Source organism: Indicator indicator, chromosome 35, assembly GCF_027791375.1.
Source record: "Indicator indicator isolate 239-I01 chromosome 35, UM_Iind_1.1, whole genome shotgun sequence".
Taxonomy (NCBI): Eukaryota; Metazoa; Chordata; class Aves; order Piciformes; family Indicatoridae; genus Indicator; species Indicator indicator.
The window spans coordinates 6,477,746-6,599,641 of NC_072044.1; the positions used below are offsets into that span (position 1 = coordinate 6,477,746).

At 57.8% G+C, this 121,896-nt stretch overlaps 5 protein-coding genes across 5 annotated transcripts; 3 read left to right on the forward strand and 2 right to left on the reverse strand.

The window, feature by feature from the left end:
* Nucleotides 1–17,032: 17,032 nt before the first annotated feature.
* Nucleotides 17,033–21,554, reverse strand: LOC128978076 (green-sensitive opsin). The gene is made up of 5 exons (XM_054395831.1): nt 21,194–21,554; nt 19,083–19,251; nt 17,719–17,884; nt 17,357–17,596; nt 17,033–17,164 (listed from the first exon to the last, which is right to left on the reverse strand). The coding sequence occupies exons 1-5, from the start codon at nt 21,552–21,554 to the stop codon at nt 17,033–17,035; spliced, it is 1,068 nt and encodes a 355-aa protein (XP_054251806.1).
* A 21,254-nt stretch (nt 21,555–42,808) lies between these two features.
* On the forward strand, nt 42,809–52,585 carry LEMD2 (LEM domain nuclear envelope protein 2). The gene is made up of 11 exons (XM_054395862.1): nt 42,809–43,465; nt 43,550–44,155; nt 44,195–44,384; nt 45,636–45,676; nt 46,628–46,703; nt 47,894–47,970; nt 48,607–48,686; nt 50,201–50,346; nt 51,345–51,446; nt 51,538–51,640; nt 52,335–52,585. The coding sequence occupies exons 1-11, from the start codon at nt 42,809–42,811 to the stop codon at nt 52,483–52,485; spliced, it is 2,229 nt and encodes a 742-aa protein (XP_054251837.1). The 3' UTR covers nt 52,486–52,585.
* Nucleotides 52,586–61,171: 8,586 nt separating this feature from the next.
* IP6K3 (inositol hexakisphosphate kinase 3) lies at nt 61,172–69,121 on the forward strand. The gene is made up of 5 exons (XM_054395857.1): nt 61,172–61,382; nt 65,237–65,423; nt 66,615–66,787; nt 67,293–67,468; nt 68,634–69,121. The coding sequence occupies exons 1-5, from the start codon at nt 61,184–61,186 to the stop codon at nt 69,102–69,104; spliced, it is 1,206 nt and encodes a 401-aa protein (XP_054251832.1). The 5' UTR covers nt 61,172–61,183; the 3' UTR covers nt 69,105–69,121.
* Nucleotides 69,122–71,436: 2,315 nt separating this feature from the next.
* LOC128978159 (ubiquinol-cytochrome-c reductase complex assembly factor 2) lies at nt 71,437–74,613 on the forward strand. Its single transcript, XM_054395941.1, has 4 exons — nt 71,437–71,576; nt 73,297–73,371; nt 73,713–73,782; nt 74,441–74,613. The coding sequence occupies exons 1-4, from the start codon at nt 71,439–71,441 to the stop codon at nt 74,533–74,535; spliced, it is 378 nt and encodes a 125-aa protein (XP_054251916.1). The 5' UTR covers nt 71,437–71,438; the 3' UTR covers nt 74,536–74,613.
* Nucleotides 74,614–75,806: 1,193 nt separating this feature from the next.
* ITPR3 (inositol 1,4,5-trisphosphate receptor type 3) lies at nt 75,807–120,468 on the reverse strand. Its single transcript, XM_054395839.1, has 58 exons — nt 120,380–120,468; nt 112,784–112,854; nt 110,025–110,146; nt 106,974–107,060; nt 106,499–106,657; nt 106,270–106,368; nt 103,428–103,511; nt 102,373–102,519; nt 101,961–102,056; nt 100,440–100,490; nt 99,721–99,863; nt 99,178–99,277; nt 98,735–98,895; nt 97,793–97,934; nt 97,399–97,560; nt 97,060–97,232; nt 96,829–96,948; nt 96,490–96,672; nt 96,154–96,405; nt 95,746–95,890; nt 95,484–95,631; nt 94,730–94,926; nt 94,468–94,597; nt 93,988–94,045; nt 93,652–93,817; nt 93,352–93,516; nt 93,075–93,143; nt 92,491–92,616; nt 92,198–92,320; nt 91,816–92,016; nt 91,162–91,413; nt 90,948–91,073; nt 90,583–90,708; nt 90,284–90,404; nt 89,382–89,566; nt 89,132–89,280; nt 88,914–89,022; nt 88,703–88,793; nt 88,303–88,472; nt 87,580–87,754; nt 87,315–87,499; nt 86,534–86,734; nt 86,047–86,157; nt 85,692–85,787; nt 85,363–85,464; nt 84,863–84,949; nt 84,106–84,216; nt 83,307–83,499; nt 82,078–82,203; nt 81,484–81,656; nt 80,574–80,738; nt 79,565–79,757; nt 79,236–79,331; nt 78,719–78,843; nt 77,823–77,988; nt 77,003–77,163; nt 76,350–76,511; nt 75,807–75,875 (listed from the first exon to the last, which is right to left on the reverse strand). The coding sequence occupies exons 1-58, from the start codon at nt 120,466–120,468 to the stop codon at nt 75,807–75,809; spliced, it is 7,995 nt and encodes a 2,664-aa protein (XP_054251814.1).
* Nucleotides 120,469–121,896: the final 1,428 nt, after the last annotated feature.

Here is a 121,896-nt window from a genome sequence, read left to right on the forward strand (position 1 = left end):
TCAGCCCAGGACCTTCTCCCTGATCAGCAGAAGGAGCCAACTGGAGTCAGACCAAGGCTGAGTGTGAGTAATGCACTGGGAGGAGTGGGGGGCACCAGCAGCTCTAGACAGGGGATGGGGCTGAGGGATGGACCCCCTCTTACCCAACCAGGCTGCTGGTGGTCCTCCAGCTGAGCCAGCACTGATGGCATCCCTGTCTCTGAGACAGGCAAATCCTCCAACACAGGTGCATCAGGACAGGATCATCTTCATGGCCTCCCCTGGACCCTCTCCATCAGCCCCATCTCCTTCTTATGTTGAGGACCCCAGAGCTGGACACAGCACTGCAGGTGAGGTCTCAGCAGAGCAGAGCACAGCAGAGGGTCAGAATCCCCTCTGTGGCTCTGCTGGCACCGCTAGCTGGCACCAGCTGGTTGCCAGGCTCCTGCACCCCCCTGCTGAGCTCTCTCCACGTCCACCCGGTCCCGGCCTTGCTCAGCAGCTCGCAGAGCGGCAGCAGCTCCTCGGTAATTGCCCTCCTGCTCCTCCCGAGCATCCCCTGCAGTAACACAGCCGCTGCCTTTTAACTACCTGGAAGCAATCACTCAGCGGCCAATAAAGAGGGACGGAACAAGCCCCTGGTCGCCTTCACAGCGATCGTTTTCCTGCCTGTTAACCGGCTCCCGTCTACCCTGCTTCCCGGCTCCCCTGCCCGGGAATTTCCCAGGGCAGCCCCAGCTGTGGTGGGCAAGGAGCCAAGCACGGCTCCCATCCTACTGCTGTCAGCTGCCTGTGGGCACACATTTAGTTGGTCCTGTTCCTCCCAGCCCAAGCCACCTGCTGGTTTTAAGGGCATGGAGGGTACCTCCCTGTGGGGCTGGTCAAGAGACACTTCCCACTGCTGGCTGCTCAGGCTGCAGGTTTATAGAATCACAGAATGGGTTGGGTTGGAAGGGACCTCAAAGCTCATCCAGCTCCCACCAGCCCAGGCTGCTCAAGGCCTCATCCAGCCTGGCCTTGAACACCTCCAGGCAGGGGACATTCACAGCCTCCCTGGGCATCTCATGCCAGGTGTCTCAGCAGCCTCACTGGAACAGCTGCCCAGGGAGTCGTGGCTGCTGTGGATTTCTAAAGCACTCAGCCAGGCTGCTGGGCAGCCTGCTGCAGGTGAAGCTGTGTTAGCAGGGGGGTCGCACTGGGCGATCTCCAGAGGTCCCTTCCAACCACACCACGCTGAGATTCTGTCAAATCCGAGCGCTGTCCGAGGTGCCAGCCCTGCCAGGCTGTTCTCGGGAGCTGGCTGTTGTCTTCTCTTGTTGCCTGTAAATCCCCAACAAGCCTAAAGCCTCTCTGCTGATAGGGAGCCTAACGCTGAGCCCTGAATAAACCTGCAGCAGCTCCCTGGCTTAGTGTGGTGCCTGTAATGTGCTTAGCCAGCCTCAGCCCCACAAATCTCCATATTTCCCAGGGATAAACACTCACCTCTCCTCCCTCTGTCTGCTGCCTCCTGGCTGCTTTGGCCCCGGGGGAGCAGGGCCAGGCTGTGCTTGCTGCAGGGGAGCTGAGGTGCCTTGGTCTCACTGTGCCCCTTCCCTGGGGGTGCTGCACACCCAGCCTGGTCTGCAAACAACTCTTCCTCCAGTCCCAGGGTCACAGACTGCACTGGGCTGGAAGGGACTCAAAGGTCATCTTGGCCAAGCCCTTGCAGGCAGCAGGGATATCTGCAACTAGATCAGGTTGCTCAGAGCCCCATCAGGTTTAACTTTGAATGTCTGCAGGGATGGGGCCTCAAGCACCTCCCTGGGCAGCCTGTGCTAGTCTCTCCCCACCCTCACTCTGCAGAACTTCCTCCTGATATCCAACTTAACTCTGCCCTGATCCAGTTTCAAACCACTGCCCCTTGTCCCATCCCCACAGCCCTTCTGAACAGTCCCTCCCCAGCCTTCCTCTTCAGGTTCTGGAAGGCTGCTCTAAGGTCTTACTGGAGCCTTCTCTTTTCCAGGCTGAGCAGCCCCAACTGTCCCAGCCTGTCCCCACAGCAGAGGTGCTCCAGCCTTTGGATCATCTTTGTGGCCTCCCCTGGACCCTCTCCATCAGCTCCATATCCTTCTTGTGCTGAGGACTCCAGAGCTGGACACAACACTGCAGGTGAGGTCTCTCCAGAGCAGAGGGTCAGAGCCCCCTGAGCATTTTTCAGCTGGGCTGGTCCTGGCTGGGGTTGGGGCTGGAAGGGTGCTGGTGAGGCTGGCAGCAAGAGGTGGCTGTCAGATCCCTGTGCCATGGATGTGATGATGCTGATCTGAGCACTGGGCTCAGCAGGGCCTACTGGGCACCAGTGCCGTGGTAACCAGCCAGCAGTGAGATGTGCCAGGCTATTCTGAATGGGCTGCACCTCCTCCAACCTTTCTCTGGAGGGTTTGGGCTCACCTGAGCTGGCTCAGGCAGGAGCTGCTCAGTTGTACCTCAATTCACCTGCAGCGCTGCTGCTCCCCTTGGAATTTCAAATGCAAACGGAGCTGGAATCCCTACCCCAGCCCACACCTGAGCTGCTGCTGCTGCAGGAAGCCAAAGGAGACTCCAAATCTGTGCATGGCACAGATAAAGCTGCACTGGAACAGGACCAAGCTGAACAAGCTTAGAGCTGTCCCATCCCTGAGAACATCTGGAGCTGTGCTGTCAAACAAGGTGTGCTGGGGCAAGGGCTGTCTGAGGCAGTTTCAGCAGCTAGGGGAGGTCCTGAGGCAGCTGCTGGGCTGGTGAAGGACTGCCAGGAACTAGCAGTGGTCTCCTCCTGCTGCATGGGGGCTTGAGCTGCTGTGAGAGTGGTGGGATGGAGCTGTGGCTATGGCATACACTTGCCCAAGGCTCTGCAGCGGCCCAGAGGTGGTGGAGGTTTGCTCCTCACCAGGCTGGTGATGCTCACAGCTCTCCAGCCCCATCCCCATGAAGAGCATGGGTGGACAAGGAGGGAAAGAGATGGTGGAAGGGAAGAGGTTGGGGAGTGATGGAAGGAGGAGAGTGCCAGACTGGGATTGCTCCTAAAGCACTGGGGGGGTGGAGGGGGTGAGGATGTAGATCACCAGAATTGGTGAGGGACAGACCATAAAGCAAAAATAAAAAGGGATTATAATTTATGATGTTCAGTAAAAATATCCTGGGAACTGGGTTATGAAGAAGGATTCATTCTCTCCCCAGCTCCATGTAGCTCTAAAGATGATAAATGGCACTGAGGATCCCTGCTGCTGCCTGAGAGCTGGAACCTTCCCTCCACCTTGGAGCTCTGCCCAAGTCCCCTCCACGCTCCTCCTGCTCCTGACCTGCCCTGGGAGGACAGGAGACCTCCAGACCTGCACTGAGTTGTGTGTGGCCTCAGCTTTGTGTGTGTGTTGCAGGGCTGCAGCAGGACTTCTGCCAGCACTCCTGGGATGCTGTTTGTCCCTCCCATCCCCAGATCTTGCTGCCCATCTCGACTGGTTGCTGTTGTCCCTTGCATGGAGCAGATAGTGTCGGAGTGGTTCCAGATGCCACAGCAGAACTGATTCAAGCAAGTTCAAGAGAGATAGAGAACTGCTGGAGAGAGTCCAGAGGAGGCTCCAAAGATTCTGAGGGGCCTGGAGCAGCTCTATGAGGAGCAAAGGCTGAGAGCCCTGGGGCTGAGAGCCTGCAGAAGAGCAGCCCCAGAGGGCATCTGAGCAATGCTCAGCAAGAGCTAAAGGAGCTGTGGGGGCAAGAGGCTGGGACCAGGCTCTGCCTCACGTGCTGGGGCTGACCTCACAACCTGGTCCTAAGTGCAGCAGGAGGAGTTTGCCTCTGCCCAGCTGCATGCTGCAGAGCAAGGTATGAATGTGGCTTAGTTGTTCACAAGGTGGATATAAAGTGTTAGGAGAGGGGAATGAAGCCAAAACTTTCTCTAAAGCAGCACAGGCAGCTCTGGCTTCTCTTCCCTCTCCTCTGCACAAAGCCAGCCCGCTGGGTTTCTCCTTTGATAAGAGCCCTTGATGGCTCCGTGCCTCCAAGCACCAAATAAAAGGTTTAATTACCCACTGCCAGGCACCAGCAGCTCTGCTGACAGCAGGGAGGTGCCTTCTGCCCACAGCTGGGGAAGGAAAAGCTTCCTACAAAAGCAGCCAGTCCTGTTCCATGTACACAAGCAGCCACTCCTCTACTGGCTGCTCTGGAGCTGGTGGGCAGAGCTCCTCTCTAGGCCCCCCACACCTCCTGGTGCTGTGCCTACAGCTCCTGCATCCCAAACTGTGCTCCAACAGCTGCCTTTGCCCACCCATGGGCTCCTCATGCCAGCCTGAGCACAGAGGTGAGCTCAGCCCCATGGAAGGAGCAGCATTGGGCCATCTGAATGTGGATTTTAAAGTTGTCTCAGAGAATCTTCTCCTTTCTCTCCAAAGGTCTTGATTTCCAAGGGAGTGATGGATGTGACAGCAGCAATGCTCCCCACTGCTGCCTCTCCTGCTGCCCGGCGCTGCCTTCCCTGCCCGAAGGGTTTTGCCTGCCTCTGTCCATCTGTCACACCGAGGACACTGCTGGGGACAGCCAGAGATGCTGCCATGGCTGTGAGCTCAGCTGCTGATCACTCACTTGCCATCCTCTCCCTCCTTCCCCGCTGAGCACAGGGGACCAATCTGCTGTGCCAGCTCCTGCTGCTCCCCCTGACAGCTCCCAGGGAACCTTGGGGAGCCATAGGGGAAAGGCTCAGGAGCTGCAAGAGAGGAGAGAATGGAGCTGGGCAGGCCAGGAGGGTAGATCTGGGGCAGGTCATGTCCCTGCAAGGAGATGGTGCAGCCAAGATGTCCTTTGAGCCCTGCATTGGAGGCTGTGCTTGGCCTGTCCAGGCTGTCCTGGGCCATGCTGGCTGTAAGCTCCAATTCCCATCCTCAGGGGGTCATGGCTGGGCTCTGCTCCCCAGCCCCACTGCTCCCCATCCCTGCTGCTCCCCTCCCCATGCTGAGGAGCTGATTGCTCCATCAGTGGCTGCCCTTTGCTCCCGGCCCCTCTGGCTCCAGCTGCAAACACCAAGATGCTTCCAAACAGCTGCTGCAGGAGAAGCCCCAGAGAGCACCCCGGGACCATGGGGTCTCTGCTCTCAGGGGGGTATCCCCGTGGGGTGCACACCCATCCCACCACACCCATCCCACCACACCCCACCCTGGCCACAGAGATCTGAGCACTCAATTTCATTTTGCTGCCACCAGTAGACACAGCAAAGGGAGATCGTGGGGCAGGGGGAGGGAGCGAAAAGGAGCATCAGGAACTGGGCACCAGCCCAAAGTGGAGGCTTGGGACCAGCCCCATGGGTGAGGGTTAGAGAGGGAGTGAGCAGCAGGCAGGGCTGGTGGCTGTTGGGCAAGAACAACAGAGCACAGAAAATCCTCTGCTTGCAGGCTTGGTGGGGACAGAAATGATTTAAGGAGAAGCTGTCAAGATAAAAATCAGATCTGCTCCAGAACAACTCCTCACAAGTGTTTGTGATAGTGCTGGGATTGCAGTGCTGGGCAGCACTCTGAAATACTGAAATACTGCAAGACTGAAATGCTGAAATAATGCTGCAAGGCTGCAAGACTGCAAGGCTGCAAGACTGCATTTGCCGCTGGCTGCTGCTGCTACTGCCTCCAATTGCTGTTGCCTTCAGCTGCTGCTGCCTGCTCAGCCACAGAGTGCAGAGCTGTCTGGGCAGGTCAGCAGCAAGCCTTGGAGGCAAGGGGAGACATCAGAGCCACCCAAGCCCTGGATGCAGCTCCTTGGCACCCTCAGGAAGGAGGATCTGGGATGCATTTCTCCACCCTCTGCTCCTGCCAGGAGCTGAGCACAGGATGTTGAGGGCTGGCTGGGAGCAGAGGGTGTCACAGCAGCCCAGACTGCTTTGGGTGGGAAGGGACCTTCAAAGCTCCTCCAGTCCATCCCCCTGCAGCCAGCAGGGACATCCCCAACCAGAGCAGGCTGCTCAGAGCCCCAAACAACCTGACCTGGGATGGTGCCAGGGATGGGGCAGCTCCCACCTCTCTGGGCAACCTGAGCCAGGCTCTCACCACACTTAGTAGAAAAAATTTCTCCCCTGTCTCCACTCTGAATCTCCCTCTTTTAGTTCAAACCATCCCCCCCTTGTCCTGTCACAACAGACCCTGCTCAAAAGTCTGTCTCCAGCTTTCTGATCTTTAAGAACTGAAAAGCCACCAGAAGGTCTCCCTGCAGCCTTCTCTTCTCTGGGCTGAACAACTCTCATCCTGTCCTCACAGCAGAGGGTACCAGCCCTTGGATCACCTTTGTGGCTTCATCTGCTCTAACAGTTCCAGGTCCTTCTTGTGCTGAGGACTCCAGAGTTGCCCCAGCACTGCTGGGGGGGCCTCAGCAGAGGAGAGCAGCCCCTCAGAGGGGCAGAATCCTTCTCTGCTGCCCATGCTGCAGGGGCTCAGCCGAGGCGTTGCCTACTCACATCCAGCTTCTCACCCACCTTGCTGCTGTGTTGATGCCAACAGTGATGCTGCTGGACCCTTGCAGAGCCTCTTCCCAGTGCTCCCCACAAGCAGAGCCAGGCTGGGGGAGCCATCAGTGAAAGCCTCCAGGCACTGCTGCCTTCTCCACACCCCTGGGGAACGCTCTCTGACTGCTGGATGAAAGCTTTCTCGAGCATCACAGACCTCCTCCCGGGGTGTTTAATTACAGGCTGTGATCCTCTTGTCTCCTGAGCTTCTCTGCCAACATCAAGGCACTGCTCACCCAGGTCCCCAGGCTCTGCTCACCAGCCCTGGCAGGATCTGGCCTCCATCACTGTTCCTGCTGGGCTGGTGGGAGCTGTCCCAGCCCATGGCAGAGGGTTGGAACTGGATGAGCTTTGAGGTCCCTTCCAGCCCAAACCATTCCATGATTCTCTGACATCCCTGTGTGCCCTCTCCACCTCCTCACTCCCAGGCAGGGTTTGGATCCAGCTGCAGAGCCCAGGGGCAGGAGGCAGCAGAAGCAGGTGGCTGCAGTTGTGCTGGTGGTGATGAATCTATTTCATGTGAGGAGCCCTAAAGAGCCAGAAACATCCCGAGGCAGGTTTGGATCTGGGTTTGTTTTGATTGTTTGTAAGTGCTGGAAACGTTGCCATCTATGTGAGGGCTTTGTTGAAGCCAGCCCCAGCCCCTTGCTGCTCTCACTGAGTGTGTGTCAGACCCCACGTGCCTGCTCTGAGTGCCTGCAGCACTGACCAGCACCAGAGAATTTTTATTTACCTTCTTCACCCTTAATTCCCAAGCTCATATTTGCTTTGGAGTCAGAACTGGGCCCAGCAATCAGCAGTATATTTAAGCTGCCATTACATCCTCAGCTCTGCCTTCCAACCAGGTGGCTTAAAATACAGCAGCAATCCCCTTCTCCCAGCCTTCCAGCAGGCCAGGCAGGGAAAATAAATCTTCATGCAGCTGAACGATGTCAAACGCTGGGAACGAGCCCAGAGAGAGCAACAGAAATGACGGGGGGGGGGGGTGGGGGAGGGGGGTGGGGGGGTGGGGCGGGGAGGGGAGGCTGCAAAGTGAGACCTGCAGCAGGGGCTGGGAACACCAAGGCTGAGCAGCTCAGGTCCTGGGGGCAGTTTTGGGCTCCTCACTCCAAGAAGGTCACTGAGGGGCTGGAGCTTGTCCAGCATTGAGGCTGGTGAAGGATCTGGAGAAGAGGGCTGGTGAGGGGCAGCTGAGGGACCTGGGGGTGTTCAGCCTGGAGAAGAGGAGGCTGAGGGAAGACCTCCTGGCCCTTCACCAGCTCAAGTCACACTCAGCACACACAGCACTTCTGCAAACCTGCTTCTGGTGCAGCAAAATAGGAGCTGGGGACAATGAAAGGCATCCCCAGGAGGACTCAGGACTCCCGGGGTCCTGCCCAGCCAAGGCTCTTTCTGAACAGGAAAACCTCCCTAAAACGAGGGGGCAGGGAGAGAGGCCAAGGAGAAAGCAAAGCTCCTGCTCCAGGGAGCCCCTGCTTGTTACCAAACTTCTTGCAAACACAAAACAACAAAGAAGTGAAGCACAGGGATAATTAAGGCCATAATTGTACAGACACAACTGCTTAATTAAGCTTTCCCTCTTTAAACCTGACAGAATCTGCTTACAAGGTGTGAGCACGAGGGGAGGCTGCCCATATGCCAGGCCATCTGCAGTGCCCACGGGGAGGAGAGCCAGCCCGGGCAGCCCCCCTGCTGCAGCCCAGCAGGAGGAGGTTGTCCAAGTGCTGGGGAAGGGAGAATCCTGACCCCAAAGCCAGCCAGGTGCTGGTGGCTGGCTGGGGTGGCTGTCCCCCATGGCTGCCCATTGTGGCTGCCTCTGATCAAAAGGGAAAAGCTGAGGCCAGGAGCAGGGAGAGCTCAGCTAGGGTGGGAGGCAGCAGGGTGAGGGAGAGGCTGAGCCTGAGCTGGGAGCCTTTGGGAATTGGCAGCAGCTGGGGCACACCTGGGGCTTTGCTCTTGATAAAGAGTTGGTTGGAGGGCTGTGAAGCTTTCAGCTAAGGAGAGGAGCAGCTGAAGAGAGACCTTGGAGATGGTAAATTCATAGAATCCCAGAACTGCTTTGGTAGGAAAAGCTTTCTGAGATCCTGGAGCCCAACTGCTGACCCATGGCCACCAAACCATGGCCCCAGGTGCCATGGCCCCAGCTTTCTGGAACACCTCCAGGGATGGGGACTCCACCACCTCCCTGGGCAGCCTCTGCCAATCCCTGACCACCTTTGGGAGAATGACATTTTTCCTCCTCTCCACCCTAAGCCTCCCCTGGCACCATTTCTGGCCATTTCCTCTCCTTCTGTCACCTGATACTGGGGAGCAGAGTCCAACTCCCGCCTGGCTCCAGCCTCCTCTCAGGGAGCTGTAGAGAGCAGTGAGGTCTCCCCTCAGCCTCCTCTTCTCCACAGAGGACAATGCTGCTTTGGGCTTTGGCAGAGCCCTGCTGTGGGGCCTTGGCACTGCCTCTTTTGCTGAGCCAAGGCTCTTTCTGCAGTCTGGGGCTGGATTGGTGCCTGGCTGCTGGCACAGCCATTGCTCACCCAGCCCCACAGAGCTGCACCCCCATGCCCCTACCCTCATCTTGCTGTTCAGGGCTGTAAATTATTGAAGTCAAGAAGCTGACTCAGCAATGGAGGCTGCAGGAGATATTTATGCATCTCTCACTGTGCCCAGCCCTGCTCCTGGCTGTGCCACCCTGCCTGGGCTCACCTCCAGGAGGCTGCTGGTGGCAGCTACCTCAGGGACTTGGCCCTGAGTGGGGCAAAGCTCAATGCATGGCTCCAGCTCTGCAGCAGCCATCAGCCTGTATTGGATGTGGGGTGGAATGGAGTGGTGGTGCCAGGCTGCTGTGCCAGGGCCATGAGAGTGGATGGATTGGGAGGACAGAGAGAGTAACTCAGTGGTAGGGAGTTGCAGCTGGGTGGGCAGAAGGAGCAAAATTTCACGTTGGGGCTGCCCAGCACTCTGCACACATCAATTGCCTTGAGCCAGCTACAAAAACCTTCTGGTTCTGGGGAAATGTGGCTCTGCCCCCTGCACTATGGTGCTTCCTCTGTGCTGGTCCCAGCCTGGCACCCCCCATGGCGGCAGTGTCCTCCTCTGGTGATGTGGTGGCTGAGTCTCCTGGGGGCCAGGAGTGTCCCGGGGAGGGGAAGGTTTTCTTTATGTATCTGTTCCCCTTTAATTGATGGCAGTGGTGTGGAGAGTTGCTAATGAAGTGCTGAAGATGGCTTGTGGCTGGGTTGTGTTCCACAGGGCTCGAAGGGCACTTAATTACCCTGGGCAGATCAAACTCGATGAATACTTCATAAAGCAAAAGCCAACAATTCATCACCCATTTATCAGGGGCAGCTATGATAAAACCTCTGAGGCAGGGCCTGAGCATGGATTCCCCTTCCCAGCCTCCAGCAGGAATGGACCTGCTCCTCATCCCCAGTAGTGTGGGACCCATGGGAGCAGGGACCCCACGGGACTCCTCTGGGGATGGGTTTGGAGGGGAAGCTGTTCCCTAAAGCATTGATCAGTTGTGCTGAGCCACAGCAAGCACTGGAGAAATCCATCAGAGGGCTGGGAAGGGGGGTTGGAGAACGGTGAGGGAGTGGAGGAGGGGAGCAGGGCAGGCTGTCTGCAGAGAAATGCTGTGTGGTCCCCAAAGGACCAGCACCTTCCCCTGCGAGCCTGAATGCGAGGCAGCAGCTTGGCTGCTGCTGGGGGTACCCAGGGATGCTTCATTCCCCCGTTCCAGGGCTGAGGAGGAGGGAGGAGAGGCAGGCAAGGAGTCAGGAGCAGGCAGAGAGGTGCTCCAAAGGCACCTGCCTGGCTAATTGGCTTGGCACGTCCTAGGCAGGCAGGAAGGGAGATCCGTCCTGAGCTCTGAGACTGCTTACAGAGGGAAACCCGCGGGGGGAAGGAGCTGTGGGGGGAACCTCAGCTGGAGGGCGAGGGGCAGGACTGGGTGGGCTGCGGGGAGCGGTGGCCTCCTGGCTGGATGGTGCCTAAGCAGGGACCGGGATGTCGCATCCCGGCTGAGCAAGAAATAGGCTCTGCTGCCATCTACCTCTGCCGGGCTCCCCGACAGCCAGTCCTGGTGCCATGCGGGGGGGGTCTGTGTGCCCTGGGCTGCTGCCACTCGCCGAGGGCTGCCAGCGAGCCTGGGGGCTGCCCTGCTGCTTTTGAGTACCAAAACATCCTGCTCTGAGACTGTTCCCTCCCTGGAAGTGTTCAGGGCCAGGCTGGATGGGACCTTGAGTCCCCTCAGCACTTGTTCTAGTGGGAGGTGCCCCTCACGGCAGGAGGGGCTGGAACCAGATGATCTTTAAGGTCCCTTCTAACCCAAACCTATGAAATGGTGCTGGGAGATTTGTGGGGAGAACGTTTTGGTTTCTCCTCTCCCTCCTGTGGCATCAGCTCTGCTGCAGCATCTTTCTGCTTCCTCAGCACTGAGCTGATGGCAGTGCCCAGCTGGGTCCATCCTCTCCCTTTTTTCTGGTGCTCAATTTGTGGTTTTCTGTTATCCCTGAAATCTCTGCTCCTGCTGCTGTTCTCCAGACCTCAAAGAATATTTAACCACCTGGTAAATTATTTATCCCTCCGAGGTTTCCTGCACTCAGGGCAGCTCACAGCCCTCCTGGAGAATTAACCACAGCCATAAATCAAAGAGACACCTGAGAAATTTCCCTCTGCTGCTGCTGGTGGCGACCTGGCCCCAGAGTGCCACTGGCAGGTTGGGAGCCAGGCACTGCCACTTGCTGCTGTTACTTGTTCAGCAGCTTATTAAATTTAAAAGTTAAATAGACTCCAGGAAACAGCTGAGGCACACCAAGTGATGGCTTTGGGGGAAGCTGGGTGGCTGCCACCCCCTAATACTCCTTTCTGAGGTGGGTTTTATTCCAGGCCCTGCCAAGCACCATCAGCAACCCAGGGGTGAAGGCAGCTCGTGGGCTGCAGCTGGGTGTTGTGCCCTAGGGAATGGGGACAAGGGTGCTGAGTGGCTGGGTGTCTAAAAACCTGATGGGTTCACTTGCCATGGAGTCATAGCATGGGTTGGGTTGGAAGGGACCCTAAAGGGACCTTAAAGCTCATCCAGCTCTGACCCCCCCTGCCGTGGGCAGGGACACCTCCCACCAGCCCAGGCTGCTCAGAGCCTCATCCAGCCTGGCCCTGAACACCTCCAGGGATGAGGCATCCACAGCCTCCCTGGGCAGCCTGTGCCAGCATCTCGCATCCTACAGACCAGCTTGGCCAGGGATGGGGCAAGGGCTCTGCCATCCCCTGCAGTGCTCAAATTGTTTGGGAAGGTTCCTCAGCTTCCAGGGCAGTCTGGTGGCACTTTCTTCACCCTTGTCCTGGGTGTCCCTGACAGCTGCAGGAAAGGGTCTGGAATTACAGGAGGTACAGAGAAGAGAAACCCAGCAAGGAGCCAGGCTGCCAGCCCCCTGGCTTGGCTTCACTTCTGCAGTGAGCTGAAGTGAGCAGGATGCTGCTGCTTGGCCCCTGCCACCTCAGCCATGTCAGTGTGAGCTGGATGTGGCTGTTCCAGGGCGGGTTTGGGGTCTCCATTTGGATCCCCTACCCCAACAATGCCTTGCCCTTTGGGTCCCCCCACTTTCTTCCCATGATGGAAGCCTTCTGCAGGGGTGGCAGGTAATGTTCCACCAGCCATGGCTTTCTCTGCCATCAGTGCTTTTCCAGCAGGAGCCACCTGCATCACTTCTGCTCCTGAGCAGAAAGAAGCTGCCTCAGGAGAACACTTCTGCTGCTGACCGCAGAGCAAATCACTTCTGCAATGGCTTTTCCTCCACCTCCAACTCTCCTGCCCCCCCTGCACCATCTCACTGATGTTTGTGCTGCTTCCCTTGCTGCACTAAATCTCAAAGCTGTTCATTGGTGTCTGGGACAAGCCCAGCTACACCTGCAGCACCGTGAGAAACCCTCTTCCTCTTCCTCAGCACCAGGACAAGGTGTCCAGAGAGGGGACATGAGCTGCTGCCACATAGCCACACAAGTCCCAACTCCACCTTCCCGAAGGAACGAATTCCTTTGGCTCCCTTTGGGATGATGCAAAGCTGCAGCCAGACCCCAAAGGGGGGTTCCTTACCTCCAGCACTGCCCCAGCTCTTTGCAGCCAGCCTGGCTGGGTCCTGCTGTTTATTCCCTACAAAAAAAAAGAGAATTTTGGGTTTATCACGTCGGGCTGGCGGGCAGCAAGCCACCAAGTGAGGGAGAAGGAGCCTGCAGCAGCCAGCTGGAGAGAGCTGGGAGAAAGCACAAGGTAATAGAGGTATTTGTTAGAGGAGGGAGGAAATTTATATGCGATTCCTGCTTCTTCAGCTCTCAGTCATCACCAAGGGGAGAGGAGGAGTGGGCAGCCAGTGCAGGAAATAGCCAGAAGTCTGTTTTCTGCCCATTTGTCAGTCTGATGAACAAGAAAAATATAGGCAGGCTTGAGGAAGGAGAAATAGTCTGGAGGAGGCTGCTGTGTGTCCCTTCATGGCCACTCACAGCCAGAAACAGCCTCAGGTTTAGGGGGAAGCTGCTCTGGACTCCCTCCTGGGGCTGGGGGATTGTCAGCACAGGGCTGGGGGGACCTGGGGCTCCCACATTGGTGGCTGTGAGCTGTGAATGGGAGGGCATGGACAAAGAAGGTGGGAGAAGGGGGTTTGGAGGGAACAGGCATGAGGAGAACCCTGGCAGTGGGATGGGGATGGTCTCAGGATCCAGATCCATCTCCCCCCCAGCCAAGCCCCCCCCCAAGACTGTGAGCTTCTCTGAAGTGTTTGGTGTCTAGCAGAGAAGAGCACTAGGGAGTAAAAAACCCTGCAAGTATTAAGTGCTAATAATTCCCCACTTTTATTTGCAGTTATCCACCTACATGCAAGAGGCTGGGGTTTTGCTGACACTCTCTTGCTGGAAATTGAATGCTGCCTGAATCATCCATCCAGGGCCATTTGTTCATAAAAGTAAGGAATTGCAGTTTGAATCTTTTTATTGCTGCTAACATGACACAGGCAGTGCTGATGGATCCCAGGAGCCTGTGCACAAGCTGGGGACGTCCTTGCTGGGATGTGGGACAGACCTGGCTGCTCATCCACCCTTCTGGGGGTGCCAGCACTGCCTGGGGCTCAGCCTCGTGGCTGTGCAGTGTGCCCCCAACATGTCCCCTTGGGCAGCCTTGGTCTTTCCCAAGAGCTTTTCCCCCGAGGGGCAGCTTCTCCCCATGGCGTTGGGGTCTGTGCACCCCAGAGAGGGGCTGGGGAGGGATATGCCCCCCCCAGCGCTGTCAGGGTGGTGGCAGAGAGGGAAAAGGGGGAGGTTTTTTTAATCTTAATCTTGTTTCCAGCACCGTTGTTGTGGCTGGACAAGGAGATGTTTTCCTTTGGCAGAGACAAATGGGCAGAGCCAGACCCTCTGGCACCCCGGCGGCCGCGGCTGCGCTCGGACGTGATGAATGTGTCCCGGGAGAAACGCCGGGAAGCGACGGCCCAGCCCGAAGGGGACCATCCCCGGGGCAGGACGAGTGCTGATGGCCTGGAATCAGGCCAGGACCTTGCCTCAAGTCCTGCAGCCTTGCCACAGGGATCGGGTGCAGGATCCCGGCCCGTGGCCGGCAGCCGCAGGGCAGGACCAGCGCAGCCCCTGCCGGGCGCGGAGCAGCGGCCAGCCCCTGGCTGACCTCCCCCTGCGCATCCCTGCGAATGCCTCCGAGTCAGAGCTGTTATTAACTTAGAAGCTGCTTTCCCCCCGACTGCTGCTTGCACAAACGATAACTGATTTAAAATGAATTGAGCCAATTACTGCAATCTTCCCGGAGCAGACGATGGCAGTGCTGGGGTAAGGAGGAGCAGTCCCAGCTGCAGCAAGGATGAGAGTTAGACACTGAAATGCCCTTTGGGCCCCAATTTCCAGCTGTCTCCATTTCCTGGCTAAGCCTGGCTGCTTCCCTCAATTGTTTGTGAGTTTAGGTGGTACCAGCCAGGGGCTGCTGAGCAGCATCAGGCCAATGGTGCTGGGGAACTGGCGGTGCCTGCTCTGTGTGCAGCTCTGCTGTGAACACTGCAACAGGCTGCCCAGAGAGGTGCTGGAGGCCACATCCCTGGAGGTGGGCCAGAAACCTGTGGCCATGGTACTTGGGGACAAGGTTTGGTGTAGATGTATTGATGATTGGACTCAATGATCTTTAAGGTCTTTTCCAACCAAAATGGTTCTGTGCAGGCTGAGCTGAGGAAGAGGCTGGCTCATCTTCCTCTCACCAAGCAAGGCGAGCAGCTGATGCCCAGTCTCTCACTGAGGATGGTGGGGCCAAGCTCAACCTCTTCCCTGTACCCAGGGTTGGGGTTTCCCTCTTTCAGGAGGTGTCCCAGGACTGGAATTTCTGCTTTGAAGTAGCCCAGAGAGAAGCCTTTGAATTCTGGAGCTGAGCTGAGCTGTTGCAGAATCAATTAGTGCCAGAGCCCTGTGGGCAGAGCATACAGCTAGGGGAGGTTGTTCCATGTCCACCTGAGCAGTGAAGTCTACAGAGAGCTGTGTAGGAAGGAAGCTGGAACACAGGGTCAGGAATCCAGGCTCCTGCTGCTTCCCTCTTAATCTCCTGTTAAGTGATCTCTCTTCTGATTGCTTTTGTCAGCTCTCTCAATTTAATAACTGAACTAAGCATCTTCTGCTGTTGTTGGCATATAAATAAGTGCTGGATCGATGCAGAACATCTTTTAAAGCCCTGCCCTGGAAGGAGGAGGGCAGCATGGCCTGGCAGCAGCTGCAGCAGGGCTCTGGCTTCACACCTCTGGGAAGCAGGGGCTGGAGCAAGCTTGGGGGGGCACAAAAGTCCCAACCGCTGCTGGGAGGCTCCCTGGGTGAGGGCAAGGTAAGGATTCAGCTCTGGGTGCAGGGGGACTTGGCTGCTGCACTGCTCCTCTGCCTCTGTGCAGCTGGGATCTGTGCAAGGATGTCATGAATTCAGGGAATGATTTGGGTTGGAAGGGATCTTGAAGATCATCCAGTTCCAACTTCCCTGGCAGCTTTGGTTGCTTTGGAGCTAACAAGGAAGTACAATGCCTGGGAGGGGGCACGGCTGTGATGGCTGAGGAGGGTGAGAGCCTGGCTGGGGTGGGCTGGGGGGGAGGCTTCAGCTGGCTCCATAACATATTCCCTGACACAGGGAACAATTTTCCCCTGACTCTGCTGGCTCCTTAATGACAGAGCCTGGAAGGGCCCCTCGGGGAGGGCAGCTTGGGCTCTGCAAAGAGCTCTCTGCTGGAGCTTCATTTAAGGCTAACTGGGGGATGCTTAAGCACTAAAGGATAAAAAAATAACGGCTGGTGGCAGGCTGGGCTGCCAGTGTCCTGTGCCCCTGCCTGCCTGGCAGCATTTGGCAGAGGCTGCCCAGGAAGGTAGTGGAGTCCCCTTCCCTGGAGTTGTTCCAGAAAGGTGTGGCTATGGCACTTGGGGCCATGGTGGTGTTGGGTTGATGTTGGACTTGGTGCTCTTGGAGGCCTTTTCCAACTCAGCCAATTCTATGATCTTGTTGACACAGCCCAAGAGAAAGGAGGAGCTCTGAGCACTGTAATTTTTTTCTCTGTGCTGCTGCTCTTTATTTTGTATTTTTTAATCCCTACTTCCTGACTGTCCAGGTCCTGCTGCTGCCACCAGGATCTTTGTGTATAAAATATGTACAGGAAAGCTCTTGGGGTCCTGTCCCACCCTCCCAGGTTGGCAGTGAGCATCTGGCCCGTGTGGAGGTGAAAGGAAATTTCTCTACCTTGGAGCCAGGAGGGGGAGAAAAGAACTGAGAAAGATAGAGACTTCAAAGTGTGTGAGCAAATATTTACAGGATCCAAGAGACAAAAAATACATCTCCAGTGTTGTCTTGGGGATAGAGAGAGGCAGGCTCGAGGCGAAGCCTGCTCACAGCTCCATCTCTCACACTGATTTTGCAGGACTACAGTGGATGGATTCCCAGCAGCTGCGCCAGCAGCCAGCTCCAGTGAGCCCCAGCCTTGGGTGCTGACCAGGGGCAGTCAGGAGTGCTCCAGCCATGGATTCCTGCTTCTGGGGTGTCTGCAGTGCTGCTTGGTTGTTCCTAATTTGGGAGGTGAGGGCTGAATGCTCCTGTGACACTGCCTTGAGCCCCAGGGAAGAGGGATTCTAGCAGGGGGCAAGGAGGGGTTGGGGTTTCCACTGGCTGCTGCTGCTTTAACACTGTGATCAAAGCCAAAGAGGTTGTTGGTGCTTTGGGGACAGTCCCCAAATGCTGAGCTGCTCCAAGGAGCTGGGGAAGGGACCTGGGCCCCCTGCGAGGGGCTGTGTCAGTAGGGAGGGGCTCAGGGTGCTCGCAGCAGAGGGTGCAGGGGTGTCCCAGTGGCTGGGGGTCTGCAGGTGGAGTGGTTTGAGCTGGAAGGGACCTTTGACTGTCACACAAAGGGGAGGCCACCACAGCATATGGCAGCTAAGTGCTTGTGCAGGGGGATGCTGGTGCAGCAGGGAGTGATGGCATGGAACGAGACTGTGGGTGCCTGGGGGCTGCTCTCCATCCCCAAGCTCACTGGGGTCACCCCAGTTCAAACTGTCCATGGCCTATGCAGGTGATACTTGGCTGGAGGAGACAGAGGAGACCTCAGTCTTGCTCTGGGACACAGTGGAGGAGACATCTTCATCCCCAAAGGGGTTCTTGCCACAGCAGATTGTGGTGATCATGCAGTTACGGAACTGAAGAGGGGAGAGAAATGGAGAAGGATAGCACCGGGGGCCAGCAGGGACATGCTGCAGGACCAACAGCCCCCAGCAGTCCCTGAGCTTGCTGCTCCCCCAGGCTGAGACTCAACCACCCCTGGAGAAGGACAAGGTGCCTGTGGTGAGGCCCGGCAGAGGCTGAGCCCCGGCAGGCTGGGGGCAGCTCACCTGCTTGTTCATGAGGACGTAGATGATTGGGTTGTAGAGGGAGGAGCTCTTGGAGAAGAAGGCAGGCACAGCCATCAGCGTGGCACTGAAGTCTGCTCCCTTGTTGGTGAAGATCCAGAAAGCCACCACAGCATAGGGGGTCCAGGCCAGCATGAAGCCCAGCACCATGAGGATCACCATCCGCGTCACCTCCTTCTCAGCCTTCTGGGTCGTGGCTGATTCCTGCTGCTGGGCAGCTGCCTGCAGGCAGGGAGGGTGGCAGGGGTCACCCCACAGCTTTCTGCCCCGGGGCCTCCTCCCTTGTCCTGCCTGAGCTGCCCACCCTGCCCCTGCTAGCCCCCCAGGCCTCCTCCCAAGGTTACCTCTCGGACTTTGCAGATGAGGCGACCGTAGGAGAAGAAAATGACCACGACAGGGATGACAAAGTGGATGACAAACATGTAGAGGACGTAGGACTCGTTGTGGTAGTCTGGGTTGTGAGTGTAGTAGTCAGGGCCACAGGAGCACTGCATCCCCTCGGGTATGTACCTGCCAGGGACAAAGGGCAGCATCTTTGCCAGAAGCCTCCTCAGAGGCAGCAGGAAGGGCTCAGCCTGGGGACTGTGGGGGTGCTCCATCAGTGGCAGGTTGTGCTTTTGGGGTGAGCTCCTGCCTTGTTCCTCCTCTGCACCCCCTGCAGCCAGCCCCTGCCTGGCAGCATGTGCTGATGTGTTGCACTTGGATGTGTGGCAGCAGTTTGGTGCCACACTCACTGCCTCCCATGGGCAAGGGCTGTTTATTGCCTGCCAGGAGCCACCTGCTCTGCTCTGTGGATGGAGGGACACTGAGTGGGGACGAGGGTTGGGCAGTGTGGAGGGACACAGCTCAGGTCTTTTTGGGAGCCATAGGCCTGGCTGTCTGGGCAGGGATGCCAGTGCAGGGCTGGAGAGGGACCACCCGGCTGTGTCTCATTGCAGGGGGACAGTAAAGGACTTTGCTGCACCAAAGCCACCTCCTGCACATGCCCCAAGGATTGCAGTGACCCTCAGGGCAGCTCTGCAGTGGGGTGACAGCAGGGGCTGGAGCTGCAGTGTTGGAGAAAGCATCTTCAGCTCCTCCTTTGTGCTCTGGGTGGCCTTTGGCTGCTGCATCACCTTCAGGACAGGGGATGTGAGTCCATGCAAGAACCAGCCCAGGGCTTCACCTGCCCTGAGGCCACTCTCACTGGAGCTCTGTGGGCAGCCTGTGGTGTGGGCAGGCTGGGTGGCCTCTGGTTTTGTCAGACAGCATTTGTTTGTTGGGAGCTGAAACGCGCTGAGGTGCTGGGAGCAGCACAGAGCAGGGCAGGGGTGCTTGGGAAGGTGCTGCAGGGCTGCCAGGAGCAGTGCTGGGGTGGCAGCACATCAGCAAGGGCAGGTTTGCCCCACCCCAAGCAGCCTTGCCTGCTGGCCTGGTCCCCCAAATGCTCTTTCTGGGCTCTCCACAGCACAGGGGAGGTGAGCAGTGAGTGTCAGAACTGCAGCTCCTCTGCAAAGCATCAGGACAGCATGGGGGGAGTGTGGGGGTGGTGTGTTGCTGGAGCTGGAGATGCTGAGCCTGTGGTTGCCTTTGCTGGGGACACTGAGGTCCCATTTCTGCTCCACCTCACCTGTTTTCCTCTCTCAGCTGGAGCACAGCATGTTCCGTCTCTGCCCTCACCAGGGGCTTGCACAGCAGCTGGGCTGCCACTGATCATCCCTGGACTCACCTGGACCAGCCAAAGAGGGGAGGAGCAGCGCAGGAGAAGGCCATGACCCAGGTGAAGGCGATGCCCATCATGGCATGGGAGGCCGAGAAGCGGAAGTTGCCCATGGGCTTGCAGACCACAATGTAGCGCTCGATGGCCAGGACTACCAGGGACCACAGAGCAACCTGGCCTGGGGGAGGGGGAGAGAGAGAGAGAGGGTGCAGGGTGCTGAGAGCTCCTCTGGGCTTGGTCTAACCTTTGTGGGCTGGGGGCTGTGGTGAAGAGCAGAGGGAGCGGAGGAGCTGGGGAGCAGCAAGGGTTAACCTGCTGGAGGTGTTCCTGTGCAAGCTGATCTTGGCATCCAGCAGCAGGGGTGGCCTGGATGATCTCCAGGGGTTCCTTCAAACCTCTGCCATTCTGTGATCCTACTCAACAAGGTGCAGAGGTCCCCTCCAGCCCCCACCCCTCTGTGATCCCACTCCATGAGGTGGAGAAGGGCTGGGAGCTGTCTGTGCTGCAGCAGGATGCTCGGGCTGGAGACCATCGATGGGGGGAGGGTTAAAGCAGGAGAAATCAGGGGAGTGAATTCCACCTGGGTGGGAACCAACAGGACTGCCAGCAAAGCTGCCAGCTGTGCCCAAACCTGTTGATGCCTCTGGATGTGTATTTCATGAGCACAGGGGGAGGCTGCTGGGGGAGGCTGTGTGGGTGGCCCTGCCTGCAGATGGATTTGTGGGGGATAATTAAACTTCAGGGGATTGGGAGTGTTTAGTCGGTGCCATGAGTCTGCCACTGCCCCCAGCTGTGATAAGCTGCTGATAACTACTCCCTGTGCTGGCATTCACTGCAGACCTGCTGCTGGCACAGCGATGGCTGCACATCAAATCTGCTTCCCTCTGAACAGCAGCCTCCTGGGGCCTGCCTGGCTACAAAGCACTGGAAGGGTAAGAAATGAAGCCTGAATGCCCAAGGGGCTTCATCAGGAGTGGTGCAGACCCACAGGATCCTCTGAGCCCAGGACCAAGCCTGGCCTTGGCTTGGGTCAGGACCTTCAGCCTGGCAGAGCATCCAGCGCTGCTTCTGTGATGCTGCCAGACCAGCAGCAGTGTGGGGGGCAGCCCCACTCCAGGGAGGGAAACCCACCCCCCGTGAGGGTCTTGCAGTGGCTGTGACCCTGCTCAAGGAGCAGCAGCTGGCAGATGCACCCCGAGGTGCTGTGTGGGGTGCAGGATGCACTTTCCCTCTTCCAGAGAGGGCCTTGCTGCAGGGCACTGTGTGAGCAGTTCTCCTCCCCCTGAGCAGGGAGGAGGCTCCCAGGGGCACTCACCTGGGCAGCAGCTGGGACAAGAGTGGAGCAGCTGCCTGGGCCTGGTTTTCCTGGCTCTCTGCAGCCCTGAATCCTCCTTCCCCTCCATGCTGCTGCTCTTCTCTGCTGGTTAAGAGCTTCCTCATCTCCCTTTTTCTGCTGTGACCCCTCTCCTTGTCTTGGACTCCTCTTCTGCATGTCTGTAGCCCTTCTGCAGGGTCCGTCTCCTGAGGGTTGTCTCTTCCTATTCTGAACCTTCCCCAGTGCTTCACCCTTGGTAGCTGAACTGATTTAATCTTTGGCAATCTAACCCTGGTAGAGTTAGGTAATGGTTGGACTCAAAGAGCTTTCCCAACCACAGTGACTCTGAGGTTTTCTTGGCAAAGATGCTTGGCCTTGCCTCAGGGACATGATGTGGTCATCTCCAGCAGGTCCCTGCCAGCCACACAGCCTCCTCATGAGGCCCCTTGAGCACACACTGACCCTTGTGGCCAGACCACCCCAGGGCTGAGCCTGCCAATGAGGATCTCTTCCTGGGGTTCCTTTCCTGGGAGCTGCCCAACCGGTCGAGAGCTGGGCACCCCTTGGCATCAAGATCCTGCACAAGTCTCTCACCCCCATCTTTAAGCTGCAGGGAAGCAGCACCTTGCATGGTGACCTCTGCCCCCTGCCACCAGCTGCACCCCCTAGCAAGCAGCCCATCTGCCCGGGGGGGACGCTGCAGGTACTGCACCAGCCAGGAGCATGGCAGAGGGACAGAGCTGGCTGCTAGAGCCCTCAAGAAGCAGGACCAGCTGCTGCCAGGCCCCCAGCTCCCCACCCTTACCTCCCAGTGTGGCAAAGAAGCCCTCCACAGCGCAGCCAACGGGGCCGAAGACGAAGTAGCCATTCCAGGCGGTGTAGAAGGTGACGGTGAAGCCAAAGCAGGCCATGAACAGGTCAGCCACAGCCAGGTTCACCAAGATGTAGTTGAGAGGCTGCCGGAGCTTCTTGTGCTTGAAGGTGACCAGCAGGGTGAGGAGGTTGATGGGCAGCCCCGTGGAGATGAGGAAGAAGATGTAGCAGCAGACCAGGCGATACTTCCAGGGCTCGGCCAGATAGTACTGGGGGTGCTCGAAGGGGCTCCGCACCACCCCGGTCCTGTTGGACATTGGCACATAGAAGTTGATCCCTTCCGTCCCGTTCATGCTGGCACGGCCACAGCCCCTGCCCGCTCCTGGGGGGAAGGGTCCCTGGGGTGGGAACTAATTTGGCCTAAAGGAGAGCCCAGGGAAGATTCCCCACCCCCCGTGGCAGGCAGACCCCCAGCCAAGGATCTCCTCTCCCCAGGAGCAGTTGGGTGCAGAGGAGGCCACGGGCACGGGAGGTGGTGCTCAGCCCCTGCCTGCCGGCTGGGCACCTTTTATACCCTCCGGGGGAGGCTGGATTAGGGGCTTGGCTAACTTCGTATGACAAGGGCAACGGGATTGAGAGGGGCTGATGGTTTAAGCATCCTCTAAGCAGCCAGTTGGCCCCAAAACCTGCATTAAAGAGAATTAATTGCCATTAAGTGTTTAATATTGTTTAAGGAGTTGGGGGAGGAAGGGGTGGGGTGGGGGAGCCCTTTGGGAGAGGGGCGGATGGAGGAGGTGTGGTGGGGAGCTGGGGGAGCAGCTGGACCGGGTGATGGATGGGGAAATGGGTCAGGGCTTGGGTCTGCAGCAGGTCACAGCCTTTGGGGGGGTTCTGGGGTGGCCTTAGGTTGATGGTTGGACTCAATGGTCTCAGAAGACTTCTCCAACTCAAACAGTTCTGTGGTTTTATGACTCCAGGGCAGGGGTCTGGGGACTGGGGTGTGCCCAGCTCTGCCCCACTGACCCTGAGGAGGTTGCTGGGGGAAGACTGGGCAGAGATCTGCAGATGTGTGTCCCCATCAGAACAAAACCAGGCTCCACTGACCTGCCCAAGGGCCACCTTTGGGCTTAGAGCTGTGGAAAGGCAGGAGGGAACAGCACTTCCCATCCCAAAGGCTGCAGCTCGGGGAACAGGATTTGCTGGGGGCTGCTCTCTTGAGTCTTGCACCCTGCTTGTGCTGGGGGACTGAATTCTCTCCTGCCTGGCCTCCTCTCTGGGCTGAAGAGATTGTGTTACTCAGCTGTCCTTCCAGGAGCCCTGGCAGGACAGGAGTAACCCATCCTGGAGGGATGGAGGGAGGGATGGATGAAGGGCTGGATAATGGCTGGATGGCTGGAGGCCTGGATGATGGGTGGATGATGGCTGGAGGCCTGGATGATGGGTGGATGGATGGAGGGCTGGATGATGGGTGGATGGTGGGTGGATGGTGGGTGGATGATGAGTGGATGGTGGGTGGATGATGGGTGGATGATGGGTGGATGGTGGGTGGATGATGAGTGGATGGTGGGTGGATGATTGGTGGATGCATGGAGGACTGGATGATGGGTGGATGATGGGTGGATGGTGGGTGGATGATTGGTGGATGCATGGAGGACTGGATGATGGGTGGATGGTGGGTGGATGGTGGGTGGATGATGGGTGGATGGTGGGTGGATGGTGGGTGGATGATGGGTGGATGATGGGTGGATGGTGGGTGGATGGTGGGTGGATGATGGGTGGATGGTGGGTGGATGGTGGGTGGATGATGGGTGGATGATGGGTGGATGGTGGGTGGATGGTGGGTGGATGATGGGTGGATGACGGGTGGATGGTGGGTGGATGATGGGTGGATGATGGGTGGATGGTGGGTGGATGATGGGTGGATGGTGGGTGGATGATGGGTGGATGATGGGTGGATGGTGGGTGGATGATGGGTGGATGCATGGAGGGCTGGATGATGGGTGGATGGTGGGTGGATGATGGGTGGATGATGGGTGGATGGTGGGTGGATGATGGGTGGATGGTGGGTGGATGATGGGTGGATGGTGGGTGGATGCATGGAGGGCTGGATGATGGGTGGATGGTGGGTGGATGATGGGTGGATGATGGGTGGATGATGGGTGGATGGTGGGTGGATGATGGGTGGATGCATGGAGGGCTGGATGATGGGTGGATGATGGGTGGGTGATGGGTGGATGGTGGGTGGATGATGGGTGGATGGTGGGTGGATGATGGGTGGATGGTGGGTGGATGATGGTTGGATGATGGGTGGATGGTGGGTGGATGATGGGTGGATGATGGGTGGATGATGGGTGGATGGTGGGTGGATGATGGGTGGATGGTGGGTGAATGATGGGTGGATGATGGGTGGATGGTGGGTGGATGGTGGGTGGATGGTGGGTGGATGATGGGTGGATGATGGGTGGATGGTGGGTGGATGATGGGTGGATGATGGGTGGATGATGGGTGGATGGTGGGTGGATGATGGGTGGATGATGGGTGGATGATGCATGGAGGGCTGGATGATGGGTGGATGGTGGGTGGATGATGGGTGGATGATGGGTGGATGATGCATGGAGGGCTGGATGATGGGTGGATGGTGGGTGGATGATGGGTGGATGATGGGTGGATGATGAGTGGATGATGAGTGGATGGTGGGTGGATGATGGGTGGATGATGGCTGGATGGATGGAGGGGTAGATGATGGGTGGATGCATGGAGGGCTGGATGATGGGTGGATGGTGGGTGGATGGTGGGTGGATGATGGGTGGATGATGGGTGGATGATGGGTGGATGGTGGGTGGATGGTGGGTGGATGCATGGAGGACTGGATGATGGGTGGATGATGGGTGGATGATGGGTGGATGGTGGGTGGATGATGGGTGGATGGTGGGTGGATGATGGGTGGATACATGGAGGGCTGGATGATGGGTGGATGGTGGGTGGATGATGGGTGGATGATGGGTGGATGGTGGGTGGATGATGGGTGGATGCATGGAGGGCTGCATGATGGGTGGATGGTGGGTGGATGATGGGTGGATGATGCATGGAGGGCTGGATGATGGGTGGATGGTGGGTGGATGATGGGTGGATGATGGGTGGATGGTGGGTGGATGATGGGTGGATGATGGGTGGATGATGGGTGGATGATGGGTGGATGGTGGGTGGATGGTGGGTGGATGGTGGGTGGATGATGGGTGGATGATGGGTGGATGGTGGGTGGATGATGGGTGGATGATGGGTGGATGATGCATGGAGGGCTGGATGATGGGTGGATGGTGGGTGGATGATGGGTGGATGCATGGAGGGCTGGATGGTGGGTGGATGGTGGGTGGATGATGGGTGGATGATGGGTGGATGATGGGTGGATGATGGGTGGATGGTGGGTGGATGCATGGGTGGATGATGGGTGGATGGTGGGTGGATGGTGGGTGGATGATGCATGGAGGGCTGGATGATGGGTGGATGGTGGGTGGATGATGGGTGGATGATGGGTGGATGGTGGGTGGATGATGGGTGGATGATGGGTGGATGGTGGGTGGATGATGGGTGGATGATGGGTGGATGATGCATGGAGGGCTGGATGATGGGTGGATGGTGGGTGGATGATGGGTGGATGATGGGTGGATGGTGGGTGGATGATGGGTGGATGATGGGTGGATGGTGGGTGGATGATGGGTGGATGGTGGGTGGATGGTGCATGGAGGGAAGGATGATGGGTGGATGGTGGGTGGATGATGGGTGGAGAATGAGTGGATGATGGGTGGATGATGGGTGGATGATGGGTGGATGATGAGTGGATGATGAGTGGATGGTGGGTGGATGATGGGTGGATGATGGCTGGATGATGGCTGGATGGATGGAGGGGTAGATGATGGGTGGATGCATGGAGGGCTGGATGATGGGTGGATGGTGGGTGGATGGTGGGTGGATGATGGGTGGATGATGGGTGGATGATGGGTGGATGGTGGGTGGATGGTGGGTGGATGCATGGAGGACTGGATGATGGGTGGATGATGGGTGGATGATGGGTGGATGGTGGGTGGATGATGGGTGGATGGTGGGTGGATGATGGGTGGATGGTGGGTGGATGATGGGTGGATACATGGAGGGCTGGATGATGGGTGGATGGTGGGTGGATGATGGGTGGATGATGGGTGGATGATGGGTGGATGGTGGGTGGATGATGGGTGGATGCATGGAGGGCTGCATGATGGGTGGATGGTGGGTGGATGATGGGTGGATGATGCATGGAGGGCTGGATGATGGGTGGATGGTGGGTGGATGATGGGTGGATGATGGGTGGATGGTGGGTGGATGATGGGTGGATGATGGGTGGATGATGGGTGGATGATGGGTGGATGGTGGGTGGATGGTGGGTGGATGGTGGGTGGATGATGGGTGGATGATGGGTGGATGGTGGGTGGATGATGGGTGGATGATGGGTGGATGATGCATGGAGGGCTGGATGATGGGTGGATGGTGGGTGGATGATGGGTGGATGCATGGAGGGCTGGATGGTGGGTGGATGGTGGGTGGATGATGGGTGGATGATGGGTGGATGATGGGTGGATGGTGGGTGGATGCATGGGTGGATGATGGGTGGATGGTGGGTGGATGGTGGGTGGATGATGCATGGAGGGCTGGATGATGGGTGGATGGTGGGTGGATGATGGGTGGATGATGGGTGGATGGTGGGTGGATGATGGGTGGATGATGGGTGGATGGTGGGTGGATGATGGGTGGATGATGGGTGGATGATGCATGGAGGGCTGGATGATGGGTGGATGGTGGGTGGATGATGGGTGGATGATGGGTGGATGGTGGGTGGATGATGGGTGGATGATGGGTGGATGGTGGGTGGATGATGGGTGGATGGTGGGTGGATGGTGCATGGAGGGAAGGATGATGGGTGGATGGTGGGTGGATGATGGGTGGAGAATGAGTGGATGATGGGTGGATGATGGGTGGATGATGGGTGGATGATGCATGGAGGGCTGGATGATGGGTGGATGGTGGGTGGATGATGGGTGGATGATGGGTGGATGCATGGAGGGCTGGATGGTGGGTGGATGGTGGGTGGATGATGGGTGGATGATGGGTGGAGAATGGGTGGATGATGGGTGGATGATGGGTGGATGATGGGTGGATGGTGGGTGGATGATGGGTGGAGAATGGGTGGATGGCTGGAGGGCTGGATGGTGGGTGGATGATGGGTGGATGCATGGAGGGCTGGATGGTGGGTGGATGGCTGGAGGGCTGCATGATGGGTGGATGATGGGTGGATGGTGGGTGGATGATGCATGGAGGGCTGGATGATGGGTGGATGATGGGTGGATGGATGGGGCCCAATCAGCACTGTGACTCCCTGTCTCCTGGGCAAGCTGCTGGTCAGTGTTTCCCACCCAAGCCTCCTCCCCATCCCAGTGATTGGAACACCAATGTGGGCTGCAGCCTGGCAAGGCTTGGTGAGGTTTAGGGAGGGTCTTTAGCCACAGCTCTAAAACAAGTCTTGCCAAATGTCACTGCTGGCTGGAGAAGCAACACCTGGGTGCCCCAGGGAGGGAAGGCAAAGCCTCAGTAATGTTGATGTCCTGAATTCCCTCCAGAGATGATGCAGAGAGACGAAGAGCAGCTTGCAGCTGCACTGGGAGGGCAGGCAGGGCAGCAGGAAGCTGCTCCCAGTCTGGGAGCGAGATCCTCCTGCCCACAGGCATGAGACTCTGAAGCCCTTCTCAGCAGGGTCAATGCCAGCTTGGAGCTCCAAGGCTCCATCCCCTCTGAGCTCTTTCCCCACTTCTTCCTTCTGGGTCATGCCTGCTCCTTCTCCAGGGGACCTGCCTAAGACGCCTTAGTGCAGCTCTTCCTTTAATCTCTGACATGTGCTGGTGTTAATGGCCCTGATCTGCTAATGCCCTAAGCTGTGAGCCTCTTGCCCACTGCTGCCCTCCACCAAGGCATTGACAAAGCCAATGCTGCCCTGCAGGCTGAGGGAGGCCTCCTGCAAGGTTGGAGTCTCAGAGCTGGAGGGACAGGAAGGCTGAGGGGTGTGGGTGGGATGAATGGAGTCCTAATCGCTGATCTGCTGACCTGCTGAGATCCAGGAGCTGCAGAACTGGGGCATGGGGACAGTAAGTAGGACACAGCAGCCTCAGGTGCCCTGGGACAAGGACTCCCCATGGGATCTCCACACCTTCCAGAAGTGTTTCACTGCATGGCTCCTGAAGCTCCCAGACATGAAATTCCCAGTCTAGGTCTTCCCTGAGGAGAACTTCTCCTGGAGAAGATCTGTGCCCTCACTTCTCACAAAGCTTTAGCTGGGGGCACTCCATGTCTCCTGTGGCCACAGTCATGCTCCTGGACCTACAAAAGTTGGTCACATTTTTGCAGGGTGAGTTGAATCCCAACGTGTCCCTCCCAGCTCCCATGGTAGGAAGCAACTCTCTTCAGTTAAAGACTTCCACCTTCAAAAGGCTTGGACCTTGCTGCCAGTGCCAGCAGCACCTCAGAGCTCTGGTGCTTCTCCAAGGCTTTGTACCTGAACACTTCTAGCTAAACAGGAAGTTAATTTTCATCTTCCAGGAAGCAATTTTCAGCTCCCACCTCTGTGAGACTTTCTGCCACCTCCCTGTGATGTCCTGGCCTCTCTTAAAGAGTAAAGAGCTGTAAAAGGAGGCAGAGTTTTGGGGAGAAGAGGTGAAATGATGTCCTGCTCTGCTCTGCTCTGATGGGGGAGGAGGATTTCTGGCACAGAGATTTTTTACTCTTGATCCCCTGTCCACTCTTGCAGCTGAAGTGTGGCACAGATTTGGCTTCATATGTGGGACCCAGAAACCTTTCAGACAGAGGACTGCCAACAACAGGACCAAGAGGCCTTTCTTCTGACCTTCAACTAGATCTGGACTGAGACCTTCTCCTTTTTGGGAGCTGAATAGGAAGTTCCAGAAGGTCTGGACCAAGACCTCGTCCTTTTTGGGAGCTGACTCTGGAGCTGGTGAGCCTGAGCTGTTCTGTTGACAGGGGCTGTCCCCCTCCAGCTGTCCTCAGGGCCTTGGCTCTCTCCTGTGAGCTGAGGACAATGTTTGGGTCAGGAGCTGGAGGTTGTGGGTTTGGAGCTGGCTGCAGGTCGGTGACAGCCAGAGCAGTGCCCAAGGGCCTGGCATAAACTGGGCACAGGAAAATGACCCCAGGGAGCAGAGCTGGCTGGATGCCAGGATGCTCAGGACATGTCCTGCATGCAGCCTGGCTCCCCTCTGCTGCTGGCACAAGGGGGAAGTGATGCTTTCAATTCAGTCTCTCCTAGCAGGGGCACTTTCTGGGCTGGCTCCCAGCCAGCTGCCCACTGCTTCCTGTGCTGGCTGCAGGGCACAGCAGCAGCAGCACCACCCAAGCCCTGTTCAGCTGAGGGGCCAGGCTTGGTTTGCTCCTGTTTGTACCTCAGACAGGGGAAGGTTTTCCTCCCCCTGGCAGGGTTTGGCTTTCTCTCTGCCTTGCTAAGCTCTCTGATTGTCTCTGCTTCATTGTTTGTCAGCACACTGCGTGACAGAGCCCTGAGCTGCTCTGGGCTTTCATGTCTGGTGTAAAGCAAGAGATGATAATTACAGAGCAATAGCTCCTTGCACTCAGTTGATATGCTTTGGATCCCGAGGCTGCAGCCACAGGCAGAGACAGCCACTGGGCTTGCTGGAGTGGTGGCAGCAGGGAGCCCTTTGTAGTGCCTGCCCCCAGCCCTCTGTGTGCCTTCTGCTGCTTGGGCAAAGGCACAGGAGCCACCTCCCCCTGGGCATGCAGGGGTGTGCAGAGCAAGGTATAGAGGAATGCCAGAGCAAAAGAAATCAGTCAAGGAGCAAATAGCTGTGCCCAAGTTCTGGTGGTGCACTCATGCACAGGACCTTGAACCACAGCCATGAGCCCCAGCACTGAATGCAGAATGGTGCTGAGCTGGCTTTGGGCTGGTTCTGCTTCCCTGAATCTCATTAGAATCACAGAATGGTGGAGGGTGGAAGAGGTCTCCAGAGATCATCCAGTCCAACCCCCTGCCAGAGCAGAGTGACCCAGGGCAGGGCACACAGGGACACAGGGTTGGAAGCTCTCTAGAGCAGGAGACTCCACAACCTCTCTGGGCAGCCTGTTCCAGGCCTCCAGCATCCTCACACCAAAGAAGTTTCTCCTCCTGTTCAGATGGAACCTCCTGGGATCCAGATTGTGCCCATTGCCCCTTGGCCTGTCCCTGGGCACCACCAGGACTCCCAGGTCCTTCTCCATGGAGCTGCTCCCCAGCAGGTCCTCCCTCACCTGTCCTGCTGCAGGGTGCAGGACCCTACACCTGCCTTCCCTTCTGGAGGGGCTCATTTCTCCATGATGGGCAGGAGGAGGAAGGTGCAAATCCTGTGGTGCCTCCTGGTTCCCCCTGCCCTGGGAAGACCTCAGCTGCCCATATCAGATAGCAGCCAGGCAGGGCCACGGCGCTGAGCTGCTTAGGCCGGACTGGTGAGCTCCCTCACTAGGAAAGGGTTAGAGGGAGCTAAAGCTGGAGCGTTACAGAGAGCAGATGGAGGGGAAGCAAACCCTTTAGCCTCTAATTGGATTCCTGCCCTGCTGCAGGTGAAGCTGAGTGGAGCTGACAGGCAGTGCAGGGCGAGGCGCTGGAGCCGCCCGGCCAAAGCAGGATGTGTGCACAAACCTGCAGCTCAGTCCTTAGCCTGGATCAGAGAGACTTAGGAGTGTGGCAGGAGAAGGAGGGCACAGATGTATTTACAACTCACTTTGCTGGGTCCTCCCCCTGCAGGGCTTAGCTGGGCCAGGGCTGGTGGCTCCCAGCTGTGCCCTCTGCTGGCTTCTCCCAGCTGCATCCAGCCGGGAGGAGCATCTGCTGGTGTGGAGGGAGGTTCTCTGTGCCATACCCTTGCTCTGGGCAGGAGGAACTCCAGCTCCTCTTTTCCATGCGGGTTCCCCAGCACAGCTCCTGCTCCAGGCTCTCCCCACCAGCAGTGCCTCACAGGGGGTGGGAAGTTGGGAAGTGGGGAGAGCTTCACCACTGCCAACCTCATGCTCTGTGCATGGTATTTGCAATCAAGCAGGTCCCTGCTGCCTCCCAAGATTTCCTGCTGCTGCTGCTGCTCCAGGTAACATCTCCATGAGCACTGCAGGATGCCCTTGGAGAAGTCTTTTGGCACTTTCTTGCCGAGGAGCTGAGCAATCCTGGCTCAGCTGGGAACCTGCTCCACACCGTGTGGTGCTGTCAACACCCTGCACTGAGTGATAAACTCAGGCTGCAGCAGTGGGCAGCTCTGCAAGACAGGCTCAGCACCACTCAGCACCAGGAGCTGAGCAGCCAGCACAGCCCAGCAGCTCCAGGCAGCACAGGCAGAGCAGAGGCAGAGCAGAGGCAGCCCTCTCTCCTTCAGCAGCTGTCTGAGGTGAGGAAGGTGATGGCCCAGGCAAAGGGGAAGATGCTGCCTGCTCCTCTGAGAGGTTCCTGTCTTGCAGGGAGCAGCCAAGCCCTTGCTGAGCTTTGTTCTGCTCTGAGGCAGGCAGGTGCTAGGCTGGAGTTTAGGGCTGGCAGGCAGAGGGCTGGGTCCAGCTCTTCTCTCCAGGCTTTGCTTTGGTCAGCTCATGGCAGGGCCTTGGCTTGCAGTCAGAGGTGGGAGACCAAGCTGGGGAAGGGTCTGGAGAGCAGGGCTGGTGAGCAGCAGCTGAGGGAGCTGGAGTTGGGTAGACTGGAGAAGAGGAGGCTGAGAGAGCACAGGGAGGGTTAGGCTAATAGCAGCGATCCAGCTCTTGTGGTTTGGATCTGTAAATTTCATCTGAAGTTGAACCTTCTTTCTCCTGAAGAGCCTTATTGTGGCTGCTGGCAGCCCTCTGCAGTGCTGCTTTGTCCCTGCTCTGTAGCTCTGCTGTAACTGGGTCAATGTTTTCCTCATCTCCAGAGCAGAGCCTTTGGTTTTCTCCATGGGAGCCTGGGGGCTGTGCTGCTGTGACCAGCCGGGTGTAATCTTTTGGGAAACACAAGAGAGGAGATTTGGGCTTTTGCTTGCTTGTTTTCTGCTTTGCAGCAGGGCTGTTCCCTGGTGCCTGGCTGGGCTGGCTCCTCAGGATCCCAGCATGGTGTGGTTGGAAGGGACCTCTGAGGATCACCCAGCCCAACCACCCTGCTCCTGCAGGGCACCCACAGCAGCTTGCCCAGGAGCACAATGGCCAGGGAGGGTTGGAAGCTCTCCAAGGAAGGAGACTCCACAACCTCTCTGGACAGCCTGCTCCAGGCCTCCAGCAGCCTCAAAGTCAAGAAGCTCCTGGGTTCCAGTCTGTGCCCATTGCCCCTTGCCCTGTCCCTGGGCACCACTGAGCAGAGTCTGGCCTCAGCCTCTTGCCTCCCAGCCTTTATCTCTTGCTGAGCATTGCTCAGATCCCCTCTGGGGCTGCTCTTCTGCAGGCTCTCAGCCTCAGGGCTCTCAGCCTTTGCTCCTCACAGAGCTGCTCCAGGATCCTCAGCATCTTAGCCCTAAAAGTCCCTATCCAGTGTCTCTGTAGGACCAGGAACACTCAGCCTGATGTCCCAGCTCCCAGAAGAGCCACATCCTGGTGGTGCTTTGGGTGTCCCAGGAAGAATCCCTTACGACACTGCCCTGGCCATATTCTCAGCCAGCCACAGGTCCCCATGCCCTGCTCTGTGCCCATTTTCAGGCCCCAGGTTCTCTTGGTCATTGAGTGTCTTGCCCCACAATCCATTTGTTGTTCTCCTCTTGCTGTCCCTGCTTTGAAGTCTTCCTGGGATTTGCTCCAGACCAAACATGTCCCTTCTCTGCCTTTGCCCTTCATCCTGTAATTGGATTCCCTTCTTCCATCCAGCCCACCCTGGGCCTCTCCCCATCCCTTTATGTAACAGTGCTGTCTCTGGGCTGTGCTTGACCTGCAGCCACTGAACCAGCAGAGGGGTTGGCAGCGATTCCTGGCACACCTTGAGTCCCACACTGGTACAGTGACCCGTGGGCAGCTCCTGCTCCACTTCTGGTTGCTGCCTCTTTCTGCATCCCATGCATGATGCCTGCTCCCCCCTGCATGGCTCCTGCAGCAGCTGCATCTCTGCCCAGCCCTGCAGCAGGAGAGCAGAGCAAAGGGCAGCAGCCCCAGCATGGTGAGCAAGGCCCAGGCAGGGCTGTCTGGAGAAGGGATTGATTTCCCCACTCCTTTCATTAATATTTATTGTCCTTAATTCTCAATCTTTACTGTTTAGCTCTCTAAAGCCTTTGTGGCTGAGGAGCTCTCCCCGAGGTTGCTATTCATCATCTCAGCAAAATATCCCTGGATTAAAAGAGCATTTTATAAAATCTGAGGCCTGTGCTGGAATCAGCCTTGGCTGGATGGCTCCAAACACCTCTGCAGATCTTTCTGCTGAGATTTTCCATTGGCTGAAGCACCACAAGCCAGGGGGGACTTGGTGCTGCTGCTCCACTCACCACTGGGCTTCTCCCATGAGAAACACTCGGAGGGAGCAGCTTGGCTCCCATGCCTGCTGCCTCTCCTTCCCCCTGAAGGCATCAGCCTCTGCTCCCTCGTTGCCTTGCAGGATGAGTTGGTGCCTTGAAAGCCTGAGAGGAGATAAAGCTGCATCAAGATCTTCTCCCCTGCTGCAGATAAACTGCTATCAGCTGCAGAGTTTCTGCACGGGGGAAGGGCTCCTCTCTACCTGAAAGCACTGATAAGTGCTGGGCATCCAGCAGGATCCAGCCACCGGGATCAGGAATTCTCTTGGGAGCTGGCAGCATTGAGCTCAGCAATGCTTCCTCATGCTACACTTGTCCCTGGGACAGACAACCTCCAAGCACAACAGCTGCAAACTGCTCTTCCCTCCCTTCCCTCAGCAAGCAGCCACTGCCTGCAGCTGCCATGGGCTGCCCCTGCCACCCCCACCCACAGCAGTGCCCTTGAGGCTGGCTTCTGCCCCCCATGAGTGAGCACCACCTCAGCCTCCTGCTGCTCTGCCAGTGCAGGCAGCCCTGCAAAGCAGCCATTCAGTGGCCTCCAAGCTCTGCCTCCTTGTGCTCAACCTGACCTCTGGGTCTGATGGGGGAGGAGGAGGGAATGAGGAATGAGAAGGTGGGTGCCTGCTGGGTGGGAAGGATGAACCCAGGCTGGTTCAGGCTGTAAAGAGCAGGCCCCAGCAGGGGGGCTGGGAGCTCCTTTCCTGAACTGCTGAGTTAGGGAAGTGGTGGAGCCACCACCCCTGGAGGTGCTCAACAAACCTGTGGCCATGGCACTTCAGGACATGGTGTGGTGGCCATGGTGGTGAAGGGTTGCTGACCTTGCAGGGCTTGTCCAGGCAAGACAATTCTATGATTCTCTCAGTTGTCTCTCACCAGGCCTCAGCCCAGCAGTGGGATGTCCCAGGCAGGATGTCCCATCTCTGGCTGTGGCACCTCATGACCCCTGGGTCACCACCAGCCGAGCCCTGAGTCTGCAGCACGCCAGGAGCCAGAGCAGTGAGATGTGAAGGAAGAGCTCCATCTGCCAGGGATGAGCCAGCCACAGCCTCTCACTGCTCATCAAACTGCATTTTCTGCCATTCCTAAAAATATTCCAGAGCCTTCAAGTGAAAACCCAAGGGTTTGGATTTGAAAACCAAAATGGAAGCAGATGAGACGCAGCCCATCCTCTGTTCTCACCTCTTCTCCTTTCTCTCTTCACTTGCTCCAGACTGGGGAGAGGATGGCAAAGGAGTGACCAAAAAATGAAGAAAAACACAGCAAGGGAACATTTTTCTCTTGGCTTTTTTCCCCCCTTGTTTGAGAGGTTTTACAAGCACAGAAATTTGTATTAAAAGGGATTTTAAATTTGATTTGATTTTCTATTTCTAATTCTGGTGGAAGGCAATTCTCCTGGGATGGGACACTTGGGCTGCATCCATCCCATCCATCTCCCTCTTTCTTTTGTGCTTCCATGGAGAAACAGAGGCAGCAGGAAGCATTTCCAGATGTCCCCAGCTCTGAATTGTTCACTTGAGGTCACCTCAAGCCTGGCTTCTGGAGAGGCTTTGGTGAGTCCAGCTCTCATTTGCCAGGTCTCACCCAGAATGAGATGAGGGTGGGGAGACACTGGAACAGGCTGCCCAGGGAGGTGGTGGAGGCTCCATCCCTGGAGACATTCAAGATCAGACTGGATGTGTCCCTGGGCAGCCTGCTCCAGCTGGAGTTGTCCCTGCTGAGTGCAGAGGGGTGGACAAGGTGCCCTTGGAGCTCCCTTCCACCCAATCTGTGAATCACTGAATTGTTTTGGTTGGAAAAGACCTTCAGGACCATGGAGTCCAGGCACTGGCTGTGGGAAGCTCTTGCAGATGTGTTGCAGACCTGGAGGAGCTCAGTGAGATGCTGAGGACCTCAACTGGAGCTGGAGATGAGTCTGCTGCAAAGGTGCTGCTGTGCCTGGGGTCTCTTGGAGATGTTGATGCTGAAGAGCTACAGGGCACTGCATCTGCAGGTAAAACTGGGATTGCTACCTCTGGAAAGTGAGTGCTGGGATGCTCCCTCCCCGCTGCTTCACCTCCCTGCCCAAGGCCACCCTGCACCTCTCCTGGAGCTCTCTGCCACCAGCAAGCAGAACCTCTGCTCTCTGGGCTGGCTGCAGAGGCAGAGGGACAGGAGGCAAATTCCCCATCCAGCTGGAAGATGATTATTTGCTGCTTGAACCAGGGGGTGAAGTGTTCTGGGGAGTCAGCAGGAGGCTAAATCCCTGCTGGTGATTCTCACCCAGCCCTGCTCTGCAGCCCTGAATTAGCCAAACCACACCAGCCAGCGAGAAAGGGAGGGGGTGCCAGGCGAGAGCAGGCATGGGAGGGGCAAGTCTGTGCCCTTAAAATGTTTATGCAGCAAAGGAACACGTGTGGGGAGCCTGTGAGTCTTCAAATATTTATCTAGCATTAATGCTGGGGAAGCTGCACTCACATTTGCCACTGCTGCTTTATTCATTAGCACAGTGCCTGCTGGATCTGAACCACAGCCATGCAGGGACAGCAGCTGCAGGATGGAGCCTGGGCTGTGAGAAAAGGAGAGCTTTCTGCTCCTGCTCCCAAAGCAGGGAACCTAAAATGACCTCCTCAACCACCTCAGCTTCTCTGTGTGCTGCAGATGCTGCTCTGAGCAGAGCCTGTGCCAGGCTCCTGGCCCATCTGAGCCCAACCAAAACTCCCCTCATGGGAGTGGGGTGATAGGGATCCTGCTGTGAACAGCAGGGAGGGCAGCTGGGGCTGGGGGACACTTTCTTTCCCAGCCTGGTGGCTGCTGTGAGTCACAGAATCACAGAAGTGTTTTGGTTGCTGTGTAGAGAGCAATGAGGTCTCCCTCAGCTTCCCCTTCTCCAGGCTGAACCACCCCAGCTCCCTCAGCTGCTCCTCCCCAGCCCTGTTCTCCAGACCCTTCCCCAGCTTTGTTGTCCTTCTCTGGACCTGCTCCAGCTCCTCAATGTCCTTCTTGGAGTGAGGGCCCCAGCACTCAGCCCAGCACTCAGCAGTGCCAAGGACAAGGGGGACAATCTTTGAGGTGACCCTGGCCACCAGCACCCCCAGGCATGATTCATTCTCAGGCTCTCTTTTGATTGTTCTTTCCAACACAGATGGATGGAAACCTGCCAGCCAGCCACATTTTTGAGGTAAGAGGGGATGAGACATGGGAAAGTTTAGTGCTTTGGAAAAGTGACCTTTCTTGGTAATTAATTTGTCACTTCCCAAGGCCATCTGCTGATCCATCAACTGCACCCAGCACAGCCATGCCAGGAGTCCTGCAGAAGCCACTTCAGATGGGAGCAGGGGCAGGGAGCTGTGCAGAGGTCCTTCAGCAAGAGTGAGGAGGGGGAGATGCTCAGCTGGGGTGGTGAAAGAGGCCACGTGGAGACTCTTCTCTGCCAGTTCCCCACCTGTCTGCTCTGCTGCTGAAGCTCTTGGGTAGGTTTTTAGCATGTTTAGGTTTATTTAGGATTTTAATATTTAGCTCTGGATGCTGCCAGGGGATTTATTACCTTGAATCTAAGGAGGAGAGGAGAGGGGCAGGAGAAGGGCTACAGCCACCTTCACCTGCCATCAGCCCTCTCCTGGGCAGGCACAGGGGAGGGATGTGACTGGCAAGAGCTATGCAGAGGGAATATTGATGAACCCCACTGTCTTCTGGTTCAATCCCAGCTGATATTTATGGGAAATCCAATTTAGGGGTCAGGTTTGCCCTAACAATGTCTTCTCAATAACATCCAAAGCAAGAGGTTTCTGAAACTAATTAAAGATCAGGCTCCAATCAGGTAGAGCAGCTAAGCTGTGGGACCAGACTTCATTAAATTGGTCTGCAGGGAATATTTTAATATTTAAAGAGCAGAGTTAATGTTTACATGAGTCCTGCTCTGACGTGGAGCTGCTGTTAAATCACTCCAGAAGGTAACTGCCTTTAGTCCAGGCTCTCCTGGAGCCAGGCTGGCAAAAGCCCTTCCCAGCTCTCCTGGACCCAGTCAGGCTTTGTTCCCTCAGTCCCTCAAGAAAGATTTTCAGGGGTGAGCAATATGGACCCCAAAGGTAACAGAGCAGCTGGCTCAGGCTTTTTTCCCTTCTGGCAGCACTCTGCCTCCCTTGCTGGCAGTGCCCTGCTCAGGGTCTCTGTGGGTCCTGAGCCAGCATAACTGCAGGGCTCAGGCTTGAAGCACACAGGGAGCTGAAGGGCTGAGCTTGGAGTCTCTGGAGGTCCTGCTCAAGAACAAATCTGTTTACAGTAAAAGGTTTGAGAGGAGAATTGTCAGGCAAGACACTTCTAGTCTCAGCTCAGGAGCAAGAGGAAGAGTAAATATCCCTCTGGTTAGCTGGTAGAGAAATGAGATTGCAGCTGATCAGGAGCCAGAGAGAATTCTTGTCACACAGCCCTCCCCCTGCACCCTGCTCTCCTCTCCTGAGCTGCTCAGCCTCTCACAATGGTTGCAAACAAGGTGGTGGCCACCCTGCCCTTGCTGTGCCTTGTGTCTGTGCTGTCTGAGCAGACTGCAGACCTCGTGCCCCTTCTCATCCAAAGTGACCTCCAGAAGATGCAGGATAGCCCCAGGGACTGCAGGGGCTGGAGCCCTGAATAAACCAGGACAGGTTTTTGTTCCTCCCTCATCCCCTAAGCTCTGCCAGTGCTCACCATGGCCAGGCCCTTCTGCCCAAACTGCAGACACCGGGAGAAGGATACAGAGCTGCTGGAGCCAGTTCAGAGGAGGCCACAAAGATGAGCCAAGGGCTGGAGCAGCTCTGCTGTGAGCACAGGCAGAGGGAGCTGGGGGTGTGCAGCCTGGAGAGAGAAGACTCCCAGGGGGACCTCAGAGCTGCCTGCCAGTACCTGAGGGGATCCTGCAGGAAGGCTGCAGAGGGACTTTTGCTGAGGGTGTCTGAGACAGGCCAAGGGGGAATGGTTTGAAACTGAGGCAGAGCAGGGTTAGAGTGGAGCTGAGGAAGAAGTTCTTGAGTGTGAGGGTGGTGAGAGCCTGGCACAGGCTGCCCAGGGAGGCTGTGGATGGCTGCTCCCTGGGGGTGTTCAAGGCTGGATGAGGTCTTGAGCAGCTGAGTCTGGCTGAGAGGTGTCCCTGCCCATGGTGGGGAGGCTGGAGGGGATAAGCTCTGAGGTCCCTTCCCACCTGAGCCACTCTGGGATTCTGTCTGTCCCTCACTCATCCTAAAGTGTTTGTGGGAGATGGCAGAGACAACTTTTGAGACGTGAGACTGGAAGGAGAGTCTGGATTCCTTCAGACAGGGCCAGGAGAGCTCTCTGGTTGTCACCTGCAGATGCTGGGTCTCATTTTTCTTCCCTTCCTGCAGCCTCCCCTCCCCAGGCTGATGGCTCTTTTTGTTGTGACAAATAATTAACCATCCTCCAGATGGTTGTCACCTCTAGGATGTGCAGACAGGAGAACGTTTTTGATTTTGATGTGAAACTAATCCTACTGAATGGTGGCAGGCAGGCAGGCTCAGAACCTGCATCTCCTTACACACAGTAAGCTGCAGTGAGCTCCCCCTGCACCACACCAGCCATGGGCACTGAAGGCTGATCTCATCTCCAGCACCTCTCCACTCACAGGGAGCCTTCAGCCTCCCTGAAGAAGATGGTTGGGACCCACACACGGTCCCCAGCTCACTTGTTCATGCACCACAACCTTGGTAGCTACATCTCTGCTGCTGGCTGAGGGTCTTCTAGATGTGCAGAGCTGAAATCAGCCTTCCAGAAGCTGCCCTTCCTCTCCTGAGCACTCACCCCAACAGCACAGGGACCTCCTAGAGCAGGTCCAAAGGAGGCCACAGAGGAGATCTGAAGGCTGGAGCAGTTCTCCTGTGAAGAAAGAGAGTTGGGGCTGTTCAGCCTGGGAAGAGAAGGCTCCAGGGGGACCTTAGAGCAGCCTTCCACTACCTGAAGGGACTCCAGGAGAGCTGGGGAGGGACTCCTGTGGCTTCCTCCACAGTGAGCTGCTCCTGTCAGAGCTGGGATGTGGCTCCCCCCAAGGCAGCTGGACAGAGAACAAGGTGTCCTGGAGAGACTGCCAGCAGAGCTGTTCCAGGACACCCCAGACAGCACTGTCAGTAGGCTGAGCTCTGCCCTGGGAATTCTGCCTCTCCTTCCTCTAACCAGGTTCTCACCACAAGGATATTTATAGTCCTCAGAAAGGCTTCTGTGTCATGTCTGCTCCCTTTGTTGACTCCTCAGACACCACACTTGCTCTCCTGTACACTTCTGGGCAGGTTGTCTTTCTTTGGGGGCTGGCTGTGCCCTACAGCTGATACTGACTCTCAGCAGCACTGCAACACTTCCCAGCAGCTCTCCTTGCCTCTTCTTCTCACTTCCCCACTCCTCCTCCCCCCAAAAAGTCCTCAGGGTGCAATTTCCAACAGTTTCTGACACAAGTGACACCTGCAAGGCAACTCAGGCCTGAACACCTCACTGCTTGCACAGCCAGAAGGAGCTGCTCCTCAGGGTGCTGAGGGCTACGACTTGCAGCCCTGGGCTGTGCTCCTGGTGGATGGGGATGGCACCAGAAGGTGCCCAGGGGCAGCATCTTATGCAGCTTCTCCTGCCTGGGGGGTGGAATGGGTCTCACAAGTTGTCATCTCTGGAGCTTTGCCTTAGCAGGGATTAAATATCCCAAAGTCAGAGGGTCCCCAGCAGCCCTCTGGGGGCTGTTCTGCTCTGAGCTGCATTCAGTTTGCCTTCCAGCTGGGGAGCTGAGGAGGAGGAACCATCTACAAAGCCTCAGAAAGACTGACACGTTCCAGGACACTTGTTCTGTCCTCTCTTCTCTTTGCAGCTGACTGATCCCTGCAGAAGAGAGAGTGACAGCTGGGAGGACTCCACTTATGTAAAGGGAATCTGTAAAAGAGATGAGCAACAAGAATCTGAGGTGAGATAATAAACTGTGCAGTGTAATTAACTGCAGGATTGCTGCCTGCTCCCCTGCAGCCTCTCAGCCAGATGGCAAGCAGCAGGTGTGGGGAAGCAGAGAGGGAGGGCTTGCAGTGGTCAAGAGTAGCACTGCCCTTCTGGGCAGGGCAGGGCAGGGCAGGGCAGGTTGTGGAGCCTCTGTAATCAACCCTCACAGGCTAATGAGGCTGAACCCTCCCTTTTGGCAACGAGGGAAAGGGAGGCAAAGGTTTCCTGGCTTTCCTGGCCAAACTGGTGACACCAGTGCAGGGTGAGCGTGGGGTAGGGGAACTGGGTGTGGGGGGCACCCTGCCCCACACTGCTGGGAGTGAGCAGCAGCCCCGCTCTGCAGTTCCTACTGTGATCCTAACCCCCTCTGACTTCCCCAGGCCACAAACATCAAACATGGTGAGGAGCTCCTGTCCCAGAGCTGTGGAACCACACAGAGCTTTGGCCCTGCTCCCGCCTCTGCAGCCAGCCCAGAGGGGAGGTTTGTAATCCCACTTGAACATATTGCTGCTCTCCAGCTCACATCCCTGGGCTTATTTTAGAGCTGCCTCTCTCCACTGGCAGCAGGAAATCCAACATATGTAAAGTGAGGAGGGATGAGCTCAGAGCTGTGTGTGTGAATGCATCCAACTGCAATCCAATTTTATCCTCCCCAACCTAACACAAATTCTGTGCTCGCTGTGGCTCCGCTCAGGAGCTGTTTGTGCTGGAAGGACACTCCCCAGGACTCTCCCTGCTGCAAGCCAGCCCTCAGGAGAGAAGAAATCTCCCAGTGTTTAATGCAGCCCCCAGCACAGGGTGGATTCCAGCTTTGCCACTGCATTCAAAGGCACAGTCCCAGCCTGGCCTGATCAGCTGAGCTCCAAGTTTGGAGGGATGGTTGCTGAGGCAGGTGGGGCTATGAAATCACCAGAAATGAGTCTGAGCAGGAGGAGGAGAGGAAATAACACATTCCAACAGGCTGACAGTGAGAGCAGCTGCTGGGCTGCAGGAGCTCAGGCAGTGCCAACCAGGCTGCAGTGCTGTGATGCCCGTGGGCGATCCGGAGTGGAAGGAGCTGCACCACGTTAACCAGCTCTGCCTCGGGGGGCCCTGCCTTGTCACTACTGAGAGACCCAAACCTGGACCCCAGGTTTAATATTGCCCTGCCACAGCAAACCAGCAACTTCCTCTGGAGGGCAAACTGCTCCTAAGTGAGGGCAGGGCTGTGTCCCCAGCAGGTCCTCCCGCACAGCTCTTCCACCCAAGAGGCTTCCCAGGCTGACAGCTCTCCTGTGCCACCTAGGAAGGAAAGTTTCCCAGTGACAGCAAGAAAGAAAGTGAAGATGAGCCTCTTGGATTTGCTTCCTGGACTGTTTCCCACCATGGTGATGGGGCTGATGCTGCAGAGATTTCCATAAGGAGATCCAGCAGGGTGACTTTGCAGGGTTGCCTCCCTCTGCTTCCACCACCTGGCCCAGACAAGCTGCAGCAGCCCTACCCCAGCCCTCGTTTGTGCCAATGACTCCTGCCAGTGACCCCAGCTAGAGATGGGCTCAGAGAGGCACTGCTGGTTGTGACCTTGGGACAGCAGCCACAGGAACCTCTGCCCTGTCCTGCAGCCACCACTGTGATGTTCAAAGGTGCACCAAAGGACAAGGGTGTCTTCTGCTTTGGAAAATTAATTTCTTCCACTCTCAGGAGCCTGAAGAGTGGGAAAGAAGCTGGAAGAAGATGGATGGACCCCAACCATCCTTCCAGGCATGACTCTCCCTATCAGGGCTCTATCTCTATCTCTGTCTCTGTCTCTGTCTCTGTCTCTGTCTCTGTCTCTGTCTCTATCTCTATCTCTATCTCAAGCAAAATGGTCTCCAGGGATGAGGCTTCCACCACCTCCCTGGGCAACCTGTTCCAGTGTCTCACCACCCTCATGGTGAAGAACCTCTTCCTAACATCCAGTCTGAATCTTCCCACTTCTAGTTTTGTCCCCTGCAGTCCTGTCACTCCCTGACACCCTAAAAAGTCCCTCCCCAGCTTTCCTGTAGCCCCCTTCCAATACTGGAACGCCACAAGGAGGTCTCTCCTCTCCAGACTGAACAGCCTCAACTCTTTCAGCCTGTCCTCAGAGGAGGCTTTATGGAGGCTTAGTTTAGCATCCTCCTGGGAGTGAGGGGCAAGGCTGCAGGCTGAGCTCCCCCACAGCCCCTTCCAGCTTCAACGTGCTGAAGGTGCCACTCCTGCAGGACCACAAAGTTTCCAGCACTCCTCAGTCATTGATCACAACAGCAGCGATGCACTGACAGCCTGCATGCATTCATCACTACTTTTTCATTATCTTTAATTAAATTCTGATATTATGCCACAGTATTTGAGACACTTTCATTACTTTCTTTATAGGCAGAGGCAGGGAAAAGCAATTACTGTACATCACTGCCTTGCCAAAATAAATTTTCAGGTCGATGTTTGGTTTTGCCTTTTGAGGCTGCAAAGTGTGTGAGGAACCTCCTTCCCCAGCCAGATCCCTGGGACTCAGATCCTGGTCCTGCCCAAAGCAGTGGCACTGCTCCAGCCCTCTTGATGGCTGCCAGGTAAATGACTGGAGCTTGGCAGCGATGAGAGAGATGAGGAAAGCATGTGTGGAAGGTGGCAGGTGGCTGGGAAAGACTCTGCCTTCTCATAAACGTCCCTAAGTGTCAAAGCATCAGCATGACCTGGCCACAGGTTGGGGAGCGGTGCTCAACTGCCATGCTTGCTCCTGAACAGGGGAACTCAGAATGTTGGGGTGCTCACACTGGCCAGCCCCATGTGTTCAGGCTGCTTTTGCCCTTTTCTGCCGCCCTTTCTCCCCGCTTTCCCCTCTCCTAGGAAGCTCAGTAGCTCCCACGCACCATTCCCTCGGGGAGAGCGCCCCTGACCTCCCCAACATGGCTGCACCACGCGGGAGCCGCAGCCACGAGGCAGCGCCTTCCCTCGACCTTCTCAATATGGCGCCCATGACCCACCTCCCTTACCAACATGGCGCCAGTTGTGTGGGCGGCAGAGGCCTCACGAGCTTCGCATTCCCTTCCCAAGATGGCCGCCCGAAGAGGTGCGGCGGGCCCCTCCCAAGATGGCGGCCGCGCTTCCCTGCTCCCAGAGCACTTCCGGTGGGGCCTGGTGTCAGTGTCGCGGCCATGGCGGAGCTGACAGACGCGGAGCTCCGGAAGGAGCTGTTAGAGCTCGGTTACCAGCCGGGGCCCATCACCGCCACCACCCGCAAGGTCTACATCAAGAAGCTGGGATGCCTGCGGGCCGAGGTAGCGGCGGCGAAGCGCAGAGGCCGCGGCGCGCCGCCGAGCCCGGCCCGCACCCCTGTCAAGCCACAGCAGGCCTCGCCCTCCCGGCAGCGCTCCGGCTTCAACCTCGGCCACGTCGGGGCCACCCGCGACAGTGAGGAGGAAGATGAGGATGAGGAGGAAGAGGAGGAAGGGGGGCAGCTGCCCGCGTCCCGCTGGGGGACGTCTGGAGAGGGCGATGGGCTGTCCTGGGCGGGCTCCCGAGGGTCTCCCCCGGGCCGGAGCGGAGGACTGAGCTCCAGGACTGAGGGAGGCCTGTCTCGAGACAGTTTTGGGGGGCTGAGTACCTCGGCGCAGTGGGGGACGTCGGTAGAAAGAAGTGGAGGGGCCAGGGATGGGCTGGGGTCATCTGTGAGCGGGCTTGGCGGGCTGAGCTCCCCTTCCCAGTGGGATACATCCATACAGAGAAGTGGGGGGCTTGGGGGAGGGCTGAACCCCCCATCCCAATGGGACACGTCTGCTCAGAGAAGCAGGGGGCTCAGCACTGGGCTGGGGGCGTCCCTGGATGGGTTTCGGGGGCCAGGCACCACGTCCCAATGGTCTGCAGAGAGAAGTGAGGAGCTTGGCGCTGAACTGGAGCCGTCCCTGGATGGGCTTCGGGGCTCCTCATCACAGTGGGGCGCAGCAGCAGAGAGAAGTGGGGGGCTCAGCAGTGGCTTGAGGCCGTCTCTGGACAGGTTTTGGGGATCAAACTCCACATCCCAGTGGAGCCAGTCTGCAGACAGAAGTGGGGGGCTCAGCGGTGTGGCTGGGTCAGGGACATCCCTGGATGGGGCTGGGAGGCTGAGCTCCATGTCCGCCTGGGGCACCTCTGCAGGCAGGAGCGGAGGGCTCAGCTCCAAGCCCCTTACCAGTGAAGAGAGTGGGGGCCTGAAGGCCAGGAGCTACTGGGGCTCGTCAGGAGGTGGAAGTGGGGGGCAGAGCTCCCGAGCACAGTGGGAGACAGCGGGGGAGAGGAAGAGGCTCTTCTCCAACAGCTGGTGGAGGCGGGAGGGGGAGGTGACCCCCAGCACCCACTGGGGCACCTCGGCGGCACCCGCGGGGTTAAGTCACCGCTTTGGGAGGGGGAAGGAGGATTTGGCTGCCGATGTTCGGAAGGAGGCAGACAAGGACCTGAACCCCAGCAGCTGGGGAGCGGGATTGATCCGGCGGCTCCCCTGGAGGACTAGGAGAGACCCGGGGCAGGCGTCGGGGAGCTGGTGGGAAGGGGCGGGGGCAGGGCAGGGGGTGACCGCCCGCCCTCACTTGTTGCGGACAGCTCCCAAGCAGCAGGCAGGAGGCGAGGCCAAAGGCTTTGAGTACTACCTCTCCCAGTTCCTCTTCCTTGCCAGCTTTGTGCTGCTGATGATTTTTCTGGGCATCCTCGTGGTGAAGATGATTGGCTCAGGCTGGCTCGACAGGAGAGAGGAGAGCTGTACGTGCACTGGGTTGAGCTTGGGGTTTAAATGCTGCTCCTCTCCTTGCTTTTCTGCTTTTATTGCTTCCATTGCCATCTCATTTGTCACTCTTATTGCTATAACTTGACATTTCTGCTTCTGTCCTCATTTCCATCTCCCCTTACCCGTGGGAGGCCTTGTTAGTCATGGGGAGGAAGTCAAGTGTCTGCTTATTTCTTTGCCCAACGTGTTTGGCCTTGGGTTCTGCACAGCCCTGGGTTTTATGGAGAGTGACATTCCTGCTGGGCCAAGGATGGGGTTTAGGATTGTCCATTGTCTCACATAATGGCTCTGCAGTTGCCCCTTGTGTGTCTTTAATCTTGGCCTCTCTGCAGCTCAGCCCTTCCTGGCCTTTATCCTGGCCACCTGAGAGGTGCAGTGGTTGACTTGGTGCTGTGGCAGAGCTCCTGTGAGGAATGGACAGAGGCTTCCCTGCTCGCCAAGGCAGATCTCCCCAGCCAGAGCAGAGGGGCATGGTGCCACTTGATGGCTCTGAACTGAAAGAAGAAGGGGACTGGGGTGTGGTTGGGAAGCTTGGCACACTGTGCCTGGGGCTGCTTGGGCACTTTGCATGGGCTGGGGAAGTTGTTTCCTGCTCGCTTGGCGTCAGAAGGAAGCTGATTGAATTTCTCAGGCAGCCATCACTTGATGCTATTTTGAGGCACAAAACCCTGCAGCACAGCTGCCAGTTCTTTACATTCTGAGGAAGTTAGGATTGCTCGAAATGCTGCACAGCACACTGGTGTGTATGGAGTGGCTGGGAGGTGTTAAAGCAGAGGCCATAATCTGCAGAGCTAACAGCTCCAACTCCAATAAATCCTCTGCCTTTGCCTTGAGGAGGCTTGATTTAAATCCCTCCTCTCAGCCTGATATTTCCAGTGACCATGGTGTGGAGGGAATGCCATTATTAGGTTGTAAAAGGAGCTGTGCAAAGCAGCAGCTAGCAGAGGAGCAGGAAACAGCTCATTAAAAGGAGCTATTAAACCCTTCAGCCCCCACTTCTGACTTCCCAGCTGAACTGGGCTCATCCTTTGTGCCCATTCCATTTGCGTGGCTTGCAGTGGTGCTTGGGATGCAGCATTTGCATAGCAGGGTCCTGGAGAGTGAGATTAAGAAAATCAGAGGCAGGCTTGAGAGGAGAGCTTGCTTTTCAAAGAGAATGAATGACTTTGGTAAGCAAAGCTCTTGCTCTGCAGCCAGCTGACTCAGCCTCACCTTCTCTTTTGCAGTTAATCTCTTGCCTGTGGACTGTAATGAGAAGACAGACAAGGTGAGCATCCCTCTCTTTGTGTTTGGGGGGATTCTCACACTAATCTGGGCAGCTTCCACCAAGATGCTCTTTCACTGTAAAATGAGCACTTCAGGGAAAAAAAAAGGTGTTTTGCTGAGCTGGAGTGAATAGGCCACGTGAAAGGAGGAGTGTGCAGGAGGTAAACATTTCAGCTTCCCATGATGGAAATCAGTGTCCTCAGCAGTTGTAACAGAAGTGCTGGTGGCTTGCAGTAGAGCTGGGGAGGGCTGAACCCAGCCACTTCCCTCAGCTGCATCAGGAAGTGTCTGTGCAGCCTTCTTTCTTTTTCTTTATTTAGGAGAGAGAAATTCCATACTGCATTCAGAGTTCTGCTTAGTCCCCTCTGGTGTTGTCTTCCACTGCCTGAAGGGAGCCTCCAGGAAGGCTACAGAGAGACTTTTCTTGAGGGTGTCTGAGACAGGCCAAGGGGGAATGGTTTGAAGCTGAGGCAGAGCAGGGTTAGAGTGGAGCTGAGGGAGAAGTGTTTCAGTGTGAGGGTGGTGAGAGCCTGGCACAGGCTGCCCAGGGAGGCTGTGGATGGCTGCTCCCTGGGGGTGTTCAAGGCCAGGCTGGATGAGGCTTTGAGCAGCTGAGTCTAGCTGAGAGGTGTCCCTGCCCATGTTGGGGAGGCTGGAGGGGATGAGCTCTGAGGTCCCTTCCAACCTGAGCCATTCTGGAGGCAAAGAATCTGTGGTTGGTCAGAGGGGGTGGTGCAGGTTGGGCTGTGGGAGTCAGTGACTGCTCCAGGGGATGTCCCAGCTTGGGTTTGACTCAGGAACTGGAGATCTTTGCTGCCTGTGTGTTTAACTGGAACATGAGCTTGCATGACTGAGCCAGGCCCTGCTGTTGGGTTGGGGTATTTTCAGCTGGATGAGCACTGTCCTGTCCCTGCCAGTCTGCTCATGTTTGTTACCTGTTTCTGACTTGCAGTTCTGCCAAAGCAAGCAGAAGGACAGGGTCATGAACATGCTGCATGAGCTCTACAACTACCTGTCTGTGCAGGCTGGTAAGTTCCCCTTGTCATTATCAAACACTTGGGAGCAGTCAGCAAACTGCCTCTGCCAGCTGTCTGGGCAGTTGTAACCTCCCTTTGGAAAGAGAGGCTTAGGGAACAGTCAGTTCCATCTGGAGGGCTCTGAGGAAGTCAGGTAATAGACAAAAAGCTGTTTGTTTTGCTTTGGAATACTGCTTAGCTAATGCACTCCAACCACTGCTCCTGTGGAGAGCTCCTTGTTTGCACTTGAGCTGTTGGGAACTTGGAGGCAGAAACGTTCAGCTTCGTGGTTCTTCTCCACCAGCATCTTGAAACTGTCTTCCAGCCACTCAGAGGCAGTAAGGAGAAGCTGATGTGTTCTCAGAAAATAAAGTTAAAGTGACTCCAGAAGTTGCCAGTGGTGCTGCAGTGTGGCAGCTGATGCTGTGAGTGCCTCTCTTCCTTCTCAGGACAGAGGAAGGCTCTCCTAGCTCAGGAGCTAACCTAGCTTGGTGCTTCAGTCTCTGTGCTGTAGAATAGCAGACCTGGCCCACACCCAGCACCTTATGGTGGAGAAGGGTGCTAGAAGCTCAGAGGATGAGGAGGAACTTGTCCAGCAAGATGCAGAGCAGTCTTCTGAGTGCTGCAGCTCCATTGCCTGCATCTCAGTCCTCAAGGCTGCAGCTTTCAGATGCCTCAGCTCCACAGAACTTCTGAATCTTCTCAAATCAGACTTGGACACCTGCAGAGTGGTGGATGTGGCACTTGGGGACATGGTTTAGTGGTCATGGAGCTGTTGGCTAGAGGGTTGGACTGGATGTGCTTGTGGAGGTCTTGTCCAGCCTTGATTCTCTGAGTGCTTATCATTAGCTTCAGCCCTGCAGGGTTGGATACCTGATGGCAGCAGCCCCTCTGCAGGGCAGCAGGTCAGGGACCTGGTTGTGTGCCCTGCAGGGGGACAAACACTTTTTCTTCCTTCTCATTCTGTGCCTGGAAGCTCCCACACTGAGGTTTGATTGCCCTAAGCCAACCTCTGTGCTGTGGCTGAACATTTTATTAATCTTATCTGCCTGCAGCATCAATCTTCCCTTGCAATCATTTTGCCCAGAGCTGTGGCAGATTTTAAAGGGCAGCATTTCCAGGCAGCCCTGGGGAATTCTGAGCTGTCTGAGGCCCTTCTTGGAAGCCATTCTTTCTGTTGGACTGTTGGTTTTTTTCCCCAGGTAATTTTGAATGTGGCAACCCTGAGAATCTCAAAAGCAAATGCATTTGGGTTAATGAAGCCAAGGAGCACATGATGGTGAGTAGGCTGTGAGCAGCTTTGGTTGTAACAAAGTGCTTGGGCTCTTAGAGGCAATAAATAATAGATACTAAAGGTGAGGAATAGCTACTAAAGATGAGGAAGTTTTATTCCCTTTTGATTCTTTCCCATAGCTTTAGTTTCCCCTTTGGCCAGTCCTGTTCTCAGCAGTTCCTTGGAGAATAATCTCCTACATCTCTCTAAATCTAACTCAATGCTTTGTTGTTTCACCACAGTCATCAGTCTTCTGCAGCCAGAAATTGCCCTGCATTGAGGGCTGGGCAGCAGGAAGGATTTTTCTCTGCCCCAGAGTGTCAGGAGGCAGCCTGCTCTGATCTAGTATCCCATTTCTCTGGGGATAAACTGTCAGCAAGATGATGTTGTGGTTAGTGGTTAGCCCTAACAGTCAGGGCTGTGTTATTCCACTGAGTGCTTCATGCATCATCTGCTGTAGGCAGAAGATTGAGCCCAGACAGACCTCCAGAGCTCACTCTGCTTCCTCCAGTGTGCAGCATTGTGATAGGAATTAGCTGCGGGACAGAGCCTGCAGGGTGAATTCTCCCACTGCTGCCATGAGCTGCTGGTGTTTGGTGTTTTGGGTGACCAGAGAACTGATCCTCTGCATTCTCTGAGCAGAACATCACTGGGAGCTCCCCACAGAGGTTTGAGGATGCCCTGCACTGGATCCTGAACAGTAACAAGGATTTGGGAATACGGTGAGTGGGAGCCCAGTGTCCAAGTCCCATCTCTTGGTGTTGGCTGGTGTGTGGTTTGCCATCCCCTGTGGTGTGCCCTAGGAGCTCTGGCACCTCATGAGACCCCAGGAGATGCTCTGGGGTTGGCTTTGTCAGTGCCTGCTGGGCAGGCTTCCAGCAGCCCTGCAGCACAAACTGGCAGCTGAGCTCATTCCTTGGGAAGCTCTTTCCCAGCCCCTGTGCTGGGGGCACATGCTGTTCATGGCTGTTCTGTCTCAGACAGGAGGCAGAAATCTGCTCTCAGGGCTTGCCTGTGGCTGTCAGGGTTGTTGTGTGTCTTTGCAAGCTTCAGAAGTGGTGGTCGTGGTGTGCTTCCCCTGGCCCTGTGGCTACAACACTTTAAAATGGTAGAATGTTAGGGGTTGGAAGGCCTTGAACAGCCCCAGGGAGGGGCAGCCACAGCCTGCCCAGGGTCTCACCACCCTCACTCCCGTTTTATCTTCATACCTTGGCAGCTCTGCCAGCTGCTGCCCAAAGGAGCTGCTGCCATGCTGTGCAGAATGAATCTGCAGGGTGCTTGGAGGTCCTGGGCTGGCATTTGCAGCAGATGCTGTGAGAGGTTCTGCTGCTGGCTGCTAGGCTGGGAGGCAGAGCTGGGAATGAGCTGTTCATGGAATTTGGGCTGTGAATAAGAACAGGGGAGGTAGGAAACAGCTGGAGACACACAGAGTGTGGAATTCAGTGACCAAATGCAGACTGTCAGCAGTTTGTGAGCTGAGCACTGGAAAGTGGAGCAGAGCTCTTTGTCTAGCAGGTGATTCACTGCAGGCACAGAACGAAGCAGCAGCTTCAGGAAATGAAATCCCTTTTAGCCCAATCCATCTGGACCTGGTGGCCCTTCCTTGGGTCTCTTGGTCCCTGCTGGCAAAGAGCAGTGAGGGAAGAGCAGCAGGGCAGCTGTGTATGGGGAGGGGTGGCCCAGCAGGGGTGGAGCAGCGGTCCTGCAGCAGGATGCCCTGGCTGCTGCCCTGGGTGCCTGGGGAGGCTGTGCCTGCTCTCCCTGCAGGGCCAGCTGATGTGTTGGCACTTTGGCTAAACTGTTGGTGCTCATCTGTGCTGAGGAGAGCAGCACAGCCTCCACAGGCAGGCAGAGGCTGCCTCACTGCTCTGCCTGCAACTGCTGCTGCTGAGTGACTCAGGAAACATTTCCATTGCTCTGTGCTGGGAGCTGGGAATCCAATTTAAAGTTTAATCTTCTGCATGCTGAGAGGTGCTGTCAGAGAGTCTGCAGAGGGAGGCTTCAGCTTGCCAGTGGGAGCTGCAGCCCTGCTGCCTGTTCTGAAGCCAGATCCATGCCTTGCTAAGCAGCCAGTCCTGGAATGTTCTGGGAGAGCTGTGGGGCTGCTCTGTGCTTCTGTGTGCTCCACACCAGGAGTTGCTGCATCTGCAGGCTGTTTGTTCTCCCTGCCTTGATTAAGGACTGCAGCTGCACTGTCTGCTCTCTTCACTGAAGATTCTCTGCCTCTCCCCATCAGGTTGAAAAGCAGAGACCTTTTGGAAGAGGTGAGCAGAGTGGAGGAAGTGTTCTGCTTGGAGTCAGCTCACCCTCAGATGGGGCTGGGCTGCCGCTTCCGCCGGGCCGTGGTCACTGCCATCACCAACCTGTTCCTCTTCTTCTGGTGTAAGTCACAGAGCCACAGACTGCATCCTGTTGGGAGGGGCTCTCCAAGCTCATCTTGTCCAGCCCCCTGCAGGCAGCAGCTGGATCAGGCTGCCCAGGGCCCTCCTCAGTGCCAGTGAGCAGCTTCTCCCCTTGCTCGATGCAACCTTTGTTCTGGCAGCAGAGGGAGACCTGCAGCCTTGCTCCTGTGCTGTGAGCACTTTAAATCAGGGAGGTGATGAGCTCTCTGAGTATTCCTGGAGTAGCCATTACTACAGGCTGCAAACCCAGGCTGTAAATCTAGCTGCAAGGTTTGTTTGGTCTGTCTTTCCTTGCAGTCAGCTGCAAAGTCTTTTGGCCTCTTTAATAATGAGTTGTAGCATTTCAGGGGGAGAGGCTTTAGTGCAGCAGTCAGTCATGCCCTGCCCCAGCTGAGGCTGGGCTCTTGCTGAGCCAGGTGATAACCAGAGGTGAGTGGTGGCCAGGCAAGGTGGGGGTGAGAGGGAGGGACTGGGGTACCAAAGGTAGCTGCTGCTGGAATGGGGCATTTGGTAATGCTGAGCCTTCAGGGCAGATCTCCTGAGTTCTGGAGCTGGTGCTGCAGCCCCAGGCTTTGTTTCCTCATCAAGCAGCTATTTGGAGAGCACTGAAGCTTGACAGACTTCCTAAGTGATTATTGTGGGGGAGGCCTCCAGCAAAGAGAGAGCTCTGGGACTTGGGGAGTTGAAACCCTCTGGGTTTGCTGAGGTTTCTAGTGGAGGGCAAAGAGCCTCCATGGTGAGGCCCTCCAGCCAGCCCTTCCCACAGCCACCTGTACTGTGCTGCAGCTGGTGCCGGCCCTGGGGCCTCTGCAGGGCACAGCTGAGCAAAATGAATTGTCTGAGTGCACTGCCAAGCAGTCCTGGGGGGCAGGGAGCAAAAGCTGCCTCTGGGGAGAGACAGTGTCAGAAATAAGACTGCTGGCAGCCAGCAGGAGCAGGTCTGGCAGCTACTGAATTGTGTTGTTCTGCTTCCCCCAGGCCTGATCACCCTCTGGGGCATCCTCCTCTTCCTGCGGTACCGCTGGCGGAAGATGGAGGAAGAGGAGCAGGCCATGTATGAGATGGTGAAGCAGATCATAGGTAGAGTCTAGCAGCCCTGCAAATGCAAGCAGCCCTCTTGCCCTCTCTGCAGCAGGAAGGTCTCTCACTCTCTTGTCCCTCTGCCCTCCAGCTGTCGTCCAGGACCACTACAAGGAGTGGGAGCGGAACCTGGAGCGTTACCCTTACGTTGGCATCTTCCATGTCCGGGACAGCCTCATCCCTCCCCAGAGCAGGTGAGCTGGGGCTGAGCCTCATCTCATGCAGCTCAGCTGAACATGCAGTCAGGGGCAGCAGACCATGAGCAGGCAGTTGATGAGCAGTTGGGCTGCAGGACTGTGTCTGGCCTTTCGCTGTCTAAAGCATTTTGCCATCACTCAGGCTGCATCTTGGCCTGCTGCAGGTGAATGTGGCAGTCCCAGGGCTGCTGCTCTGTGCAGTCCCAGGGCTGCTGCTCTGTGCAGTCCCAGGGCTGCTGCTCTGTGCAGTCCCAGGGCTGCTGCTCTGTGCAGTCCCAGGGCTGTGCTGTCCTTGTGCTGTCTAACAGTAATTGGATTTGGTTTTGCTTGGGCATGGAGCAGAGCTCTGGTAGCTGTCCTGAACCAACCCAGAGCCTGCAAAGGAAACTCTCCCTGCACCCAGCACCAGAGATGGACACCAGGAGAACTTCCTGGTGTGGAGGGTGTTCTCCTCTTGCTCAGCTGCCCTGCTACATTCTGCACACAGATCAACCCCTCCCAGGAACTGAGCAGGGCATGGGGAGGCTCTGCTGCAGTGGTTCTGGCTATAGCTGACTGGAAAGTTGCCAGTTTGAGTTGTCTGGGAGGTAGTTGCTCCATGGGTAGTGTGGCCAGAGGGCTGCAGCCTTGGTGCTCTGCTTCTCCATCTCTGCAGGCTGCTCTCTGACTTTGTCCTTGTTGTGTGTTGCAGGAAGAAGATGAAGCGAGTGTGGGAGCGAGCTGTGGACTTCCTGGCTTCCAATGAGTCCAGGATCCAGACAGAGTCCCACAGGGTGGCAGGAGAAGACATGCTGGTGTGGAGATGGACTCAGCCTTCTTACCTCTCGGATTCAGAGCATTGAAGAGGAGCAGAAGTTGAGCAACCACTGCTGAGGACCTCTGCGAGGGGACAGCTCCTCTCTGGTGGTGGGAAGGAGCAGGGCACAGTCCCCACCTCCTAGGGCTGGGGATTGCACTTAGCTGTTTGCTCTTCTTCCTGAAAATCTTCACAGACAAAAAGCAAAACAAAACAAAAAACTATCAGGGCAATAATGAATGTTGGCTTGGAGAGAAGATGGGCCTGAGCTGGTGGGGAGCTAGAACCAACCTTCCAGCAGGTAGCTGGCTCCCACTGGCCAGCCAGCCTAGAATAACCTTGGAAAAAGAGAAGGAAAACAAAAGCCAAGCACAGCCAAGCTGAGCTCAGCCGCTGCTGAGGGCCTGAGGCTCTCTGGCAGAGCTTAGGAGCTCCAAATTTGACCTCAATTCTGCAAAGGCCAACTGGTGGCAGTGTCCATCAGGGGATGTGTTTAAAGGAGGGGAACATTTCCCATGGAGACAGGAGGGTGGCAGTTCAGGTGCATTTGGGTAGGTTTTGTTTTCTCTCAGTACAGAGATGCAAGCACTTGGTGCTTCCTGGCAGCAAAATGTTTGTGCCAGCTTCACCCTTTGAGAATGGAGCAGAGTGTGGGGGTGGGAAGTCAGGTGAAGGTGGTCCTAGAGGGAGGGCAGCCTGAGGTGCCTTGGTGGGCTGGGCTGGGGGGAGTGGTTGTGACTCTGTTACACTTTTTGCAGTCTGTGTGCTTTATGATTTCTGGCAGGGAAGAGGGGAGGGAGGGGGGAATTTGGGTGGAAATTAGAGGATCTGGGGAGCTTCTCTAAGCGCTTTCCTGTGGCTACAGCCAAAGGAGCTGCTGCTGGGCTACTGAAGAGCAGCTTTGGAAAGGCTGCTGGGGCTGAATGTACTTTGTCCTGGGCAGCTGCAGTGTGTGTGCTGTGTCTGAGCAGGGCTGCACCATGCATGCAGTGCCCACACAGGGATTGCCAGGGCAGTGCTCCTGCAGCCTCACAGCAGGTGCCAGGAGCAGCCAGCAGCCTCTGCTGGTGCTGCAGGCATGGTGCTGGCTATCTGCACTCACTTGGTTACTGAAGTTTCTTTGTTCTGTCCAGCAAATGAGTGTTTGTTGCAAAGGGAACAGCACCACAGTGTGTGGCAGCATAGGCCAGGCAGGGATGCTGCTATCTGCTCTTCCTCATAGTGCCAACCAGCATGCAGCTCATGTGGAGGCAGCAAGGACCAAAATCATTTCTGGCATGAGCTGGTAGGACCTGCAGAGAGAGGCCAGTGTTGGTCTGAGCCTCTGTAAGCAGTGGAAGTTCTCCTGGTGTGCATCTCTGGTGCTGGGTGCAGGGAGAGCTTCCTCTGCAGGCTCTGGGTTGGCTCAGGACAGCTGCCAGAGCTCTGCTCCCTGCCCTGCAGGCTGCTGAGGCCATCTCCAGGGTGGGTTCAAGGCCTGGGGACATCTCTCCCATTAGATGGGAAACGCCCTCCTGGAGGTGACTCTTACCCCACACTTCCATTTGGGATCCAAAGGATCAAAAGAGCAGAGGAGGCACAGCAGCTCTCTGCCAAACAACCTCCAGCTTCTGCCACTGCTTGTGAAGCAGGGGACAAAGCAGAGGCAGCCTGGGCTCCTCCAGGTGTCCCAGGGGCATCCCTGCTGCCACACAAAGCGTTGCCAACCCTGCTGCCTGCAGTCCTGAGCCTTTCTGAAGCAGCTGTGGGGTTTGAGTTGGCTTTGAACCGTCCACATCCAGAAGTGAAGAGTCAGGCACTGCAGGCATCCTTTTTGTATTACACTTGGGTTTGTAGCATAAACTTCACTGGCTTGGTGCTGTTTCTATATTCACTTTAGCTCTGTAAACCGACCTATGAAATAAATTTATTACAAAAAAATCTCTTTTCCCTTCTTGTTTTCTTCTGAAGGGAATCACAGGTTGTTCCAAGTGCTTTTGCTGGGGCAGGTCAAGTGGATCCTGCTCTGGAGGAGCTCCTGGTTTCTAAGAATAAGGTAGGAGATGGCCTGAGGATTGGATGACAGCCTGCTGGGCCAACCTGGCTCCTTGTGCAACAGCCTCAAGTGTTTGGTTGCAAAGGAAATCTGCCCTGGGAAGGACTGGCCTGAAGCAGAGTGGTGGTGGAGAGCAGGGAGCTGTACAGAGTGAGAGGGGAGAGGGCTGGGAAAGGAAACATTTCTTGGGCAGGGTGCTCAGGAATCCTGTGGCCCACAGAAGACCCAGAAAGGGACCTTAAGGCTCATCCAGTTCCAGGGCTGGGTTGTCACCAGGAGCTTGAGTTCAGTTCACAGAATCCCAGAGTGGTTTGGATGGGAAGGGATCTTTAAAGCTCATCCAGTCCAACCCCCTGCAGTGAGCAAGGACAGCTTCAGCTAGCTGAGAGTCTCCTCTGAGTGTCAGTGACTCAGATGTGGCACCACAAGTTTCACCTTCACAGCCTGCTCCTGCAGCTTGAGAAGTCCCTGAACCACCACTGTGTGACTGGTGTGGACGTGGCTGACTCACTGGGGGCTGCTTGGAGAGGTGTCATTGATTCCATAATGCAGAGCTGGGTGACAAAGGGGAAGGTTTCCACCAGCACAGCAGCAGCTCAGGCTCCATGGCTGCTGTGGGAACTGGTGGGAGCTAGCTGCCTCCTCTGGTGCTGAGCTGTGGGAACAAAGGGGAGAGCAAGGCTGAGCCTCTCCTGAGCCCCCAGCCCTGCTCAGATGCCTTCACCCAGCCTGGGTTGCTAAGCTACGGCTGAAACTTCTTTCAGGGTGGGAGGTGTCCTCACTCTGGTGTGGTTACCTGTGTCAGGGGATGTTTGCTTCCACCCAAGCTGCCATCATGCTTCCTGGCACCCCCTCATGTCCCTTCCTGCTGCCCTTCAGGCCCTTCAGGTTAGCTGCTGCTGGCTGCCAGCTGAAGCTCTGCCTCGTTCATGGGGCACAGAGCTCTCACCCAGTCCTGGAAGCACCAAGGTGAGCTGGGAAGCAGCAGCAGGGCTGAGTCCTGCCAAAAAGGCACCTCCCCACCACAGCCCCTGCCTGCAGCAAGCCCTGCCCTGGGGCTTCACCTGACTTCATCCAACTTCCAGGTAGGTGCTGCAGGAGGGTTTGTGCATGCCCTGTCCTCACCTCCCTGCTCAAAGAGCTGCCAGCAGAATCCAGCATGGGGAGCAGAGCTCTGCCCAGTCCTTGGAGTAGCAAATCATTGGTGTAGGAAGATCTCTGCAAGGTGATGGAAAGCCCCTGGGTGTCTCTGAGCTAACTGTGCCAGACAAGGAGACCTCAGTGGGTTGTGGGAACCTTGTCTGGCCCTGAGCTCCTCTTGCCCCCCTTCCCCAGCTCCTGGCAGGGCAGAGGCTCCCTGGGGCTGTGCTCCCACAGCATGAGGACACCAGAGCCTCTGCTGAGCTCTCCTCTGACAGAGGTGATGGCCTGCCCTGTGTCATTCCATGGTGACCTCCTGCGGGGCCACATTCCATCTTCTCATCCTGGCTCCAGAACAGCTTTTGGCATCCAAAACAGCAACAGCAGAGGAAAACATCCTCAGGTGGTGAGGAGCTGGGAGCAGGGCTGGGCTCACAGGGTGCAGCTGAGCCACTTCCATGTAAAAGAACTCAGAAAGGTATCCAGGGGTGATCCCTGTGCTCCCCCTGGGCCAGCAGCTCCTGCTCTGCTCCCAGCCAGGGTCCTAAAGGTGCCTCCAGCATCAAGGACACTTCAGCAGGGGGTTCATGGGGAGCCGGTGGGGTCAGTGTCAGTGCCCCAGGCAGGTTCTGAGGCAGCCCTCAGGCCTGGTTTTGTTCCACCTTTGCCACAACTTTAGTCCTTGAATATGAGAAGTTCCCTGCACAGGGCATGGCAGGATGAGGCTTGGTGGTGCTGAGGTTACCTGCGAGCTGGGACCAGGCAGCCCTGGCTCAGCTAAGCTCTTCCTGAGCCTGGCTTCTCCCCTCCAGTGAGGCAGAATTACCACAGCCAGCAATCAGCAGCTCAGCCTTGAGGTTTCCTTCTCAGCTTCCTGCTGCAAAGCCCTCCCAGCACCTTCCCCACGGCAGCCTGTGGGGCCCCAGCCATGGGCACTGCTTTGCTAAGGTCCTCAGGTTATCACTGGAGACTGGTTTGGGTCCCCTGGCATGGGGGGGTGAGAGCTGGCACCATCCTCTGCTTGTCCCAGGGGATGCCCAGATCCCATAGCTAATGAGTCCTGTTTCCTGGGATGCATGGGGCTGGCACAGCACGTCCAGAGCACAGCAGCCCTTGGCATATGCTGGGGAGGGTGCCCAGCAGTTGGTGAAAGGGGTCCAGAGGGACTCACTGGGGCACACACTGTCCTTGATTCACTGCAGGAGACAATTCAGGCCTGGCAGGAAGCTCTGTGGGACTTTTCCATTCCCTCACTGGTCCCAAGGTGTCATTTTTCTCTGCATGAGGCTGTTGGCAGGATTGGGACTGGGTGGCTGTGGGCACCACTCCCTGATCCACTCCTCTGCTGCCCAGCCTTGGGCAACCCCCTCCCTGCCCCATCCCAGCCCATGCCTCATCCCCTTGTCTGGGAACAGCTTTTCTTTGCCCAGCTCCTGGTGGCTGTCCTGCAGCATCCCAGCCCCTCTCCCCCTGCCCCCTCCAGTGACTGTAGCCCCTTTGCCTCTCCTTCCCCCACACCACCCCCGTGGCTTTTCCCCACACACAAAGCTGGGGGTTCCTTGGCTGGAAGCAGTGGGCAGCTGGTGCCTATCCCCTTCCCACCACCAGCCCTGCCCAGTGCCTGCCCCTGCCCAGATGGCCTCCCAGCTCCTGTGGGAGCTGACAAACACTGGGTGGGGGACACTGAGCCAGGGAGGCTTTTGTGGAGTCATTGCAGGTGAACCTTGATGGGGCTGTGAGCAGCCTGACCCTGGTGGAGGTGTCCCTCACCCGTGGAGATCTCCCTGCTCATTGCTTGGAGCTTGGACCTTTCAGGGTCCCTTCCAAGCTGTTGCCTTCTGTGGTCCCATGCCAGGATGGTGGCAAGCAGAGCAGCCCCCAGCAGGAGTTCCAATCCCTGGATTGCAGGAGGGAGCCAGGATGTGCTCAGCTTTCTGGAAAGCCCAGGACACATCCAGCCCCGGCGGCCTCCAGCCCCAGGCTGCCTCTCCCCCCGGGCAGGCTCAGCTGTCAACAGGGCACAGCAGCGCCTTGCCAGCACCTACGGCAGCAGTCAGGTGATGCCCCAAATGCCCTCGGGCTGCCCTCACTCCTTCATTGCTCCTTCTCCAGCCGCAGCGGGAAGCAGAGAGAGCCTCAGCCCCGGCGGCTGCCCTGCCCCAGCCCCGGCCCCCGCTCAGCCCGGAGCGGCCACGCACGGCCAGCAGGGGAGGTGAGGGCAGGGATCTCGGCTCGGGAGGGCGGCTGGGATGTGGGGAAGGCTTGGAGCACAGCGGGGAAGGGACAGGAGCAGGGGGGACAGCTGGCACATGGGGCGCTGGCGTGGACCTCTGCAGCCTGGTGCCTTTTGGAGCCGTTAGGGTCTGTGCCACGCTCCTGGCAGCGCTGGGAGGTGTGGGGCTGGTGGTGGCTGCTGGTGTGGGAAGCAGAAACTGGGCAGAGGGATGATGGAAACTGTGCCTTTTCCCATGGGATGTGGTGGCACCGTGTCCCTCAGTCCCACCAGCAGCCTGTCCCACCAGTGAGCCCAGCCCTGCACCATCTGCTGATGCCCAGCCCTGGGGGTGGGTGTCAGACTGGAGGGAATAGGAGCAGCTGGGCTGTGCTCAGGGCAGGAGCTGGCTGTGGCTGCAGGTCAGCTGCAGACACAGAGCTCTTCTCAGCAGCACTGAGGTCCTCTCCTGCCTTTTCAAGAAGCAAAGCCAGCAGCCCCTTGAGGTGCCTGAAGCTCAGCTTGGCAGCAGGGCACTTTGGGCTGCTCCAGGGCCTGCAGAGGGAAAGGTGCTGACCATGATCCATGGACTGAAGCTGGTTCTGTGCAGTCAGAGCTCTTGGCTTTGAAGGGATTTATCATGGAATTGTTCTGGTTGGAAAAGCCTTTTAAGGTCATAGAGTCCAACCACCAACTCAGCACCACCCTGGCCACTGACACCATGTCCCAGCCGCCATGGCCACAGGTCCCTCACAATCTTGCCCTGAGTTTTGCTTGCAAACAGCTCTAGGGTAAAGGGCCTGGGAGTGCTGGGGGACAACAAGGTGACCATGGCACAGCAATGTGCCCTCATGGCCAAGAAGGTCAATGGCAGCCTGGGGTGCATTCAGAAGAGTGCAGCAGAGCAAGGGAGGTTCTCCTCCCCCACTCTGCCCTGGTGAGGCCACATCTGGAGCACTGTGTCCAGTTCTGGGCTCCCCAGTTCAAGAGGGACAGGGAACAGCTGGGGAGAGGACAGCAAAGGGCTCCAGATCTGCTCAGGGGACTAAAATATCTCTGTGGTGAAGCAAGGCTGAGGGACTTGGGTCTTTAGCCTGGAGAGAAGCAGCCTGAGGGGGGATCTGATCAATGTTGATCAATAGTTCAAGGGTGGGTGTCAGGAGCATGGGGCCAGGCTTTGTTCAGTGGTGCCCAGCAAAAGGACAAGAGGTGATGGGCACAGACTGGGACATCAGAAGTTCATCTGAACATGAGGAAGAACTTCTGTATTTGAAAGGTGACAGAGCCCTGGAGCAGGCTGCCCAGAGAGGTTGTGGAGTCTCCTTCTCTGGAGAGATTCCAAACCCACCTGGATGTGTGACCTTCTCTAGGGACCCTGCCTTGGCAGGAGGGCTGGCCTGGATGATCTGCAGAGGTCCCTTCCAACCCCTGCCATGCTGTGATACTGTGAACCCCCCCAGATCCACAGCAGAGTGTGAGTTTGAGTTATTTATCCCCAACTCACTTCACAGTACCAAGGCTGCCAGAACTGAGAGTGTGCTGCAGGAGGGTTTCAGCCTTGGACTGTCTCTGAAGCAATAAATCCTGGGCTGAAGTCACGTTGAGCTCTCTGCTCCAAAGAGGAGTCATGACAAAGCCTCTTGCTTGCTGCTTTTCTCCTTTCTTTGTTTTATTTGTTAAGGAGTGGGGGGTGTGTGTGGGGGGAAACAAAACACCAAACCAAACTCCAACTCAAAACTACAAAACCCAACCCTCAAGAAACCTTCCAGCTTCCAAGGGAGAAAAACCCTCTCGAGAAGTTGCTGCAACTTTAACCAAACGCTAAACGCTTTTATTACCTTCCCGAAGAGCTGTGAAGAGCTGCTGCAAAGCACTCGTCTGAGCGGCCTGGCTTTGTTCCCCGGCAGCAGCTGAGGATGGTAATTGTAGAGCAGAAAGCCCTCTCCAAAGTGTGTGCTGAGGGAAGAATGGGAAAATAGGAGGGGGCCTGGGAAATAAAACCACCTTGGGGGAAGGTAAAGGAGATGCTCCGGGGGGGGTAGGAGGTAGAAGTGGGGATTTTTTTCCCTCTGCTTTCAACCTGCTTCATCCCACTCCTCCGGGGAGAAACAAAAGGAGCACCTGCGCTGAGTGCAGCTTCGCTGGGGCTTGATTGCGGCAGGAGGAGCCTGCTGGGGACAGCTCAGCAGCAGCGCTGGGGCTGGCTGGGGGGGATGAGGAGCAGGGGGCAGGCAGGGCTGAAGGCTCTGCAGGAAAGGGTGAAGCTGGTTTAGGGCAAGGAAGCTGGAAAGGGATTTGAGAGCAGGTGTGAGGCTGAGAGAGTTGGGAGTGGTTTGGCCTGGAGGAGAACTCATTGCTCTCTACAGCTCCCTGAAGGGAGGTTGGGGTGAAGCTGATACTGGCCTCTTCTCCCAAGTAACCAGCGACAGGACAAGGGGAAATGGCCTCAAGTTGTGCCAGGGGAGGTTTAGGTTGGAGATTAGGAAGAATTTCTATACTGCAAGAGTGGTCAGGGATTGGCAGAGGCTGCCCAGGGAGCCCCCTGGAGTCCCCAGGGGTGGTGGGGGAGTCCCCACCCCTGGAGGGGTTCCAGAAACCTGTGGCCATGGCACCTGGGGCCAGGGTTTGGTGGCCATGGTGGTGCTGGGCTGATGGTTGGATGACCTCAGAAGGCTCTTCCAACCCACACAGTTCTCTGGTCCTCTGATTCTGTGATTGGCACAGTGGAGGAAAGGCTCCTGGTGGTGAATGCCAGGGAATGCCCCAGAGTGAGGTTCTTTAGAAGGTGCAAAACACACTGGGGCAAAGGCTGCCTGGGGCCAGGAGCCCCTCCTGTGCAGGGGATTGTCCTAGCTTGGGAGAGATCAAGGCCAACATCAGCAGTGCCTCCAAAGTGGGGCTGCTCACAGCAAGGGGCATTCTTAGTGCAGTGTATTAATACCCTGGCATTCCCAGCCCCAGGAATGCCCTGATCCAGCTGCCTTGATGAGGCCACCACACGAACCTGATAGCTCCTCTGGTCATTCCTCCCTGTTTCTTTTTCCCCCAACAGGTCTAACTTGGGTCTGCTCTGGACTCTGCCTTTCAGGCTGGGGCTCCCTGCCAGCCCCAGGGCACCTAAGGATCTCCTCCCACCCGACTGTGCCAGCGGGAGGCCAGGCTGTGCCACGACACCCACGCAGATGGGGCTCACCCTCCCCTCTCACACTGCTCCATCCCCTGTTTTGCAGAGACTGCTGGTGAGAGCCCAGCGTGGGAGCTGCTTGCTCCAGCACTGTGTGGCCTCACTCCACCTCTGAGCCTCCTCCGCTGCTGCTGACAGGGAGAGGACCTCAGCTGCGTTCTTCGCCCAGCACCATGGTGGGGCAGAGCCCTCTGGAGCCCAGCGAGGGCAGGGCTGCTGTGCTGCTGGAGCCCTTTCTGCACCAGGTGGGAGGCCACCTGAGCCTGCTGCAGTATGATGAGCACACAGTCTGCAAGCCTCTGGTGGCCCAGGAGCTCAGCTTCTACGAGTCGCTGCCCCTGGCCATGAGGCAGTTCACTCCCCAGTACAAAGGTAGGTTGGATGCTTAGCTTGGCTCCTGAAAAGCAGCACTTGGTGAGCTTCTCTGGGGGTTCCCAGTATTTTTTGAAGACATCTTCCCTTCTTCCCTCCCCTTTTTGTTCCCTCCCCTTTTTGTTCCCTCCCCTTTTTGTTCCCTCCCCTTCTTGTTCCCTCCCTAGCCTGGTGCTGCTCCTGAAGCTCCTGAGCCTGGGTTTTTGTGAGGCAGGAGGCTCAGCTGTCACCTGAAAACTGAAAATATCTTTTGATCCTTCAGCAGCAGAGCCAAGAGCTCAGAGTGCTGAGCCCTGCCCCAGGCAGCCAGGGGCAGTGCAGATTTATGGAGCAGTATTAGACAGATGCTAAAGGAAGGCAATGAGGCTGCCTCAAAGGAATTTTCTGTAGCCAGGGCCAGTTTGGTGCTGGGGAGCTGAGCCCTGCTCTGCCTCTCTGCTCAGGGCTGCCCTGCTGATCAGTCCCCTTGTGTCTGCTTCTCCTCTTCTCTTTCCAGTCCTAGTGGCTTTTGTGCCAGGAGGTCACCAAACAGCAGCTCCAGGCTGGCAGCTTTTTATTTCTGCTCAGAACCATCCCAGCCCTGAGTGCTGATGGGCAGGGGGAACTATTTTCCCACAGGGGATTAAGCATCAGGGGGATAATGCTGAGGTACTCAGCACCCCTCCACATGTGTCCATGCTCCTCACCTCTATTCTTGGGCTGCAGGGGAAGGCTGAGGGCTCTTACATAATGCTGGCACTATCTGCAACCTTCCAACCTCCTTGAGCAAATGCCTGCCCCCACTGCTTCCACTGCAGGCAGGTTGGTGACCTTTTCCCCCACCCCAATTGCCCCCTTGCAGAGCTCTCCCTATCCCAAGCTGAGCCTGTAAGGAGCTGCTGGGTTTGTTTTCCAGCCCAACCCTGCTGGGACTGCTCTTGCAGTCAATGACTGCTCTTGTTAACTTAAAAATAACCCCAGCAGGGGAGAGCTGCATAGCAGAAGGCTCTGGAGCATCACTGGGATGCCAACAGCCTGCTGACAGCACCCAGAAATACCTGCTGGCTGCTGGGCTGGGGACACTGAGGGGCCATCAAAGACAAGACCCTAAGCACAGCTTTGCCCCCAGCTTGATGTGGCTGCAGGAGGAGGTGGGCATCCCTGTGCTGGGATTTGTCTTGCAGCCATAGGTGACTTGCAGGACATCTGCACCACCTGTGTGAGGGCAAAGCAGGGCACAGAAAGAGGCTCTCAGGCTGGGCTGGAAGTTTCTGAGGCAGGAGTGAGAGGATCACTTTCCCTTGCAGTTTAAGTGCTTGCTCCTGCCTTTGGACACCTCCCCTTTCATTTTCAGGTTAGTGTGAGCTGGTTCAGAGCTCAGCTTCTTGCTCCAGGAAATGTTTTTAGGGCCAGATTGTTAGCACCGTGGAAATCAGCACAGCTCCACTGACTTGCAGATATGGAGCTGGGACAGTTTTTAAAGTTCCAGGCTGTGTGGTGCTGCTAACTGAGGCTAGGTTTGGAATCAAGGACCCTGTTTGCTTGGCTTGTTAAAACTAGAAAGGGTTTGATTTGGGCAAAAGATCTGCTGCCCCTTTTCCTGCTGCCCCTTGGCACAGCTAAGAGGGATTTGGTTGCTCTCAGTCATCTCTGAGGTGGATTTTTTTACCAGTGGGGTTCAGCCAAAGATCAGGTGGGAAAGGTTGGAGCAGAGAGGTCAGAGCTGCTTGTGCTCACCATCACAGCAGCAAAGATCAGCCTGGAGACTTTCAAGATCCATCTGGATCCTGTGTGACCTGCCCTGGATGATTCTGCTCTGGCAGGGGGCTTGGCATCAGTGATCTCCAGAGGTCCCTTCCAATCCCTACCATTCTGTGATTCTAGGGAAGGACTGAGACAAGGAAGATTTTTAGCTACCCCCTGTGAAAGGTCTCTACCACCCCCAGCCCCCAGGGCAGAGCAGGCTGTGGATATTCTCTCCCCACTTCAGTGCCTGAGGAGCTGGTTTGGCCATGCTTGCCATGGCTCACTGCTCGGGTCAGTGCTGATCTCACAGCCAAGGGGAACAGGAATGGTTGTGGTGTGCAGGTAGAGGGGCTGGGAGCAGGGAAATGCATACAAATACAGCCAGAGCTGCAGGGTTATGGGATGCAGGAGCCAGGGAGGGAGGGACAGCCCAGGTCCATAGAGGGCTCCTGCAGTTTAGGGCTGAGAACTTCCCATCCAGCAGGCAGGAGTCTGTGCAGAGCCTGAGGGGGCAAATCCTTCTGGCTGTGTTTGCCTCCTATCACCTCCCTTGCAGAGCAGGGAAGGGAGTTTGCCAATTTATTTGCTTTGGCAAATTTGCTCAGGAGAAGCTCAGAGCTGCCTTGGTCGTTCAGCTGCCCAAGTGCAGTGCCCAGCAGGCCCAGCAAGGCTGCTCTGGGCACAGCTGGGTACAGCCCAGCTCCATGTGTTGCTAACAGGGCCCTTTCAACACTTGGGAAACCCAAACCTGGCTTTGGGGAAGAGTTCTGCTGGGCCAGCAACCTGGGCTGGCCCCTTTGGGACCTGCCCTCCTGCAGCAGCTGGCACCCACCCTGAGCCTCAAAGGGCAGTGCTCTAAAAGTGCCTCTGCTGCCTTGTGAGGCTCAGACAGCCCTGGGAGAGGGCTGCAGCAGCAGGGCTGAGGCTGTCAACCCTTCCCAGAAAGGTCAGAGCTGTCTGCCACACGAGCTGAGGCCATTCCTGCTCTGTCACTTGAGACAGGCAGGCAGCCACCCCCACGCCAGGCATGGGCTGAGGCTTGAGCTAAATCTGTGAGGGGCTGGCTGGCAGCTGAGCCCTGGGCTTGCTGCTGGAGTCAGGGGAAATGGCAAAGCTAAAATATACAACACTGCTGCTGCAGGCACCTGGGTGGGAAGCACCAAGGGAGGATCCCTGGTGGGGGTCAGGTTCCTCCTCATGCCGCAGCACCGCACATGTGAGGCTCTGCTCACCCTCCTGGGTACTGGCCCTTGGTGCCTGGGGAAGGACATGGCCATGACAATGCACAGGCATGGCACAGGCAGGCAGTGCTGCCAGCCCATGCCCCTGCCCCTGCTGCTGCGGGTCTCCAGTTACAGGAAGCAGCTGGCATGCTGCTTGTCTTCGGAAAATTCCCAGTCCCCAACCCTTCCTCTGCTTCCTGCCAACAAAGAACACTTCCAGCCTTGTCCCCTCTTAAAAAAGGAGACCTAAATCCCTTGCCATTAATAATCCAGGAGCTGCAGCACCAGGAGCTTGGCTGGGCCACCTGTAGCATAGCAGAGCCTGCAGGGACATGATGTACAGAGGCAGGTTTCCAGCTGAGCCCTGAGAGGCTTAGAGACACCTGTGGCTGTTGCCAGGGTCTCAGCCCAAGCAGAGTGGGACCAGTGTGAGAGGCCTCTGAACCATGAGGAGGCAGCTGCTGAGCAGCAGTGCTCTCAGGAGGGCTGGACCACCTCAGGTGGTGGCCAAGACTGTGTGGCAGCCAGAGGTTAATCTCATTCTGGTTTGTTTTTCACAGAATCACAGCATGGGAGGGGTTGGAAGGGACCTCTGGAGAGCATCCAGTCCAGCCCCCTGCCAGGGCAGGGGCACCCAGGGCAGGGCACACAGGAACACATCCAGGGGGGTTTTGAATATGTCCAGAGAAGGAGACTCCACAACCTCTCTGGGCAGCCTGCTCCAGGGCTCTGTCACCCTCACAGTGACAAACTTTTCCCTTCTGCTCCTGTGGTACCTCCTCTGCTCCCACTGGCACCCAGTGCCCCTTCTGCTGTCCTTGGACATCCCTGAGCAGGGCCTCGCTCCATCCCCCTGCCACCCTTCCCACTTGTATCCATGTGACTGATTTGCCCTCTCCTGTGCAGGCATCATTTCAGTGCACCTCAGGAGGGACAGCCTTGGCAACCTGGCCCTGCTGGCCAGCCCCAGCCTGCAGGCAGAGAGTGCCGTGGGGGACTCCTCGGGGGCAGTATGGCACAGGCACAGGAGGGCTGCTGGCAGCGAGGGTGCCAAGTGGAGCCACACACAGCTCACCAAGACCTGCAGAGACAGGTGAGGGTCTGCTGCTCCCTGCAGATGTGCTCCTGCCCCTCACCTGCTGCTTTGGGTAGGGTCTGACTGGGTTTGGTGGTAGCACAGCTCAGAGTCACAGATTGCATTGGGTTGGGAGGGAGCCTCCAAGGGCATCTTGTCCATCCCCCTGCAGTCAGCAGGGACAGCTCCAGCTACAGCAAGATGACCAGGGCCACATCCAGTCTGATCTTGAGTGTCTCCAGGGATGGGACCTCGACCACACCCCTGGGCAACTCCTTGTTCAAGGCAAAGTGAGCAGAAGCAATGCCCAGGCAAGGAGAAGGAAAGCAAAGCTCAGCTTAGTGGCTCCATGGTTCCTCTCCTCCCTGGCTTGTGGATGGAGCAGGCCAGGCCTGGCTACCACTGAGATGCTGCTGCTCAAAGATGTGCCTCAGGATGTGCTTTAAACCTGCTCCTGTGGAGCACAGACTGCTCCCAGAGCACGAGGAGCCCCAGGAGAGCAACCAGCGAGCACAGAGCAGGGATCTGCCTTCTGCTGGGAGGCAGCCAGCAGCAGCAGCTCCAGGAGCTTCCATCCTGTCCTTGTCCCAGGGGAGAGCTGTCTCCAAAAGCCATTGCAGTGCTTGTGAGCACACCACAACCTCAGGGCTTGCACAGGCTTCCCACAAGGCATCTTTCATCCCAAACTGGCTCAGGAAAGATCCAGGCCAGCCATGAGTGAAGGGTGCAGTGTTGCTGCCATGCCCTTGGCGTGTTGGGAGTTCTGCTTTCTGCATGAGTGAGACCAGGGAATGACCCTCCAAGGAGAACAAATCTGCTCACTGCTCCCTCCCTCTGCTCCCAGCTCCAAGCCAGGATCTCTAAATTGGGAATGATTCCTATTGTGGGACAGTCTCCTGTGCTGTGCCTGTTCGGTGAGCAGAGACTCCTGCTCATTGGTGTTATGAGTGGTGCTTGCCAGAGGAGCCAAACACACTTTGAACATGGAATGAAAGAAATTATTGACACCCAGCAAGGGCTGGCTTTCAGAGAATTACTTTTAGGGAGCAACAAAGGATCTCTGCAGGTTGGCCATGCTGAATGTGCTTCCTCTGAGAGCCCCTGGAAATTTACCTCATCAAGTTGGAGGCCCTACAAAAGATGAGGGGAGGGAAAATTTCCTTGTGGAGCTTTCCAAGCAAACCTCTTCTTTTTGTCTCTTTTGTCCAGCTGCCCAGGGAAGATGCTATTGAGGACAGACCTTCAATACTGCACAGATCCACTTTTGGAGGATGCAAATGGAAACCAGCCAGAAAGAAAGAGCCACAACCCCTGGGGACTGCACTGTCACAGGCAGCACCTGAACCGCATGTCCTCCAAGCACAATGAGAATAAACTCCATCGTATCCTTTCCTCCTCTCTCCCCCAGCACAGGCCTGGCTACAAAGAAGAGCTCTGATCAATGCCACCTGAGCCCCTCCCTGCCCAGGCTCTGGCAAAGTATGAAACAGAGTTTGCTCTGCTGGCTTCTGCCACTGCTTAGGGAAACAAAAATGAGAAGCAGAAATGCCACTGCCCATGGAGGCTGTTCAGGGAGCCCAGGGGCATCAAAGCCAACCCTCAACCCAGCACTGCCACCACTAACCCATGGCCCTCAGCACCACAGCTTGTGGCCTTGAAAGCCCTCCAGGGATGGGGATTCAGCCACCTTCCTGGGCAGCCTGTGCCAGGCTCTGAGAGCCCTTTCAGGGAAGAATTTTCTCCTAACACCAAACCTAAACCTCCCCTGGGACCATCAGCTCAGGAGGTCTCAGGGCAGCTGTGAGCAGTTCTGGAGAGCCTGTGCTGAGTGCAGAGCTCTTGCAATTGGAATCACAGAGGTTTGGGTTTCCCTTAACCCCTGGGCAGAGTTCCTGCTGCTGGAAAATGTGGTCTGCAAGTACAGCTACCCCTGCATCCTGGACCTGAAGATGGGGACACGGCAGCACGGGGATGATGCCTCTGAGGAGAAGAGGGCTCGGCACATCCGCAAGTGCCAGCAGAGCACCTCCGCCTCGCTGGGCATCCGCATCGGCGGCATGCAGGTGAGCTGAGCCCCCGGGCTGCCTGCCCGCCCCCCACGGCCCTGCCCGCCCCCCACAGCACTGCCTGCCCGCCCCCCACAGCACTGCCCGCCCCCCACGGCACTGCCTGCCCGCCCCCCACAGCACTGTCTGCCCCCCACAGCACTGCCCGCCCCCCATGGCACTGCCTGCCCGCCCCCCACAGCACTGCCTGCCCGCCCCCCACGGCACTGCCTGCCCCCCACAGCACTGCCTGCCCGCCCCCCACAGCACTGTCTGCCCCCCACGGCCCTGCCGCCCCCCACGGCACTGCCTGCCCCCTACAGCACTGCCCGCCCCTGCGGCACTGCCAACCGGGCTGCGAATGGCCAGGGACTCCGTGCTGGGGCATGGAGCAGCTCTGTTCTCCTCCCCTCTCAGCTGTGTGCTGCTCTCCGACAGGAGAGGCTGTGCAGGGAAGAGCACAGCACAGGCTGGGACCAGTTGGGGCAGGGGGAGAGGAGGACACAGCAGTGCTGGGAGGGCTGGAAGCCCTCTGCTGTGAGGCCAGGCTGAGAAGGTTGGGGGTATTCAGCCTGGAGAAGGCTCCAGGGAGACCTTCTGGTGGCCTTTCAGTGCTTCAAGGGGCTGAGCAGAAAGCTGAGGAATGGCCTCAAGTTGCACTAGGGGAGGTTTAGGTTGGATATGAGGAGAATGGTCTTCCCTGAAAGGGCTCTCAAATACTGGCACAGGCTGCCCAGGATTGAATCCCCATCCCTGGAGGTGTTTCAAAGCTGCACAGATGTGGGGCCAGGGTTTAGCCCCAGCTTTGATAGAGTCAGAGAAGGGTTGGACTGGATGAGCTTAAAGGGCTTTGCTAACCCAAACTATTTGATGATTCTACTGCAAACTCCTGCCAGAGCCAGAGGGAAGCTGCTGTAAATCACTGGTGACAGGGCTGTGACTTACAGCTGTTTTTGGGTTTCACAAAGGGGTAATTTACAGCAGTACAAGAAGCTGCAGCAGTGGTTTAAATGGAACAGTTTAAATCTGCAGCACAGCCAGGAGTGAGCAGCCTGCAGGACACTGCTGGGGGTGAGGGGCTGAGCCCTACTGCTCAGCTCAGCTCTGAATGCTTTAGATTTACACCCAGAGCCTTGGGAGAGCTGAACCACTGAACCTGGATTGTTGCTGCTTTCCCTTCAAGGTCTACCAAGCAGACACTGGCCACTTTCTCTGCAAGGACAAATACTATGGCAGGAAGCTCTCAGCAGAGGGCTTCAGGCAAACCCTGCGCCAGTTCCTGAGCAATGGGAACCAGCTGCGGACGGAGCTGCTGGAGCCGATCGTGCTGCGCCTCAAGGCTCTGCTCTCTGTCATCAGGAAGCAAAGCTCCTACAGGTTCTACTCCAGCTCAGTCCTCATCATCTACGATGGGCAGGAGCACAAAGAGCACACAGCACCCCTGGGTAATCATCTTCACTTCCCCAGAACAAACTGCACCCCCCTGCAGGGCGCTCAGCACTCCAGGGTTGACGTCCGGATGATTGACTTCGCCCACACCACTTTCAAAGGCTCCAAATGCAACCACACCACCCACGATGGGCCAGACCATGGCTACATCTTTGGCTTGGAGAACCTCATCAGAATCCTTCAGAGTTTCTCAGAAGGCAAATGATCAGTTCTGGGAAACCCTTTGGGTTTCTTAGTGACCCCTGGCCCTGAGAAGTCCTGCGCTGGGGCACTTCCAAGGGTCCCTCACAGCTGCTGGCAGTCACCTGCATGGCTTGGATGGAGGGCATGGTGCTAGGAAAGCACCAAAAAAATGCCACATGCCAAGACTGAACTCAAGCATGAAAAGCAAAGAACTGAAAGAATTTGCTCTGCTTGCCACCCACCAGGTGATTTATTTTCCTTCCTTGTTTTACTGCTCTCCTTGATTTATTTGTAAGCCACAAAGAAAGCTTTACTTGAAAGAGTCTTAATGATCAGCCAGGACCTGCTCAGCTCCACACTCAGGAAGCCAGTTGGGCTCAGGAGCTGTTGTGTGCCTGAGAAAGGCTGTTCCAGGGGGTCAGAACAGACTGCAGCAGTACTTTCAGCTTGTGCTGAACACAGAGACACAGGGTGGGGGAGAGAGAAACCCACCCCTGGCAGTCTGCATCCACATGCAGGAGTGGAAACATAGCCATGAGACACTGCTGAGGCTCTGTCCTGCTCCAGGGGTACAAGCAGGGGGACCTCAGACCGAGAACTGGACTCCACCAGGGTTTGATGTCCCTGTGGGATTGTCACACGGCACACTGCAGACACTTTCTAAGCGAGAGGGTCTGCAGGGACTGGTAAGAGGGGAATGCAATGATCCTGTCAGGTATCAGTCACAAAAACCCAGGCACATTGAGGTATTTTTGCTTAAAAGTCCAAAAATAAAAATAATTAAAAAAAAAAGAAGTGTGAGGTTGAGGCAGGGACTGGGCACTGAAGGTCCCCTGGCAGTCCTTTGCTAAGGATTTTGTGTGTGTGTGCTTGTGTGTGTGTGAAGGAGGCAACAACAAAAGACTCAAAGGAATGTTTACAGCTTTTTGTGGACAGGTTTTATTATTCTGGAACAAATCTAATTCCTTCCTGCATGGTGTGGGAAACCTGAAAGAGAATCCTTACTGGATGAGCAGAGCCACACGGCTCTGGTACAGGGGAGTGGGGACATCAATAAAATTCTCTAAGTACCTCTGACCTGGTGTCCAGCTCTTCACTTCCACAGCATCTCCAAGCTGCCCTGTCCTTTGCTTAGGGCTGGACGTTTGGAGGAGAGCTGTGATTGCCACAGCTTTAACCACCAGACCTCAAATAGAAACTCCCTCACTTGTGTTTAACTGCATACAACTGGTGAACTGCTATAATTTAGAGCTGGAAAATTTAAGTCCTCTGGCCCACTTGCATTGTTTTACTTGGCCTGAAGTCCATCTAGGAAGACCTCATTATTTAATTGGATATTGTCCCCAGTGTTGCCTATTTCATGCCCACAAACTCAGATGGCTGTAAAAAACAAGCCACAAACACTCTGCCTCAGCAGGGAGAGGATTGAGTCATCAACTGTCCTGGCTCACAGGAGTGCAGCACGGTGTTGTGATTGCTGCTAACTGTGCCTGGGAACAGCTCTGTGATGAGCTTTTTAGGTTTAGACAGCCCCACCTCAGTATCTGCACCACTGCTGAGCCTCCTGCTGGATGTGTCCATCGGGTTTGAAAGTGGGGAAAGACGATGAAGGCTCCAAGCATGCCCCTAGCAGCCAGCTCCAGCTCAGCAGCAGAGCAGAACGCCTGCCCTGGCTGCACGCCTCAGCTGCCGCTACTCCCGGGAAGCAAACAGCAACGTGCTGATCGAGTCGTGATGGAGGGCACCCCATCCCCTCCCCTTTCACCTGCTAGCCCTTCCTTTCTGCCCTCATAAATGAACACAGAAATATCACGGACTGACCATTTGCCTGCCAAGTGGAGGGGCTCTGAGCCAGCGTACACCTCCACTACCCCACCTGGAAAGGGCAAAGACAGGCGGGACGTCAAACACTTCTTTTCCGGTCTGAATCTCTCTCTTTTGGTTTCAAACCATCATCCCTCGTCCTGTCACAATAGCCCTAGCTGGCCCCAGCACTGCAGGGAGGTCTCAGCAGAGCAGAGGGATAGAATCCCTTCCTTGCCCCTGCTGTCCACGTTGCTAGGGACCAGCCCAGGGACAAGGCTGGGGCTGGGCTGGCAGCGTTCGGTGCCGGCTCACGGTGAGCAAAGCCAGGAACCCCGCGCTGGTGGCGATGGGCACGACAGCCTCTCGGAAGGCTCCCCCAGCCCTCCATTTCGGTGCTGTCCCCGTGGGGCAGCGCTAAGGAGCAGCGCCGGTTCCCCCCGCCCTCGCCATTTCCCTGCTGCCGGGGACGCGCGGCGCCTGCGCGTCCCGCCCGGGCCCCTCGCGGCTGCCGTAGGTCACGTGACGCGCATGGCCGGCGCTGCCGGCAGCGATGGCGGCCACCAGGTACCGGCGGTTCCTGAAGCTCTGCGAGGAATGGCCGGTGGAGGAGACCAAGCGGCACCGGGACCTGGGCGTCTTCTTGCGGCAGCGGGTGGCCCAGGCCTTCCGTGAGGGCGAGAACACGCAGGTAAGGACAGGAGGCTTGCTGCACTCCCGAGCCCACGGCCTGATTGGGGTCGGGGGGAGCGAGGCGGAGCCTCGGCCGCGCAGGCGCCGCTGAGCTCCGAGCCTCCGGCGCCGCGGGGTAGCTGTAATGGTCTGTGTGGGGCGGCTGCGGCGGTTTCTGGGCACAAACCTGAGGGGTTCGGTGCTGACATGAGGTTCTTTGTATCGCGCCTCTCGCCTCCGGGATTGCTCGGCTGTGGCTGAGAAGGTTGTGCCTTCGGGGGCTGCGGTGTGAATGGAACCTCTTTCGGCTGTCCTCAGAGCCCCACGGGGCATCCATCGAGTGCCCTCAGAGCCCCACAGAGCCTCCCTCAGGACTCGGGGCTGGCCAGTGTGTGAACTCTGCTTGCCCTTGAAACACAGGCCCAAGTCCACCCCAGTCAGCGACGTTGCTTGTTCGACAGACAGGACAGGCTGAGATCTGCCCAGGACGGGCTGAGATCTGCCCCTCGTTCTTGCAGTGTTTGCACGGTGCTTTGAAGAATCCCATTCCCGTGGTTATGGAAGTGGCTACAAAGGCCCAGAGAGGTTGCGGAGTCTCCTTTGGAGACCTTCAAAACCCACCTGGAGGTGTTCCTGTGTGACCTGCCCCAGGTGATCCTGCTCTGGCAGGAGGTGGGGGGGTTTGGACTGGATGATATTTCAAGGTCCCTTCCAACCATGCTGGGATTTGTCAGTGCTGTGCTGGAACTGAGTTAGCACTGTGGTTTGCTTAGATGATGGTGTGGTGTAGTGTGGAGTAGAGAGTGGAATGAAACATTGCCTGCCACGGTGAGGATGCAGTGGTTATAAAATTGGACTGAGGCTACAGTTGTAATTGTGTTGGACCTGAGGCTTTGGTGCTGAAAATAAATGAGAGAAGCTTAATGCTTGACTTGGGCTGCAGACCTTCCAGGCTGGGAGGTGGTGCTGTGGAAATGTAAATGTGCCCTTTCTTAGCATGAAAATGTTGTTGCAGATCTGCATTTGCCACTTCAAGGGACCATTAGAGGCACCTAATGCTATATTGGTCACCAGAATAGTCTGCAGCAGACGTTTGGGGAAGTGCTTATTGCTTTTTCATATGCTCAGGACAGCTGAATGTGCTGCACCAATTGGCTCCAGGATCCCAAAGCTGCCACTCATCTTGAAAATCTGAATTGATGCCTGCAGCACTGATGGCAATTTGTATGGAGAAAGGCTGAATACAGCAAAGGGAAATGTTCTGGCAGGCAGCAGCAGGAAGAGCTGGGAGAAGAACAAGGAGCACAGAGGATGTTTCTTCAGCCAGGTGTCTGCTTTGTTCCTGTGCAGTAAGGTTTGCTGCTGGCATTGCTGAAACATTGGCAGGGCTTTGGGCAGTGTGGCTGCAAGGTGCATGGAGCTGGAGATCACCTGCAGCCTGGTGGTGCTTGCCCTTCACAGGCTGTCCCCACCATGGGGACAATCTTTATAGCAGGGCCTGTGGTGATGGCTTGGAACTAAGGCAGATTCCGAGTGGAGAGAAGGGAGAAATGTTTGGCACTGAGGGTGAGAGCCTGGAACAGGCTGCCCAGGGAGGCTGTGGCTCAAGGCCAGGTTGGATGAGGCCTTGAGCAGCTGAGTCTAGTTCAGAGGTGTCCCTGCCCTTGGTGGGGGGGTTGGGGGAGGTGAGCTCTGAGGTCCCTTCCATCCTGAGCCTTTCTGTGGTTCTGTGTTTCCAGATTGCTGACCCCGAGACCTGTGACCGCATGTACGAGAGCCTGGTCAGGATCCACACAAACTACTACAAGAACAAGGTGAGCTCTGGCTGTGGCCATCAGCCCCCTCCCAGGGGGTGCTCACCTCCTCCTGCACTGCCCTGCCCCATCCCAGCAGGCCTCTGGGAACAGCCAGGTGAGTGGTGAGGTGCAGGCACTGCCTGCTGCCTTGGCCACTCAGGAAGGCTGCAGAGGTCCTGGGCTGTGTGCCCCTGTGAGCAGCACAGGTGACAGTTCCTGGTATGGAAAACTTCCCTTTCCAGCTTGGGGCTGCACTGGAAATGAGCTCAGGTTCTGCTGCATGGTGACCTTGTGACCTTCCCAATGCACTCTTGGTAACATCTTGGCCTCTCTCTCCTCTCTCCTCCTTGCCTCTGAAGTACCCACGGCTGAAGGACACCAGCTTCACTGGGCTGACAGTGGAGGACTGCAAGATGATACTGGCCACAGGTACTGACACTGGGCTAGAGCCTCAGAGCAAGGCAGGGGCTAAAGAGGTCCTCTGTGTGTTCACTGCATCCCTAAGGGCTTTGTGATGCTCACTGCATCCCTTCTGCTCAGCACCTGTGAGCAGAGGACAGAGTGGGAGTGCAGGGCAGGTGTGGGGGGTGTTCAGTGGGGGGTGATAGAGGAGATTCTCAGTGAGCTGCCAGGGTGAAAAGCTGCTTGTGTCTGGCATTGGGCTCTGAGATCAGCCAGCAGGAAGGCTTTGCTAGGGCAGGAGCTCAGCTTCCATTTCACCACCTCCAGGCTCTCTTCTTTTGGAGCAGAGCTGGAGAGAGCAGAGGGTGCCAGGGTGCAGAAGGGCTCTCAGTCAGTTCATTTGTTGTGTGCACTGCAGGAAGCTGGTGCAGTTTTGTTCTGCTCCAGTTCCTAACTTTGATTGCTGTGCATGGAAACCAAGTGTTAGCTGTTAGTGATAAGAGAGTCCCCACACGATTGGAAGGGCAAACAACCTTTGCCTCAGGCCCTGCAGTAGGAATGCATTAGGATGAAAAGGCAAAAACAGGCAAAGATTTGTAAGGCAAAGCTGTTGGAAGAGCGCTTTGGGTCCTTTGATTTTCTGCTTTCCTTCCCCTTTCCCCATCTCTCTCTTTGCCTTTTGCAGATATCCTGAAACAGATGGAAGATATGAAAAAAGGGACATGGAGGAAGCTGAGAGAAAAGTTTTCTGCCAAGAAACCTGAAGAGGACTCAAAGTGACAGGCAGCCCCCAGCCCCTCCCCTGTACATATGTGTAAGGCACTCTGGGTGCCCATGAGGAATAAACTTCTTCATTGCTCTGAGCCACAGCAGCCTGGTGCAGACCTGCCCCTTGAGACCCTTCCTTTAGAGCCTCTCCTGTGCTGAAACCATGCTGGGGGCTGGGGCAGTGCAGTGTGGGGGAGACCTCTGTGCAGGTCAAACCTGCCCCTTGGTATTGCAAGCACAGAGCAGGGAGCTGCAGCCCTGCCAGCTCTGAATCTGGCTGTGGAGGTAAGAGGAGGGAGGTGGAGCTGTGCTGGTGTCTGTCTGTCTGCACTGCTCCTCAGGGGCAGCTCTCGTTGGTGTTTGGCCTTGGAGAAGACCCAGGAGAGGGCTGAGGGTGACTGTACCATGGTGACAGGGCAGCAGTGGAAGAGTTCATGGACAGGAAGGCAGCAGGGTGAAGGGAAGGGTCTGGGGGGCACGGCAGAGCTTTCTGACCACGATGAAGTTTTTATTATGACCTTTTGTGTTTAATTTAGTTAAGGCAATTTAAACTTCAGTTCCTTAAGTAACAAAAATGACCAAACAAACCCAACAACAACAAAAGTAAAACATTACCCCAGAGATGAAACTAAAACACAGGACAACCTTCACAGTGAGCTCCTGTAAACTTGCAGCCTCCTCCTCCTCCTCCTGCCTAAAGATCCTTGATCCACAGAAGGCAGAAGACTGATCCACACCAGGACAAACTCAGAGCCTCCGTCTCACCTGGTGAGTTCAGTTCACAAATGCACCTCCTTGCCTTCAGCTCCTCTTTCCTGCAGCCCAGGGATGAAGAGAATTCTCTAGCTGGAGAGGGATCAGCATGGAGCAGATGGAGCAGTGGCTGCTTTGCAGAGAGCCACTCTTGGAATAAGTTAAATATTGCAGCCCTACAGCTACCCAGGGGGACCCCCTCGGGACGTGGAGCATGGAGATACAGATACAGCCCCCACAGTGGCAAACTAAAAGAGTTATTGCAGTGAGGAATGCAAGTCCTGGGGAATTTATCTTCCTACAAGGGCAGCAGAGGCAGGCGTGGGGCCAGGGCTGGTGAGGAAGCCTAGCCAGGCCCTGCTCCCAGAATTGCTTACAAGCTCTAAGGAGAATGGTGCCTGAGGCTCTCCTGCAGGGTCTGTGTCCTGATGGCAGGGGTGCCCATGCCTGGAACCCAGGAACAAGCAGCCTCATTAGCTGATGCATGAGTGCAGGCCCTCAGTGGGTGAAGCTGCTGCTGCTGCTGTGTCTCAGTGGTTGATGGAGTTCTGGACATCCACAAACCCCATCCTCTGCCGGCGCTTCCGCTGCTCCGTCATCTGCGGTCGAGACGAGGACACAGGTGAGGCAGGAACCCAGGCTCTGGCTCTTCACTAGCAAACCCCCTCCCCAGCTGTCTGACTGCTCTCAGCACCTGCCAGAACCCTGAGCTGATGAGGAAGTTAAGTGTCAAGGAGCCATATCCCTGAGTGCCCCCAGAAGAGCAGCAGGAGCCCTTTTCTTTGTGCCTGAAGGTAGCAGGGAATCAGGGAATGGTTTGGGTGGGAAGGGACCTTGAAGGCTCATCCAGTCCCACCCCACCCTGCACTCAGCAGGGACATCTCCAACTACAGCAGGATGCTCAGAGCCTCAAACAACCTGACCTGGAATGGTTCCAGGGCTGCCCCCCCACAACCTCCCTCCTAGTGAAGAACTTGCTGCACACATCCCAGCTGTGCCAGCTCAGCCTGGCTCTGCCTCTTCCTCCCAGTCTGTGCCTGGTTTGGGAGGGACTTTCTGCAGCTCCTCAGTACCTGCTCCTTCAGCTCATTGAGCTGGGAGGTGAGGTGGGACACCAGCTTCATGGTGGTGTTGAGTTTGTCCTGCAGGTTGCGGATCTCGTTCTGCTCCCCCTCCCCTTCATTGCTGACCAGCGACATCGCTCGCATCCGGGGGAACCAGTCCAGGTTCTTGTTCTGCAGCATGGGGGGTACAGAGGGGATGAAGAGCAGGCAACAGGCCTGGTGGGATGTAGCAGGAAGCTGCCTTTGCTTAGAGATGAGAGAAGCTCTCAGAGGCTCGTTTTGTCTGTGCCTCTGCAGGCCAGGAACAATTCATTGCTGGGTTTCTTTTTAGTCTGTTTTCTGGGCTCAAGCTCAGAAGACTTTTTTTCAGTTTCTTTTCTAACTTTCCCTCCCTTTTTGCTTTGAAATCACCTTGAAGTCCCCTCCTGTGCTGCTCAGTTCAATTCCTAAACACAGCACAAAACATCAAACAGACAACAGTGGTGCTGGCCAGGACTGGAAAGAGGAAATAAACAGCCGAGAAAGAACTGAGGCACAGCAGCAATCACCAAACACCTTCCACAAGCTCCTTCTCAAACCTCTTTTTTTTCTCTGGCAAGCTGCTCACTGCCAGCTCTCTCCCTGGGGCAGGCAGGTTGTGACAGCCCTGAGGGGACACCCACCTTGATCATCTGTGCCACGTAGCTCTCCGGCCCGGTGTAGTCTGTCTTGTTCTTGACTCGCACCAGCACGATGAAGTACAAATAGTTCCACATGTTGTGCTCATACTTGATGTGCTCCTCGAAGGACACTGTCTTGTTGTCAAACTTGTCCCTCTCCAGCCCTGCCAAAGGCAGCCAAGAGCAGGGAGAGGGAGGGAGATGAGGAGGAGGAGGTAAGAAATGAGCAAGCAAACAAAGTGGGGAGGAAGGGCAGGCAACTGCAGGCCCTCCCAGGAGGGGCTTCACAGAAATTCTTTCAGCAATGAGCTGGCACCTAGCACACCACAAGCATCCAAAAGAGGGGGGAAGAACCCAGCTGTGGGGTTGGAAGGCTTCTATTTCAAGTCCTCCTGGCTGTGCTTGCTGCTCATGTAGCTCAGAGCATCAGCTGCACCCAGTGGAGCTCTTCAGATCAGTTTAAGGTGGTTGGGATTTTCCCTTTCCTATTTTTTAATATAGTTATTTTTCAGATGCCTTCTGCTGCCTGAGAACATCCCAAACCCTTCTGCTGTTTGCTTCCCTCAGCAATATGGTGCTGGGGGATGGTCTCAAGAGTCACAGTGCTTTAGTTTAACACCTCCTGAGCAGAAGGTGAGGAACACCACAGATCACTTCCCCTCTCTGTGTCCTGGTTTAAGCCTCCTCACACTGCAGGGAACAGAGGTTTTGCTGTGAGCCAAAGGAATACCAGAAAGCAGCTGGAAAGTTTTCCTCCCCTCAGTCTTAGGAGAGAGGAAGAGCTTTGGGGCAGTTGCCACCCCCCCAGGCTCCCAGTGCTCACCACAAATGAAGCAGGTGGTCTTCAGGATCTCCTCCTTCTTCTGCTTCTCACTCCTCAGGTCAGCAAAGGTGTCAATGATGACCCCAAAGATGAGGTTGAGGACGATGATGATGACAATGAAGAAGAAGAGGAGGTCATAGACAACCCGAGCAGGGAACAAGGACTCCTGGAATGGGTCAGGATCACAGAGTCATGGAATTGGTGGGGCTGGAAGGGACCCCAACCCTTCAGCTCTTGCTGAGCTTTGATCAGATCTCCTCTGGGGCTGCTCTTCTCCAGGCTCAACAGCCCCAGGGCTCTTTGCTCTTCACAGAGCTGCTCCAGGCCCCCTCTGTAGCCTCCCCTGGACTCTCTCCAGCACTTCTCTGTCTCTCTCGAGCTGGGGAGCCCAGAACTGGGCACAATGCTCCAGATGTGGCCTCACCAGGGCAAAGTAGAGGTGGAGGAGAACCTCCCTTGACCTGCTGCCCACACTTTGCCTTCTTGGCCACGAGGGCACATTGCTGTGCCATGGATAACTGATTGTCCACCAGGACTCCAAAGTCCTTCTCTGCAGGTTCCCCCTCCCCTGTCCTGCTGCAGGGGGTTGTTCCCCCCCAGGTGCAGGACCTTGCACTTGTCCTTGCTGAACTTCCTGAGGTGCCCATTTGGGACAAAAGGGATCAATGTGTCTCCTGCAGACCCCTCTGCCACCCCCCCAGCCTGCTGGCTGAGGGTACCAAGTGAGGAGCAGTAACAGAGCTGGGGGGCAGGGGGGAGAGGAGGAAGGCCCCCACAGGGCTGGCAGTGTCACAGCTCCAGGGGAGGGAAAGAGGGAGGGAGGGCGGGCAGCTGCAGAGCTGTAAGTGCAGCAGGGCTGGGCACAGGAGGGGCTGCCAGGGGCTGCCCAAACTCACATCCTTCGATGGCTTCCGCAGGATGTCCCCCACGCCCCCTCCGTTCCTCAGGCCGTGGTTGAGGACAGTGACAATGCACATGAGCAGAGTGTCACAGGCACGTTCCCAGGGGTCAGCCTCTGCTTCTGGAGAGCCAGAGAGGGAAAGGAGAGCCACAGACCCACAGCACTGATGGCACCCCAGGAGCAGAGAGTCCTCCAAAGCTGTGGGCAGGGCTCATACTGCTGTGGCCCAGCTGGGAGCAGCTGCTCCTTGTGGAGCTCCCAGCCAGCAGCTCCTCCAAGCTTGCTTCTTGCTCTGGAGGTGTTTGGCTGAGTGCTCCTTCAGCTCCCACCTTCCTTCTGGCTAAACCAAATCCACCTCACCTCTGCCAAGGGCGCTGCAGAACTTGCAGGCTCTTGCCCAGTAGGTGCCAGGAGGAGAGGTTTGTGTGTGCCCATCTGGGGGTCCTGAGCATCCTGACCACCCAGCAGCCAACTTGATACTGCTGCTGACCTCCCCCAGAAGCTCTCCTTACCTTCCAGGGCAGTGGGCACAGCAGAGCAGCTGATTTTGTCACCACTGCAGGACTCCATGAAGGTCTCCACGTTCCTCTGCATCCCCAAGGGGTCATCTGCAAGCACAAGACCACCACAGAGCTGTAGCTGTCTCGGGTCCCTTTCAGGTGGCCCAGGCAGATGTGTTCTCTGCCAAACCCAGGCAAGCACAGAGACACAGGGACAGCAAAGCTCCCTCTGTGGGTCTCTGTTGGTGCCCCTGGGCACAACTTCTTCTCCCACCGCAGAAGACAACCCCCCTGGCTCTGCCCACCCCCCTCTCTATCCCAACCAGGGAGTGCTGAAGAACCTTTGGCTTTGCTGTCTGGCAGCCTGTCCACCTCCAGGATGAAGTCATCCTTCAGGAAGAGGAAGCCCACGATGGAGAAGAGGTAGACCAGGATGAGGGCCAGCAGGGCGGTCAGCAGGATAGAGCGGCCGTTGCGCGTCACGCTCTTGATGACGTTGAACAAAGTCTCCTCGCGGTAGATCAGGTCGAAGAGCTGGGAGGAAGGAGCAAAGAAATGCTGCAGGCGGCTTTTCCTGATCCCTCCCTGGGCCTACCTCTCCCCTTTTATCCTGAGGTCTTTGGAGCACTCAGCAGACCTCGACTGAACTTTCACCTCAAGCACTGTGGTTTCCCAGCTTGCTGCAGGCAAGCACAGAAGAATGAAAGGAGTTAAGCACAGCAGGAGAGCCAAGAATAGGACACCTCCACCTACCTCTGCCCTCAGCAGCTCACATTGTCTCCCAGCTGACCCAGATAAGGCACAGAGCAGAGATTAGAGAGAGAGAGACAGCAAAAGAGCAGCAGAGAGACAGTGACAGATAGTGCCAGGAGGCTGAGATCAGCCCCGGCCAGGACTGCAGCAGGGAATCCTCTCTCTGCCCTTAGCCATCCAGCCTGAAGGTGTCCCAGGGACCTCCTAGCTTCTAACAGGGCAGGCAGGCTGCTTCCAGAGCCCAGACATCTGCACTTATTAGTAGAATGGGTTGGGTTGGAAGGGACCTTAAAGATCATCCAGTTCCAACTCCCTGCCATGGGCAGGGACACCTCCCATCAGCCCAGGTTGCTCAAGGCCTCATCCAGCCTGGCCTTGAACACCTCCAGGGAGGAGCCATCCACAGCCTCCCCGGGCAGCCTGTGCCAGTGTCTCCCCCCCTCCCCGTACAGAATTTCTTCCTAATATCCAGTCTAAATCTTGTCCTGTCCTATCCAGCTCTTGTCCTGTCACTCCCAGCCCTTGTAAAAAGTCCCTTCCCAGCTTTCCTGTAGCCCCCTCCAGGTCCTGGAAGGCTGCTAGGAGGTCTTCTTGTACCAGGATGCTGTAGAAGAGTTCATGCACAAAGAGTCCCAGGACGCTGGTGATGATGTAGCCAACATGGTAGAGAAACTCCACGTCCATGATCATGGCCTTGTAGCCTCGGATGAAGGTCCCACGGTTGCCCACGAAGCTCACCACAAACACAATCTTGTTGGTCAGCTGGGGAGCAAAACCAGAGGAGGGAGGGATTGGGATCTGCAGCCCCCTGGGTTTGTTTGCCACCACATGGAGAGTCACAGAGCCATGGAACTGTTCCAGCTGGAAAAGCCCTCCAAGATCATTGAGACCAGCACCACCATGGCCACTAAACTATGGCCCATTGAGTCCAGCATCACCATGGCCAATAAACCATGGGCCACAGTGCCATGGCCACACGGTTCTTGAATGCCACCATGTTGAGGAATGGTTGGCAAAGAAAGGACATGAAGGCCTGATGGACTTTACTGAAGAAGATATACAGCGCCTTAGGACAAGATGGGTTTAGCTGAATCAGTGTGACTTGCAAACTTGCAGGGCTGCGGTGTCCTTGGGCAGAGGAGGGAAAAGCTGGAAAGTAACGGGCCTGAGAAAAACAGGATGTTGTGATTAAGCCGAATGGAATGTTTAACCTGCAAGAGGTGGGGTTGCCACCTATCTGTAAGCCAATCAGTAGCTGACTAGTAGGCATAATTAACTGTAAGCATATATAAGTGTGAGCTTGGAAATCAATAAACGGATTCTGCCGATCATATTGGTCTGTGTGCAGCCCCGTCTTGCGACACCACCACCCTGGGCACCACCCTGACTCCACCATCACCTCCCTGGGCAGCCTGCCCCAGTGCCTGACCACTCTTTCAATAGAGAAATTGCTGCTCATCTCCAGCCTAACCCTGCCTGGCACAGCTCCAGGCCACAGCTGACTCACGTTGAGAGCTCCCAGGATGTTCAGTGTGAGGCCAATGCCCAGGTAGTAAATGGATCTCAGGATCAGCGCCACCAGGAGGGGCCTGACCCCGTAGCGCTTGGTGAACAAGGCCATGATGGAGAAGCAGATCAGGATCCAGAAGAGCAGTGAGATCAGGGGGGAGTCCAGCACTCCTGGGGAGAGGAGACCCACAGGGATTCAATGGCAGGAGATCTATGGCAGGCTGGCAGCTGGGCATAGTGCTGCTGCCCAGAAAGACTTCTGGGGTGGTCCTCAGGGGGCAGGAGGAGAGGGCTGATGGCAGCACTGGCTGGGATGGCTCCTAGTGGCACAGGGCTCTGCCACTGCTTCTCCCACAGCACAAACAGGGAAGGCACAGCCCAGGGAGCAGAGACTCTCCCCAGGGAAGGCAGCAATGGGAGGGTTGGCAACTGGCAGCTTGGCTCAGCCCTTCCTCTGAGCAGCAGAGAGGCCCTGGGGCTTTAGGAGGCAAAAGGAGAGCAGGAGTGGGGGGTACAGGGAAGGGGAGCAGCTTTGCTGCCTCTGGGCTCCTCCTTTGGGTTGTACCCTGGGGAGCAGCTGCTGCACACTCACCCATGGACGTGGCTTCGACATAGGGGTAGAAGAAGGCGATGATGATGTTGATGAAGACAGCCAGGTTGAAGGAGATGCTGCCCCAGAGAGTCATTCTGCGGGAGAACCAGTACATCAGCGGCATGCCTGGGGGGAGAGGAGGGCACAGCTCAGGGACTGCTGCCACCTGCAGCCACGGGGGGCAGGCTCTGTGCCCCCTGGCACCCCGTGGGCACGCAGGGGCCTCCCACGCTTCCTTCAGAGCCTCCACAAAGCTTTCCCCTCCTCTGCCGAGGTGGGAGTGCAGGCTCAAGGCCTTACTGCTCACATCCTGGCATCTCAGCCCTTGGACCTGCTCTGGTGCCTTGGAATCGGCTCAGCTCCATCCTCCTCCTCGCCCCACTCCCCATCTCCCACCACCTCACCCTCTCCTGAGCAAGGCTCTCTGTGTCTGCAGCACTGTGCTGGCTCCAGGAGCAGGGCAGCCAGCACTTTCCCAGCCACACTGGAAGCTTGTTTCCTGCTGAATTCCTAAGAGAGTTGTGCTTTGGATTTCCAAGTGGCTTTGGAGCTGCTGCCCTGCTCCTTAGCTCCAGCCCAGGACTTGCAGTGTGACTTTCATTGAGCTCCTGGCACTTCCAGCCAGGATTTCCGTCCGGATGCAGCCCTGCAAGCACCTAAAGCAGGTCTGCAGAGTGCAGAAACTTGGTTGGTTTCCCACATGTAGCTGTAAGATCCTGGCTTAGGAGGCAGCTGAAAACAAGTTCAGGGAGGAGCTCTGCAGGGCAGAACAGCTGCAGGTGGCATCCCAGGGCATAGCCTACAAGAGGCCTTCCAGGCTGCCAGGGAACTGCACTAACAGGCATGGAGGAAAACCACCTCTGGGATCCTGATTAACCTCCTGTAAACTGCCAACTGTGTCCTGCCCTCCAGAGCCAGGGGTACAGGGAGCTCAAGGAGGTGATTTTCAGCTAGCCATTGAGATCATGTCCCAAGGGTAGCAGTGGATCCCCCTGCACTGGACAGTCTGAGGACTCAGCTTGGCAGGGTTCTGGGCCAGCTCCTTGAAACTCTGCTGTCACCTAGAAAGCTTGGGCCAGATGGTCCTAGGGGTCCCTTCCACCCTGGCATTCTATGATTCCATGACTGCGGGCTGCTGCCAGGCTCCACAGCCCCTCCCAAGCAGGGCTGCCTGCCCCTCTGACAGCAGGGGCAGTGCCCAGGGCAGGGCAGCCCTGGCCTGCTCTTACTGCGCAGCTTCTTCTGCCACTCCATCTCGTTGTGCAGGAAGGAGGATTGGTCGAAGAAGTCACTGACTTTGCTGCCCTGCTCATCCTGCTCTGTGGTGGTGAAGAGTCTGTACTTGGTCTCCTTGGTGAGGAACTCACAGATGCCAGGCACGGGGAAGATGATCTGCTCCATGCTTCGGTCCAGACGCACAATCTGCAGGCAGCAGGCAGCCATCAGCTCCTGCCCCTGCCAGGCTCTGGGGTTCTCCTTCCTGGGCCCTGCATTCCCTCCCCTTCCCCTGGTATCCACTGTCAGTGGCCACTGATCTGTAACACAGCTGAAGGGACTCGAGCAGGAGGGCTTTAGACTGGCCATTAGGAAGAAGTCCTTCACCATGAGGGTGAGGAGACACTGCAACAGGTTGCCCAGGGAGGTTGTGGAGACCTCATCCCTGCAAGTTTAAGCCCAGGCTGGATGAGGCCTTGAACAGCCTGGGCTGGTGGGAGGTGTCCCTGCCCATGGCAGGGGCTTGGAACTGGATAATCTTGAAGGTCCCTTCCAACCCAACCCAAAAGGCTGCATCCCCACTGCTGCTGGGAGAAAAAGGAAGGGCCTGGGGGTGGCAGCTCATTCCTCCAACTCCTCACAGGCTCTGCTAATGCCTCCAGCTCTCTGCAGAGCAGAAGCTCTGTCTGCTTCTTGCTGGCACAGGAATGGGAAGGCTTCTGGAGCAATAGAAATGGGCATGAGGCAGAAGCAGCACCCATGGGGCTCACCCCCCATGTGCACACTGGCACCCCCAGAGCTCCCAGGGCTTGCCTCAATCTGGGATGTGTGCTTCTCATAGTAAGCCAAAGGATCCTCCTCTTCCTCCTGCACTGGGGCTGTTGACTTCAGCATCTGTGTCAGCTGCTTGTTGTTCAGGCTGAGCTGGGATGTGGAGAGAGGGAGAGAGGATAAGAGAGGCCTCAGCCTGGAGAGCCAGAGCTCTTCCTTCCCCAGCAGCCCCCACAGCTGAGGAGGTTTCCAGGCAAAGCAAAAGAATTAAAAAGCTTCCTGAAGGAGCCTAAGCCCTGCCTGAGGTGACAGCAATTGGATTCCCTGCAATAATTACATCCAAATGCTGCTGATCGTCAAATTGCAAATCGATGCCCATGAAACCCCAGGGAAATCACATTACTGCTGCGTCCCACTCAGGATCCAAGGTACATGGGCAAGAAACAACAGCAAAGGACTCAACCCTGCCTTTTCTGAGGGGAAGAGGAGACAGCAGGTGCCAGGAGGAAACAGCAGGTGCCAGCAGCACCCCATCAGGGCCACCAGCCTGTCCCTGCAGCAAGCTGGACACTACCCTACAGATGAACCTTCCTTGGGGAGCCCCCAGACACAGACCCCTGTGCAGCTTGGTCCTACAGAGTGCAGCTGCCTTGGGGCTCTGAAGGCACCAAGTCTGCCTCCAGACACCCTGGGGAACACCAAACCTCAGCACATCTTAACCAACAAAACCCAGCAGGAGCCAGCAAGGGTGACAGAAGCAGCAGGGTCAGGGCAGGCTGTGGGGGTTCTGCCTCCATACCATGGATGAGATGCCCTCCTCCTCCTCCTCCTGGATTCGCTTGACTGGCTTCAGGAGCTGCTGCAGGGATTTATTGTGCCTGGAGAGCTGGAAGGGGGACAGCAGCAGCTGGGTGAGCTCAGGCTGCTCAGCAGCCCCCAAGTGCACTTGGGCTGCATGGAGTGGGATGCCCAGCAAGCCCCAGGGCTGGCTTTGCCCAGGAGCCAAAATTTCTCCCCCAGAATGTTGGCAAGCCCTGGATCAGGCTGCCCAGGGACACTGAAAGGCTGTGCAGCTGTGGTGCTGAGGGCTGTGGTGCTGAGGGCCGTGGTGTGGTGGTGCCCTGGCAGTGCTGGGGTCATGGTTGGACTGGAGGAATGAAAGCTCTTTTCCAACCAGATGGTTCTCTGATCTCCCAGCCTGGCTCCTGGGGGAGCCCAGCCTGGCTGGAGGGAATGTGAATAACAGAGAGCAAAGAGTGGGAGCCCAGCAAGGCAGAAGCCTCCTGCACAGCTCAGTACCTGCAGTGCCAGGATGTAAATGTTGTGCCCAACCTCCCGGGGGGACACCTCAGCATTCTCACACTCCTCCTCCTGCAGGTAAGCCTTCTTGATGACATCCACCTGGAAGGCAGAGAGGGACAGTGACGACCTCTCCTTCTCCTTGCCTCGTTCTCCTCCCCTGACCACGAAAGGCTCTGGCAAATCCATTGGGCAGGGATGGTGGTGAGCAGCAGTGTGGTAGATGAGCTGGTGATGGGATTTGCACCAGGACTTGCAGACAGAAGAGGTCCAGCAGTGGGCTGGAGGGGCCTGGGGGCTCACTGGAGGAGTTTCCCATCAGCCCTTACCAGCTCCTGCGGGCGCAGGCTGATGAGGATCCTCTCAGCGTTCTCACTGTCATGCCTGCTCTCCATGAGGGCCAAGAGCAGCTTGGAGGCATTGTCCTGGGGAGGAGAAGTCCTTGTTGAGGGGAGCTGCCCCCTGCTGCCACCCATGGCTTTGGAGTGGGCAGAAACCCCTCTATGCCCTGGTGAGCTGCAACTCCCCTGTGCTAGAGGCACCTCAGCCTCACAGGGTGGAGCTGCAGCAGCTCTGCCCCACCAAGCCCACACCTGAGGGGCTGAGATGTGCACAGCAGAGCCCAGGTCCACGCCAGCAGCCCACACAGTGCCACACAGAGCCCCAGCCCAGGGCTCTCCTCACCTTCAGCTGCAGGACCAGGTCCATGCGGTACTTGCAGAGAGGGCTGATGTCGTTCAGGATGAGGGCAGTGATGATGTCAATCCCATTGGACTCGTGGGTCACGATGCAGCTCTGGGGGGGGAAGTGCAATGTGTGACCCCCACAGTGCTGCCAGGCCTCTCAGCTTCAGCCTCCAACCCAGCACAGGTCCAGAACAGTGCCCTGACCCCATAAGCTCTGGTCCCCTCCTCTCCCTGGAGAGGACACCACTGGCACCACTGCATTGTTCAGCCTCCATCTGCCCCACCACACTGCTGCCAACCAGCAGCTCCTAACCCATGCAGCATCCCCAGCCACCCTGGCATCCTCTGCTGCCTGTGTCCTGCTCCTCCTCACACCCTGACACCAAAAGCTGACCCTGTCCCTGCTGCTTTTACATGTTCCCCCCCAAATCCTCCCTTGGGCATCCTTGCCCCACTCCAGACCTGCAGGGACCCCCCGCTCCGACCTGGTTCTCATGGCAGGGTCCTTGGCAGTACTCGGTCAGGGTCTCCAGGGTCTGGGTGATGAGGGCCACGTTGTATTCATTGATGTAGAGCCCCAGCAGCCCCAGGCCCCCCGTGGTGCTCCCACACATGATGTCCAGGAACTGCAGGGTCTCACACACCAGGTTGTAGTTGGTTTTGTTGTTCTGGCACCGCAGGAAGTTCTGAGGAGCAAAGGCTGCAGTTATGGGGCTGAGCAGCATCACTCTGGGGGGTGTCAGTCCTGAGCCTCCTTCCACACCCCCACCTTCCAACTGCAATTCAAGGGAGAGTTGGGCTTGGGCCACCCCTGTGACCTACAGAGCTCAGAGATCAGCACTCAGCTGCAGGGACACAGTCATGTTCCTTCCACCACACCAAAAGTTATCCCTAAGAATGGTGCCAGGGCCTCAAGGGGCACCAGGGGAGGCTCAGGTTGGATACTGGGAAAATTTCCTTCACTGCAAGGGCCATGGGGCACTGGGCCAGCCCTGCCCAGTGGGCTGGAGGTGTTTGGATGAGGTGCTGAGGGCCATGCTCTGACGGCTGTGTACGGGAGGTATAAGGTTGGACTAAGGTTGGGCTAAGGTTGGACTCAGTGTTCCTGAGCTCTTTTCCAAGCAGGTGATTCTGTGATTTGCAGATGGGGAAACTGAGGCACAGAGCTGCTGGAGCAGCAGCTTTTGGGACCAGCTTGGGACAGAGCCCAGCCTGCCCACAGGGCCTCTGTGCCCTGCCCCCGAGCCTGGCAGCCCCAGCACGAACCTGCAGGTCACGGTTGTGGTTCTCACAGAGCAGCTGCAGGAAGCGCAGGATGGGCTCCATGATCAGCACCGTCACCCCCATCTCGCTGGTCTGGCTCTGCTCCCCGGGGTCGTGCCCCTTCCGGAAGCCCACGGCCATGGGGCACCGCGTGGGGGTGCCTGGCAGCAGGAAGGGGTCCCCTCGCCCTAGGGAGCAGCCAGAGTCTGTCACCATCGGGCTGCATACAGGGACAGGCCCGGGGGGCCCAGGGGCTGCAGCCACCTACCCTTGGTGCCAGGGTCGGGCTCCTCCTTGTCCTCCCGAGGCTTGTTGCCGATGTCACTCATGTTCACCGACACTGTGGACTTGGTCTCCTGCTGTGCCTTCTTCATGCGGTCGTGGAGCACTTTGAAGAACTTCTCTGACTTCTTGTCGCTCGTCATGAGGTTGTAGAAGGATTTCTGGCAGGAGGGAGAACACTGCTCGAGTCTCCACCATGGGCTCCACACCATCCCTGCTTGGCCCTCCCATTTGGTGGCCTCCAGCACTCAAGACCTCGTCTGAGAGAAGCTGGTGGGCAGGTTTCTATCCTTGCATTTCCAGGGGGGTTGTCTCTCCCCTGGCAACGTTGCTCTCCTCTGCCCTAAGCAGGGTCAGGGACAGAGCAAGCAGCGACTGCAGCAGTTCCAGGCTGGGCTGTGCCTGTCCCTGACCGACCAGTCACCACCCAAAAGCTGCAGCCCAGAGCCACTTTAGCAGAACCTGGCAGGGGGCATCAGCAGTGCTCCAGAAACCACCTCCAGCCACCTGCCCCTTCCATAGCTCCCAGCACAGCTGGAGGAAAACTCAACACCAGGCAGATTCCTGTGGCTCCTCCTCTGGGCAGCCAAGTGCAGCCCAACTGCTGCTCAGGGACCAGCCCAGGGCCATTCCTCCCAGTGCACACATCAAACCAGGGCTGCCCAGGTGCCCTGGCACAGGTGCCCAGCACTCAGCTGGGGCTCAGCACCTGGATCTCAGTGTTGCCTCCGTCCAGCAGGCGGATGGCCAGCAGGATGCTCTCCTGGAAGATCTTCTCGTTCTTGGTGTTCATGATGAGGTCAGCCACCAGCTTGGTGGCTCCTTCCCGGTCCAGCCGGCACTGGACAGCAGCAATCGCAGACCAGTCCTGGTCCTGGCCTGCGTGAGAGGGCATGAACAGTGCAGCAGTATGGGCACAGCTGCATCTCTGCCAGGGGCACCTCACTCCCATCCCCTCACCTCCTCAGATCCTTCACCCCTGTGGAGGTGGGGCCATGGTGGCCAGCTACAGGCTGGATCCCACCACAGCTCAGGAGCTGGAAAGTTGGTATGTGGGGGGGTGTGAGGAGTGCAGAGAGACAAGAGAGGTGCAGGAGAGGGACACTCACCTGCCCCAGCAGCATCCACGATCTCCCCCTTGGAGCTGGACTTCTTGTTCTGCAGGTAGTTGTTGAGAAGCATCTTCCGCAGCAGGTTGCCCTGCCAAGGCAAACAAACATCACCAGTGCCCCAGTGTCAGTGGGGAGGGAGGGAGGGCACTGTCAGCCTGGGTGATGAGGGGCAGGGCTGGGGATGGTGCCATGGGGCTGTGGTGCTCACCCTCTCGCCATATCTGTTCCTCTTCACCAGCATCTGCTGCAGTGTCCTCAGCACCTTGATGCAGAGCTTCTCCTCTGTCTCCATCAGGTCCTTAGTGTGCTGCACCAGCCTGGCACAGCAGAGCCACCATCACACACAGCCAGGAAGGAACCATCCTCATCATCCCCCAGGCTGCAGGCCCCCAGCCCCTGCAGCAGCCCCCAGGCGGAGCCCCTCACTTGCACAGGAAGCCTCCACTCTCGCAGCGCTGGAAGGCCTCCGTCCCCTCCATGAAGAGCAGCTCTGGCCGGTGCAGGACATCCACCAGCACCGACAGCTCAGCCTCCACCAGCGGCTTCAGGCGATCCTCCAGGGCGCTGATGATGTCCTGCAGTCACAGCACACTGCCTCAGGGCCACCAGCAGGGCAGAAGGACCCCCGGGGCCTTCCTGCTGTCCACCTGTGCCACCGCTGCCCCCTGCCCCGTACCTGCAGCTTCTCTATGATGTTTTTGTAGTCCCACTGGTTGGGGGTGGTGGAGACTCGGGGGAAGCTCCGAGTGGCTGTCTTGTAGCTGGAGGTGTTCCTGGGCACAGTGCTGCTGGAGCTGCTGTTGAGCAGGGAGCTGATGTGGGCATCCAGGTCCATGGGCAGCGCGATGGAGCGGCTCTTGGCTGCGGGACAGGGGGCTGGGGTTGGGGACGGCCATGGCACAGCCTGCCTCACCAGCTGGGCACTACCAACTGCCCCGGGCTGGGCACCCCTTCACCAGCCCTTCATTGGCACCAGAGAAGATCTGGGTTACATCCAGGCTAGGGAGGGGCTGAGTCTTTCCATCCACTCCTTCCCACTCAGTGCACCACTGCCCATGGCCTGCCCAGCCCAGCCTGGGATGGGAAGAGGAAGCAGCTCCAGATTTAGGGTTGGGAAAGCCCATCCGGGAGTCACTGTCAGCACCCTGCCTGCAGCTGGAGGGAACTCCCCACCCAGATCCGACCAGAGCAATCCTTTCCACAGGGTGACTCAGTGATAACAGCCCTCAGCCTGGCTCAGGCTCAGGCTCAGGCAAAGTCCTGCCCAGGGAAAACCACCATCAATGCTGCCTTTGTTTCCAGATCCTTCACCAGCAGGGACACGTCAGGGATCTCCCCACCAAGCCCAGGTTTCAGCTTCCCCCAGGCCACCCTGCTCACGCCTGCAGCTGGAGCTCCAAGAAAGCTCATCCTGGAGCCAAACCTCCCTGTTCCCAGCCAGCAGCTTCTCCCAGGGGCACCCTGCCAAGCCCCACAGGGGGATGGTGGCTCTGGCTCACTGCTGGAGCAGCCAAGGGTGGGAGGCTTCATCCTCCTGGTCAGTGGGGAGCAGGAGGTGACCCTGGCAGGGTTCCTTACCGACCATGGCCAGCGTCCGGATGCAGGCTTCCACCGAGCTCTTGTGCTGCTGCTGCAGCCAGGGGCACTCCAGCAGCCTCATGGTGGACTGCAGGAGCTGCACCACGATGGTCTGGTGGGTCTGAGGGAGACAGCAGGTAGCCTGCATCAGCAGGGGCTGTACCTGGCCCCGATGCTGGGGGGCTGAGGGAGCCCAGGCAGGGGCTGTGCCTAGCCCAGGTGCTGGGGGCTGAGGGAGCCCAGGCAGGGGCTGTGCCTAGCCCAGGTGCTGGGGGAGCCCAGGCAGGTGCTGTGCAGACCTGCAGGGAGGTGCTGTTCTCAGAGAAGGGGGAGCTGAAGAAGGCGCTGATGGTGTCCAGCACCACGCTCAGGACATACTTCTCCAGTGCCGCATCCGGCAGCCTCTTCTCACGCTTCTTGCACATCTGTGGGGGCAAGCAGGCAGCTGCTGGCACCTGCAGCCTGGCAGCCTGCTGCTGGCACCTCGCTGAGCCAAAGGATGTGGCAGAGCTCCCTGGGTCTGTGCTGGAAGGCTGTGGCTGCCACACAACTCTGCAGTGCTTGGGTCCTGTTCCTGGCTCCCCAGGCAGCCTCCGTGGCACTGACCTGTCCCCAAGCACAGCCACGGCTGCTGTGCCCCTTCCTGCCAGCCCTCCCCACGCACCAGGGCCATGTCCAGAGTGAAGTTCTCAAAGAGAGTCCAGATGTGGTTGCTGGTGTAGATCTCCTTCATCTCCACCTCTGTGTCCACGTAGCAGTGGTTGACAAAGTTCACATAGGCCATCTTCACCTGCCGGGGAAGGGGGTGTGGACCTCAGGTGCTGCCAGGAGAAGGCAATCAGAGCAAAGCCCCTGGCACTGCCCTGGGCACCCCATACCTCGGTGATGCAGTCCTCGTGTGTCACCACCCGCACCACATCCTCCAGGGGCAGCAGGGAGGTGCACTTGATCTCGGTGTAGACGTTCTTGCCCTCGGCACAGGCAGCCAGCAGGTCCACCAGCGAGATGTGGTACATCAGGGGACTGTTCTCCTCCACCCCATCCCTGGCTGCTGTCATCATCTCCAGCAGGGTGGCCAGGGAAGCTTTGTCGTTGTAGAAAACCACCACATCGTCCCCAGCGTTAGTGAGCTGCAGGGAAGGGGCAGTGCTCAGCACTCTGGAGAAGGAGGGTCAGGAACCTTGCAGGAGTGGTGTGGAAGGCAGCAGGGGGCAGCAGCTGGGGAATGGTGGAAGGGCACTGCCTGAGCAAAGCAGGGCATCAAAAATCACATCCTGTGGGACTCCAAAGGGGCTATGGGATCTTGGCCCTTGCATTAGCACCAGGCTTGGTTGGACTCCATGATCTCAGAGGCCTTTTCCAGCCAAAACAAAACTATGATTCGGGTCCTGCAGATCCTTCCTGCCCCAGGGAGAAGCCATCAGGGCTTGGAAGGCTTTTCCGCAAGGGAGAAGCCAACCACGCATGTGCCGGCAGCCATGCCCCCTGCACCCTGTGCCAGTGCCGTAGGGGCTGGGGGCAGAGCTGCTCACCTCGGTCATGATCATGTCCTGGCACTTCTTGACGTACTTGCCCTCGGCTTTGATGATGGTGTGCAGGAAGTCGAGGTACTGGACGTGGCGGCCATGGGTGGCCACGCAGTGGATGAAGTGCTGCGGCACCGCCTCACTGATCTCCGAGCACAGCTGGTAGTTGTTCAGGAAGATGTGCTGCATGGTCTCGGCCTCCAGCAGCTGTGGGGCCAGGGAGGCACAGTCAGCCTGGGGGGCTGTGAGGGGCAGCCTCCCCTCCTGCCCTTGCCCCTCCTCCCCCAGGCTCTCCCCGCTGGTATCTCTTGCTCTGAGCCCCAGGGGTGGGGCTGAAGTCCCTCCCTGTGCTGCTGCCTGCCGCCACCCCTCGGTCCCCTCTCCTTACCCCCGGGGTCAGGAAGAGGTTGAGGTGTTTGTGCAGCAGGGCCTGGTTTTCCTGATTGCCAGCACAGAACTTCTGCAGGAACTGGTGAGTGAATTTCAGGATCTCCATCATCTTGGCATCGCCCTGAGGATGAGCAGAGAGGAGAAGCCCTCAGCGTGGTGGGGAGCAGCAGCAGGGCGATGCCCCTCCTGCCCTGCCCTGCCCAGCTGCAGGACTCTGCCATGCAGGGAGGTGCTGACATTCCTTGCCCCTTGCCCTGGGCACTGCAGGAGCACTGAGCCCTGCCCACTTACCTTCTCGTAAGGAATCTGCAGCAGGTCCAGCATCACTTTGTGTGCGTCCATGTTCTTCAGCAGCCGCTGCTGCTTCTTGCGCACTTGCTCCCCAACCCCACACATCTTGTTCAGCCTCTCCAGGATCTGGGGGCAGAAGGACCATGCCAGAGGGCAACTGAGCCTGGGAGCCCACCAGGGTGGCCACCAGCACTGGGGGCTTGCTTGCAGTCCAGGTGTTCCCTCCATCAACCCAGGTGCTCCCTGCATTGCTTGCAGACCTCAGCACCCTCCTCAGAACCCTCCTGGCAGTGCCATGCAGAGATGGCTCATACCCATCACCAACCCTCCCAACTCCAGCCCACACAGTGCCAGGCTCCCCCACAAGCCCTGGGGACAGAACAGGGCTCCTCCTGGTGCTGAGCTGGAAGGAACCAGCCCTGGCATGGACTCATTTCTATGGAACCACAGGAGAGTTGGGAAATCCCCCTCCCTGAGTTCAGCCCTTCCCTTCTGGCTGGTGCCCCTGTGCCAACCCAGGCTGAGGGACAGCACTGGGGGTGGCTTCAGGAGCAGGCTTGGGGGCAGGATCTGGTCTCACTTACCCCCTTGACTATCTGATAGTTCTCACTGCTCTTCTCTCCCTGAGCAATGACTTCTTCATCAGCAGCATGCTGCAAGGGGACAGGAACAGCACCAGGCTCCCACTGCACCTCTCCAAAGCCTGGAGATATTTCTGCAGCCTGCAGGACTTTCCCTGACCCTCCTCTTCCAGGGAGGTAGCGCATGGCCCATGGAGAGGTGCTAGGTTCTGGACTGAAGCCAGTTGCACCTCTGCTCCCCAATCCTCTCCCAGCCCAGAGTCCTGCTCAGGGCTCTTACCTCTTTCTTCTCTTTCTTGTTGCCCTCCACTGCATTGTCCCCTTTGCTGCTGCCCTTCTTGTCCACCCACAGCTCTGATTTCTCCACCATGGTGCGCAGCTTGTCCAGCTCTGACTTGATCACTTTGTAGTTCTCCACATCCTGGGCTGAGATCAGAAGCTGAACCTGCAGTGACATTCCCAGGGGTTCCCAGTCTGGGGGCACGATCCCCACTCCGCTCCTCTCCCAGGTCCCCCAAGGAAATCCGAGCAACCTGGGACCCAACCAGGCAAGTCCAGAGCCACATCCCAGCAGGGTTACCTGCTTGAAGGTGTGCAGGACCTCGTGCCTCTGGCTGAAGTGCTTGAAGAGGAGCTGCAGGGAGCCGGAGATGAGCGGGGGGTAGTCGTGCATGGTCAGGTGGATCAGCACCCGCAGGAACATCCTCCCGCCCTCGTCGTCCACCTCCAGCATGCTGCTGCTCTTCCTGCGGCCGGGACAAAGCCACGCTCAGTCCCCCGAGGGGCTGATGGGGACAGCTGGCCTCTAGAGCTTCATCTTCCTCATCACCTGCAGCTTTCAGCCTCAGCAGCGTGGCCAGGAGAGGAGGAGCCCCATGGCCAAGCTGGCAATGCGGCGGAGCGGGCAGGGACTCACCCCACGCCGAACATGGCCTCTGCCTGCTCCCCGATGCGCTCCAGGTTCATGGCTGCGGCTGCAGGGGGAGGAAGGGGAGGTGAAAGGGGTGGCCAGTGTGGGCCCTGGGCATCAGCACAACCTGCCCAGCTTCCTGAGGCCTGCCCTGAGCATCCACAGAGTCAGGATCACAGATTGCACTGGGCTGGAGGGACATCTTGTCCAATCCCCCTCCAGCCAGCAGGGACACCCCCAACCTGAGCATCAAGTTTGGCCTCAAGTGGAGCCTCAACCACACCTCTGGGCAAGCTGTCCCAGTATCTCTCACTGGATGCTGGACAGCTCATCCCATCTGCACCACCTCCAACCCCTGCCCAGCTCCCTGCCAGCACCAGCAGTAGCTGCAGAGCTGCTGGAACGGTCACCTTCACCACCTCTGTGTCCCCAGCCTGGGGGGTGTGCAGAGCTGGAGGAGCAGCAGGAGCAAAGGGGAAGAGTTACTTGTGGAGTCAAAGGCTGGAGCTGTCCCATCAGCTGCACTGTCCTGCATGGGGTAGACCTCCACAAACTCCTTCTTGAAGACTGAGAGCAGGTAGGAGATCCTGTAGTCCAGTCTCACGTTCAGGATGAACTGGCAGCAGCAAAGAAGCACAAAGCCCAGGTGAGTGCCCCCTCCCCCTGCCAGCTGCCTCCTTGTACCAGAAACCCATAGCTCCCCCACCCCCCAGCCCCACACTGCTCCCCCCTCCCCACGAGCTCCAACCTGCAAGATCTCCAGGATCTTCAGCTTGGTCTCCATCACCACAATGTTCTCATTCTCAATGCTCCTCCCTCTGTCGACTTGCTCAGGGGCAGTGCCAGTGCTGAGGCTGGGGGCACTGAAGATGGATTGCTTCCTGCTCAGCACCATGGTGGACATCATCTGCCCCACACCCTGGATGGACCTCCGCACGTTCTTCCCTACAGACAGCCACAGGGGGCAGAGTCAGTGCAGGGGGAAGGGAGGTGGCTGAGGACCACTGAAGGACTCCCTTAGCCTGGGCCGTGCCAGCTGTCGAGCAGAGGAGGAAGAGGAGGAGGAGGGTTTGGCCATTTCTCTGCCACAGCCAAGGGCTCAGCATCTGGTTTCCTCTCCCACTGACAGAAGGACAGGACACAGTCTCAAGCTGTGCCAGGGGAGCTTTAGGCTGATGTTAAGGAGAAAATCTTCCCAGAGAGATTGGCCACTGGGATGTGCTGCCCAGGGAGGTGGTGGAGTCACCATCCCTGGAAGTGTTTAAAATAAGACTGGATGAGGCACTCAGTGCCATGGGTTAGCTGATTAGATGGTGTTGGGTGGGAGGTTGGACTTGATGATCTCGAAGGTCTTTTCCAACCTGCTCAGTCCTGTGATCTCCCTGCCTCCTGCTGCAGAGCCAGCCAAAGCCTCCCTGCCAGCCAACCACTGCCTCGTCTGCTCGCAGCCCAAACTGGCAAGCACTGGGCAGAGCCTTCCTGCTGGTGGGGCAGGGACCCACCTGCCATCTCGTCACTGTAGACTGCCTGCACCATCAGCTGGGGGTTCTGCACGCAGTCGATGATGCCCAGCAGCGTCCGTGTCAGGCGCAGCAGCTCGCTGAAGCTGTAGAAGCCGAAGTAGATGAGGTTGTGGGCAAGGCTGACAACCTGGGGAGGGACAGGGCAGCTCCAGACCTTGTTGTGCTCCACGACACGCAGGATGAACGGGCAGGGGGCACAGGGGTGCAACCAGGGGCAGCCGGTGCCAGGGGCAGGACTCACCTCAAAGGTGAGTTTGTTCTTCTCCTCGTTGGCAAAGGGCACGGCCTCGCTCACCACGTTGTTCAGGTAGTCCTCCACGAACTCCATGGTGCTGGCAAATTTGTTCTTCTTGTCGTCACGGGAGGTGTTGAGGTTGGAATCATAGCTGCCAGGGACGATAGTGGTGCTGAGCTCGGTGGTGCTCCACACACCCAGCCTGGAAGGGGCACTGCCCAGGCAGCTGCTGAGCCAGCAGAGCCATGACTGCCCTGGAGCCCACTTCCTTCTGAAGGCTGGCACCCACCAAAGCCATTCCCCAAATGCCCCCTCCCAGTTCCTGCTAAAGGCAAGGCAGCCCCTAGACGAGGTGGCATCTGCCACCCCCAGCTGCTGCTACACCTCAAAGCCAGGGCAGCCCCAGGGCCTCACTCTTTGATGGTGATGGCTGTGGGGATCTCTGTCCAGAGCCGGGCAAACTTCACAGGCATCACCAGCTCCTGGGGGTCCCTGTCCACGTGCACGTGCAGCATGAGGTGGCAGAAGGATGCCCGGAGGTCGAAGGGCAGCATCTCGTCTGCCATGCAGAGGAAGATCAGGTCCACACCCAGCTGCTGGGAGATCTCCTTGATGGCTAAGTACTGGCGGTCCAGACACATGCGGGCAAAGAGCTTCAGCTGGTACCTGCCCAGGGATGAGGGGGAGAGGGAGTGAGGCCAGGCAACCTTCACACCCTCCTGAGGAGAGAGGATGCCCCAGGCCGGTCACCTGTAGTAGCTGAGGATGTTCTCATCGTGGGCATTGCCTGCCCGCGCCTCCTGTGCTAGCTGCCGGATGCTCTTCTCGTGGTGGTCGTTGTTCTTGTCCGTCCAGGTGAGCCAGACCTCCTCCTCCGAGTACTCGATGCTGAGGTACTCGTGGCTCTGGGACATCTCCTTCACTGGCCTCAGCCTGGGGCACACCAGGGGCAAAGCTGGGGACGGTGCCCGTGGGGAGTGGCACTGGGGACACTGCGGGAGCTGGCGGAAGGCAGGAGCCAGGCAGCAGCCCGGGGTGGTGGTGGCAGCCTGCTGCCCCTGGCACTGGCTCTGTGCCCCTGGCACTCACTCTGTCTTGATGAGGATGTCGCTGTTCCTGGGGTCCAGTACACACTTGCAGATCAACTCCTGGGTGACAGGGATGGCAATGTGGTTGGACACACACAGGTCCGAGAGGTAGTCCAGAAACCTGCACAGCAGAAACAGCTCCTTGTGAAGAGAGGGACCGAGGGGGCTCTCCTCACCTGTGCCCCAGGCCCCACGCCCTCCCCACAGGGACCCCCGCCCCCTGGGCACGCACCGTGGCTCGCGGTTCTTGCGCACCAGGCTGACGAAGGTCTCCACCTCGGTCTTGGTGATGTGCTTCTCCAGCAGCTTGCGGTTGTTGTGCAGCAGTGCCGTGATGGTGTCCTCGGCCAGGATGTCGTAGCCGATCTGGGACTGCATCATGCCGAACTGCTTGGCGATGTGCTCCTGGGGTGGGCATGCAGCTGGTGAGTGCTGCAGGGCTGCTGCCGGCGTCCCGTAGCCTCCCCCTGCCCCTCCCAGACCTTGGCCGCCCCCCAGAGGCCTGGCAACAGGGGGTGGGATGGGATGGGGTGCGATAGGGTGGGGCGGGGCGGGGCCACTGCCCATGCACCTGGTTCTTGCGGTAGTCCTCCTGGGAGTGGCGCAGGACGCGGTAGCAGAGCCGGAACATGTACTGGTAGGGAGCATTCTTCTGGTCTGACAGCTCCTCCAGGCGCACCAGGGGCCCCTCCCCACCCTTGTCCTTGAAAGGGGCTTTCAGGATCCCAAAGATCTGCCCAAAAGCAGAGATGGTCACTGCTGTGTCCCCCTCCACACCATCACCCCACGTGTGGCTGGACACTGGCCACGCTTGCCAGGAGGCCTTGGTGCATCTCTGGGGCAGGAGCTACAGACCAGCCACGCCTTTTCCATAGGGATTTCCAGATCCCTGCCCTCCAGCACAGCCCTGGGCAGAGCAGGACACATCCACAGGAGCTCAGATGCAGGAGCACAGAGCCACTGACCTGCTTCAGGATGTTCTGCTCCCGCATCAGCTTCTGCCGCTCGCGGTTGGGTTTGGTTACCACAATGTCCAGCACGTTCTGGCCGTTGTTGGCAACGTCGCTGACGAAGAAGACCAAATCCTCCAGCAGCTGGATCACAAACCTGCACAGGGTCACAGGGGAGGACACTCCAGACAGAGCTTCTCTTTGCCCATCCCATGCAGCCCACCCAGACTCAGGTCCTGGCATATTGTGGAGGAGAACCACGAGCCCAGGCTCAGGGCTCAGGACCCTGCCAGGGAAGCTGCTGGAGGTTAATGGCTGCCATGGGGCAGGAGCTGTGACAGCCCCCATGGCTCCTGAGGAAACTCTCCGTGCCAGGGTCAGCACCAGGGGCTTTGCTTTGAACCACGTTGGGGCTTTGGCACCAACCACCTCTGCCCCCTCAGTCACCTCCATGGGGCCCATGTGGGGCAGCTGGCAGGGCGGAAGCAGCTTGCTCTGTCCCGTGGGGATCTGTGTTTGCTCAGGAAGCACCAAGAACCCACCCAGCTAAAAATAACCCCGTGACTAACCCTGCTGCCCCTGCCCTGGGGCCAGCTCCCAGCCCCTCGAGTATTTTTCTAGCAGCAAAGGAGGGGCTGGAGCAGCCATGGCCTTATCTGGTTTCCTCGCCAGGCTGCCGGGAGCAGCAGGGGTGGGTTTAGGTTGTGGGTAGAAAAACAAGACAGGGCTGGCACCCAGAACCAGGCAGGGCCTCATCCTGCAGCCATGCTGCAAAGCCCTTGGAGGAACCCAACGTGGCCTCATGTCCCAGAGAGTGTCTGCAGACATCCAAACCCTGCCTGGCCCTGTTCCTGGGTGACCTGCCCTGGATGACCCTGCCTGGGCAGGGAGCTTGGACTTGGATGATCTCCAGAGGTCCCTTCCAGCCCCTGCCACACTGTGATGCTGTGGGCTTACCTCCGGTCATTCTGGCTGAGGAAACCTTCGTTCATCTTCTCCACCACACTGGCCAGCATTGAGCTGGCATCGTTGGCAAAGTCCAGGTCCCGGATCTCGGACACGGGCACGGAGACGATGGCAAAGGCTTCTTTGTCTTCCTTGGTGGGGCATGTGCCCAGCTGGGGAGCAATGGGGAAGCAGCATCACACAGACAGGGCAATGCTAGGCACGTCCCCAGCACCTGCCACCAACCCAGGGACCCAGGTCATGCCCATCAGAAGGGCCAGACTGGGCACCAGGCTCCTGGGGTGGGCCCTAGGTGTTACTGGGGTGGTCTCTAGGCTCCTGGTGGGGGGGGCCTAGGCTGGTGTCCATCCACCGCCTTGCACTGCCAGGGCACTTTGGTCTCAGGGTGAAGGCTGGGTGCTGGGTGGGAAGGGGGTGCTGGAGCAGGGCCGTACCATCAGGCGGATGGGTCTCTCCTCGTCGATGTCGATGGGCACATTGGTGCTCTGGATCCAGGTGTTGGTGCAGAGGTGACGCAGCCTCACATAGGAGTTCCTGCCAACAGCAGGGTCCTGGTGAGCAATCCCAGCAGGGGCACCCCCAGCACACAGCAGGGGCACCCCCAGCACCGCCCCTGCAGGAGCAGACTTGCCAAAGCTCCACAGCACACAGCTGAGCCTCCCTGCTTCATCCCAGCCCCTCCCTTACCCCTCCCCACACCAATACCTGAAGGGGGCTGCAAGAAAGCTGGGGAAGGATTTCTGACAAGGGCTGGGAGTGACAGGAGGAGGGGGAATGGATTGAAACTAGAGCAGGGAAGATTTAGATTGGGCATTAGATTTAGATTGAGCATTAGGAAGAAGCTCTTTAGTACGAGGCTGGTGAGACACTGGAAGGGGCTGCCCAGAGATGCTGTGGATGCCTCCTCCTGGAGGTGTTCAGGGCCAGGCTGGATGAAGTTTTGAGCAGCCTGGGCTGGTGGGAGGTGTTCCCCCTACCGTGGCACGAAGGAGTCTGTCTTCTGCAGCGTGGTGGGGTCCAGCTCGAAGAGGGAGGCGATGTCATTGCCGTGGGGCACGGCCACCAGCCGGTACTTGATCTTCTCCCCTGTGTTCCGGCGGCTGGCACGGCTGCTGCCCCCCTGTGCCAGGAAAGCAGCTGTGAGCCTGGCGTGGGGCACCCACAGAGCCCAACCTCCCTGAGCACAGGGCCTGGGAGGGCACAGCAGCAGCCACGCTCACAGCAGAAGCTTTGGCTCGGACCCTGCGCTGAGCCTGGCAGTGCGGAGATGCTTGAGAGGCTGCAAGAGCACAAGCAGGGCATGAGGCACCTGAGCTAGGAGGACAGCCCTGCTCCAGACCTCACCAAGAGAAAAAAACACAACCTCCAACTCCAAATCTCTTCTACCAGCACTTCCCCGCGGCCTGGGGATCCAGCATGCAGCAGGACCCCTCCAGCAGATTCTGGCAGGGTCCTCTGGCAAGGAGGACACAGGGAGGCTGCTCTGCAGGGCACAGGGATGTGCTGCTGGGCAGCAGGACAGCCTCGGGTCACAACCTTGGCACCGAGCAGGATCCGGTGGCACAGCATGGGAGGGCACTGTCCTGGGGTGGGCTCTGCTCTGGGGCATTTCCCTGCTCTCAGCAGTGGTGCAGAGCTGGCGTGGGCGCAGGCAGTGGCAGCAGCGTTCCTGCCAGCGAGGCTGCACACAGCTCACCGTGGGCACTGCTTTGGGCTCAGCCACGTCTCCTTTATAACTTGGGTTTTCCTGAAAAGTTAAAGAGGGAGATGAGAGACAGCTGCAGCCCTCCCCCTCAGCCCCTCCAGAACCCTGGGCACGGGGAGGTTGTCTCTGTTCCTGCCTTCCTCAGCGCAGCACCTAACAAACAGCACCTGAGAGGAGGTTGGAGTGAGGGGAGTGGGGGGTGTCAGTCACTACTAACAGGTGATAGAAGGAGAGGAAATGGCCTGAAATTGTGCCAGGGCAAGGTTAGGTTGCAGACAAGGGAAAAATTCTCTGCTGCAAGAGTGGTCAGAGATTGGCACAGGCTGCTCAGGGAGGTGGTGGAGTCCCCATCCCTGGATGTGTTCCAGAAACCTGTGGCCATGGCACCTGGGGCAATGGTTTGGTGGCCATGGTGGGGTTGGGTTGATGTTGGACTGGGTGACTTCAGAGGGGTTTCCCAAGCCAAACCATTCTGTGATTCTGTCACAGAGAGAAGAAACTGCCCAGCTGGGGCTGGAGGGCATGACCCATAACCAGCAGCATGGAGCAGGACGGAGTGAGCCTGGGAGCAGGGGCTCTGGTGCAGTGAGAGGAGCTCTTGCTGCAACTCCCTGCAGGCCCTAGGCTGAGGTCTCAGTGAGCCACACAAGCTGGGCAGCACCAGATAGGCACCATTCTGTGACCTTCTTTCCTCTTCAGATGTCATCTGAGTGTCTTTTGGTTGAAAGCAGCCATTTCAGGGCCCCAGTATTTGCTCTTTTCCATCCTGCAGGGGTGGAAGGAGCCCTGGGGGCTGCTTTTGGTTGTCTTCTCCAGCTAGGGAGCACCTTTGGCACATGGTGCACCAAAATGCTCCCTAGTACATGCCTGCTCCCCTGGCAGCAGGTGTAACAATGTCTTTCCCTTGGTCCTGATAGATCACTAGTATCACAGAAAGCTGTGGTGGCCTCTTTGTGCCAATCTTGAGCTGCCCTTAAATGGCAGTAAAAAAAAAATTGGCAACTGATGGTTCCAGTCCCAGATTTTGCCCACACGCTCCCTAGACAACGACAGCCCTGGATGCTGCTGCAGAGCAGAGGATGAGGATGGGCAAAGGCTGATCAGGACAAGTTAAACACAGCAGGAGGAGTTCTCTCCCACTTCCATCATTCCAGGAGGTGTTGGTGCAGCCACCTGGCCTGGATTGAGCACAGAGGACAACCCCAGGCACCAACTCCCACTGCCGTGGGCCAGGAGAGGAGGGAGCTGGGACATGGATTTTGGACAAGTGGTCCAAATAGGAGGGGGGAATTCCGGGGGAAGGCCAAAGGGTGGTGATGGTCACAGCCCCAGGGCCACTGCCTCTGAGCTGAGAAGCGACCAGGGCAGGATGGCTCCAAAAGCAAACTGGAGCAAGGCCAGAGGCAATGCCCAGCATTGCCTCCCTGGCTAAGGGCTGGAGGGCACTGTCTTTGCAAGGGATGGCACCAGCCTCTAGGAGGAGGTCTCTGTGCCCCTCTGCTCACCCCTTACCTCTGCTGCCAGGTAGTTGCCCGTGGCAAGGTGCTTGAAGCGGTACAAACCGTTCCAGTGCCCGGCGCCCCCGCGGCAGGGGTCGTGGTGCACAACCTGGGAGAGCAGAGGAGAGCTCAGCTGGTGGCATGCAGGGGACAGGCACTGGCACAGGCTGCCCAGGGAGGTGCTGGAGTCACCATCAATGGAAGTGCTTAAAAGAGGCAGAGCTGAGGTGCTGAGGGCCATGGCTTAGCTCTGGCCTTGGCTGAGTTAGAGAACGGCTGGGTCGGATGAGCTCAAAGCTCTTTTCCAAGCCAAACAATTCTATGATCCTAGGGTTCCAGCTGCCCCCACCCCAGTGAAAGTGCAGCAGCCTACAGAGGTACCCCAGAAGGCCACAGACACCCACAGCAGCACCCCCCCCGCTCACCTCCACCTCCCACAGGGCATTGGAGCTGGTGGCTGAGGTTGCCGACTGCCTGAGGGTAGTGCGGAGGAAGACATGGAGCCTGCCCTTGTACTCATCACAGGTGAGAAACTTCTCCTGCTCGGCGTGGAACAGCCTCACCACATCCCCCTGCAGCAGGACACAGTGGTGAGCCCCAGGGAGGTGCTTTTCCTACAGACTGATGTAGCTCTTTCTGCGCCCCCAGCCCTGACTGGGGATGGGATCCCTGCTGCGTGTGGTCCAGAACAGAGCACAGCTCCCAGCTGCAGGAGCAGGACCATGGCAGCCTGAGCATTACAGGGCACCATCAACCTTCCCAGTCCTACCTACCTGAGCTGTGCTAAACCTGCAGCACAAGGGCTCCTCTCATCCCAGGGAAGGGCACTCTGCCCTCCACATGTACTCACGCAGCTCATTGCTCTCTGCTTTCCCTTCCCAGGCTGTACAATGGGTGCAGCCCTGCCTGTTTTACACCCCTGGAGTGGGCAGGAGCTCCTCTCACCAGTGTGTTGCAGGCATTACCACCCCAGGGAGGAGGATGCAGTGGATGTGGGGTGAGTGCAGCTCCTGGGCACCAGGGTCTGTAAGCTCCTAATAATCAATCCCCATCCAGCTGCTTCCTGGAGGATCCAAGCCCCAAACAATAGCTCTGTAGGGAAAGTTCCTTTTCCAGGCAGCACCCAGCCCTGCTGCACTGCTGAAGAGCCACAGATTGTCCTCCCAGCCAGAAGGCACTGCTGGCACTACCTGTGCCTGGGAATGTCCTCCAGGGCCCAGGGCATACAGTGAGGTGCAGGGGAATTTCATCACCCCCTGGCTACATGGACACTAAAAATAGCCAACTCCAGCCTGCTCTGGAGCTCTCCAAGTGATGAATTCTCATAGAAATTAAGGTCCTCAAGGCAGGATCTGTTTCCTCTGCCCTTGTCACACAGCCAAATGGCTGCTCACACGTCCTACCCCTGCAAGTGACTAGGGACAGGTCCCCAGAGCCCACTGTGGCGGGCGACCGGTGGTGGCTGAACCTCCTTCCTTACCCCCTTCAGCACTTCCTCCATGTGGTCACAGAACTGCATGAAGAGGTTGATTTTCCAGCTGGTGTTACAATTGACTGAGTTCACCTAAGGAGCAAGGGAGTGAGGTCATGGCCCCTGGGACAAGGAAAGAAAAGAGAGGAAAACAAAAAAAAAAAAAAAAGAAAGAAAGGGAGAAAAGAAGGGGGGGGAAAGGGAGGAAAGAAGGGGGGGGAAAGGGAGGAAAGAAGGGGGGGGAAAGGGAGGAAAGAAGGGGGGGGAAAGGGAGGAAAGAAGGGGGGGGAAAGGGAGGAAAGAAGGGGGGGGAAAGGGAGGAAAGAAGGGGGGGGAAAGGGAGGAAAGAAGGGGGGGGAAAGGGAGGAAAGAAGGGGGGGGAAAGGGAGGAAAGAAGGGGGGGGAAAGGGAGGAAAGAAGGGGGGGGAAAGGGAGGAAAGAAGGGGGGGGAAAGGGAGGAAAGAAGGGGGGGAAAGGGAGGAAAGAAGGGGGGGGAAAGGGAGGAAAGAAGGGGGGGGAAAGGGAGGAAAGAAGGGGGGGGAAAGGGAGGAAAGAAGGGGGGGGAAAGGGAGGAAAGAAGGGGGGGGAAAGGGAGGAAAGAAGGGGGGGGAAAGGGAGGAAAGAAGGGGGGGAAAGGGAGGAAAGAAGGGGGGGGAAAGGGAGGAAAGAAGGGGGGGAAGGGAGGAAAGAAGGGGGGGGGAAGGGAGGAAGGAAAGGGGGGGGGAAGGGAGGAAGGAAAGAGGGGGGGAAGGGAGGAAGGAAAGAGGGGGGGAAGGGAGGAAGGAAAGAGGGGGGGAAGGGAGGAAGGAAAGAGGGGGGGAAGGGAGGAAGGAAAGAGGGGGGGAAGGGAGGAAGGAAAGAGGGGGGGAAGGGAGGAAGGAAAGAAGGGGGGGAAGGGAGGAAGGAAAGAAGGGGGGGAAGGGAGGAAGGAAAGAAGGGGGGGAAGGAAGGAAGGAAAGAAGGGGGGGAAGGAAGGAAGGAAAGAAGGGGGGGAAGGGAGGAAGGAAGAAGGGGGGAAGGGAGGAAGGGAAGGGGGGGAAGGGAGGAAGGAAGAGGGGGGGAAGGGTAGGATGGGGGAAGGGGGGAAGGTGATGGGGGTAGGTGGAAGGAAGGGGGGAGGGAGGAAGGATGGGGGGGAAGGGGGATGGTTGTAGGGGGGATGGGAGGTAGAAGGGGGGGTAGGGAGGAAGGTTAGTTGGGGGGGTTGGGTGGTTGGAGATGGGGGGATGGGAGGTTGGTATGGGGGGGTTGGGGTAGGTTTGTAGGAGGGGTTGGGAGGAGGTATGATGGGGGGTAGGGAGGTGGATGAAGGGGGGTAGGATGGTTGGATGTAGGGGGGTTAGGGAGGTTGGTTGATGGGGGGTAGGGGGTTGGTTTGTGGGGGTGGTGGGTGGGGGGGTGGTGGTTGGGTGGGTGGGGTGGGGTGTGGGGTGGGGGTGTGGGGGTGTGGTGGGGGTTGGTGGTGGGTGTGGGGGTGGGTTGGTGGGTGGGGTGGGGGGTGGGTGTGGGGTGTGGGGGTGGGTGTGGGGGGGTGGTGTGGGTGGGTTGGGGGGTGGGGGTGGGTGGGGGTGGGTGGTGGTGGGGGGGTTGGTGGGGGGTGGGGTGGGTGGGGTTGGTGGGTGTGGGTGGGGGTGGGGTGGGGTGGGTGGGGTGGGGGTTGGTGGGGGGGTGGGGGTGGGTGGTGGGGGTTGGGGGTGGGTGGGTGGGGGGGGTGGTGGGGGGTGGGGGTGGTGTGGGGGTGGGGTGGGTGGGTGGGGTGGGGGGTGGGGGGTGTGGGGTGGGGGTGGTGGTGTGGGGGGTGGTGGGGGTGTGGGTGGGGTGGGTGGTTGTGGGTGGGGGTGGGTGTTGGTGGGGGGGGTGGTGGTTGTGGGGGGGTGGGGGTGTTGGTGGGGGGTGGGGTTGGTTGTGGGGGTGGTGGTGGTGTGGGGGGGTGGGGTGGTTTGTGGGGGTGGTGTGGGTTGGTGTGGGGGTGGTTGGGTGGGGTTGGTGGGGTTGGGTGTTGGTGGGGGTGGTTGGTGTGGGTGGGGGTTGTGGTTGGGTGTGGGGGGTGGTTGGGGTGTGGGTGGGTGGGTGGTTGGTGGGGTTGTGGGGGGTTGGGGGTGGTTGGTTGGGGTGGGGGGTGTTGGTGGTGGGGTGGGTGTGGTGGGTTGTGGGGGGGTTGTGGTGGGGTGGGGTGGGTGGGGGTTGTGGTGGGTTGGTGGGGGGTGTTGGTGGGTGGTGGGTGGGGGGGGTGTGGGTGGTGGTTGTGGGGGGTGTTGTGGTGTGGGGTGGTTGGTGGTTGTTGGGGGGTTGGTTGGTGGTTGTGGGGTTGGGTGGTTGGTTTGTTGGGGTTGGTTGTTGTTTGTTGGGGTAGGTTGGTGGTTTGTTGGGGGGTTGGTTGTTGGTTTTTGGGTTGGTTGTTGTTTTGTTGGGTTGTGTTGTTTGTTGGGGGGGTTGGGTTGGTTTTGGTTGGGGGGTTGGTTGGTTTGTTGGGGGTTTTGGTTTGTTGGGGTTGGTTGTTTGTTGGGGGTTTTGTTTTGGGGTGGTTGTTGGATTTGGGGGTTGGTTGGTTTGATGGGTGTTGGTTGGTTTGATGGGGGTGTTGTTTGTTGGGGTTGGTTGTTTGTTGGGGGTAGTAAGTTTTATGGGGGTTGGTGGTTTGTTGGGGGTGGTTGGTTTGTTGGGGGGGTTGGTTGGTTTTTGTAGGGGGTTGGTTGGTTTGTTGGGGGTTGTTGGTTGTTGGGGGGTTGGTAGGATGTATAGGGGGGTAAGGAGGAAAGAAGGGGGTAAAGGTGGAAAGAAGGGGGGAAAGGATGGAGGGTAAGAAGCAGCAGCAGCCGAGCTGGCGGCGGCAGCAGCCCCCCAGCGGTACCTCCTTGCAGCCGGCGTTGTCGGCCAGCTCGTAGCTGCTGGCGTGCAGCGGCTGCCCGGCGTTGACAGGGTTCAGGATCACTTTGTCCCCCACCACCACCTGCGGAGCAAAGCGGCACAGGAGGGATCGAGGGTGAGCGCCGGCAGCGGGCAGGAGCCCGGCGTGGGCAGGCAGTACCCTGCCGCTCCCCGCACGGCTTCCTAGGGGAGCTTCGGGGCCCCAGGCTCACGTTGTCTCCGTTGCTCCTCAGCTTCCAGAAGGGCTGGATGAAGAGCCAGGAGCCCTCGTTGCCGGTGGCGTCCAGCGTCACCCTCATGGCATTCTTCTCCAGCAGCGCCGGCAGACGCTTGTTCACCGTCAGGTACTTGTTGCTCTTCATGTGCAGGAGCTGCAGAGGTGAACACTGCTGGGACACTGCAGTTGTCCAGGCAGGTCCTGGATGGCCCCTGGTCAGGCTGGATGAGGCCCTGAGCAACCCGATCCAGTGGGAGGTGTCCCTCCCCAAAAAGGGTCTTGGAGCTGGATGATCATTAAGGTCCTTTCCAACCCAACCTGTTCTGTGATAGCTGTAGCAGAACAGCCCCCTGAGGTCCCCAGGGCTGGTCACATCTAGGGGTGACCCCAGGAGCTGCCTGACTCACTGGATTTGTGCCTCCCCCCAGACCCACTGGGGAGCAGAAGGCAGGGCAGGCTGAGCCACGCACCTGGATGACGCTGCCGTACTTCACCACGTCCCCATGCACCTTCTTGTTCTCTGTCTCGTTCTGCTTCTGCTCCATCTGGGCTGCATGCTGAGTGATGAACAGAGAGGAGCTCAGTGCAGCAGCCTCAGAGGGCCTACCTCAGCTAGGAGGAGGAGGATGGCCCAGGCTGGGATGCAGCCTCATGCCAGCCTCACTCCAGAAGGACATTGAGGATCTGGAGCAGGTGCAGAGAAAGGCAATGAAGCTGGGGAAGGGTCTGGAGAACAGAGCTGGTGTGGAGCAGCTGAGGGACCTGGGGAAGAGGAGGCTGAGGGGAGACCTCATTGCTCTCTACAGCGCCCTGCAAGGAGGCTGGGGTGAGGGGGGGGTTGGTGCCAGGAGCCCCTGGCACCACCAAGACTGAACAGCCAAAGCTGCAGTGCTGACAGTGCCAGAGACAGCAGCAGGCCCAGACCTGCTGCAGATGCAACAGGATGAGTCCCACCAGCCAAGATGCCCCAAGAGTGAATTGCTCAGCACCACCTGCAGCCCCTCTCTCCAAAACCACAGAAATTTTCCATGTGGTGGCTCTGGCAGTGCAGCGATGCTGACAGACAGGGAGCAAGGCAGGGACTTGCTGCAGCAGCTGATCCGCCTGGGAACGGCGAGGCTGCGCTGACAGCCCTGGCGCCAGCCTGGGCAGTGCCAGCCCAGGCAGTGCCAGCCCAGTGTGCCCCCACAGCTGGAATGGGAGGGATGCAGCTAGGAGAACACCTACCTTCACCCACCTTCCACTTGAGAGAAGAAGGAACTGGGAAATGCAGCTGGAATAACAGCTGTGCAGTGGGAAGCTGGGAGCAGATGGTCCATGAGTGCCCAAGCAGGTGCCAGCAGGGCTTTGAGAACACCTGATATGGAATCCTTTGGGTTGGCAAAGCTCATCCAGCCCAACCATTCTCTAACTCTACCAAGGCTGGGGCTAAACCCTGGCCCTCAGTACCACAGCTCTGAGGCTTTGAAACCCCTTCAGGGATGGGGATTCAGTCACCTCCCTGGGCAGCCTGTGCCAGGCTTGGAGAACCCTTTCAGGGAAGAAGTTTCTTCTAATACCTAACCTAAACCTCTCCTGGTGCAACCTGAGGCCATTTCCTCTCACCCTATCACTTGTTCCTGGGGAGAAGAGGCTGCAAACCCTTCACTCTTTTGAAGGCTGCCACCACTCATGGACTCTCTGTCCCCACACAGCTCCAGCTGCCACCCAGGGACAGGAGCCTTGTGGTGGTGGTGGCTGCTGGCATCAAGAAAACAAACCTGCTGCCAAGAGATCCTGCACTGGTGCAGAGCTGGGAGTGCAACAACAACCCCATGGAGCAACACAGCTCCAGGAGAGCTCCAGCACTGTGGTGTGCCCTAAATCTGCCTCCACATCTGAGCTCCTCCCTTGCCCAGAGCTGGCTGAGCTGGGGGTGGGAACCAGCTGCCCTGAGCACGCAAGCCCAGGGCTGCTGATGCTCCCAGCCTGTCCCTTGGATGGGGCAGGGTCTGTGCCCATGCCACGGCAGGATGGGCTGTCAGGGATGCACACGGGGGTGGGCAGGTTGGGAGAAGGTTGGGAGACACCAGCAGGGCAGGAGGAAGGCACCAAAGCCTCCTGGCACATCTGGGCTGCCTCTGGCTGCACCCACAGCAGGCAGCTGAGAAAACACTGAGGCTTAAACCTGAGCACAAGCTCAGAATGGCACCAAGGGCACCCTGGCATCAGGGGTGGGCACCTTGGCCAGCAGGGATGGCTGGGCAGGGCTCCTCCACTCACACCCTGGGCTGCTCCTGCTTCAGGGAATGATCTTTGTGGGTTAGAGAAGTTTTCAGCCTGTGGGAAACACTGATAAATCACAGCCTGGAGTCCAGCACCCTGCCAGGATCTGCTCCCTTCCTGCCCAGGCTCCCCCCAGCTCTTGGCTCTGGACCTGAAGCAGCATTTGCCAGAAGGGCAGCACCAGGAGCAGCGGAAGGGAGCAAGGAAGTGACAGAATCTCTTTAAGACAACTCTTGACCAAGGGGCAATCAATCAGGCTCAGAAATGAGCCTCTCTGGCCAGTCCTGGCCAGCACAGCTGTCAGCACTGTGAGTTCCAGCCTAAGCAGAGCAAGAAAATAACTTCCACACACCCACAGCCAGGGATGGCTGAACATGGCAGGAGGCACCACCCCTGCCCCAGCACCTCTGACCCAAGCTGGGGTGCCCTGTCCAGGCAACTGCATCAGACCTTGCTCCCCAGAGTCAGAACTGGGGGATCAGTGGAGCTGGGGCTGAGCTTGCAGCCTGATGTGATGATTTAATGACTCTCTTCTGAGCTTCAGTTTTATGAATCATGCTGGGGGCCCTGCCAGCTGTCTGAGGCCATTATGCAATGTTTAACGTGGGCCCTTTCCAAACCTTGGGAAGGCAGCAGGAGCCTTTCTCTTCCACAGCCCTTTGGAGCAAGTCCTGGCCACAGCAGCTCCCTTCTCCAAGCCAGGCACCCCTGGGTCTCACAGAAAACTCTGCCTGCTCTGCCAGGAGCTCCTCTGCACAAGGAGCACCAGAAGGGCTGAGACACCAAAGGCTGGGCAGGGTGGCAAGGCAGGTAGATGGCACCTCCCACTCCAAAACCAGCACTGCTGCCCTTCCTGCCTGCTCAGTCCCCTGGATCCTTCTCTTCAGGTCTTCCCTGGGACATTTCCCTTGCTCTGAGAGCAGCAAAGCCACCTGTGGTTTCCTGTGCTGTATTCACCCTGACCTGTCACAGCTCCTATCTCACCCCCTCACTAGATGCATGATTAAGAGTTGGCAGCTACAGGAGCCCTTCCTCTAGGAAAGGAGGCTGTGGCTAATGGCCTATGGTGAGGGGAGGATGGGGACAGGAGACAGAAGAGAGACTCTGAGGACAGTAAAGCCCAGGGCAGATCCTGATCTCCATGCAGGCTGTTTGTGGGAGGCAAAATAGAGCAGGACTGACATGGGGAGGTCTGGATGTCATCACCCAACCAAGCCATGGGGGCTGCCCACTCAGGAGGGGATGGTCCCTCTCACCTGGAGCTTCTGCAGCAGCACCACATCTGCAATCTTGTCCTTGTCCTGCTTGGTTTGCTTGGCCTTCCAGTACTGCTTCTGGGCAGAGTAGCGATTCATGGGACACACTTTGAACAGACAGTCTGCGAGGAGAGGAAGGAGAGCTTGAGGCTGCAGCAGTCACACAGTCACCAGTGTGTCCCTAGCAGGGTCAGTATCACCAAGGGGCAGAGAGGATGCTCCTCTGGGAGCTCCTGTCCTGGCTGCATTGCAGATGCTCCTCCTAACGCACAGAGGAGACGTGGCTGGGGCTGGGGTGGGAGACCAGGTCACCCTGTGCTCACTGGTGGATGAGTTTCAAATCAGGGTAAAAGATGAGTCCAGGAGTAACTCCAGCCCTTGGCCTCGTGATCAGAAGCATTCCCACTGGAAACAGACGAGAATTTGGGAAGGAAAACTTCAGGGGGGAGCAAAAGCACTGATGAGGCCCAGCTGCACCAGAGGAGGAGAGGAGCCTGCTGGGAGGGACAGGGGGAAGCCAGCAGGACATAGGACACCAGCAGACATCTCCACACCTCCCTTGCCACCCTGCCTACAGGACAGCCTGAGCCAGTGGCTGTGCCATGGGGATCCCTGGGTGTGCAAACGCTGCTGTCCTCACAGGGAGCCTCAACCACTACTGCTGGAAGCTACCAGCTTCTACAAGCTAGATGTCAACAGCTGCATTTCCAGTCCTAAAAAAAAATGCTTTGGGGACCAGAAGGACCCAGGGTTGCATCCCAGCTCCCCAAACACTTCCAGCAATTCTATGCTCTGCACATGGCTCCCAGGTGGCTGTGGAACAGGAGGTGGAAAACGCAGACAACCAGGTCCAGGCACTGGGAATCACAGAATCCCAGCATGGTGAGGGCTGGAAGGGAGCTCTGGAGATCATCCAGTCCTACCCCCCTGCTGCAGCAAGGGCACCCAGGAGCACAATGGCCAGGGGGGGAATGGAAGCTCTGCAGAGAAGGAGACTCCACAATCTCTCTGGGCAGCCTGCTCCAGGCCTCCAGCACCCTCCCACCAAAGAAGTTTCTCCTCCTGTTCAGATGGAGCCTCCTCGGCTTCAGTTTGTGCCCTTTGCTCCTTGTCCTGTCACTGGGTACCACTGAGAAGAGTCTGGCCCCAGAAACTGAAACATGAGTACAGGTGTCAGGAGACAAGGAGGGAATGGAATGGAATGGAATGGACCCTCAGAGGTCATCTTGTCCAACCTCCTGCAGCCAGGGACACCTCCAACTGGATCAAGTTGTTCAGGGCCACATCAAGTTTGGCCTTGAGTGTCTCCAGGGATGGAGCCTCCACCACCTCCCTGGGCAGCCTGCTCCAGTGTCTCCTCACCCTCACTGTGCAGAACTTCTTCCTGATGTCCAACCTAACTCTGCCCTGCTCTGTTCCAAACCCTTCCCCCTCGTCCTGTCTCCACAAACACTTCTCCCAAACCCTCTCTTGGTGCTGGCAGCCGGACAGGGTGAGGACAGGAAGGGCTCTGCAGCCTGGCTCAGCCCCACGACGGCTGAAAGAGCAGCGCAGAACCCTCTGACACGGAGCAATCACTTCCATCTCTGGCCGCGGGCCCCGGGCCCTGGCACGCAGGTGTTTGTTTACCTGGGAGTGCCGAACAAACAAGCACAGAGCCTGGTTCCCACCGGCGCGGGCTGCTGGGGCCCGGCCAGGTTTCACCTTTCGCTTTATGGCTGTCTGCTAACGGCACAGCCCCGGTGCCGGCTCCGAGCCGCGGCAATGCCTCCTGCCGTCCCGCACCTCCTCCCGGCAGGGATACAGAAACGCTCAGGCCACCTGCAGCACCTCAAATAGCTTTAATTAAATTGCTAATTAGGCTGCAGAAGCACCTGGGAGAGAGTAGAAGCTTGGGAGGGGGCTAAAAAAATCAACGTAGCTATGAAGAAAAGAGGGCTGGGGAGGAGCAGCTGAGGTTGTTCAGCCTGGAGAAGAGGAGGCTGAGGGAGACCTTATTGCTCTCTGCAGCTCCCTGAGAGGAGGCTGCAGTGGGAATCGTGCCCTGCTTCTCCAAACGGCCTGTCCTGGCATCTCCAGACCGGGCAGGAGCCTCCCGAGCTGCCACTGACTCATCCCTTGTCCTGCCTGCTCCTGCCCCTCACCCAGAGAGGAAGCACCGAGCATGGCCCCGAGCGCCGGAGGAGCCCAGGACGTGACAGCCGAGGATAGCTCAGGATTTGCTGTCTCTCCCTAAACCCTTCCTGCCTCCCAAACGGGAGGCTTAATCCCCAGCTCCCTCTGAGGTGCAGCCAAGCAGAGCAGATGTAATTAGTGCTAGGAGGCTCACCTGCAAACACTCTGCCTGTTGCAACCACCCCTTTGCCTTCCCCTCCTGCCCTGGCTGCTGCTGGGCTGATGTCAGCTGCCAGCATCCCTAGGGATGTGCTTGGGGATGGTCTGACCCCACCTTTGCAAACGATGGTTCCTGGCCACTTCAGCTGCTTAGAGCTGGCTTAAGGGATTCCAAGGACCATCCCACCATGGAGCTGGCTCCAGGAAATACAGAAGATGGTTCCTTGCCACTTCAGGTCCTTGGAGCTGGCCTAAGGGATCCCAAGGCTGCCCAAGAGCTCCTCTGCAAAGGCCAAGCAGCACCTCCCAGCCTCAGGCTGGCTGGGATGAATGAGCCCCTGGTGCTCATCCGAGGCACGGAGGCTCTGGGGCAGTGTTGTCCTCAAGGCAGGGATGGGTTTGCCGCAACTTGGACCCAGCCTCACCTCGAAACTTCTTGGGTGGGTTGTCCAGGTCCCCAGCAGCAGGCTCCACCACACAGCGATCGTCCACCAGCCTGCAAGGAGACACAACACAGCAGCAGGGTGTCAGGAGAGCAGCAGGAGGTGACAGCAGTGCCCAGGAGATCAGAACAGCTCCACCACAAACCAAAGCCCTGCAGTGCTGTCACCTGCCCCACAGCAGCAGGAGCTGCACCTCCTGTTTCCCACCCATCTGCTGCTTGCTGTCAATATTTAGCACAGCAACACAGCTCCTGCAGCAAGCAGCTGCTCTTAGCTCCTGACTCCAAGCACCACTTGGCCACCACCACCACCCACCCACCCACCCCTTTGGTTTTCAGCCTGCTCCCATGTGGCAAAGAGACACAAAGCAGCACCAACCCCCCATCCATGCTTGGTGCCAGCTGTGGTGCTGAGCTCTTTGCTCAGTGATCCATGAGGGAGGTTCTGATGCCTGTGTCCTGCTTTGCCCAGCTCCTGGCTCGGCTGGGTCCTCCCCACCCTGCTCCCAGCCTGTGCTGGTATTTTGTTATTCTGGCCCAAACATGCTTCAGGTTGGGTACCAGGAAAATTTTCAACCCAGCAAGGGCTCTCAGGCACTGCCCCAGGCTGCCCAGGGAGGTGGTGGAGTCCCTATCACTGGAGGAGTTTAAAAGCCACCTGGATGTGGTGCTGAGGGATGTGGGGCTGTGGGTGAGCAGCTGGGCTGGATGGTCCCCAAGGGCTCTTCCAGCCTCAACAGTTCCATGGCTCTGTGCTTCACTCAGTGGTTCTCCTCCTCTGGCTGGGAGCTCAGCCCAGCAGGACACAGAGGGTGTAGCTGCTGCAGATGGGGGTGGCAGGGCCCCCCCAAACCAGTTATTAATTATTATCTGATCAGAGGTGCTGGCTGTGCCCAGCAGAGGCAGCTCCTCCCTGCCCACCTCTTTGTTTTCCCAGTGTTGAGCAAAATCCTGCAGGCTTGGCCTGGGCTGCCAGGGTCCAGCCTGGGGACAGATGAGAAGCTGCCTTCCAATGCCACCAGAAGCAGCATGGCACAGGGCTCTGCTCAATGCCTGAAGCACAGCCTGGGGGAGTCACAGTGCCAGGGGGCACCTGGAGCTCATGCCCAGCCCATGAAGCTTTCCAGGGAACTGGGAGCTCCAGCAGGACAGGCTGGACTTGCTCACCCACTCCCTGCCAGCCCCTGGGAAGCGATGCAGGCACAGAATCCAGGCTGCTGCCCGGGGCCAGGAGGTGCCAAGCGTGTCCCCACCTGCGGAGGCTGGGACCAGGCAGCCAGGGAAGGTGTGAGTGGGGAGAGGCAGAGCAGGGTTTGGGTTGGGAAAACCCTCCAAGAGCATCCAGTCCAACCATCAGCCCAACCCTACCATGGCCACCAAACCATGGCCCAAGTGCCACGGCCACAGGTTTCTGGAACCCCTCCAGGGATGGGGACTCCACCACCTCCCTGGGCAGCCTCTGCCAGTTCCTAATCACTCTTGCAGCAAAGAAATATTTCCTCATCTCCAACCTAAGCCTCCCTTGGCACAATTTCAGCCATTTCCTCTCTTGCTATCAACTGAGACTAGGGAGAGGAGTCCAATCCCCACCTCACTGCAACCTCCTTCCAGGCAGCTGTAGAGAGCAATGAGGTCTCCCCTCAGCCTCCTCTTCTCCAGACTAATCACCCCCAGCTCCCTCAGCTGCTCCTCCCCAGCCCTGTTCTCCAGACCCTTCCCCAGTTTTTTTGTCCTTCTCTGGAGCTGCTTCAGCTCCTCAATGTCCTTCTTGGAGTGAGGGACCCAAAACCGAACCCAGGGTTCAAGGATATCCAATTCAAGGACATTCAAGGATGCAGGAATGACCTCATAATGCTGTCCCAGGAGGAAGCATCCTCTAGCTGGAGGATTTGCAGGGGGGGTTGGACAAGGTGACCTTTGAGGGTCCCTTCCAAGCTAATGCAATGTGTGACCTGAGCCATGGTGGGTAGCTCTGTCCCAGGGACACTCCTGCCCTGGCAGCCTGGGGATGGTTGGACTCAATGATCCTTGAGGCCATTTCCAACCAAACGATTCTGTGACTCTGAGCATGGCTGTGGCACAGCAGAGCCTGTGCTGTCCCCTCTGACTCTCAAACCCCCCCCCAGCAAACCCTGCAGCCAGAGCAGTGCTAGAGCTGAACAGGCTGTGCTGCAGAGGGCTGCCAAGGAAGCAGCTCTCCCGATTGATCCAGAGCCTTCCTGCAGCCCAGCCGTGCTCCGGAGGAGGGGAAAATTCCTCTCCACAGCTCGGCAGGGAGGAATTTGGCCTCGGTGCTGATGGATTGGGACCCCAGGGACCCCAGTGCTGCTCTGTCCTTGGCAATGAGGTGTGGGCTGGCAGCGTGCTCTGAGCACCCAGCCCCACCACCAGCTCCTCAGGCTTCCAATACAGGGAGCAAAGTAACTTTTTGAATGCTTTTGGTGGCAGCAGAAGCTGCAAAACAATTAGCAAAGGCTTAGAAGATTGTAAACAAACCCAAAGCCCAGGAGGGCTCAGCAGGCTCGGGAGGAGCTCTACAGGGCACAGACACTCATGGCCAGCAGCACAGGGAGTTCAGGGGGCTGCCCAAACACAGTGGCTTTTCCATGAGCCACCCCAGCAGGGAAGCAGTTGGGGGCATTCCCAAAGCCCTGCAGAGCTTCGGGAGGGCAGGGAAAGAGGTAAAGAGAGGAGAAACCAGAGCAGAGGCAGCTGCAGATGGGGGCTGTACCACACATCCCACCCTGCAGGAGATGTGCAAAGCCTCATGCCAGCCCCAGTGCCATGTGGAGGTGGTTTTGGGTCCTGTGAGTGTTATTTTGCTGGGGGACAGGGAGGAACAAGCACTTCAGATGCACCTGGAGTGACAACCACCAAGGGCTGAGCCCCAGCCCACCATGGATGAGGCTCCGGAGTGATGTGCTGACCCTTGGTGCACACCAGTGCCTGCAGGAGCAGAGGGTCCAACTCTTCTGTGCACTTCACAACCACCCGAATCCTCCACTGTCATGGTGAGGGGTCTCTGAGGAAGCCCCTGACCCTTGGGGCCCATTTTCAGTGCCGAGGTAAGCAGCAGAGCAGCCTTCCACCCAGCCCAGCCCCCCCTGCAGTGCCCGGCAGCGCCGCTCCAGCAGGCAGCACGTCAGACACTGACCTGCCAGGCTGCAAGGCTTAATTAGTTAATGATCTCAAGGCAGATCCAGCATCTTTAATCCCAGGATTACAGGCTCTGCAGGAATGCAAAGTGCTATTTCCATTAAACTGATACTCTGCACCAGCATTCCTGAGTGGAAAACTGCTGAAAGAGGAAAGGATCCTGACAGGGTGGACACAAAGCACCTGGGGCCAGGACAAGCTGCATGGATAAGCAGCATTACCACAGCAGGAAGGGGCAGATGGAAGCTCCCTCTGCTATTAGAGCAGCAGGGACATGTGGGCACAGCGAGCTGTGGGCATGGGGAGGGTGATTGCACCTCTCAGGTGTTAATTAGAACGCAGGCTGGTGGCTGCTGAGCACCTGGAGGATGACAGCTCCTCATGCTTTGCCTTTTCAAATCAGCCTTGGGGAGCAGGAGGGGCCAGATCCTGTGCCTGGCTGAGCCTGCTGCCCACAGCCCAGCACAGCAGGGCTGAACATCTGCTTAGCTTTAAGCCCTGCAAGTCATCAGGGTGGTTCCAGAGGGGCTCTCTATGTGCTCTGAGAGATGGAGCACAAAGTGAGTCCCTGGCCCAGGGCCAGCGCTTGGCCTCGAGCGAGGCAGAGCCTTTGCCCGAGGTCAAGGGGAAAGCAGCTCGGCCAGAGCTGCAATCCACAGCCCTTGGAAACCCTGAGCCTCCCCAGGGCTGGCAGCCAGCTGGGGCTAATGTGGAGGCAGCGTTCCTACAGTGTGAACCTGGGCTGAGGAAGAGGGAGCCTTCCTCAGCCATGGTGCACCCACTGCTGAGGGGAGCTGTCTAGGGGTGCACGGGGAAGGAGGGCTCTGGGGGAAGGGGAACCCCAACCCAGCAGGACAGTCCCATTACAAAACCACCAACCTCACCTGGAGGTGAGGAAGAGGAGGAGGGAGAGAAGGAGGAGCAGGGGAGGAGGGCAGCTGGCTGCTGTGCATGGGGCTGGGTCAGGTCGTCTGGCTCAGAGTGTGGGATGGGCACTGAGGCCACAGGAAGGAATAAAACCCAAGTGAAGGAACAGAAGGCAGCCACCAAAAGTGCAGCTCCTGCCCCACAGTCCTGGTGCTGCTCTGGGCCTGGTGTGCTCCTCCTCCCTGCAGAGCCTGAGTTCATCCTGACCCAGCAGGGCTGCAGTTAGCCTTTAACCAGCTGCACTTCCCTGAGCTGCTGCGTGCTGCACATCCACCTGCAGCCACACTGCTCCCCAGGCTCTATTCCACCTTCAGCAGCCATCTGCTCTCCAGGCAGGTTTGCCACCAGCCCTTGCTCTCTGCAAGCCACCTTCTGAGCCCCCAATGGGTCCTGGGAGCCCCCCAGAGATGGCAGAGCTGGGGTCACAGAGCCCCTGGCAAGCACAGGAACCTGCACTGCATTTCTGCTCCACTCTGGCTCCAGCCACTTGGTGCTGGCTCACTGGGGACACAGGATGAGATGGGGACACGCAACCAATGGTGTCCCCCAGGGCTCACAGAGGGGTCAGGCATTGGAGGTGGTGGGGTTACCATCCTTGGAGGTGTTCAAGAACATGGCCATGGCACTCTGGGCCATGGTTTGGTGGCCATGGTGGTGCTGGGTTGATGGTTGGACTGGATGACCTTAGAGGCCTTTTCCAACCCAAGCAATTCCATGGTTCTATGGTCAGGAGATTCCACAGGAACCAAATTGAGGTCTCCACATTCCTTCCCCTGCTGGACCACCAGTTTGATCCCCATAGGGCACCCTGCATCCTCCCATCTCATGAACCTCTCCTGGGCACCTTCCCATGTCCCCAAACCCACATTTGGCATCCCCAGTACACCCCCTGCCCCCCCATCTCTCCCTGTGTCACTCCCAGGACCCTAAGCAGCACAGCCAAGGGATGTGCCCAGCAGCCTGGCTGCCCTCAGCACCCTGGGACACTGCTGCTTCCCAGCAGCCAGCTCTGGCCCTGCCTTCCCATGGGAATTCTTAAGCCACCTCCTCCTTTTGAGCTGTTTAGCTAGGTTGGGTATTTTGGCTCAGAGTTCCCCCCCAGCCCAGCTCTGGTGCAGGCACCAGGGCTCCCCACCCTCGTTGGGATGTTTTTCCTCCTCCAGAGCAAACACCCACTGCAGAGAGAGGGTGTGGGGGACAAGGGTTTGTGCCTGGGGGCCTTTGGCAGAGTGATCTGGGGGGACTGGGAGTAGAGGAGGCTCAAGCAGAGGCTGTGTGGGCTCAGTCCCCAGCGAGAGCCTTCCCAGCCCAGGCAGGGCAGCAGGCAGGGCTCTCAGCCCCACCAGCAGTGACAGAGCTCTGGGGGCAATGGCTTAAGGCAAAGCACAAGCTGCAGGGGCAGAAGGCAGCATCCTCAGCCTGCAGCCCACCTTCCTCTCCATGCTCTCCTCAGACCCTTTCCCCTTGCTGGAGGTGTTCCAGAAAGGTGTGGCCATGGCACCTGGGGACATGTGTCGGGGGGTGGGGGGGGGGAGGCGGGGGGCCATGGTGGGGCTGGGCTGACAGCTGGGCTTGATGAGGGCTTTCCCAACCCAACAGCAGATCCCAGGGCAGAGCCTCAGCAGTCCCACAGCCCAAAGCAGTCCCTGTGCAAGGAGGGCTGGAGGGAGGAGCTCGGCCGGGCACACAGCAACCATGGGGCACGGGGCTGGCAGAGCTCTTTGCCTTGCAAATGAGCTAAATGAGGTCCTAAGCTGTGGCAGGAGGGCTCGGGAGAAGCACTCTGGGTGAGTCACCCAGGCCCTTATCACAGGAGTGATTTAAGGTGTGGTTGGGTCTCCCAGGTCTCCGGGGACAGGGTAATTAATTTCAGAGGGTGGGAAACAACTGAGGGAAAGCAGAACCCCAGCAGAGAGGGCTGCCCAGCAAAAGTGCTGCTGGGGCCTGGAAGAAGAAGGTCTCCAAGCAGCTGAAAGATGCTTTTCAGTTGCTTGGAAGTAAGACTGGAGAAGTACCCAGCAAAAAGGGGCACCTGGGGAGCAGAGCTGCAAAGGGATTGGATCTCCTAAGAGTCAAACCAGCTCCTAAAGCAGCACTGGGACAGGCTGGGTCTAAGCAGATCCTCCTCCAGACCCAGCCTCAGAGACAGGCTGGAGGGGTGCTCAGCGCTGGGGATAAGCTACAAGGGGACCTCTGCAAACAGGACAGTGAAGGCATCTTCCCTTCCTCCCAGCTGGGGAGGGCTGGGCACAGGCAGGCTGCACCCTGCACGTGCAGGACATGCCACCACCTGGTCTCAAGCACAGGGACACTGTGCCCGGGGCCTGCAGCCAGCAGCATCCTGCAGGCAGCTGGGGGAGGGCCAGGGTGGGCAGGGTCTATGTGTGCCCCGCGGTGGGGCACCGATGTGTGGGCGCCGGCAGGCAGGGCCCCGCGGGAGGCAGGCATGTGGGAGCAAGTGCATTCAGCATGGATTACAGAGCTGCTGCCCCGGGAATCCCATCCAAGGCAGCATTCCTGCCTGGGCTCAGCCTCTCCTACATGCTGCATGGGGCAGGCAGGCTGCCACAAGACCCTCAGCCACCTGCTCTGGGGCTGAGGGCAAGGTCCCTGCTCTGGGCTAAAAAAAAAACCCCACCCGTGCCCCAGGGCATCCAGCAGCCCTGCCAGAGCCCTCCCCGTGGTGGGGACACAGCTGCTGCCTGTGCCACCTGGCAAACCACCCCGGTGGGAGCAGTGAACCAGTGGATGGAGAAGAAGATGGTTGAGGGTCTAGGCCTGGCTTTGCCCAGATGCTGCTCTGGCAGCACCTGTGGCTCACATGGAAACAGGAGGGACAAGGAAGGGTTCCCCAGGCTCTCCACTCATCTCCCCGGGTCAGGCTGAGAGCCTCATGCCCATGCTGGCATGTCCAGGAGGCTGCAAGGAGCTGGCAGTGCTCTGGTTGCCCCAGCCCTAGGCAGCACTTTGTGGCCATGGGCACCTGCGTGCTGGGGACCCTGAAGTGACTTCCACTGATGACCAAACGTCCCCCAAGGGGGAACAGTGAGAGCCATCACTGCCTGTGCCAGGGGCCAGCTGCCTGCAGCCACACTGTCAGCACTTTACCATCCTGCATCCCAGGAAGGTCCTGGCTGCCCAAGCCATCCTGCTCAGCCACACACAGTCCCCTCCTGACCCTGCTGAAGCCACTTCCACCCCCCCAGCCTCTAATGGGTGTTGGGGGGAACAGTTTCTGCCCAGGACTGCTGGAGAGGGTGGATTACAGGGTCACATCCTGCCCCCAGCAGCCAGGAGAGTCCAGAGGCACCCACCCTGTCCTGCCTGGCACCTGTGCCCACCCTTGATGCAGCACCCAGAGCTTCCCAGCCCCCTTTCCCGCCGAGTTCGAGCTCAGCACCACTTTCTCTTCCCACCTCACCCTGTCCCACCACGGTCCCCAGCTGTCCCCGGGACGGGGCTCGCCGGATGGTGGTCAGAGGAGCCCCGCACTCACCCCAGGGTGCTGATGAAGCCATTGACGGAGCCCTCGGCGTACAGGGAGACGATGTCGCCGATGTGCAGGAAGCTTGACAGCTCATTCATGGTTGCCTTCAGCCCGGCGCTTCTTCCTCAAGTCACCTTCCCGTGCCCGAATCCACCATGGGGCGAGGGGCGCTTGAATGGCTTTGGGGGACCTTGCTCCGGGGGCGGAGGGGGGGAGTTCTCCCAGGTTGGGTCTTGCTGGTTCCTTGCGAGCAGCGAAAGGGAGCGGGACGGAAGAGCCCCACGCACAACTTGTACTACATGTGGAGTGCGGGGAGGGAACCAGGGGAGCCGGCAGGAGGAGAAGGAGGAGGAAGAGGAGGAGGACAAGGAGGAGGAGGAGGAGGGATGGGGTGGGAATGAAGCTCAATTAGAGGTTTGCATGAGATCTGCCCGGCTGTCCGTGGCTCTGTCTCCACACAGCTTTGCTACCTGCAGCCAATGGAGAGCGATCAGGAAGTCCCTGCTCGAAAATGCATGCAAATAGTTTTGGCCTGGGAGGAGTACCGGAGCCGCCTGGGGAGGGGAAAAGGATGCCCCAAAAGAAGCCCCACCCTCAGCTCCCTGCCGCCTGCTTTGGGGTGAGGGGGGCCACGCACCCTCCTCACCTCGAGTGCCCCCCAGGACCAACACCCTGCGGGCGGTGTCACTACCCTCCTGGGTCCCACTGGTTCACTCTCCCCACCCGGCAGGCTTGGGGTGCTTGGTCCCTGTGCCCCAGAGTAGAGACCCCCCCCAGGACAGAGACCCCCAGCTGTCCCCATTGGGGTCTCCACAACTTGCTTCTCCTCAGCCGCAGCTCCACCACTTGGAATAGCTCTGGAGGCTTTCCTGGGAGCGATGTGGATCATGGGGTGTCCTTGGCAGTGATGGGGGTCTCAGGGTGTTCAGGCTATGCTCTTGCTGTTTGCTTCAGCCCCCTCCTCACTTTGCAGCAGGAGCAGACACCAGGAGCCACCATCCCTGGCCCTATCCTACATCCCAAGGGTCACCCCCTGGCCAGAGCTTCCCCCCACCCAGGGCAGCCCAGGGAATCCTGTACCACCCAGAGCAGGGGAAGCCCCAGGTGAGGACACAGCAGCTCTGGCTGGATTGTTCTGCCCCAGGCCAGCACTTGTGGCTTCCTGAAGCCCAGCTGCCACCTGTCAGCCTGCTGCTCCCACACTGGTCTGGCTCAGCCCTGCTCCACCTCTCAGGCCTCCTCCTGCCCCTGCACCATCACCCAGACCTTCCCCAGCTCAACGTAGGAGCTGTTTCCCTGCACCCTGAGCCATGGTGACACTCCAGCCACTGTCACAGCCCTGCTCAGGGTTCACCCAGCACTGCTGACCCAACCCACCCATCCCCACCAGGAGCTGAGGGCATGAAGCAGTCCCCCCCACCCCTCCAGAGCCTACCCACGAGGAGCTGAGGGCATGAAGCAATCCCCCCCACCCCTCCAGAGCCTACCCACCAGGAGCTGAGAGCATGAAGCAGTCCCCCCACCCT

Coding starts and splice junctions, on each gene's coding strand:
- LOC128978076 (XM_054395831.1), bottom strand. CDS start 21,554: ATGAACGGGACGGAAGGGATCAACTTCTATGTGCCAATGTCCAACAGG. Junction 17,597..17,718: donor TCATCTGCAAAGTCCGAGAG/GTAACCTTGGGA, acceptor CCCTGCCTGCAG/GCAGCTGCCCAGCAGCAGGA. Junction 17,165..17,356: donor ACGTCCTCATGAACAAGCAG/GTGAGCTGCCCC, acceptor TCCCCTCTTCAG/TTCCGTAACTGCATGATCAC.
- LEMD2 (XM_054395862.1), top strand. CDS start 42,809: ATGGCGGAGCTGACAGACGCGGAGCTCCGGAAGGAGCTGTTAGAGCTC. Junction 43,466..43,549: donor GGCTCAGCACTGGGCTGGGG/GCGTCCCTGGAT, acceptor GCTGAACTGGAG/CCGTCCCTGGATGGGCTTCG. Junction 47,971..48,606: donor AAGCCAAGGAGCACATGATG/GTGAGTAGGCTG, acceptor TTCTCTGAGCAG/AACATCACTGGGAGCTCCCC.
- IP6K3 (XM_054395857.1), top strand. CDS start 61,184: ATGGTGGGGCAGAGCCCTCTGGAGCCCAGCGAGGGCAGGGCTGCTGTG. Junction 66,788..67,292: donor CAATGAGAATAAACTCCATC/GTATCCTTTCCT, acceptor ACCCCTGGGCAG/AGTTCCTGCTGCTGGAAAAT. Junction 67,469..68,633: donor TCCGCATCGGCGGCATGCAG/GTGAGCTGAGCC, acceptor TTTCCCTTCAAG/GTCTACCAAGCAGACACTGG.
- LOC128978159 (XM_054395941.1), top strand. CDS start 71,439: ATGGCGGCCACCAGGTACCGGCGGTTCCTGAAGCTCTGCGAGGAATGG. Junction 73,372..73,712: donor CAAACTACTACAAGAACAAG/GTGAGCTCTGGC, acceptor TTGCCTCTGAAG/TACCCACGGCTGAAGGACAC. Junction 73,783..74,440: donor CAAGATGATACTGGCCACAG/GTACTGACACTG, acceptor TGCCTTTTGCAG/ATATCCTGAAACAGATGGAA.
- ITPR3 (XM_054395839.1), bottom strand. CDS start 120,468: ATGAATGAGCTGTCAAGCTTCCTGCACATCGGCGACATCGTCTCCCTG. Junction 91,414..91,815: donor AGGACATGATCATGACCGAG/GTGAGCAGCTCT, acceptor CCTTCCCTGCAG/CTCACTAACGCTGGGGACGA. Junction 89,023..89,131: donor AGTGGAGGCTTCCTGTGCAA/GTGAGGGGCTCC, acceptor CTGCTGTGCCAG/GCTGGTGCAGCACACTAAGG.